Source organism: Chanos chanos, chromosome 1 (genome assembly GCF_902362185.1).
Source record: "Chanos chanos chromosome 1, fChaCha1.1, whole genome shotgun sequence".
In the NCBI taxonomy this organism is placed as follows: Eukaryota; Metazoa; Chordata; class Actinopteri; order Gonorynchiformes; family Chanidae; genus Chanos; species Chanos chanos.
Window position 1 is genome coordinate 44,904,883 of NC_044495.1, and position 136,656 is coordinate 45,041,538.

Below are 136,656 nucleotides of genomic sequence, written 5' to 3' on the forward strand. Positions count from 1 at the left end.
AATGCTGAAATGCACACATTGAAGATAGACCATTCAGTCTGTGCACGTATATGTGGCAAACACACACACACACAATGAATGGCTGGGGACCTTGTATTGGCAACAGACTCCATTCTGCTCCTTTTTTCTCCTGCACTGATGAAACCCAGATGTGTTTGAGTTTTAAATTAAATGGAGGTTTTGGGGGTAGCAGTAAGTGTACTTCCTGCTTGTCACCGAGGAACAGACTGGGGGCAGGGGGAGAGAGAGAGAAAGAGTTATGCAGGAAGACCGTAGAATGTCCCTCTGGGTCTCTAAGGAGTTTAGATACCAAGTGAAAGCTCATTTTCAAAAATATTTGCTTTCAGGCATTTTTTTCAGTTTCTTCCTCTGACGGAGCAGTACCTGGAGGAAAATGACAACTTAGTCAAACTATCTGTACGTCTCATGAGACTCCATGTTACTGCTTCTCCATATAATATTCACAGTCTGTGATAAGGCACACTGGGCATGTGGGGTTTGTCTTCAGAATAGTTTCCACTGAAAGTGTTTTGATAAATAATAATTAAAATGAATCGCAGTGAGTTTGTGTTCTATTACATGTTGACTGAATCTCACCGTTCCAGTTGAAGAGATTAAGGGAGCATTTTCAGGAAAGCTTCGTAATGCCCCATGGAATAATTTTTATTTACGTTTGGGAACATGATAACATATTTATATGTGAGGAGTTGACCTGACCAGGTCATTGGCATAAACTTTATGCCAAAGTTCTATTCTAACCCCTTAGCTAAACAACAGTATAATATTTTTTTTTTGGGGGGGGGGGGGGGTACCATAATGGTTTGCAAATGACTGCTTTTCATTTAGAGAAGGGAAAATGGAGGTGTGAGTGTGTGTGTGCATGTGTCAATGCCAACACGTGTGTGTATAAGTTCCTCTGTGTGTGTTTGTATCTCTGTGCCTCCGTGAGTGTGTGTGGTCTCCTTTTTTTCAGCACAACTCCAGGGAAACAGAGTCATGAAAGAAAGAAAAACAGAGCAGTCTAGTTTTAATGAATGTGAAATCCTTCCCACCTGCAGGCCTGCACAGTGGCCTAAGCTGGATTCACCTCCTCGGCCATAAAATAATGAAACTGTCTGTCTGGAGCCTTATATGAGACCCTCAGAAAACCCCTCCTCACAGTTTTGTTCTCCCAGACACAGATCTCCTAACGGCCAGCGTTCATTCAGTCATGCAGCCCATGGTAAGAGTCACTCACTGAGTAAAGAGCAGTATAGTTTAGTATGTCTGTGATCTGTGTGTGGTCTGTCTGTAGTCTGTGGTCTGTCTGTGGTCTGTGATATCTTTGTGGTCTGCCTGTGGTCTGTGTGTGGTCTGACTGTGGTCTGTCTGTGGTCTGCCTGTGGTCTGTGGTTTGCCTGTGGTCTGTGGTCTGTCTGTAGTCTGACTGTGGTCTGTGTGTGGTCTGTGGGGAGATTTCTGATAGACCTCTCACTCTGCTAAAGTGAAACGGCAGACTTGTCCGTAAAACTGAGAAACAGCAGACTTGTCCATAAAATTGTGCACTTTTTAAAGTTAGAGCACTGTGTAATTTCTTCATATAGACCAGGTAATATAAAACACATTTTGGTGACAATGTAGCACTTAACACTACAGTCCTGCAACACATAATGCTGTCAACACATATCTCTGCTTTAATTCTACAGAACTGAGAAAACTACATATTTAAAATGACTTTGTTGTTGTGTTTTCAGCAAATGAAAGAAATAACAAGACACTACAGTTTACCCCATGTGTCTGTGTGGACACCTAGTATAAAGTTAGACTGTGTGATGAATACTCACTTCATTATCCATTTACAATGGATTAAGACTCCACTCCTCCTTTTGAATGAAAGCTCAGACTATTTCCTGCAGTGCACATTGTGTTACAAGAGCATTATAAATAGACTGTCCACAACCTATCAACATCCTGTCCACAACCTGCCCCTAACTTGTCACCATCCTGTCCACAACATCTGGACAACCTCTGTACAACCTGTCTACAACCTGTCCCTAATCGGTCCATATCCTGTCCACAACTGTCCACAACCTCTGCACAACATGTCCACAACATGTACACAGCATAACTCACTAACCTGTGATCACATTCACACATGACATGGAGAATGGAGGTTGAGTCTTTGTGTGTGTGTGTGTGTGTGTAAATGTGAAAGAGTGTCTTTTTGGTCCACAGAAGCTGAAACTGGTGGCAGATATTCATATTATATGTCTACTCATACAAAGATATTCTGTTTTACATTAGACATTTTGGAATTATTCACTAGTGGATGCAGGTATACACAACTATATGAATACATGTATATGTCTTATGTGGTAGTGAGTGCATGTGTACACTACTACATGAATACATGAATGTGCATAGCGTATGGCCATCCCAATAAATGTCACTCTCTTTGCAAGACTCATAAATGTGTGCTGTGTTCTATAACAGCATTTTCTTAAAGAATGTCTCAGCTAGGGACTCCTGTAATGCTAGCCGTCAGCTTAGACAATGGAGATAGAATACACTGTTAACAGCTTCAATCGAAGAAAAGACAAGTGGCTCCTTGGATATAACTGAGATCATTTACTCCTATTTTCATGTGAAATGTATTAATCAGGGCAGTCCATCAAATTTAAAATGCAGTTAAATGAGTAAAACACCAAACACTGATGATACTAGTGAGAGGCATCAGAAACCAAGGGGCTAAAATGTTTTTTCTCTTTTCCTTCCAATTTAATTAAAATGCATGACATTAGAGTTCTAATAATAGCATTTATTAAATGGAAACGTGTAATAAGTGCTAATGAATCCACTGAACTAATGGGATCAGGTGCTTATGAATCAGAGTTCACTACAGTACATTTGTTATTTTTCCAAACTGAATTCTGGTGCCAGATGTTTTTACGTTGTGATTTGCGTTGACGCAGTCGTGCATCTGTTATTAATTCCTCTGCCTTATTTCTCATATAAGTTCTTCTTAAAAGCTGACAGCCCAAAGCTTCTGATCGTATGCCAGAAAAACAAAATGATGAAAGGGGTTTTCACATACAGAGCTTTTTGCAAAATATGTACCACCATGTTAATACCTATTGATTATTCATATTTTTGCATGGAGGCATGTGCTTTTTGCTTTTCATTTTTTAAATCCCCCATCAAGTCTTTATTCAGAGCTGCGCTATAATTGCCGACTGCCCACATAAACTATCAACAGATTTCTTCCCCAGTGTCTTAGGCCCCTGTTTTTTCAAATCATTAGTCTTCTGTCCGCGATAGCACATTTTTGGCCCCACTACACAAAGCAGAGACAGTGCAGCAGCGCACAGCTGACAACATGAGAATCAGCATGCCTCAACAACACCCACAACTACAATGGCCTTTGGACACAGCCACAGAGAGAGAGAGAGAGAGACTGGAATGCAGACTGAACTTGTCCAAATTGTATGTATGTATGTATATATATATATATATATATATATATATATATATATATGTGAATACACACACACACATATATATATGATCATAAGGAAATCAAGTATTTTACATTACAGACAAGTTCTATCTGCTGCCACTTCATTATATCACTGTCATATCACCCATGTCGGTCAGCAACACAGTCTTTAAAGATCATACTGTTGCCCTTTGTAAACACAAACTGTGCTGTTTGTGCATGTGTTTTTTTCAGAGAGGTAATCCTTTTCAAACGATTAGACTCTCTGTGTCAAATGCTGCCTGGATTAAACCCCTTGCTAAACTAATGTAGACTAAACCCTTTACCAAAACAACCCTGACCAAACCCCTGGCTAAACCCCTACTAAAATTCCCCCAATAAACTGAAACACTCATGGACTCCTGCATATCCTACAATGTCTCTTTTGTTCGAGAGCCATAATAACTACACCTGAATTACACTCTAAAAGCCCATCCCAGACAGAGGAGGATGGGCTCCCTAATCTGAGTCTTGGTTCTTCTGAAGATTTCTTCCTGTTTCAGCCAAAGTGAGTTTTTTTTCTTGAAGCTGTCATATTAGGCTTGCTCAGGCCCATGTATAACTATAAAGGTGCTTTAGGACAACACCTATTGTAAAAAGCACTATTCAAATAAAATTGATAGCCAGACAACAGAGTACTACGTTTTTGAGCACAGTATATCTTTTTAACTGCTATCCAGTTATGAGTGTTTTCATTCAGTCCCAACTAGCCCTTAAGCTGGTTCTGAAACCTGCATCAGCACAGACACATACAAATACAGTGGAACCAGAAGACATTTGAAAGGAGTAGAGACCAAATAATCAAATGAATACCTGAACCTGAACCTGAATAGGCCTACTGATCTTTAAAAAAGCACTCACAAGGCCTTAACAAACCAAGCTGCAGCTGAGAGCAAACTGAAGTATTCATGTGCTAGGTTCTCTCGTCCCCACATTACAGCAGTTCTCATGTATCAAATGTCTGTTAAAGTCCCATACACTAATCTTCATGTCCACACTTATAAGAGGACAGAAACATTCAAATGAATAATTTTTTTCCTCCTCATTAAATGTGATAGTGTGCCTCCTCACAGGCTCACAGGGACGGTAGTAGGCATCCTAAAGTCCTGTGGGACCATTAGTTCAGCATTCTCGGTTGTCCACTGTGATGCTGGAGGAACTCCTCTTGTGGCTGTAAAGTCCCACGCGGGAGTAGCAGTCCTTTGGGCACTGTTCACAGGTGTAGGGGGTGGCTGGTCTTTTAGACTGGTTTCTTGAAGGTCTGTGGGCCCTCCTCTTGTCCTGCTGAAGCAGCTGTTGTTCTTCAAAGCTCTGCAAACCCCTCTGGATTTCAAGCCTCCAGGTGTCTCTGTCTTTTGCTGAGTCAATGTTTGTGGCTTTCAGGTCATATTTACATAAGTCTTTGTAGCGTAGCTGTGGCCGCCCTGGTGGCCTTTTCCCTGAGGCGAACTCTCCATAGAGGAGGTCTTTGGGGATTCTGCCATTCTCCATACAGTCCACATGACCCAGCTAGCGAAGGCATCTCTGTTTGAGGAATGTGGACATGGATGGGATCTTTGCTTGGGACAGAACATCCCTGTTTGGCACCTTGTCTTTCCAAGAGATACAGAGTATTTGGCGAAGGTAGCACATATGAAAAGCATGAAAGTCTCCTTTCCTGGTGACCATTGAGTGTCCATGTCTTACTGGCACACAGGAGAGTGCTCACCACACAAGCCTTGTGCACCGGCACCTTGGTGTGCTCTGTGAGTTTGTCCATACCCTTTTGGTCAACCTTGCGAGGGTGGTAGAGGCTTTTCCAATCCGACTACTGAGCTCTAGAGACAGGGTGTCTGAGATAACTGAACCGAAGTATGTGAATTCATGGACACTCTCGAGTTTGTGGGATTTTATGCTGATGCGAGGGGGATTGTCTGTGAGGATTTGACAGACCAAGACCCAATCGCAGACCCACTGAGTAAAATAAGATTAATTCAAAACAAAAATCAGAATCCAATCTCAAAAACAGTGTCCAGTCCTAGGTCAAATCCAGAAATCCAGAGGGCAAACAAATCCAAATCGTAAGGCAAAAGAATGGTCAAAACAGGATACAAACAAGGTCAGAGCCAGAGATCCACAGGGCAACCAAATCCAAAACGTAAAGCAAAAACAGGTCCAGGTAAACACAGTCAAAATTGCAGATCACAGAAGGCAAAACACACGGACTGGCAGAGAGAACAAAAGGTCACAATCAGACAAAGAACGGGTACAAACACAGGACTTAAATGCACAGAACAATAAACAGCAGAGACAGACTATTGGAGGAGACAAACCAGGTAATAATAGGGATCAGGTAGGGGGCGGGGACAGGAGTACACAGGGACAAACAGAGGCACATGGCAAAACCAAAACAAACAAAAGCACAACTCGACAATACACAGGATGGCCAGCAGGGCAGCCAGATTCCCCAATCCTGGCAGATGTACTGACATTGTCAACATCTTGGCCCATGACATTTGTCTTTTTGACGCTAATGGTTAATCCAAAGTCCCTGCATGCCCTGGAGAAACAGTCCATCGGTTTTTGGAGGCTGTGTTTGTCATGTGTGGAAATTGCAGCGTTGTCGGCAAAGAGAAAGTCTCTTAGAGTGACTGCTCACACCTTGGTTTTTGTCTCCAGTCTTGATAAGTTGAACAGCTTTCCATCTAATCTGGTATGGAGGTGGATGCCTTTAGTAGACTGGCCAAATGCCTGCTTGAGGAGCACTGCGAAGAAGACGCCAAATAGAGCAGGAGCAATCATGCAGCCTTGCTTTACTCTGCCTCAGACGTAGATCTGTCATAGACAACAGTCCCCTTCATGTTGTCATGGATGGACCTCATGATGCTTAAGAGTGTTGGGGGGGGGCAGCCAATTATTTCAAGGATCTTGAACAGACCATCTGTGCTCACGGGGTCAAAAACCTTTGTGAGGTCGATGAAGGCCAGGTAGAGGGGCTTACCCTGCTCCCTGCATTTCTCCTGCAATTGTCTCATTGAAAACTTCATGTCGACTGTGGATCTTCTTGGTCTGAATCCGCACTGTGACTCAGGATAGACTGTCGGTGAGAGTCTGGAGCCGCTTCAGAACCACCTGAGCAAAGAGTTTGCCCACGATGCTGAGCAAGGATATGTCACAATAGTTGTTGCAGTTGCCTCTATCACCCTTGTTCTTGTAAAGGGTGACGATGTTGGCATCTCTCATGTCCTGAGGCACAGCTCCCACTCTTCAGCAGAGGCAGAGGAGTTGGTGGCGGTGGCCAAGGAGCGGGCATTTGGCACACTTTAGGCTCTCTGCGGGGATGCCGTCGTTGCTTGGGGTTGTGCCAGCTGTGCCTCAATTGCTGAGCTGAGCTCTTCCACACTAGGGTGCGCATCGAAGATGTCCATGGCGGGCATGCGTTCTACTGCACTCAGGGCCTCTTCTGTGATGGTGTCCTCTTGGGCGTAGAGTTCTGAATAGTGCTCAGCTTCATTTGACTGGACTTGTCTTTTATCAACTTGCCAGTAGACGACTACTTCAGAAAGGCGGTTTTCTTTTGGGTTGGGCCAGTGGCTTCTCTGAGGCCCTGGTGGACACCTCTGATGTTGTCCACGTTTGCAGCCAGCTGTATGCAAGAGAAGAGCTCTGGCCAGTAGTCGCTGGCACAGCGTCTAGCAGTCTGCTGTGCCCTGCTGCTAGCGGCTTTCAGAGCTTGGTGGGTGTAGTCATTTGGTGATTGTGCTCGGCAAGCGCTTTTCGTTTCTCCTCAAGGACTGGGAGCATTTGTTCGAAGTGAGCCTCAAACCAGTCCTGTATCTTTCACTTCTTCTTGCCAAAGAAGAACAGAGCCTTGCTGTGAATAGCTTCACTGAGTTGTTCCCAGGTCTCAGTGGCATCTTTGCCTGGTTCACTGGGTAGTGTATCTTCTAGAGCACAAACAAACTTCTCCACCATGAAGGTCTGGAATGTAGCACTGGTGTTTATTCGAGGAACTCCCTCCTTCTTTGAGTGGTGCCTCTTCCGTGGGTGCAGTTTGACCTTGCTACAGACAAGGGAGTGGTATATGTCACAGTCCACGCTATGGTAGCTGCGAGCGAGTTGGACCCTGTTCAGATTTGATTGTCTTGTCAGGATTAGGTCCAGTTGATGCAAGTGCTTAGATCTTGGGTGCATCCAAGAGACTCTGTGCTGATGTTTTGTCCCAAAGAGGGTGTTTGTGATACACAGGTCGTTGAAGCTGCATATCTCGAGGAGGTGCTACCCGTTCTCATTCATCTTCCCCACGCCGTGGTGTCCGAGGCAGGATGGCCAGGAGTCACAGTCTGCTCCCACTTTGGCATTAAAGTCGTCAAGTATGAACAGCTGTTCTTTGTTGGACATGTTGCAGATTGTGGCATTGGGTTCCTCGTAGAATTTGTCCTTGGTGTCCAAGGGGGAAGTGAGTGTGGGGGCATAAGCACTGATGTAACGTAAAAAAAAAAAAAAAAATGTAAATCTCCGTGATCACACACACACACTGTGAGCAGTGAATTTGCCCTCTGCATTTAACCCATCCAACACACCAGTAGTGAACACGCTCACCAGACACAGGAGCAGTGGGCAGCATTCCTTGCGCCTGGGTAGCATTGGGGTTAAGTGCCTTGCTCAAGGGCACACAGCTGTGGATGGTGGTTCTGGGAATCAAACCGGCAACCATTCGGTCACTAGCCTGGTTCTCCAACCTTTAGGCCACAGCTGCCCTATGAGGCTGACATAGCTGATGTCTGCAATCGGAGCTTCAGAAGCCTCTCGGTCTCCTCTGATGGGTGCGTGACGCCGCTTAGCAGACTATTCCTGATGGCGAAGCCGACTCTGTGTTCTCTCTTCTCTTCAGGTCCCTTTCCCTGCCAAAAGAATGTATAGCCCTTTTCTCTGAGGGTGGCAGAGGCAGAGATTCTCATTTCCTGAAGTGCAACAATGTCCCACTGGAGCCTGCATAGTTCATTGTTGATGATAACAGTCTTGCTGGCATCATCTATTTCCTGGAGATCCTCTGAGAGACCAGGTGTCATGCTCTGTATGTTCCATCTGCCTAGCTTGAGTGTGGGCAACCTTTGTTTTGATCTCTTGATTTTGTCTGGTGCGATAATTGTGGTCCACTTGTCGGATTTTGCCCTAGCCCCACGCACCCAGTGAAGCAGATGAACCATGGTGGGAGAGCACCTTACTGGCTGGGGACTGCCCAGCTTGAGATGAGTGGTAGCTGTCCAGTGAGTGCTGAAGATCTCTCCCCCTGTCAGGAGCAACCCCTGGCGCCTATAATCTACACCAGTTGAGCTGTGGCTTATCACCGGACACTGCTGCTCCCTGTGTTGGTGTCATCGCAGTGACACGATGATGGAGTGGCCTCTCCAGAATGCTGGCCTGGGCAGTGTTTATGGGGGATAAGTTGTTGCCCAGGCAACAGGTCCCCCCTCTCCTCGTCTCTGACAGAATCCAAGGGAAAGGTGAACACGATAGCTTGGTCCCGGAGATTACACAGTAGCTGCTGGAATTGGTTGAGGACAACTTCACACCGACTGCACAACTACGACTCCGTGTGTATCTTTTTCGGAATACACATCTCCTAGAGGGATGGCCAACCAAGGTTAAAGAGCTCCCCCTACCCTGCAAGTCTTTGAATCGCTCTTAGTCCCACTCCTCACCTAAGATCGCTTTGCCTTGAGAGACCCTACCAGGACCTGTTGCCCCTGACAACGCAGCTCTCAAGATCACAGAAGCACACAAACCCCTCCACAACTATAAGCTGGCAATTCTCAGGGGGACAGAGATGGTAAAACACTAGAATAGGGGTGTCCAAACTACAGCCACCTGTCTCATTTTCCAAGAATTAATTGCTGCAATGATGAGATATAATGTGATTTTTCTTATTAGTATTTCAAGCTGAACAAGAAAAGGAGGTGAAACAGCTGGAAGCTAGCCTATCCACCTAACAAACCTAGATCTTTTTTGTCACACTCCCTAAGCCCAAGACAATGCGGCAAGGGTTAGCTTTGAGCGTAACTTACAGAACACTACACAAATCCCCTTGCTTAGCGTGACTTTATAAAGGAGTGCCTGATGAGAGTTGACACAATAATGTCTCCAGAGAAGAAGCAAGAATTCAACAATGATAGTTTTGCAAGGAGCAAAGTTGCTAGGTGAATCATAGATTTGTCAAATAATCTAAAGAGACACCGATCGGGTAAAGAAAAAGCATGCACTGAAAGCACAGATGTCATGGACACTGCTCAGCTGTTAATTTTTTTCAGGGTATTGACAGCATTTTAGAGGAGCTACTCAATCTAAGAAGGCACATCAGGAAAGGGCATGGACATTGTTGATGTCAAATCAGTCACCATTGAAAAGATTAATCTGACCTAAGATAAGTCATATGGAGCCATCACCAGCGGAGCTCCAGCCACGACAGCTGAGGCAAATGGGATGGGTGTGGGATCAGAGATATGCCAAAAAGCTCATGAGTCCTGAGGTGAGGCTGAGTTGAGACTAATACACAACACACTGTGATAAAGCAACTAAGCTGCATCATGTGGTGAGTACAACATTTACGCCCAATCTGACAGTGATTCTTTAGTCAACAGCATCATTGTTCCCATTAGTAGCGTCATGCGCTGGTGACTAAAATGTATTCAATCTTATGGGAGTTTAAATAATTATATGTTTATGTATGTTAATAATTATATAAAAGTATCTTCTCAAGTTTACAGTACAAAATGCTTAAAACTCACCTATTTGGGTATTCCCTTAAAAAATCTGTTTGGTTACCAGATTATCAGATTATTAGCATTTATATCTACTATTATTAGTTTAATGTAATAATTACAGTGTTTTTTACTCCATCTTGCCCCCAGTAAAAACGGTTTGGTCTGGTTTTTGAAGGTTCCTGTTTTCAAAAACCAACCTCAGAATTCATTTGAGCACATAGACACACACATACACAGACGCACGCGTACATGCACACACACACACACACTGTCACTGGGGGCAGTTCTCACAGTAAACTGATGTTTACTCTAAGGACTTTCTCTCTTTAACCACAGTTTTAGCTCAGACAGGCTTGCTATTGTGTAGCAAACAGGCTCTCTTTGTGTGGGAACAGTTTGAGCTCCATTTTCAAAAATCACTCTCCTCCTCATCTAAATTCAAGTTCTTTTTTTCAACTGAATTAGCATGACCGGTATCTCATTTCACTTTTTCAGCTATGTCCGTAAAAATAGTTTTAGTCTAAATGCAGACATACAAAACTGCTCCCCATCAACACCAGATTTTACATTATTGGGCATCATTTCCTCATTTAGGCCTCAAAGGTCAATACTACAAATAAGTAACATCTTCTTATGTAAATAAATAAATAAATAAATAAAAACCTTTAAACTTTATAGACATGGATTGTTGTAATTGTTCTCATGATAGTGCCTTTAATCCCTGAATGCATGGGTTCAGATACGTATGGAAATATGAAAAAAGTACAAGTGTAAATAGTTTTGTTGTTTCTATGGTGACAGTGTTTTCTGAGCTACTTTTGGCTGTTATAATCCATGACGAATTTGACCGTGTGGTTCGGTGCAAACATCTGTTTACGTTGCACCTGACTCTTTCTTTCTTTCTAGCTTTCTCTCCTTATTCTCCTCTTTCTTTTTTTCTTGAACACAGGAGCACTGCAACCCCCCCCCCCCCCCCCCCCCCCCCCCCCTCTCTCTCTCCTCAGATCTTGTCTGGCAGCACAGTTGCTCAGACTTGAATGCGGTTCTGTGGGATTCTCATATGTAAACAGTCACATCTTACCACAGGCCCTTGCACAAAACCCCAAATTTGTCAGTTGCACAATGCAGGTTAGAGTGTGTGTGGGTTATGAGGTGCTCCAAAGGTAAATCCAACCTAACCACTCAGGCTAAGACTTCCAGCCTAACTATTCAGTGTAAGACTTTAGTGAGCTTGCTGGTGTGGCTAAATGTGGGGGAGGGAAGGGGGTACTTTTGTGTGGGGAGGGGAGGGGCATTGTGAAAAGGGGAGAGAGTCAACTGTAGAACCAGCTGCTGGGTTTATATTTGATTTTTGCTTGTCTGTATCTTTTGTCTCTTTTATGATTTTAATTTAATATGAATGTTATTTATACAACAGGAGTACAGGACTGCTGGGCCGTTTGTGTATGTCTGAGGTTTGGGGAGCAAGCCCAGGGTAGAGGGAAGTAGAGCAGCATTAGTATTCATGTCAAAGATGTGTTTTTTAATGAGAGAAAGTCTGGTACCACAGACAGGCTGAGGGACATATAGAGTAATGTATACATATACATGTCCCTGGTCAGGGATGTCCCAACATCTCATCAGGACACAGTCAGCTAACACACACACAATGCACACACACACTGACACCCCATTAACACACAGTCAATTCACTATCCCATCATACCTATGTCCCCTCACATCTGCGTCCAGCCATCTCTGTGTCCAGTCATCCCTATGTCCCCTCATCCCTGTGTCCCTTCATCCCTGTGTCCAGGTCTCACTGTTGAGACATCCCTGTGTCCAGTCATCTCTGTTTCCCCTAATCTCCGTGTCCAGTCATCTCTGAGCACACATGATCCCATACATTCAGTTCCTTTGAGTTGTATCTGCTTGAAATACTACAGAATTCTCTGTGTCTCAGATCTGAGACCTATTTTCACTTGAAGAGTGAAAATGATACCATCTGGTGGCCATTTGATAGAAATTCAATGCTGCTTTTGAGAATTGTATCTTGTATTTGGTCACATTTTTAAATTTACAGGTTACATAAAATGCCTTGACATTTAAAAGACAGTGCTGCTGGGTACACAAAGCCTCAGGAAACTGTCACACCTGGCCAATCATTTCAGCCCCTGTGATAGCATTTTGCTCTGTGTAAAGAGGAAAAGAAAACCGATAAGAGCATTCTAATCAGGTCAAGATTTTCTAGCCCAGAGCTGTGATATCATTGCTCTCTTGAGTAATGTTATACAATTAATGTTATGTTATACTATTATTGTAATATTATACTATCAATGTAATGTTATGCTATTATTGTAATGTTATACTATTACTGTACTGCTATACTAATAATGCAATGTTATACTATTAATGTAATGTTATAGTATTATTTCACATGACTAAGGCTCTTGAGTAATGTTATAGTATTATTTCACACAACTAAGACTCCTGAGTAATGCAATGCTATTATTCCACACAACTAAGATTCTTGAGTAATGTTATACTATTATTTCACACGACTAAGACTCTTCAGTAATGTTATTACCATTATTTCACACAACTAAGACTCTGTCATGTACGTGCTCAGTATAAAGCCTGTGTTAGCTGTCATGGAAACTGCAGTTTACCCTCAGTGTGTTTACACACATTTATTTCTCATCAGACCATTCCTGAATATTAAACATGGACCTGAGGCTCGTCAGAATATGAGTCTCATTCACCTTCTGAGAGGCGAAGTCTCACCCATGAATTAACCATCAGTGAAAATGTACAAATTTGACACACTTAACTATTTAGCATTTACATAACACACTAGGGAGAAATCTGCAACAACCCACTTTATGTTGAAGTAAAACTGCAAATGGATTCCCTCAATAACAACAGTAAATCAATCTACATGGGATTGTTTTGTTCTGGAATGGTAACCTTACTGAGACGTCTTGTGCTGTAGCTTGTGAAGAAATTAATTCTGTTTCATTTCTTCTGTAACTTATGGACACATTAATTCTGTGTCATTTTTGCTGTAACTTGTGGAAATATTAATTCTATGTGTCTTGTGCTGTAACTTGTGGAGATAGTAATTCTGTGTTGTGGAGGAGTAAGAGATGTGCACCCATAGTAAATGTCTACACAGGTGTATGTATGAAGATGTATATCACCATGCAAATGAGACAAAGAGATAGATAGATAGATAGATAGATAGATAGATAGATAGATAGATAGATAGATAGATAGATAGGTAGCATCCCCCCATGTTTTTATAGAAGATATTGGGCCTCATTCACCAACCGTTCTTAAGAAGAAATTTGGTTTTAAAACCCACTTACGCAGTTTTCTGACATTCACCAATGTTTTCTTATTTTTGACTTGCTCTTAGGTAAGAACAGAATCTATGCATACACAAGAGCACACTCAGGCACATTTGAATGCTGATATTTGTGTAAAATAATTGTTTACAATAATATTTTTATTATTACAATAACATTTTCATAATTTATAATATTTTTAATTATTTCCATTATTTTACAAAGCATTATGGCCTTTTAAAATAAATAAACACTACACTAACACTTCATGTAACACTCCGGAATGTAGTGCATTTATTCATACTTTGGTACAATGAACAAAAAGAGCAATACAAGAATATAACAGTTACGGGAGACTGTGATAAGCACTGCCAGATCTAGAGGTGAGCAGGGGTGGGCAAATTTTTGTATTGCCTACGCAAATGACTGATCGTTGCTCTGGCCAGAAGCATGTTATGTCTGTCACGGCATGCTTCCATTGCAGCGAATTTCGCTTCGCTCTCATTCAGGTTGTAGAGGGCGAAATTTACTCTCTCTAGGCAAAATAGGAGCGAATCCAGCAAAGCAAGAGAAATTGAGATGGCGAATCCCCAATTTGTGCAAATGAGAACCACGCTAGAACCAATCAGTTCAGCGTGTGATGTTTTTGGTACATGACATTATTTAGAGAGGCGGGAGCAACAAAAAAAAGTCTGTCCCAGCTGGCGGAGGCTGAAGGCTACATGTAGCATGAAAACGTATATAATTAAAAGATGTATGGGCAACCATTTGTGTCTACATCAGCATGGGTTGTTGTTTACATGTTACGTGAACTTAGTCGGGGTCAGAGAGGTAGAAAAATCTATCTATTGGCTTTGGTTGGGGCAAATAGACCCCTGTGGACCTTCATTTTAGCACTCGCACTACTGAGCTAAGTTTCTGGCTTGCTGTTTTTGCAACCACTCAGCCAGAGCAAAAAGTGATAGGGCAAAATTCGCAAGGTGTTTCGCTGTGTGGAAGCCTAGTGTCAGTAGTTACGCCCATTTGGAATCCTGTAGGCGAATCACTTTTTCTGCCCTCCTAGTGTCAATATATTGACTAGCTCAACGATAGCAGACTGTTCTGATTTCTGATTGGTTGGCTGGACGCTACAAAACGTGGAGATGGAAAACTTGACGGACAGTTCTACAATGCATGGATCTTTCTTGAAAACAAGATCATAGCGACATTTTCCTCATATAAATATAATTTAAAATTAAAATATTAAAAAAAAATCATTGTGCATTTATTTTTGACAGTTATAGCTCTCATTTCTGGCAAGCATAGGCTGTTGGTAGCAGGCTATACTATGCATTTTTTGATATGTTGTAAAAAGAAAATTATGCAATGCATTGGTGAATAAAAATCGCCCACCCCAAAACTATGATTGCTCCCGCAATTGGGGAAGTATAGAACTGGGCCTAGTGATAACTGAGCAGTAGTTTTATGTACACTACTTATGGGTTATCCCACTTGTCTGAAACCAGACAAGTTGAAAAGCAGGTGTGCGAGAATCAATCAGTTTTACTTTTACATATGGATAAATATTGAAGTACCTGGACAGAGCAGACACCCATTGTAGCCTTTGCTTCTGTCTGCTACTGTGCGTGCATTGCCTTGAACCATGAAAGCAGGAGCCGAAGTGATGGCTCAAGCTACTTGTCGGTTGTTAGAAAAGAGCTCAAAATGATCAGAAATAAAGTTAGAATTGTGAGGGGAAAAAGTCAGAATTGTGAGGGAAAAAGTCGGAATTAGAAATGAAGTCGGAAATATAATAAATGCATTCGCAATTAAACAATTTTTTGTGGTCCAATGTGGCCCAAATGGGCTTCCATAGATCTCTGTGTGTGCAAATGGTCCTGCAGTCTCATGTCCTTTTATAGGGATTGGTGGGGTATTTATCTATACTAATTAGGAACATTATAAGAACAAAGATGTGAACAATTCTGCGGTTTAAGAACACATGAATCTGACGTAGACCTTTTCTTAGGACCTTTCTCAAGACCAAATTTAAGAAAAAATTTAGAAAGATATTGGTGAATGGGGCCCATTGTTCTGTGTGAGTGTGAAATTGTGTGATTAATGATGTTTCCCTCTCTCCGATGCCTCCTCTCTGTGGTCTGCTTGGTCTGCTCCAGTAGCTGAAGTAAACTCAGTAAACTCTACACTGACACACAAGCTGACCTGAGGGTAAGGAACAGAGACTCTCATGGACAGGACACTTGTCTTCATTTCAGCAGGATTAGAATAAAGGGAAAAAATCCTTGGGCTGGAGGAAAGGAGTACTCCCTTCTATGAGTATGTATGTGTGTATGTGTGTGTGTGTGTGTGTGTGTGGTGGGTCAGAGGTCTCTGTGTGGTCTAGGCACAGGCCTAGGAATGATTCGAACCTGTAACAATTCTCAATGTTTGTATCAGCGATTGTGACAATGATGTCATGATAACCAGCTCTGAATCTATGGGAGCACACAGGATTATCAGAAGCTAACAATAAAATTGGGTTTTATTACCCAGAGCTTGTTTCTCACAGTGTTGTCTTGCATCGCTGGAGCAGTAGCAAAAGTGTGTATGATTCAGTATTCTGTGTTCATTTTTAGGGTTTGCAGGAGAAAAAAAACCACACCCAGTGAAAATTACACATTTGTGTTTTCAGAAAAGAATAACTTGTTATACAAATACACAAACAAACAAAGCTGAGGCATAGCTAAGGTTTCAAAATTGCTATGTGTGTAACCATCAAATTACAAGGCAGCATAATAGTTTGTATAGCCATAAAGCTGTAATTATGTACTGTGGGGTTCATAAATTCTTTGGATCTCAAATTTAGGTCTCTCTAAAATGCTAAATACCTTTTTGTTCATTTGCTGCTACCCTGGTTTGCTTTGATATTCTAGCTGTGGTAAGATAAACCTTTTAAAATAATAGGACCCTTGATTGGAGCAGTTTCCCAAAGCAAATAAGCAAAGAAAAAGACCACTCAGTCATTGGAATTATGGCAATACTGAAACATTTCTAATACGAAGAGGCAAGAACCCAAAATGTGTTTGGTAAAAAAGGTTTTTTAAAGCTTAGTGCTCATAATCTGAGTAATCTTAGATGTGCTGGCTCCATTCTCCTCCTCCCAGGAAATATGATGAGGTTTAGGACCTTCATAAGAAGTGCCCTATAGATTCCAGTGGCAGAAATTTAGAGAACTACTTCTGTTTCCTTCCTCGTACTATCACTCTGTACATATCCCTAAGACCTCTACTAACACAAGTAAATTCTAAAGTGCAACAATAGTACATTGGCATTTATATAGTAATTTCTGAAGTTGTTTACTAGCTCAGTTAACATCCAAATCTAGAATAAATTACAACCAGTGTATGTTTGGCAGGGCATTCAGAAGGGCTTTGAGCATTTTAAAAGAGTTCTGGAACATTGCGTCTGTTCAGGTTTACAGCATGTTTGGCACTGGGCTGTCAAGTAAGGAGCCACAAGAGCTGGAGAGCAAATTATTCCATTTTATGGAAGCAACATGAAATCCCATTAGGCAGGGGGCTGCTCCAACACACTGGAGTCAGTGACAGAGATAGAATGAAGTTAATTAGATGTAGAAGTATAGTAACCGTAGACATAGCAACCTTGGGCTTGGGATCAGTGGTAAAATCACAGGTCACAGGTTCTGGGTGAAAACACCAGTTCCAGTGTGAGAGATGCCAGTTGAATGCACTCTGATAATGGTGAGTCTATCAGGAGGAACTTCCATGGTAAAGCTGATGGAGACTAATATGTCACCCAAACTTATGCTTTAGGATGGGTTTCTACATTTTTTTAAAGAAAAATATTTTTCTTTTATCTTTGAGAACAAAACTTCATGAAGTTCTTGGATACACCTCTAACTTCATGGACTCACAGGCTGTTCAGTACTTCAGGAGGGTTTTCTGTTTGTCATGAAATGGAAATTAAAACAGTGTTACCTTAGATCCTCCTTTTTTTGGGACAGTTTGCGTAAAAGAGCCTATGAAGCATGTGTTTTATTACTGACGTTACCGTTACTACATACCTGAAGACTACTGCTCTCCAAAATAAGGAAAGAAACGTTTTTCCTTCGGGTGGGACCACACCACAAGGTCATTATTTCTCAAAAATAATGCAAGCTGAAAAATGACCTAGAGACACAAAACATGGATACTGCAGTTGTTCAATAAGTTGAAACCTGAAAATATCTGTTGAAGAAGAACTTTGCATGTATTTGTTTTAGCTCTTGATCAGTTATTTCTCATCCATTTGGTAATCAGATATAGCCATGAGTGAAGGGCTGAGGTATTGAATGTACTGAAACGCATTGAAAGGTAAACACTCACATATCTTCTCACTGAACAAACTGATTCCACATGGAACAATGTGTGAATGGAATGACCAGAAACCTTGGATGGTTTTACATAATAAAGGTAAACACTGAATGGCTTAAAATCACTGAATTTTATTGAATTGTTACCAACATTGTCCTAAGGAGGTAGCATAGTGTATAACAAGTAGACTGGCTCACACACACACACACACACACACACACACACACACACACACACACCTGTATACTTGATCTGGTGCCCACAAAGCTACTAAAAGAGCTACTTCCTGCAATTTCAGAACAGTTATGAAACACTGTAATTCATCTCTGAGCCTTGGACACATACCTAACACATTCAAAATAGCAGTCATTAGACGACTTATCAAGAAACCTGATCTTGACCCATGTGATTTGACTAACTATAGACCCATGTCTAACCTTCCATTCATATCCAAAGTAATAGAGAAAGCTGTGTTTTTTCAATTGTGCTCCTTCCCCCAGAGAAATGGTGTACGCAAAGACTTTCAGTTTGGATTTAGGTCCCACCATAGCACAGAGACAGTACTGGTATGAGTAACTAATGACCTACTTTTGTCCACTGACCGTGGATGTATCTCACTACTTGTAATGCTAGACCTTAGAGCAGCTTTTGATACTGTAGACCACAGTATACTTCTGGATAGGCTTGAGAAGTGCATTTGTGGATGGGCATTCACATGGTTTAAATCTTACCTGATTGCCACCACTGTAAGTGTTCACGGGAAACTGTCAAACATCACTCAGGTTAAATATCGTGTCCCACAAGGTTCTGTTTTAGGTCTCTTATTGCTTTCCTTGTACTTGGTACCATTAGGAGACATTGGGCCTCATTCACCAATTGTTCTTAAGAAGAACTTTGGTCTGAAAACCCACTAATGCAGTTTTCTGGCATTCACCAATGTTTTTTTATTTGGGACTTGTTCTTAGGTAAGAACAGAATCCACACACATTCAAGAGCACACTTCTGCACATTTGAGTGCTGACATGTTTGTGCAAAGTAATTGTTAATTGCATTTTCTTCTATTCTAAAGTTGTATAATATTATAGGATTTAAACTATAATAATGTTTTTTATCATTTATAATATTTGCAATAATTAAATTCATTATTTTACAAAACATTATGGTCTTTTAAACTAAATAAACACTACATTAACATTTCATGTAACACTCCAGAATGTAGTGCATATTTATTCAAACAAAAAGAGCAATATGAGAATATAACAGCTGATGGAGACTGTAATAAGTGAGCAGTAGTTTTACATACACCATGTAAAACTTTGTAAAACTATGTAAAAAGGTTATCCCATCTGAAACCAGACAAGTTGTAAAGCAAGTGTGCGAGAATCAGTCAGTTTTACTTTTACATATGGATAAATATTACCTGGAAAGAGCAAATGCAGCCATTGTAGCCTTCACTCCTGTCTGCTGCTGTACATGCATTGCATTGAACCATTAAAGCAGGAGCAGAAGTAATGGCTCAAGCTACTTGTTGGTTGTTAGAAAAGAACTCAGAATTACGAGAAATAAAGTCAGAACTCCAATGAAAAAAAGTCAGAATTGCGAGAAAAACGTTGGAATTCCGACGTTGCAATCAAGCAAACTTTTTTTCTCTTAATGTGGCACAAATGGGCTTCCATAGATCTCTGTGTGTGCACACAGCCCTGCATTCTCATGCCCTTTCATGGGGATTGGCGGGGCGTTTACCTATGCTGATTAGGAACACCTGGAACGCACTTTCAATTTACGGTGACAATGGGATTCATCATTATAAGAACAAAGATGTGAACAATTCTGCAGTTTAAGAGCACGTCATGAATCTGACATAGACTTTTTCTTAGGATCTTTCTCAAGAACAAATTTAAGAAAGAACTTAAAAAGATATTGGTGAATGGGGCCCATTGTCCGTAAGCACAGCATTAACTTCCATTTCTGTGCCAACGACTCACAGCTGTATATATCTGCAAAACCAGATGAACTCTCCCAATTCTCTAGATTAACCGATTTTATTTACATTAAAGACTGGATGGCCACTAACTTCCTCCAGCTGAACTTGGATAAGACTGAAATATTAGTGCTTGGACCTAAGTCCTCTAGATATAAGCTGTCTGAGACTGATTTCTCTTTAGATGGTCTAACTGCCATATCATGCACTGCAGTTAAGAATCTTCGGGTCGTAATGGACAGCAACTTAACATTTGAAATCCACATTAGTAATATAGCAACAACATCCTTCTTTCATCCCCATAATATAGCCAAGCTGTTCTTACATGATGCAGAGAAGTTCAAGCATTCAAAACATCTACATTCGATTACTGTAATGCACTATTTGCTGGATGCCCTGCCATGTATATAAATAGGGTTCATTTGGTTCAGAATGCTGCAGCTAGGGCTCGTACAAGAACTAGGAAGTGTGAACAGATTACTCCAATATTATCTCATCTACACTGGTTACCTGTTAGGTTTCGTACTAATTATAAAATCTTGCTGTTAACATAAAAGGCTCTTAATTGTCTGGCTCCCTCATACCTAAATGACCTCTTAACAATTTATAGTACACACTGCCCTCTTAGACCACAAGATGCAAACGTTCTGTCCCTACCCGGAATAACGAAATCTACAGTTGGTGGCAGGTCCTTCTCCTACCTGGCTCCTAAATTATGGAACAGTCTTCCGACTAATGTCCAGGACTCTGACACACTCTCTCAGTTTAAGTCTACACTAAAGACCTACCTATTCAGCCTAGTATATACCTAATCATCTTAGTCAAAGGGGTTGAGGCAGCAGACCGTGGTCCTAGAGTGTTTTTTTGGTGAACTGAGATGTTCATGCTGTCTCCTCTGTATTCACATCCTATCACTCAAGTTTGCTGACAATGGAATAGGGAGTTGTTGATGTCTCAGGGACCCCTAAGGGCCATGAACCCCGCTGCTTCTACCCTCTCTTTTGTTTTTTTGTTTTTGTTGTTGTTATTGCTTTTTAACTCTGCATTAAGTAGGGCTGTCAGAGCACTAGTGCTGCACTCAAATCAGACTCAAAATCATTCTAACATATCTCAGAGAACTCCACCCCATGGTAAAGATTGCTTAACAATTTTGTTTCCTCTTTTCTTTTTATTCTCACCTCTCTGCCCCAGCATTGGCGTATCCTTTCTGAGGTCTACAAGGTACCGGTCCCAAGCATCTGCTCCCAGAATGAGGCCTATAGAGCCTACACCTGTTCCTCTTGCCTGCCCCCCCTGTAAGGCCCTATTCTGAGCCAGTGGCCCACCTGTGATGCTTAGTTAATCATTCGCAGCCATTATACAGTTTGTCTTAAAGACAAACTTACTGGTATGAACACTGCTTGATAACCAAATTAATCTATATGTGATACCACCTAGAACTTGTAGAACCTCAAAATATTTTAACTCTTTTAAACTGTAAACAGCAAATCATATACTGTAAATAATTCCATAGACCACTGAATCTGGTTACCCTGGATTCATTTTAAATTGTACATGTCTCTATTCTGTGTGCTGGCCAGAGGAGAATGGGCTCCCTCCTGTTGAGTCTTGGTTTCTTCCTCCTGTTCACTTCATTAGGGGGTTTTTCCTTGCCACTTTCGCCTCAGGCTTGCTCACTGGGGGTTTAGACACTGATCTCTCTAAAGCTGGTATAAGAAAATTTTTGGTTGTAGAAGCACACACACACACACACACACACACACACAGACACATGCACACCTACACACGCACACTACAGTTACAGTTCGGTTCACACCACGGTTTGGACATCACGTTTCTGTCTGAGTTTGGTACAGCAGGGAAAAAGCAAGAAAAACCCCCAAATGTGTAAGGCTAGGTTTCTCTCATTTATTTTGAACAGACAGTAGCCTAGTGCAAGTTACAGTTTGTTCCACTTAGTGTCATATAGTCCTCCCATAGCGCATTCACTCAGATGGAAACATTGCTATGGAAACATTGTCAAAGTATGAGAACATACATTCTCCTACTACAGCCATATGATCTATGTGTATGATCATATGTCCTCTAACAGTCTGTTTGGAATGTTTCAGTCAGGCTTCAGGTGTTTTCATTCTACTGAAACCGCTCTTACTAGAGTAACTAATGATCTTTTATCATCCAAGGATGCTGGTGCTACCTCTATTCTTATTCTACTTGATCTGAGTGCAGTTTTTAACACAGTCGATCGCACTATATTGTTAAAGTGCCTGGAAAACCAAATTGGCATTCGTGGCCTGGCGCTCTCTTGGTTTAAATCTTATCTCTCTGAGAGAAAGTAGTGTGTCCACTATAATAATGTGACCTCTGAATACCGTAAGCTTAACTATGGTGTTCCTCAGGGGTCGGTCCTTGGCCCTCTTCTATTCTCTATTTACATGCTCCCTTTGGGTGACATTATTCATAGTTACAACATTAACTTCCATTGTTATGCTGACGATACTCAGATTTTCTTACCTATCCAGCACATTCACTGCTCTAAATTATGATATCTGCATTATCTCTCAAAGCTCTCCAGCTAAAAACCTTGGTGTGATTTTTGACTCTAGTCTCTCGCTAGTCACTCATATGAAAAACAAAGCCAAAACTGCCATTTATCACCTCCATAATATTGCTAAAATTAAGCCCTTTTCTAAGTATGGCTGATGCAGAAACCGTTGTTCACGCATTCGTCACGTGTCGCCTCGATTACTGCAATGTTCTGTACTCTAGTCTGCCTGCCTCTATTACCAAAAGTCTTCAGCTGGTCCAGAATGCTGCTGCCAGAATCCTGACCAGAACAAGGAAGTTTGATTATGTCCTGGCTTCCCTTCATCCGCTCCCAATTCATGCAAGGACACATTTTAAGATCCTCTTATTAACATATAAAATTCTACATGGGCTTGCGTCAGCCCGCCTGTCTGACTTAATTACAACCTAAACCCCCATCGCACCCTGCACTCTCAAGATTCTGGACTATTAGTCATTCCAAGAGTTAAAAAGAAGTCTGCTGGATACCAAGCCTTTTCCTACCGATCACCCTTCCTCTCGAATAGTCTACCTACAGAAATTATGGAGGCAAACTCTCTTCATAACTTTAAAACCAAACTAAAGACTTATCCATTTTCTCTAAATTATGGATAATATAATTTTGATTTGACTTTGTTATGGACATGTAAAGCCCTTTGAGACTATAAATAGTGATATTGGGCTCTAAATAAATTTGTATTGTTGTTGTTATTATTATTATTATTATGATGATGATGAGAAAACAAGCCTTTCTACAGCCCGTTCTGAATTCCGTGTGTTTGTGATGTCACAACTGCATATGGCCGCCAACAGCAGCATGTAGCCAATCGTAGGCTATTGACAGGCTTGCGTGGGTTTCCTCTGGGAGCTCAGGTTTCCTCCCACAGTCCAAGGACATGTAAGTCAGGCAACTTGGAGATACTAAATCAGCCCTAAGTGTGAATATATTGCATGAATGTGTTTGTCTGTGTGTCTGCCTTGTGATGGACTGGCGACCTGTCCAGGGTGTTTCCCTGCCTTTTGCCCAACAAGCACTGGGACAGGCTCCAGCACCCCCCATTACCCTAATTAGGATAAGCAGCTTAGATAATGAGTGAGAGAGTGAGTGGGCTTAGAAAATGAATGAATGAATGAATGAATGAATACAAACTAAATAAACTTTTGAGGAGATGGCCAAATTCCTCAAAAGTAAAGAATTTGTCAGACTTTACTATTCTTTCAAGGACCCTCCATTCAATTTCCAGTCCTCATTTACATAGTTAGACAAGCTCATGCTTACACACGCACACACAAACTCAAACATTGTCAGAAAGCAGTGGTATATTTGAAAGTTTCAGGACAGAGCATTTAAATTCTCAACATTAAACATGGCTGCATCTACAGTAAACAATACTAAAGCCTCATAGACACAGTAACCATAACAACCACCTCAAAACCAGCCTAACAGTCGTCACACGAGAGCTACATCAGAGCCCTGCTGATGGAGGTGTGTGTGTGTGTGTGTGTGTGTGTGTGTGTGGCCAGAGAGTAAATGTATGCCAGCACAATAAACACAAATCCTCCAATGAGCCTCTGGTTCCAGCCAAAGTAGTAGCAGGAAACCAAAGGCCCTGACATGTTGTAACAGATTTAACAAGAGAGGCAGCTGGTGGCATGGGAAGGAGAAAGAGTGCCAAGCCTGCACCTATCATTTCAGCTGTCAGGGTGACAGACGAGAAGAAATGAAAGCAGATTTAAGACTGAATCATGAGTCACCACACTGCTGTGGGCATAGCTTTTCAAGAGGTTCTGTGTGCATGTGCACACATGTGGACACGTGTGTGTGTGTGTGTGTGTGTGTGTATGTATGTATGTGTGTGTGTGTGTGTGTGTGTGTGCGTGTGTGTGACTTTATTGTTGTGAGTGGCTATGGAAACACTATTTCATTTGCCCTGTTAATGAACCAAAGGACAGAATAGCATTCTGTCTCTTTATCTGCTCACACACAAACACACAGACACAGACATACACACACACTCACGCTAACACAAAAACTGACAAACGCACAATGTAAAGCAGACACCTCCAGAGTTGCACAGTTTGATCAGGTTTCCTAAGGAAGCAGCTGGTATTGTTTCTGTTGCCATGAGAGCACAATCGTTGGCCAACTGGAGCACCAGGATACACTCAGAGTTTAGCTTTTTGGTTACATGTTACCTCCTGATGCTGAGGAGGTTCAAAATCAAAAAACCATGGCCATGGGTTGTATGTGTGTGCATATCTACGTGTGTGTGTGGGGAATGGCCATGGTAGGTGATGGGAGTGGCCAAGGTTGGTGACAGGGAGTGGCTTTGGTAGGTGATGGGGAGTGGCCTTGGTAGGTGATGGGGAGTGGCTCTGGAAGGTCATGGGGAGTGGCCTTGGTAGGTGATGGGGAGTGGCTCTGGAAGGTCATGGGGAGTGGCCTTGGTAGGTGATGGGGAGTGGCTCTGGAAGGTCATGGGGAGTGGCCTTGGTAGGTGATGGGGAGTGGCTCTGGAAGGTGATGGGGAGTGGCCATGGTAAGTGATGGGGAGTGGCCATGGTAAGTGATGGGGAGTGGCCATGGTAAGTGATGGGGAGTGGCTCTGGTAGGTGATGGGGAGTGGCTCTGGTAGGTGATGGGGAGTGGCCATGGTAAGTGATGGGGAGTGGCTCTGGTAGGTGATGGGGAGGGCAAAAGACTGCAGTTAGGATTTGGCTGTTTGAGATTTAAAGTGTTTCTCCCGCCTCTAGGCTGTCTTCGTTTGGGGCTTTGTGAGAGTGGATCCCTCTGCACTACTGACAGGACAGAGAGAGCAAGTGCTTGTCTTAAGGGACTCAAATGCTGGGTTATGATCAAAGCAGTCTTGATGTTTCCTTGTTCTGCAGCTAGAACAGTGGGCAGCTGATACAACAAACAGTACACTCAAACATGTCCATTTATCTTCAGTGTAATGCCCTGCACTGAAGAGAGGTGCAGTGGTCTCTAGATTTTAAGCAAAAGAGTATTTAAAATTGTTATGTGTATCTGCTATCAGTGGGACAGTAGAAACTCTCAATGGACCATATAAAATTGTTATGTGTATATGTTTCCTGGAGTCTAGAACAGTGGAACATTTTCTCAGTGGTCTGTATTATTATATTACTATATCGCTATATTAATTTTACGTTTGTTTTATTTGATTAGATTGGAAATCTTAACTGTAAGTATCGTCTTATTGTTAAAATGCAATAATGGAGTATTGCCAGATCTATGGAAGAGCATTTTTAAGCGTTGCCAAGCTATCCTGCGATTCTTTTCCGAAACAGAAGATGGAGCTGTTGTTTGTTTTTGGTTTTTTTATTTTTTATTTTGGGCATAAACTGTACTGAGGCGTTGCATAACTCTGAGGGAACATGAACTGCAATCGCGTCGTGACTAGATGCATTATCGTAGGAGAGTTGTAGGCTACTGTATTATAAGGCAATGTAGTAACACGCTATGTTTTCTAGACAGTGTGTCACGCATAGAATCACTCTTCTCAACTGTCTATTCTACATGTTGATTTGAGAAGGCCCAGTAAACAGAGCAGCATTAATGCAAAACGCACACAGCAGGGAAGTATTGCAAAAGTTTGCGGATACACGACGTTTGCTTGTCAATCAAACACGAAGTTGCCTTTCAGACAAGTTGATTATCGGGAATAAACGTCCGGAGTAAATGACTGGGTGCCTTGTCATGAAGGGAGAACTGAAACCTATTATTTCGTATAAACGCATTAGAGAAAGTATTTGTCTGGAATGACATGCTTTGAATGAGTCATTAGTACACTGGATGCGGTGTAACGTTTGTTCTCGTATAAAAAGTTGCACATGACAGATGATTCACGTATTGGTAGCGGTAGCGAAAGATGAGAAGAATATTCATATCTGATGCGTGTAACCAAAAGATTATTAATATATAAGTATGTATATAAATGTTTCTTTAAAAACAGTACAACGACAGGACGTGAACTAATGGATATTTCCAACTGTGAAGTCTTCTCGACTGGCGTGAGTGAATCAGTCTCCGCCCACATACACTGCAGAGGATAAATAATTTAATAGGAATGGTAATATACACATTAACGAAAGGCCAGTTTGTTATTTTGCTTTGTCATACACCCACCCTCACGCACGCACACATACACTGTTAGGTTAGAATGAAAAAAATGATGGATGGAGGATAATTAGGTACTGAGGGCACTCTGTGTTTGTAAGCGAGGGTTGTAAATAATTGCATCTACCAGAGTTTAAAAACCTTCCATTTCTTTTCTTTTTTTCTGCCACAAAATTTCTGTGGACTGCATTTTATGTATACGCTGGCAGATGGCGGAAGTTGATTTGTTTCACACAAAATAGCTGGATAATTTGATGATTCCATACATTTTCCATATGCTTCGCTTCAGACTTGTAGAAGTGTGTCTTGTACTTGGACTGCTGGACGGTCAGAGTAGGCCTACCACAACACTGGAATGATGTGAGCACTGAGCAGAATGATGTTGCATAATTGGCACTAGAAGCGTCTCCTGTCACTACCATTTATTAACATTTCAAACTGAAGCGCGTATGCATATGCAATAGGTTACGCTCTTGCTTAGAACGTCCTTAGCGAAAACGGGAATGCATCTCATCAGTACCATATAGGTTTATTCTGTAAGAATGTAGTCAGTTGATGAATAGCCTATATATTGGCAGTTAATGTCTCCGAAACTGGTATGTAGACACTTTGACAAAATGTGCCCGAATCGATATAAATATCAGTACGATAACAGTAACAGTGACAACTTTTCGCTGCAGCTGCTTGCTCTGTTAGTGGGAGTGCCAGTGTAAGTGAAGCCTGGTTATTCAAAGCTGAATAGGCAATGAAATTTTACGTTGCAAAACCGAATTTACTTGTAGAAATCTTTAAACTGACCACAGAAGGTCACAGTGTCCATTCTCGGGTTGCAACATTCAGAATGGTGTATGACTTAACAGTTATCATAGGCTATAGATAGTCATATACTGCAGGTACTCATTTTCTCAACTCTTGTAGTTTACCATTAAGTTGTTATGAGTTAGAAGATGATAACATGTTCCATGGCCAGCTATTTGATGACTTAAATATGGTGATTTGCTGTCATTGTGATAAGTATTTGAAAGCAGAAACTGTGTAAGCACACTATTTACATTAAAGACGTTATCGTGTCTGTACATCAGAGCGGTTTTAAAACAGGATAAAGGGTTAGACTGTGCTGCTTGTAGTCAAATTGTCCAATTCCGCGTGGTCTTCATAAGTGCATTGCCCTCAAAGCACTGCTCTATACCGCCTCCTCTAGACTCAAACGATTTCACACCGAGCTTGATTACACACCGTAGTCAACCAGCACCGGACGCGGCGCACCATTTCTACATTGTAACAATTCTCTCGTTTCCTGCAAGAGTCTTCGTTAATGTCGCCTTGGAAAGGTATGCTGCTTTTTGCGTGTCATGCCGGACTTTGTCTGCCAACTGAACTCGAGCACATGTAGATGTATGAAGGTATTCACTTTTATCGATGGATATGATGCATGTTCCGGGTAAATGTATTCTACCCCGTCCTTTAGCTAGTACAAGAGGTGAAAAATGGGGCTGTTTAGAGCGTACGTATAGAACGTATATGAAAAGAAGTTTATTCATGGCGACTCGAACGGTATATGAATGTTTAAACACTATATCGCCGCTTAAAATTCAGTATGTAGGAGCGACTCCTTAACGTTTCGATAATAATTTGGTTGTTAGTGCTACCGTTCCCAAAACACTATTACCAACCGTCGTATTCTCTTGACAACGCAGAGCTGTGTGAGAAGACAGTGTCTCACCTCGTATCAGATAATCCATTGTGAATTTGTGTGAGAAAGCGTAATACCACCGGTTTGACGATTAGCATTCATCAGCGGTGTAGTCTTTTTGTGGAAGTTGCTTTGTTCTGTGTGCGTAATCTGTTATTTACACTAATGGGTCTCCAAATATTTTGTAACCAGCTCATTCTTAACCAATACCGAAATACCAGAAAACGAGTAATGTTCTCACATTCCTTTTTGTCTCTCTCTCCCCTCCTCTAGAACAGATATGAGAGAGGTTCGCCACAAACTGTCATGAGGGTGACAGAAATGGGCTGCTGAGAGCGGTGGGCAGTGATTTGGGAATCCCGAAGAGCAGGAAGCTCCCACCACAATGACTGTCTTCAACCAAGAGAATGTAGAGGATTATTACGATATCGGAGACGAGTTGGGAAGGTACGGCATCTTTAAATGGCTCCGTCTCACCAGAAGCTGGGTGTGGAGTTAAGGATATAGCCTAGTGTGACATTTCTGACTCGTCAAAACGTAGTCTTGTGATAGTTAATGCATATTTTCGTCTCTGGTTTTGCTTTAATCCGCACTGTGTTCATGACATCACTATCCTGCTATGATTCACTTGATTGACAGCAAATTTAAATAATTCTCCTTTCTGCTGCAATTGCTATTACAACACAGCAATTGGAGGCTCTCTTGATATTTTTAAAGAAAACGTGTGAACAGAGTTCAGTGATGCTTGGTGGTTGTGTCATGATCTGGATGCACGAGGGATGTCTGTATTGTTTAAAAATAAAGCCTGTGTTGCTTTGGATCTGACTGAAGCTCATGATTCTGAGTAGAGTATTCTCTCTGTGGGGCAGTCTGTAAGGATGTTCTGAGTAATAATTCATGTACACTCAGACAGGATGCATAGTGATCATAAAGACTGCCTCTTGGTGCCAGGTGTTAAATGTGCAGCTGTGGCCTACAGGTTAGAGACTGGAGGGTTGCCGGTTCGATTCCCAGGACCAAAATCCATGGCTGTGTGCCCTTGAGCAAGGCACTTAACCCCAATGCTCCCTGGGCGCAAGGAATGCTGCCCACTGCTCCTGCGTCTGGTGTGTGTTCACTACTGGTGTGTTGGATGGGTTAAATGCAGAGGACAAGCTCACTGTTCACAGTGTGTGTGTACAATCACGGAGATTTACATATTTACATTTAAATGTGCACTAAGAGGCTGTCAGTCGGTTGGATTTCAGGGATTCATTTCATGTTTTCCTCATTAATTTCCAAGTGAGAGTAGTCTGGTCATGCAACGTTTCGCAGTGATAATCCATTTTTATACAGTGTCACTTTAACATTCAAATTTGGAATAACCCATTAGAGCTGTAAATGTTAGAAGTTGTGTGTTGGGACGGAGGTGTTTGAGGAGAGAGCGGAGTCCGTGTCAGTGTCAGGCGTGTGGGTGGCGTACTGCAGGATATATGGGGTGAGTCGCCTCCTTGTGTGGGCTGAGAATACTCTGGTTCCTTCGTATCTGGGTAAAAATTGCCAGTAATAATGTGTGAAGGCTCAGAGAACAGCGGCTGGAGAACCGCAGTGTGGTGTTCTGCTGCACATTCTGTTGTGTAAGGTGATGTGTGTGGAGATCTGGGGAACACCCATAGGAAATAGTCTTCATGTATGATGCTGGGTTGGTTTTTTGAGAGACGCTGCATGATTGCATTGTAATCTTTTACTTTTACAGATTTTAAATCCTCCCTTAAATGTATTGTGATTTTTAAACAAAAACATACATCCTCCAGTCTCACAGTTCCCCCAGTCTAACAGTGATCTTGAGCACTCTGGGACCACAACCTGTGGCTGGACCTCTGTGTCTGTCAATGATACTGTTGTGTTAAAGGATGCTCTTCTCACGTAGCTGGTATGTTCAACCTCTTCTGTTACAGATGATAACTCTTCTGTTACAGTTGCTAACACTTCTGTTACAGATGTTAATACTTCTGTTGCAGATAACTCTCCTGTTACCAGTGGCGTTGGAAGGAGTTTGATATGGGGTGGGGGGGCTGAAGTTGCCCCGTGGGGCAAGGTGTCTTTGCTTGGATGGGACGAGGAAGCGATCCGGAAAACAGGCCTGCAGGTGCAGATAGATTATTAACAGTAGGCTTACGCTCAAATATTTTTTATGAATGTACTCTCGTTAATTTGAAACCACGTAAGCAATAGTTAGGTTGGGCCATCAATGACAATTTATTTTTTAAAGGCATGAAAATCTGGCATTTACCATTGTAGCAATTAAATGCACAACTATCACGCAGACGAAAAGGACCGCAGAAATACATGGTTCACTGTTGTTAGCTAGGTCGTTTTGAAGCCGTATTTTTTAACATAACATTACACAACAAGTACCCTATATAGCCTATTCAAGTCACAGCCTACAACTAAACAAGAAACTAAACAACTATTGTCAAAGCAATGGCACTACGGGAAAGAAATTCTATAAATCGTTTATTTATTAACATGAGCAAAATGTGTTTGGGGCAAACAGAACTGCCCCCAATGAATTTAAATGACCAGTGAGCATGCCTGAAAAACTCCCTTAGGCTTCATGGACACTTACCTTGCTCTAAGGTTGCCTTCATTTACTGTCATGTTAATGTTGTATCAAAACAAACCCATAGTGTGTGGAATGACGGGAGACATGAGGGATGGGATTCCGCAGGAAGGAAGCATGTTGCATGATGGTTTGACACTTAAATCTAATCATAACCAGAAATTCTCTGACATACCGTTGTCATTGTTGGATGATTTTATGATTTGTATAAATCAAGAAAAACATACAATAAGATATACGGCGGGGGGGGGCAAACAGAACTGCCCCCAATGAATTTAAATGACCAGTGAGCATGCCTGAAAAACTCCCTTAGGCTTCATGGACACTTACCTTGCTCTAAGGTTGCCTTCATTTACTGTCATGTTAATGTTGTATCAAAACAAACCCATAGTGTGTGGAATGACGGGAGACATGAGGGATGGGATTCTGCAGGAAGGAAGCATGTTGCATGATGGTTTGACACTTAAATCTAATCATAACCAGAAATTCTCTGACATACCGTTGTCATTGTTGGATGATTTTATGATTTGTATAAAACAAGAAAAACATACAATAAGATATACGGCGGGGGGGCGGGGGGGGTTGCTGATTGCTGATATTGGGGGTGATGCATATCCCACATCCCCACTATTTCAGACGCCCCTGTCTGTTACAGATAACTCTTCTGTTACAGACAAGTCTTTGAGGGAAATGAATGGGCCTATCAGAGCCCTTTGTTTCAATACAAAGTTTTCCATAAGGGTCTGACTGTATGTAAATGAGAATTGATTGCCTATAAGTCCTCTGGTCTGTTCCCACAATCTTTTCCATTTGTCTGATGATTTTTTACATTTGGTCTTTTGTCTGGATAACACATCCTGTTTCAATTTACAGTATGTAGTCATGTATGTGATTGAAGTTTCTTCTGGAATATTTTCATATTCACTCCAGTAGACTTGTTTGACTGGATTGTGACGTGCATTCTTTGTATGAAGTATTGTGTTCATGTTTTTCTTTTTTGACAACTGGTCTAAATGTGTCATGACTGGAAGGGATCAGGATCCTGTGAACTTTGTCAACATGGCTTTTGTGCTGGCTAGCCATGCTGTGCTGTCGTCTGCCTGGGTATGGTACATGTGTCTATCTGGTACATGTGACAGTATGGTACATGTGACTACATGGTACATGTAACATGTTCAAATTTATTTGTATAGGGCTTTTTACAATCAGGAATTGTCTCAAAGCAGCTTTAAAGAGATCAGTCCCTAAACCCCCAGTGAGCAAGCCCAAGGTGACAGTAGCAAGGAAAAACTCCCTAATGAACTTAGCAGGAGGAAGAAACCTTGGGAGGAACCAAGACTCAACAGGGGGGGCCCATCCTCCTCTGACCAGCACACAGAATAGAGACACGTAGAATTTAAAATGAGTCCAGGGTAACCAGATTCGATGGTCTATAAAATTGCTTACAGTAAATGGCTTCGATAATGAGTGAGATGAGTGAGTAGGTAAGTCTTTAGTCTAGACTTAAACTGAGAGAGCGAGAGAGTGACAGTGTGGTATAAGTGAGAAATAATTTAGTTGTGAGTGTCAGTACATTTCTTTTATCTTTAAACTGGACATGGCCTCACCACACCAGCACTTTAAGTCATTATGGTGATCATAAGTTGTCTGTGTCTTGCAGCTGATGATTTTGGTTGTTTTTACTTACCCTTCTGCCTTACTCCTAGCTCCACACACAAGCTCTCCCTTAAATGCCTGATCAGAGTGGATCTGTGTGAAGCAGAATTGGGTTAAGCTCCATTCCCCTCCTTCCTCAGTACCAAGGCTGTGAGTGGCACTACATCACAGGCCAGAGGGTTAAACACACAGACCCACTCAACATGCTCCATGAGTGGCATACAATGTGACCACTGGAAGCCTGGTTACGTTAAGTTGCTCAGGGAAAGGGGACAGAATATGCCTTTACTCTGGGAATTACTGAAAGCCATCAGGAGCAGACCTGGGCCAAAGGGCTATTATATTAAAAAGACTGTAGAGAGAAGTATGTTTCATCCTGAAGGAAGGGGAGAGAGTAACTGGGTTGGTGGCATGTGTGTTACTGTAACAGGCAGTGGCTGTCAGACAGTCTGGCTGCTTGGCTGGTCTCTCTCTCTCTCTCTCTGTCTGTGTTAATTGGTGTTCCTTTGTGTCTGAGAGCCGTGAGCATACAAAGCCCTGGCACCTCTGACACTGTCCCCAACACAGACTGAGTCTGAGTGTATGAGGGAACCCTTGATGGAGCCCTGTGTGTGTGTGTCTTTGTTGTGACCTGGGAATGATATGCAGAGATGCAAAACAGTTCCCACAGTCTGACCTACATCCCCCTCCCAGTGTGTGTGTGACATGAAAACCCTCTGAACTCATCTCAGACCTCAGACCCCCTCCCACACACACATACACACACACATACACATACACACACACACACACACATACACACACACACACAAAGAGTGCAGAGCTGTCCACTGGAATCTTGTCTGCTGACATACCGCTGTAGGGAATACTGGTGACAGGGATTCGTTGGAAACCAACTGTCCCACTGTATGAAGCATTTGATCACTCTGGCAAGTGATCTGAGGCATGGGATTTTCTGTGTGTTTGCATGCGAGTGTGAGAGGGAAGGAGTGAGAATTGGGGAACAGAGAGAGAAAGAAAAGAGGGGTGCTGTAAGATAAGCCCTCTATGATGTGAGCTTTGAGCACTCAGCCAGGTAAAGGACAACATGGAGAGCAGGATACATAACTTCCCCTTTCTCACCAGCCACCCTGCTTACCTTACACAGCCAAAACGTGCCATTCTTCATCTCGAAAACCAAACCAAACACATTTACAAGCTTATGTCTGTGGAATCAAAGCTTAAATCCTCTGCTCTGGCTTGTTAAACAGAGAGCTTTAGATGATCTCTTGTAGTTAACCCCATCTTTAACTGCTCTGTTCCTCAGCTTGTGCTCTGCTCTGATTAATACACAGCCATTCATGAGGCACAGTGTCTGATTAAACAGCAGAGTTACAGGAGTGGGCATGTGCTCTGCAGGGGGCGGGGGTGGGGGTGGGCTTACGTGCAGGTGGAATGTCTGTTCCGGCAGGTCAGCCTATGGCTCAAACACACACACACACACACACATCACACATCACACATATACAAACACATGCTCATCAGGTGAGACTGTGGGAACACTAAGGTAGTATACAACATGGTTGAGCAGTGTAGGGATGTGTCTTCATGCTTCATCCCGGTGTCTTAAAAAAAGGCTTGAAAATGAATCTTTGTGCACAACTGCTGTGCAATATGAGGAAGTTGCTAATCAGAGTAGTTTTTGTTTCAGACAAAAGGGTACAATGGTGGTTAAAAGAGGAAGAATGTTGTTTTATCTACTGCAGACTTGTTTGCTGAAAAGAGGAAGTGTCATTTATAATGAATAACATTCTCCCATCTTGCTTCTTTCACATTTCCTTATCTTGGGTTACCTGAGTCCTGCTTGCTGCACACACCACAGCTTTCTCTGTCAGTATGAGGAGTGTGAGTGTTCACTCTTAAGGTGACGTCACATTTCTGCATTTCGACACATGGGACTGCAGTCAATTTTGTGTATATTTCCTAGTTTAATATCCATGTCTGTATTCTTGTGAAAATACAGTCTGGACAGTTTTATTCTGTTTGAATTGTTGCCTGTGGAAAATGGAGGTAAAGGAGAATAACAGCTCATTTGTTTTCATTAGTAATTTGTGTGTCCCTCCTGAGCGTGATCTTTCGATACATACAGTTTAATAACTTCCCACCGTAGCACCAGTATTGTTCAGCGTAGACATTTCAGTGTGATAATGTGTAGCACATTCTAGCACCATTTAACTTGGCATTAACTTTTCCTTTACTACTTTTAATGTGGTTGCTAGGCTACGGAATTGCTTATATCATGTTTGGAGTTTTATATATTTCTTTCCAGGCATTGTGTGACTCTTAAGTGCTGATATTTCATGTTTGCCCTGCACCCTGCTCTCTTTGTATTGTTCCTATTCAGCATAGGGTATTTATGTGAGCCAAAATATTTAACCTTACTCTACATTCCCACTCTTTTTAGTCTTTTCTCAGTCATTTTGTCATGCCAGTGACTGGGCTATTCAACCTATTCTGATCAGATAGTTACACCTAATGGCCTGTCAATGCATTCCAAAACTTCACATGAAATATGCTGATCCTTGAGAGTGATGAGAAATTGTATCTCCATTAATTATATATGAATATGTTAATAATTTTGCCTTTTGGTTGGTGGGGACTGCCAGTCTATGTCCTCTAATCTTTATGTTTTTACTGGAAGCAGACCACCTCATAACCAGGTGAGCGTCTGTTTCACTCACTCACTCATTTTCAAAGCCGCTTATCCTAATTAGGGTCGCGGGGCGTGCTGGAGCCTATCCCAGCATTCACTGGGTGAAATGCAGGGAAACACCCTGGACAGGTCGCCAGTCCATCGCAGAGCAGACACACAGACAAACACACATACACACATTCATCCCTAGGGGCAAGTAAGTGTCTCCAATTTGCCTAACTGTGGCAGGAAACAGGAGCTCCCAAAGTAAACCCACGCACACACGGGGAGAACAAGTAAACTCCACACAGATAGCTCTTTCCCACTAGGATGGTGCTGGTGCTGGTGCCAGTTCTGCCTTGGTGCCTTTTGAGAACCGGCCCACATTTCCACAGGTTTGGGAACTGAAAGTTACATAGCCAAAATTGAGGTAATTTCCGTGGAGAAAAAATCATGGTGGACATAATGCATCTGCTTTGCTTGCTTTTTTATAAATTTACTTTCACACTAGGCTTCCACACAGCGAAACACCTTGCAAATTTCGCCCCACCACATTTTGCTCTTGGGGCAACATTCACGAAAACAGCAATCCTGTCACCTAGCTCAAAAGTTTGACTGCTTAAATGAAGTATACAGTGGTCTATTTCCACTGACCAGAGCTGTCGAGGGAGCTTTTTTCTGATGCTCTGGCTCCAACTACGTTCATGTAACATGTAAACGACAACCCGTGTTGATGTAGGTACAAATGGTTGCCAATACATCTTTTAATCATGTATATATTTTCATGCAACATATAGCCTTTAGCCTCTAACATTGGTAGACCTGCCTCTCTAGAGAATGTCACGTAGCAAACACATCACACGCTGAACTGATCGGTTCTCACATGGTTCTCATTTCCATAGCCAACGACATCAGCGGCTCCAACTTTTGGGACCAGCAATTTTGCATTACCTTACCGGTGACAGCTTTTTAGCACCGGCACCAGTATTTTTTCAGTGGAAGAGCACAGCCCCGGTGCTAGATTAGGCACTGGCACCAGCACTGCGTCAGTGGAAAAGAAAAGGCGTAAGAAAGGACCCTGGCTGCCCGGCCAGGAATCAAACCTGGGACCTTCTTGCTGGGAGGCGACTGCGCTACCCACTGCACCACCCACAACTGTTTTATTTCACTCAGCGATGCTCCATTAAAACCTCATGGTGCCTTCCACGGTTGCTATGGAAACAGCCCATTTATCTGACTGTTCTAAGTGATCGTATCAGTTTGGTGAATGTTTTTTTGCATAACTGGACAAACGGAACCTGACCAATCACATGGGTGAAATGAGGGGCAGTGCTTCTTGCTAGAGGCTCAGTCAGTGCTCATGTTGAATCAGTCACCTGACAATGGCAGTTTACACACCTGATGATTTTGACAGAGATTAATGACTCGGTCACATTAATAGTAGGCGCATTTGCTCTCACTTGTTGATTTGTTCATGAAAATTACTCAGGAGCATTCTCCTGACATGCTGTAGGACTGTCTAGATTTTTTAACATAGAAAAAAAATGTTAACACTACATCTTTTGAGGTTTTTTACTACACATTCTCTATTTCTGGTCAGAGCAGCATAAGCAGCTATAATGTCTGCTCTGGAGAAACATAGCTCTGTGTGAAACGATTTCCAACATAGTTTGCAGACTGCCGTCTTCTGAGCAACATCCATCTTTTCAAAGCCAAACCACCCCCATGCAAGTGAGGATGATCCACATCTGGCAATTAAATCTAACGACGTAGATTGCGAGGCCGGTGGTGTCTGTATTTTGTCTCCTGGGGCAGTTTGTTCATTCATTTTTAACTTCAGTCATGCATTTTTGACAGCTACACTAGCTTAACTTGTGGTGCGGTGACCATGTATACGTATACTAGCACACTGCATGCACTCTCAATGCGCATGCACAGTGGTCTATGTAGTAGGCTACATGACGCAGGGAATGCCTGGACTCTCAAGGTGTGTTTTTGATTCGTTTTTGCAAAGTGAGTGACATACTCGATAATGTTAGCTCACACATCGTTAAAAGAATAAAGATATTATCATAGACGATACATATCGTCAAAGCCATGCCAAAATCATAGTTTTAACTATAGGAAAGCTAATTGCTCTCAGCTACTATACAGTAGGTCTTAAAGACAAACTGACTGATATGAACACTGCTTGGTGATCAAATTAATCTACATTTGATACCACCTAGAACTCCTAGAACCTTGTATCTTAACTCTTTTATACGGTAAACATATCTCTGTATACACTTTATACTGTAAACTGTGAATAGTTGTATAGACCATTGAATCTGTTTACCCTGGACTAATTTTAAACAGTAAATGTATCTTTTCTGTGTGCTGGCCAGAGGAGGATGGACTCCCCCTGTTGAGTCTTGGTTCTTCCCAAGGTTTCTTCCTCCTATTTGCTCCATCAGGGAGTTTTTCCTTGCCACTGTCATCTTGGGCTTGCTCACTGGGGGTTTAGGCACTGACCGCTGTAAAGCTGCTTTGAGGCAATTTTGTTTGTAAAAAGCGCTATACAAATAAATTTGAAACTTGAAACATCTCAAATCTTAAGTATTAGAGGCATAAGTCCAAGTCTCTGATGATGTGAGGGAGTCAAATCTCAAATGTAAGTGAAGCTTGTTACAGTAATATATAAGGTATTCACTCACTTCAAATTAAACACTGTCTGAATAAAAAAAAAACACACAACAAGAGCTTCCTTTCAATAGAGTCCAAAACTTTAAATGATACTGGGGTATAAATAATAGAATTAACTGGAATTAAAGTGTCTAAAATAAATCTAACGGATTGAGTCATCAAAGAAATAGCGTGAATAGTGATATGCTGGTCACTGATGGCAGTGTATGAATGTAGATTCATAGAGGTTCATACTCATATTCCTACAGATTCATTCTCTTATTCATGCAGATAAGAGAGACCTGAGTAATAGGTTGTTTTTAAAACTCTGAGAAGAACAAAAAGACAAAGACAACAGAATTGGGGTAAAGATATTTACCAGTCTCACACTCATGAATAGTTCTGTAGATGGAGGAACTGACTGACAATGTGTAGCACTGAAAATGATCTCAGCTGTACAGATACTTCCACATCATGTTTGCTTAAACTTAAAGGATCCATCAGCTCTGCTAAGTAGGGGTGTAATGATACGCCAAAGCCACGGTTTGGTACGTACCTCGGTTTTGAAGTCACGGATCGGTACAGTTTCGGTGCAGTGAAAAAAGCAAAACATGAAATTTCCTTTAATTTAATATGATTTTACTTGTAAACTTATAAACTTGCACAAACTTATAAACAGTGGCAAACTGGCCATAATTTCCAGTTTGCTCTCCACTCTGTTTTTTCCTTATACCGGTAATATTCACATTTGGACGATGCCGTCTCAAATGAGTAATCATATTCGATATTCACATTTGGATGATGCCATCTCAAATGAGGTCATGTTCGACGTACTGCCAGCAACATACCTGATTTCAGTTTAACAATGCCGGCAAGCTGCCTTCGTCTTATCCACTTGCCTTTGCCTATTGCCACTGTAATTCACAGGCAAACCGAAATGTTCCCAAACAGAGGACCTTAAAGATACGCGAGGGTCCTGAAGCTCTGGCTTTACGGTCACCATACTTACAAGGCTGCATCATTGAACCTGTGCTAATTAAGTTGCTAAGTTACGGCCCCGTTATGGAATCGGAGAGGAAACTGAGTTTTAATTTTTGTTCAGCATACAGAGATGTAGAAGAGAGGGCACACTGTATCTTGTCAAGTATCACTTTATTCACTGACATTTCGGCCGACTGACCATCAGACAATAAAAAAGTTATGCATGTAACGTGCGTGGTTATGGCTAGACTATATTCACTCGGATCACAACACGCACCGAACCAAACATCCTGTACCAAATATGTGTACCATTACACCCCTAACACAGAATATACAACTTGACGTAACTTTAAATAGAATCAAAATTTCATGGCTTACATGTGTCATAGTGTTAACTGTGAAATGAAAAATGAGTTTTGTTACATTAGTAACGTAATGAGAGCTCAACAGGCTGCACCTGCAACAGTTGGCAGCGAGTTTGGGTTGGGGGGGTTGGGATATCGCGGAATACGGAACCGTGACACAAGACTAAGGACATTTGTATCGCTGTTTCTGTCTCGGTTTCAGAACCATTACACCCTTACTGCTAAGTATTGACTGCTTCTTTCGGTGACAAGTAATATTCTAATGGCAACCAGTGAGATGTGATTAAAACTTAGGTGGCACTCAAAGGTGACCAATCAGCTTTCAGAACTGGCCAGTGCCGCTCTGGCCACCATTCTGGCTCTGCCCTCACCTTCAGTCATCAGTTTCTGTAGCATAAAGTAGAGCGGTCGTTCAAGCAGTACCAGATGATGACAAAGAGATGTGAACAGCACAGAGTAGATTAACCATCAACCTTCTGATGCAGTCATGTACCTCACTACTCTACAAACCAGTCTTTCCTCATCCATCATAAAACATTCCCTCTAACAATGAGAGCTAAAGCAGCCAACATTTGTTAAATCAAGGTCCCACTAAAATGCTAACTAGCATCCATATCTATCTTAGTAACTAGATAAACATGCTAACTACCTAATGACAGACCCCGCAAGTTGTTTTTTAGGACAAGCTATCCTGGAAGTTGTGGGAATATCATGGAACCTTGTATCAGCTCACTGACACCCAGTAAAGTTCATAAGTCTCATCAAACATCGCAGCTGTTCACAAAAACATGCTGTGAGACATTTCAGCAGTATGCCTGGGTGGGCTTACAGGCTTTATCAACATTATCTATATGTATAGTGTGTTATTTAATGATGTGATCTGTATATGCGTAGTGTGATTTTTAAAGTATGAGTGCACATATACTTATGATGGGTTCTGCAATGATGGAGAGGTTCAGTTTTAACACAGGGCAACAAACAGGATGAAGGGATAACAAACACACACCCACATCCACACACACAGCATAGCATGACCTCTGAGTAGCATTAGCAGACTGTAGCTTTGCTGATTTTACAAACATTTTCCATTGCAGGCTTCCAGTCCCAGCCTACTTTTCTAAAGCAGGGGAGTGCACTTGCACTTGCTGTAACTCTGTTTCCTTGGTTACTAGCGTGTGGCATAATGGTAAAGCTGTTGCATAACGTTCACCATTTGGGTGCAGGAGATAACTGGGCATAGCCTCTCACATTCACATTCATTTTCCACTAATGAACTGGTTAATGCACACAAACGATCAGCGTGAAAACCACCTGTCCAAACAGGCTCTAGTGCATGTCTGTTTTTAATAGAACATGAAAAGTGTCCACTGATGGTTACATCTATGCTCTCTCTCTCTCTCCCACCCTCTCCCTCTGTGTGTGTGTGTGTGTGTGTGTGTGTGGTAGAGAGACATAGATTGGTGTGTTGAATTCAGATTAGAATGTGTGAATGGTTTGTTTATATGATGTGGAACAGACACATAGGACATATAGGACAGACTGCTAGCTGACACAGGTAATTCAGCTGTGGGAGGATGACTGCGGCTTATTAACAATAAAATAATGAAACATTTCCCTGCAGGTGGGCTTTACTCCTTTTCAGTCTTTGATACCATGCTTCACACATTTCAGCTACATAGACAAAAAATGTCACATTGATTCAACAAAAACTTTTAATTGGTTTACATTTAATCCAGTCATTGAAAACTGAAGAACTGTCTGTCCTGAGTTGACCAAAAATTGATTCACTATTCCTCATATCTGGTGTTGATTCAGTTTGTCAGTATCTTGCTCATAGCCAAAATGAAGCTATTATTGGAAGTGGCAGTTGTTACTGGGAGAAGGGGCGTGATGTAATGGAAATATACCAGTGCTTATTCCAGTCCACTCTGACCGACACTTTCTGTGTCCTTGCCCTGATATATATGTGAATAACCTGTTCCTGATACACCTAGAAAACCTTATACATTTCCTCACTTAAGCTGTTTTCACATGTACACTAAGGACTATGCCAACAGAATCAGGTTCACATTTTGTCTGAAGTTGCCCTTTCACACATGTAGCACACAACAGGAGACTGTCAGTATCAGACGCGCATTCACCTACTTGAAATACTCCATTTGGTTTAGGTGAGGAGTGTCACCTGTTTAGAGTGTGCAGGAGGCAGGACGTGACGCAAAAATTACACTGCTAAAACACATCGGAAATGGCGGACGAAACTACTGACTTTTGTCTGACGATGTCTGACGATGTCTGTCTGATGAATCCCTCCAGTTAGACATTTTCGCTGGCATCTTCGTGTAAATGATCCTTCTTCTTCACCCTTGGATGTTTGTATTCTTCTGGTTTCGCGCCAGTCGAACATTAGAAACGGCATCAACACGCCCACTTGCTCACTGTGCATTCTCTGGACTATAATCTGCTCTATTCGCATATGGACACAATTGACCATACAGTGGACTTTGCACTAGGGGGCTTGTAGAATAAAGTTCATTTAGGATCCGATCTGACTGCACTGCAACTATTAGGGTTGCAGTGAATGTGTGAAAGGGGCTTTAGAGAACCTTACACATTACCTCAGTGAGGACTCACTTAGAGAACCTTACTCATTAAATCAGTGAGGACACTGCAGGAGCAGCACAGGGATATGACAAAAGTGCAGCATGGTCAACATGGAATGGGCCAGAATGTTCTGAAGGCATCAAACAGTCTATAATAATAAATTGCTTGTTCTTTTTTGGAAGTTCTGCTGAGGACAAGGGTGGTTTCTGATTGGCTTACTGTGCTCTCATGCATGTGTCTACTAAACACTGTTCAACTGAGTTTCTAGTTTGACCAGTTCCCTCTTTCCTCAGTCTGTCTTCCCGCTTTCCTCAGTCTGTCTTCCCGCCTTCCTCATCCTGTCTTCTTTCTAGGAATGGTCCGCAGTTTCAAAATTACACCACTGAGTTTCTTTGTGAGTAGTACTAAGGCCCTGTTTACACCTTGCATTAAGATCCAATTTTGGTGATCTGATCACAGGTGGACAGCTCAAAAGTACAGGTGTAAATGCATCCAATGTGCATTGAGGTCGCATTGAGATCCGATCACGCAGACCACATTCTTACAGTAGTGTAAATGCGAATGCGAACTCGACCACATTGAACGACCGCCTAGTCAGCTGACATCCTCTGCTTACTTGGAAGTACAAACTCATTCACGTATGTACACATTCGCTTGCCAACAGCATCATATCAAAGTGCAACAACAGGCAAAATGGATATTGTTTTGATTTCTTCTTCTTCTTTTTCTTTTAATTTCTGACAGACTAGGCATGGGAAGTACATTGATGCCTCCCACCGATTTAAAAACAACATTTAAGTGAAAAAGCTTAACGTGGCTTAATGTTCCAAAACTGCAATCAATGATCACCAAATTTCTCTTGGACATCTCTTGTCAGAAACGCCTCCTCCAGTCAAAAATCAAAATCGAAATCCCAGGAGTATGGTCATTATCTCACGTTGAGCGTTTTCCTCTCAATGGACGCCCGTTATAAGGAAACAGCTTAACATGCCTTATTGTCCCAAAACGGTGATCAATGATCACCATATTTGTCTGACATCTCACGTGTCGTAAGCACTATCTCTAGTCAAAAAAGCAAAAGTGAAATTCAGTGAAAGGGGTAATGTGTTGGAAATGTTTTACGTGTTTATTTGCATACAGAGCGGGGAAGTGAGATCCGATCTTGAGTGCTCACTCGAGAAATGGATTCCAAAGCCAGGTGTAAACGGACATACTTAGAGCTGTCCACCTGTGATCAGATCACCAAAATCGGATCTTAACGCGAGATGTAAACAGGGCCTAAGATCTGCAGTAATTTGTATGCTAATGTTTGCATGGATATATTTTATCACTCCCTGTCTCTCTCCTTGCAGCCCTCACTCTTCACCCCTGTTCTTTAGTCACAAATTGAATTTCAGGTCCTTTAAGACTTTCGCTGAGTTACTAAAGATTTTCTGAAAGAATTTTAAGAAATGAATGTTTCAATGGCTTTTTCCATTAGGAGCTTTTGTCTCGTTACCTTTACTGCCTTGTTAAGTTATATTGACATGGAGCTCTCAACACCGCTCTATTTGATATAATCCTAAGTGTTTCCTTCAGAACAGAATCACAGTTGGTCGTCCTGCTGGGCTGTGCAGTGAAGCGTTTGGTGCATCTGTAATTGGAGGCACATCAACTCAGACTCATGCCCTCATCAGTTGCCAGGAAAATTCGCAAGTACATTTTTTGGCTAAGAAATCATCCCTCCAGGATTTGTTCCCAACAAGCCACTCAGTGTTTTTTAATTAGCAGTATCTGAAGAGGGAAAAAAACCCAATGACACGAGAGGAGTTTTGAATGTATTGTTTAGGAAATAAAAGCTGTACTGAGAACTCCAGGTGATCTTTAATTAATCACACAAGCTAATAATATTCAACATGCTTATTGATACTGTTGAGAGGGCTGGGTAGAGTCTATCCAATCTTATTCTTAGTAAGCTCCCTGTGAGGCTTCCATTTCAGTTAACAGAATGACCATCTGTAATTTCAGATGCACTGGGCTGTTCTACTGACTACGTTAAGCATTGTAATGTACAGTTAATTTACAGGCTCTTGGCCAGGGAAACTGAATTCAATGTCTCCTCTGATGAACAGAGTACGTCTACTGTCCAAATCCAGATGTATGGCTTAAAAGGCATCATGTTGAGTCTTTGTGTATTTTCTTTACTTTAATCCCATTTGCAGAAGTGGGTGAACAAGCTGGCTTCACAATACTGGGGTCATTTGAAGCTGTAAATGTTGCATCTGAAAACAGCCCCCAAATATCTCTATCCATCTATCCTCTATTCAGTTTTATTTGTGAAGAATCGGTCAGTATTTGAAAATAATATGGGACAATATTTGGTGGGAATGTAGCACATTGTTTTAGTTACATTATTAATCCTTACAGATGATTATGTCCTGAATTATCCCAGCTGTGGCACTTTTAGCTGTGTTTTGATGTTCTTTGTTACTTATTCATTGTCTTCGATTATGCCAGGACTAAGGCCAAAGATCCTGGGGATTGTTATCTTTCTCCTCCCAACTTCTTTGTTTTGGCAATCCCAGTGCTCCTAATCTCATTCCCACAGAATGGATGTACAAGTTAATGCACACTGGAGCTGATCTCAGATCAGCCTATTCACTCAGGAGTGATCTACTCCTCAGACCAGTCACTGACAGTCATACAGACAGATGAACAAGAAAACAGTGAGAACAACTGAGACATACTTAAAATTTGGTTGATTCTTAGAGCGAACTTGATTCAGCACATGCCGCTCTTCTCAGATCTGTGATGAGAAGCAGGAGTGACTGAAGCTCTGTGGTCAGCAGTCCCGGTAATTCCTGTGCTGAACATGAGGCGCTTCCGCACCGGAGGAACTTTTCCATAGTTCTAAGAACAATTGGATAAAGTGCCCCCTTTTTCGTGTGTTCGCCGTTTTGAGGGGCTTTTTTTTAGCTCCTACTTCAGGGTAGGTACTTTCGCAGCGCAATAGGAACCTTGTGACGTAGGTGTACGGCCATTGGTCCAGACGTACGTATACGATGATTGCAACCGCCATTTTTAAAGATCAGTGTAAAATATAAAATCTTAGAATGTCTTACATTTAGTTTTTGATATTCATGTATAAAAATGTCTTAAAATGTCTGGAACTGTAGGAGGGAAGTTTTTATGTTTTATTTTACCGGTATTTTATATCCCCCAACAATGACTATTTCTGCAATGTCCAATGTATATCTGTACGTTGAAGGGGTAGCGTACACTCCGCTTCGGTAGGTGCTTGTGTGTCCGCTTGTGTGGCTGTGATCTGCATTTTAACCTAAAATAAGAATGCGTTTATCCAGCTTACGATTTGAGGGCTGCGGCGGGAAAATAGGAAAAAAAACAAAAACACGACGCTGCGAGCAAGCGTCAGGCACAAGCGCTATGCTAGCACCCGAAAAGTACTATGCCCATCGAGTTGTTCAATGCTACTGCAGTGGTAAATGCCGGGAGACATTTTTTTCCATTGAACTGGGTCTATCGCCATACAGTTTTATTTTCATCAAAGAGAATGCAGTTATGTTACCTAGTGTGCAGTGAATATTTCTGTCATTAAAATTAAATAAAACGCAACAACTGTGTATACTGCAGTCTAGTTTGTCGATTTCTTTTGCCGCAGTAATGGTATTTTTTTTTCCTTTTGGAAGTATTTAAAAGGTCTTAAGTCATTAAATTTGTACTTAAAAATGTGCAGCTATCCTGGTTAGCCGTAAACAACAGCTCTTAGCGTGATGTTGCCATACCGTCGGGCAGTTTATGTCACTTCAGCGTTCCTACTGGCGGTGCGAATGCAAACAGAGAAAAAGCCCTAGAACGTATGTAGTTCTAGGGGAAGCTCCCCAGGGGGTAGTTCCTATCATATGAGACCCTAGAACTGTTCAGTACGAAAGCACCTATGGCTGGAGGCTGAGTTCTCAGCAGGAAGTCAGACACTCTTGGGTAGCTTATGTCAGCAGTGTTTGCAGGAAGTGGATTTTCACAGTGTGCTTTGGTGCTGAAAGCAAACTCTCTCAAGTGCTGTAACTAATCTTCCAAGATTAAAAAAAAATCAAGGAATGAAATAATTTCAGTTGCACATGTCCTGTTGAATATAATTAATTATTTAATTACTAAATATAATTTATTATGTTTTCCTCATATTTTATAAATGATCTGTTAATATAGTAATCAACAATTTACAAGTCAGTCCTCGAAAATCTACAATTCAGTCAGCATTTGCAGACCTCAGTGCAGATGTAATTTTTAAGTTATTTTTTTAAAGTTGTTTTTAAGTTAAATTTGGTGTACTTTGTTACTAATCTGAGAAAAAGTAGGGGAAGCCATTGCAATGTGAGTGAAGTCCTGTCACACTCCCCCACAGTCGTGCCTCAGCTCCCTCAGTGGTTATTCCAAAGACCAGTTCAACTCTTCAGCACGACTGCACAAATCCACACCAATACAAGTTATGACAAAATAAATCTCCACCATTGTCACGATTAAACAGACTCAGGGCAGCAGCAAACATAGTCAAATGAGACCAAGTGACAGAACAACACCAGTGGCGTCAGTCGCTCCTAATGATGGGCATTAGTTGCCCTTAATATCAGATTTCAGCTGCTCTTAATAACAGATCACTCTACCTTCAGCTCTGCTGGTACACTGGCTAGAGCAAATCACTCCGACATTTAGGCCGTTAGAGAGGTAGATAACTATATAGTTTTAATGTCTTCAAATTATGAGTCATTTCACCCTTAGGGCAGAAAACTTGTGTAAATGTCCAGCAGATCAGTTATGACTTAAATGTAGAGTGACAATGATGGCAATGTGTCCTAATTCATCAAAATAATATTTGTGCATGTTTACACAATATATTTACAAATAATTTACTAATAATTTACATAAACAAACTATTTGTTAGTACTATGTCCTTGATTTATGAATGGCTTATATAATGAAGTTGTAACCAAGCCGGCTACAAGACACAGTTAGCGAGGTAATGCTAATGGTAATGTAGGGACAGTGGAGTCACTCTGAATGCTAATGGCTATGTGGAGTGGTGTGCAGTTTCACTAAAGAAAAGGAAAGGAAAAAATGGGAAGGGGAACACAAAGGGGGCTGGCTTTAGCTTAAGAACAAAGATTACCCCCCCCCTCCTGAATGACTTGAGCTCTTTAACAGCAGGCTGTGGCATTTGACTAAAATCCTGTTCAGTTTCTCATAATATTACCCCAGTCTACTGCACGGCAACACAGACACACACACGTACCACAAACAGAGACAATTGTTTGCTCTGTCATGGTTGGTTGCTAAACAATACTGTTTGTCTGTCTTTCTCACACACACACACACACACACAGACACACACACGTAGGTCCCCCCTGTGGCAGGATCATCTCAGGGCTGGTTCGTCTACAGTCCCACAGTCCCTCATGTCTCACAGCACATTCAGCAGAGCAACCATTGGTCTGTGTTCAGACAGGGAGACAGAGCCTGCAGACATAAATAACACACATAAAAAAATAAAACCTCCCATACAGAAGCAGGCCTCTGTTGTCTTACTGTACACACTTTTGATAGGAAAGGATGTATGATGCTGCTCTGTAATGATTATTTAAAATGTTATTTAATGTATGTGAGTGAGAATCAATGCTATGTATTGTTTGTGAGTGAGTGTACACGTCACAGTGTTTGTGAGTGAGTGTACATGTTGCAGTGTTTGTGAGTGAGTGTTAATGTGACCTGATCTGTGTTTGACCATTAAACATTAGGTATCTCAAACTGAATCAGTTATTAGTTTCAGGAAATATGGATATTAAAGACTGGCTGCAGATGGCAGCCACAAAACTATAAATGGCATGGCTATTGTAGTGTCAAGTGTACACACACACAGACAAGCACACAAAACATCCACAAGTGTGCTTTCTCTCTGGCGAGTCCTCCCACTCTCTGCTGTTGTGTAATGCAAATCTTCGTTTTCGTTCCTCGAGGCTGAGGACCTGTTGGAGCCTGTGATATGCGGAAAATTGGAACAGAGGTGGGTCTTATCTGTCCTCACAGCTCTCCCCCACAACCCTATCTCATGTGTCGCTCTCAAAACAAGCAGGCAAAAACTGGAAACCCCCTCTTTGAAAAAGAAGCAGGAAAAAATTATCCCTGCGCTGCTGTGTGTGTTATAGTAAAACTGTTGCCAACTTCTCTGTTTACATAAGGCATAAATGTCATGTGTTAGCTGTGTGATTCTCATTAGTCAGCATTCCCTTCCCTTTACGCTGGACAAATATGAACGGATCTTCCACCTCTGTTCACATTTGTCTAAGGGAATAAGCCAGAATCACAATACACAGCATAGGCTATTCATTTAAGGATCTCAAGACTAATTAGAAACAAGACTCTTGCATACAAATAGCTTAAGTATGTGTGTTAGTTCGCTTCCCATGTCGGGGGAAAACCCCTCCTCTCTAATGAGGCAGGTGGGTCATTTCTGTAGTTGCAGTCAGTCAGCTGCAGCTGTGCTGTCAGTATAAACTGGGGCAGTTGTGTGATGGAAGTTCATGTGCAAATTCTGAATAGTAAGGACTTGAGCAGTGCTTTGACTTTGTTATGTTAACACTGAGGCTTTGGCTGTGTGGAACCTGTGATGGATTAGCTAGGCCTCTTAGACGTGCCGCCTTTTACACACACTGCAGAAGAGTCATGTGGTAATAATGCTACAGGCACTTCCTGGGCACTTCCAGAAACGAAGTGTTTTGACATTTAAAAACTAATTTTAGAGCTGAGTTGGCTGTGGATGAGCTGTTTTTTCAGTGTTCTGTTTTTTTATGTGTGAGTTTACGGGACATTTATAAGCTGAATCAGCAGAAATGCTCTGATGACCAGATAAATTGAAAAATAAAATATGAAGAATAAGCCAAAGTTTTAGTGCCTTTTATCAAAACCAAACAAACAGCTCCAACCAGTCTGCCCCTTTCTGTTCCCTAGATCAAGGCTGCAACAGTATTGTTTCACACAAGCAGAGGAATGTATCTACCAGGGTCAGTTGTTATCGTAGCCAAGGTTTGTGATGTCACGTTTAAGGTCTGTGTTGGATAATGGCCTTAGGGAGATGGAGTCAGACTTAAGAGGTGTCTCTGAAACTGCTCCTGCAATGGTAACATTGGTGGTGCAGAACTCCCATGATGCCCGATGTGAAGAGAGCTGCCACTGGGCAAGCCTTGAAACATTTAGCTGGACTACTGAGACACTCAGATTAGCATGGAACTGAGGATTTTGGGAAACACCTTGCTCACTGACATATTCATATACAGATCTCCATTTGAGAGGAGGTAGAAACAGTTTGTGAGTACATTTCTCTGTTTCCACTGCCACTCTCACATGAGCAAACATTCCTTGTCTGTTTTTGTGATGTTGCTGGGGATTGTTGCTGGAGAGTGGCCCTCCACAGTGATAGACGGGGAGAAGAGCTCCCACCACAACTCCCACCCTCATCAATCCCAGCACTGCCATGGAAACTGGCACAGCTCAACACCCGTGCCCACCTTTCATTGGGGGGTAGTCATTGAAGTGTTTGGACTTCTGAATGCTAAAAGCCCTCTGCAATGGGCCTTTTGAATTTGCATTTTAGACACAAATCTCCTGCACCAAGTTTGTGTGTATTGCCTGTGGCAATCTTTGTGTGAAAAACCATCTCATTTCCCCTGGTCTGTTTGTAATTCTCCTTCTTTTAAGAGACTTGTTCAATCAGAGAGCCTTGATTTGGCATGAGAACCCTGCTCTGGGCTGTGAGAGTGATCAGAGAGTGACCAGAGGCCCTTGTGTGTCTGCTCACACTGCACTCTGGGTTGTCTGAACTGGTCAAGTCACTGAGAGAAACAACATGAAGGCCTCTCCTCTCTCTCAGAGCAGGAGGGAGATAAAATGCAAATGCTCTTTGTGTGTCTGCTGTTGTACCTGATCGGTGGATGAATGACAGAGGCTGAGATGAATGGATGTTCTGTATCAGACATTAGCATGAGAAAGCTCCACGCCCTGGACCATCTTCCTTCCTTCCCCCGGTGTTTGTCATTATCAGGGACAGTGATGAATCTGTCTGTGAGTACTAGCTGCCCGTGAAGTAGGGCTGGGAGACCTGGCGCTCAAATAATATCCCAAATTTTTAGACTTTTTTTTCCCGAAGATGTGTAAAAAACGCTCAGAGAAACAGTTACTTTTATTTTCCACTGGCTAACAATGTTAGGAAAACACAAAGTGCAAAATTATATATACAGTAATCAGTAAACCTAATCGGACTCAATTAATAAATCAAAAATAAAACATTGGCCAACATTGATATGTTTTGTCCAAAATATAAAACAAATATACCTTCACAGTGCATTGTTTTGAATTCTTAAGTGCACAGCAAACACAAATACCTAATAAATTAGCATTTTCAGCCCATAGAATGTATATGTGACATAACTAAAGCTGAAAGTCTCTGTATTGCATTGGCTGCCTATAGGGATGACAGATTAAAAAAAGGGGAAACCATTATTTTAGTGCATTCCATAGAACATCATGTAGCATACAGCACAGAATATGGTTTAGCACACATCATAGAACATTATTTAGCATACATCATAGAATATAGTTTAGCACACATCATAGAACATTATTTAGCATATGTCATAGAATATTGTTTAGCACGCATCATAGAGCATTATTTAGCATATGGCATAGAATATTGTTTAGCACACATCACAGAACATTATTTAGCATATGTCATAGAACATAAAACAGAATATCCCCCTAGAGCATTGTTTAGAATACATATTAGAACATTGTTTAAGATGCATCATAGAATGATGTTTAATGTTGGTCTTATGTGACCAAAACATCCATCTATCCATTTTCTGCTGCTTATCCGGGACCGGGTAGCGGTGGCAGCAGGCTGAGGAGGGTAGCCCAGACATCCCTTTCCCTGGCTACATCCACCAGCTCCTCCTGGGGGAGCCCAAGGCATGCCCAGGCCAGCCGAGATATATAATTCTCCCAATATGTCCTCGGTCTGCCCCGGGGTCTCCTCCCAGTTGGTTGTGCCCAGAACACCTCCACAGGGAGGCGCCCAGGAGGCATCCTGACTAGGCTCCTCAACTGGCTCCTTTCAATGCGGAGGAGCAGCGGCTCTACTCTGAGCTCCTCCCGGGTGTCTGAGCTCCTCACCCTATTGACCAAAACAGATCTATACTAATGAAGTTTGTCCCTTAGGAATCAGATCCTTTGCTGCATCATATCTGCTAACATCTCCTTGCTTGTTTGTGTTTTCTCTCTCTGCCAAAAAATTGATTCCCCTTCTCTTTCATTATCTTTTTCATCTTCTGTCTCACCAGCTCTCACTTTCTATCACTCCTATTCACCTTCCTGCAGTTTGAGAGCAGATGAAATGTAAAGAAAGGGTGGGTCATTCAGACATAAAGGAGTGTCATTTATTCACGGCTTTCATAGTGAAATAGCGAGTCGGTCATTAAGGCCCAATGTAGTCTCCAGAGAATAAATATACATTGATATCTCTTGTTCACTGTGATTAAACATGGGACACAGATGTGTTGTTGTGATTGTACTTCCTCTGGGAGTATTTCTGAAGTCCAACCTCTTTGCCATGGTTGGGGCAGGAAGTGACAGGGCAGGCACTGTGGGCCCCACTCTGCAGACACAGCAGTACCAAGCAGACAGAGTCAGCAGTGTCAACCACTGAGAGCAGCCATATGTCTGCCACAGGCCACACTCACAAACCACCTGAGAAATGTCTGTGACAGGAATGGCGTGCAGAGTGGCTTTGTCTGCTGATCACAGGCTAAGGGTCTAAGGCTTAACAGACCAATGTCCATCTTTAAACTGGAACTGACATGGTCCAGCAAGGCCAATGACCATTCCATGGGTTCCTTTGGGTTTCTGTGATGTTGAATGTGGTTAGGATTGCGTGAGAAGCAATGTGGAGTTGCTGAGATGTGAGTGTGTCGGAGATGGGAGCGTATGCAGACCTGTAAAGCTAAACACTTATTGTCAGTCGGGTGTTCTGTCCACACAAAATGCATTTATGTCATGATGGCATCATTTCAAACCTTAGTTTAACACATCACATTTGATGGCATTATAACAATTAAAGGTTTTTAGGGATGTTACTGATGTACTTAGTCAGATGTGTCTCTTCAGTTGTTTGTACCACATACGTGCACTATGCACTCTCTGTGATAGTTCTCCTGTTTGTTTTCTTACAGTGGGCAGTTTGCTGTGGTGAAAAAATGCCGAAAGAAAAGCACTGGTGTCGAATACGCTGCCAAGTTCATCAAGAAGAGGCGCAGCAAGTCCAGCAGGCGCGGGGTCTCCAAAGAAGACATCGAACGAGAAGTCAGCATCCTGAAGGAGATCCAGCACCCCAACATCATTACACTGCACGATGTGTTCGAGAACAAGAACGAGGTTATCCTCATCTTGGAGCTGTGAGGAATTTCTCATTTCTCCCTGTGTGTGTGTGTTTGTTTGTTTGTGAGGACATTAACATTTCTCACACCCCTTCATCATCTGCATGTGTGCAGCTAGAATGGCACTATAAGCCTGCTGTGTTCTGCCTAATGTCAGAATATGAAATCTAGAATGAAAAGACAGTTGTACAGATAGTTTAGATAAGTTGAGTTATGTGTGTTTAGTTCAGCACATCCTGTCTTAACTGAGCACATTAACCTTAACATTTCTACTCTGAAGGCTATATATGTATGTGTGTGTGTTTGTGTGTGTAGTGTGTATCTGTGTTTCCGTGTATGTGTGTGTGCACGCTTGTGTGTGATTGTATGCGTAAAGGGGTTTCTATGTGTGTGTGTGTGTGTGTGTGTGTGTGTGTGTTGTCTAAATGAAAACAGATAAATGAAAACAGAAGTTCAGGGGTGTGTGTGTGTTTGTATGAAGGCTGTGTGTGCTTGTATTTTACCACCTTCTTTTTATTCATTTTACTATCTTCATATCTGTTCTGCAGTTTATGCAGTTTATGGAATGTGCACTAATCAGAGCAGACAGTGTGTTAGTGCAGAAATATCAGTAAGGGGTGTTATTCCCAGGCATATGGTTTATTACCTTATGGGACTGTATTAGCCTACATGTGAAGTCTACCACTCTAAAACATGTGAAGTCGCCCCTTAGTTATACATGTGTACAGCCGGTGTCGTTCAGAGAGAGGAGAATGATTTGGAACAGAAATTTGACTGTTCAGTGTGATACCATCACAGACTTAACATGCCACTGTGTTTGCGGCACGTTAAAGATAGAGTGCTTAATTAATGTGGCTTAGGTGCAACTTCAGATTACTGATATACAGGAGTTGGACAGTTTTACACAAAGAGAGTGTCACTGTGTTGTGTCTAGTTAAGTCTTTTCTTAGAAGCTGTCAGTGAACTGTCTCACAGAACTGGTTTGTTTTCATCCCGTTCTCTTCCTATGTGTGGCTGTTTACTACTGTAATGTAGGTGTGCAGCTGTGTGTAACTATGTGTGACTGTCTATTACTGTAAAGTGGCTGTGTGTGGTTGTGTCCAGCTGTGTGTCACAGCGTCTGGCTGTGTGTGACTGTGTATGACTCTATCAGGTTGTGTGTGACTCTGTCAGGCTGTGTGTAGCTGTGCGTGGCTGTGTGTGACTAGGGCTGCAACAATAACTGCATCACCGCCATACCGCAGTATTAGGAGGTGTCCCACGGTGTTGAGCCCGTCACTGCCATTATCATCATAACATCATCATTTCTCCTTATCTGAGAGTGCTGCCATCCTCCTGTAGCTTTTGGTTTGGTCTGTGGCCTTGTTTACATGTATGTAGATACATTTCGAAAACTCACTTTTTTCTTTCAGTTTTGAAAAGGATTGCGTCCACAGTACACTTTTTTTTTTTTTTTAATCTCTCCACACGAGAACAAGAAAATGATTCTAAAACAGTGTCGCCAACTAATTTTCAGGGGAAGCTGCTACAGGCAGGTTTATTAAAACTGCATCATTACATAGAATACACTATGACGTTTCTCAAATTGACTGGCCATCTCAGCAGAACATATGCTTTGAATTTTGTAAGTTCAGAAATACATGTCTTTAAATCAAATGTTGAAAATTTTTGTCAAGACTAGCTTAATTTCCGTGAAACAGCAGAAAAACGAAACACCAGGGGAAACATGCCGGACTCCGAAACAGACTACGAGCAAGGGCACACTTTCCACCCCGTCCAGTATCCTGCTTGCAAATATTCAATCCTTGGACAACAAGTTGGACAACATCAGGGCCCAGTTCTGCTTCCAAAGGGATATGCGAGGCTGCAATACATCCTTTGTTTCACAGGGACATGGCTCTCCCCTGCAGTGCTGGATTATGCCATTCAACTAACCAAAACATTCTCCGTGTTTCGCATGGATAGGAGGGCGGAATCTGGCAAGTCTAAACATGGTGGAGTGTGTGTAATGACCAACAATAACTTGTGTGATCCAAAGAATGTTTCTGTTCTGTCGCGCTCCTGCTCACCTAATCTCGAACACCTAGCAATATACTGTCGCCCTTTCCACCTGCACTTAGAGTTCTCTACAGTCATTACCATTTATATACCACCACAAGCGGACATAGACACTGCTCTGTCCACATTACACGACACCATCAACAAACACTTTGCCAAATACCCAGATGCAGCCCTCATCATAGCTGGGGGCTTTAATAAGGCAAAACTGACACATGTCGAACTTTTTTCAACTCATAACATGCCCTGCCAGGGGTGGAAACACACTGGATCACTGCTACACCCCATTCAAGAACGGTTACAAAGCTACCTCTCTACCAGCATTTGGTAAGGCCGGCTATGCCACCATCTTTCCCATGCTGGAACACAAGCAAAGTCTCAAGCAGAAAGCCCCGATATTGAAGAAGGTCAGACACTGGTCAGCCCAATCGGAGGCCACACTACAGAATGCGCTGAGTGACGTGGACTGGGACCTGTTCTGGGAGAGCTCTGATGACGCCAACATATTTACGGAAGTAGTGACGTGCTTAATATCCAAGCTGAAGGATGATATCATTCCTGTGGTGACTGTTAAGGTCTCTCCTAACCAGAAACTGTGGGCTCTGAAAGCACATGCCGCTGCCTACAACGAAGGGCTCAGCTCGGGAGACATGTCACTGTACAAAGCGGCATCCTACAACCTCAGATAAGTGGTGAAAGCAGCTAAAAGCCAGTACAGGGATAAAGTGGAGGCTCAGTTGTGCAATTGTGACGGCAGACACACATGGCAAGGACTTCGGATGATCACGGACTATAGAGGATGAATGCACACCTCGGCTGACGTGGACTCTTCACTGATGGAAGATTTGAACACCTACTGTGCTTGCTTTGAGACCAGCAGCACGACCGTGCAACCGAAGCGGGCCTCCTAACCAGTGAGGACTGCCCACTCCCCATCTTAGAGCACGACGTGAGGAGAGCTCTGAGACGAGTGAACAGTAGGAAGGCAGCTGGCCCAGTTGGCATCCCTGGACGGGTGCTAAAATCATGTGCTGACCAGCTAGCCCCGGTGTTTACCTCCATTTTCAATCTGTCACTGGCTCATTCTGTCATCCCTACATGCTTAAAAATGTCTACCATTTTCCCTGTACCCAAGAAGACCAACCCAGCCTGCTTAAATGACTACCGCCCTGTAGCACTCACCTCTGTGGTGATGAAGTGCTTTGAGAGACTCATCAAAGACTTCATCGACTCATCTCTGCCTGGCTCATTAGACCCCCTTCAGTTCGCCTATCGCCTCAATAGCAGTACTGACGACGGCATCTCCCACGTCCTCCATTCCACCCTCTCCCCCCGGGCATCATCAAGGGGAAGCATGCATGCCTGCTGTTTCCTTGATTTCAGCTCGGCGTTTAACACTATAATCCCCCTTAGACTGGTCACCAGGCTCAGGGACCTGAGGATAAGCTCCTCACTTTGCTCCTGCGTCCAGAGCTTCCTGACTGCCAGACCACAGATGTTGAAGATTGGAAATTGCACCTCTAACACCCGAACCCTCAACACCGGAGCCCTGAGTCCTCTGCTCTACTCCCTTTACACCTATGATTGCATAGCCACACACAGCTCCAACATCATTGTGAAATTTGCAGATGACACAGTGGTGGAAGATCTGATGTCTCCAACAACAATGAGACAGCCTATGAGGTGGAGTTGCTGTCATCAGGGTGTAGGGACAACAACTTGGAGTTGAATGTCTCCAAGAACAAGGAGATGGTGGTTGACTTCAGGCGAGAAGCGGAGGATCCACTACACGCCACTCAGGATCTACAGGACCCCGATGGAGAAAACGAGCAGCTACAGGTACCATCACATCTTTGAGGACCTGACATGGACTACACATATCACCACTCTGAGGCGCTTGTATCACCTCAGACGGCAGAGGAAATTCAAGATCTCTACAGCGCTGCAAAAATCCTTCTACACTGCCAGAGTAGAGTCTGTGCTCTCTGGAAGCATCACCGCCTAGTATGGCAATTGCAGCTCTCTGGAGAGGAAAGCTCTTCATAGAGTGAACTGGTGCGCTAAACGCATCACCAGGACTGCATTGCCCTGCCTTTAGGACGTCTACACCAGGCAGTGCGGGTCCAGGGCAAACAAGATCATTAAGGACATTCAATACCCCAACCACAAACTGTTTCAGTGGCTGCCCTCTGGCGAGCATCTCCACTCTATCTTCCGCTTCTTCCCCTAGGCCATACGGACCTTAAACACTTATGAACCCACATAACACACATCCAACACACATCCTGCACCTGTTTTATCCGCTTCATCTTTCCAGAGCCTTCTATGCAAACTGTTTAAACTGTTTATACACCTGCAAATAATTACTTCCCTGTATATAGCTTATATTTATTATTTTTATATTGATTCTCTGTTACTTCCCTGTATGTAGCTTTAGTTTTATATTTCTTTCTTTATATTTCTTTTCTTTATTCGATTTTATTATAGCTTTACATTTGCACTATAGCTTTACGTTTGCACAGTTGTCAGTGTCAGAGTTGTTGCAATTCGTTTCACTGCTGTTGTACTTGTACAAGTAAGCATGTGACAAATAAATTCTTGAATGTTGAATCTTGAATCTAATGCTACTTTGTGGAGGAAATTCTAAATTCATCTTTTTTTTAATTGTGACTTCCTAACCAAATAATTATACTCATAATTAAACTCATTGAATTGAATGTGTTCAAATGATTTCAACCAAAAAAAATTAAGTTTGTCTCGTCAACCGCATGCTACTGGATGCAGTCAGCCAACAGTCATGGGCTATTGAGCTGAGCCGTCGCTACTGCTGACATCAATCACGATGCACTTTTGCAGCCAGACAGGCAGACCATGTGTTGTGACTGAGTGTACATGTGACGGAAAAAATAGTTTTTGTGTCATTTAGAGGGAAAATGCATGCATTTTAACATTTGAGTTACTTTGCTAAAAGTTTCTAATAAATTTTAAAAGTAGCTAAATTTGTGCTAGGTGCTTCTTCCAAAAAAAAAAAAGTTACCAGGGTAGTCTGAAAAGTTGCTAAGTCTAGCAACAAAATTGCCAAGTTCGCATCACTGTTAATTACATCAGAGTTAGTAGTAAACCTCCTAATAGAAGAGCCCTATGGCTTCATTCTCCTAGCAAAACAAAGCCATAGGACTCTTCTGTTAGGAGGTTTACTACTTGCTCTGAGTTAACCAACTCAGAGTTTTCACTAAACCCACTTTCTGGAACACCCCCCAGATCTCTGCACTGAGCATACATATAACATTTAGCAAGTGCAGCACATCATTGTAACCTTCTGCTCAACTGACCAATCAAATCAATCGAGAGGACTGACACTGAGGAGAAGCAGTTTGTGAGTCTGGTGTTGAAAACTAGTGAGCAACTGCAACTGTCAGCAAATAATGTTATGGAGGAAAACATTCAATGTATGATGACCCCTGTCTATACTCATACTTATTAATTATAATGTGAAACAAAACTCACATAAAATGCTTTTAAATGTGTGTAATAACTATTTCTTTAGTTTTAAGTTAATCTACGTATGAGGGCCATATTGAGGAAAAAAATCCTGAGATTTCGGGAATATGGTAGTAATTTTAGAAGAAAAAAGTCATAATATTATGAGAATAAAGTTGTAATTTAATGAGAATAAAGTCATAATATTTCAAGAAAAAAATCATAATATTATGAGAATACAGTAGTAATTTTACGAGACAAAAATCATAACTAGAACAAAGTCATACAACTACGACCTTATTCTTGCAATCTCATAATTTTTTTTCTTCAGTCACCCAATACCCTGTAGTACAAAATAAAGTGGTTTAATTCAACCTTTTTTCCTCCTGTAATTATTAAAAATAGGTCACTGAAAATTATCAATAATTATCGATATAGACTGAAAGGAAACATTGTGATAATCAAGCCCTAAGCCTAATCTTAATTTACACGTTTGACCCTTGCAAATCATCTCAAATCCTGCAGCCGGCCCTGTAGAAGAAGCAGTATGTCACATTTTCAGTAAAAAGGTATCAGTGAAGCTAGCTAATACAACAAATCTTAAATTGCATCTGAGAACAAGGCATCCTTCTGTGTACTGTGGACTCAGACCGTCAAGTGAGACCACTTTAGCAGGGTCAAGCACCAGCCAAAGACAGTTGTTGGAAGTCACAGATGCTTTTGCAAAACAGGAAATACAACGGTGACGGCCTGGCAAGCACTCAAATGAATGAATAATTAGATACAGGAGTAGATGCAAAAGACTGACTTACTGGGCTCTTCAGCTCTCTTTTCATCTACCATAGACCAATGACAGTGCAGCACTGTGTAATACTCACAAATGAAAAATGAACAAACAATATATTATTACACGATTAACACCATTATATCATTACACATGATTATAGCATTGCCTATTTGAAAATAACAGCTAACTTACAAAAACAATGCATTCCCAAAGCATTAACACATAATTGGTGGCATGTTACTACAACAATGGCCAAGTTATTACACTATTGGGAAATTATTACATTACTGGGTTCTGCAAAAAATAAGGTTAACCCAATAATGTAATAACCTCCTGTTAATTTAATAATTTATTACATTATTGGTACAGAGATTATTACATTATTGGTTAAGACATTTTATTACATTATTGGTAAGTTATTACATTATCAGGTTTTATTACATTTTTCATGGAGCTAAGTGGAGATTTGTATTACATTATTGGGAGTATTACATTATTGGGAAATTATTACATTATTGGGTTCTACAATGCTTTATTGTTTCCATGGCTGGTACTATGCAGGTTCAGCAGTCCAATATAAACGTGTTTTTTGCTGAACAATGTTCCAGTGTTGGGCAGTCAGTCATTTACTGGAAGGTCAGTGTTCTTCTTAGGGTTTAATGTTTGCCCAAAATGAAACTTTTAGTCTGAGCCACTTTCCATCTTGTTTGATCACAAATGAAGCTTGTTCTCCTCATCCTCAGTTTGATCTTACTCCTTCATAGAGCCAGCTGGTTATCAAGAGCCAATAATGTCCTGTCTCTGGTCTCTGAGCAGTGTAGCAGGAGGTGAACTCTTTGATTTCCTGGCGGAGAAGGAGTCGCTGACTGAGGAGGAGGCCACAGAGTTCCTTAAACAGATCCTGGATGGTGTTCACTACCTGCACTCCAAACAGATTGCCCACTTTGACTTGAAGGTAAGCTTTGTTGCTGTTTTTTTCTTTCTTTAACAAGTATGGACAAGACCAAGGTTAGTTTAACTGCATCTAGCAAACCTAACATGTAAAACAAAAATTAGGGAAATAAAATTCAAACAGTTGCCGGGAAAGGAGATATTTCTCTTCAGGCAGCAGGACAACACCTGGTAGATTTCTAAACCTTAGTGACATCTTTGTGCTGAAGTCTGTCATTTGACCCATCCTCCTCCAGGGCTCTGCTTTCTAATGAGAACTGTCTAGCTTTGCATATGATTTCCATATTCCCTCATATAATTCCTGGCTTCTCTCTCCCTCTTTGTCTCTCTCCATCTCTGTCTCTTCCACTGTCTCCGTCTCTCTCCGTGTCTGTCTCTGTCCTTCTCCACATCTGTCTATGTCCCTCCAGCCGGAGAACATAATGCTGTTGAACCGGAGTGTTCCGCATCCTCGCATTAAGCTGATCGACTTCGGCCTGGCTCACAAAATAGATTTTGGCAACGATTTCAAAAATATCTTTGGTACCCCTGAGTTTGTAGGTCTGTCTGTTTCACAGTCTGTTTTCCAATGCAATTTCTAATTTCTTTTTATTTCAGTAATGCACTTTAATGTGTCCTGGACATTGTTAATTTGAACTAATGGTGTAGCATAGTTTTTGAATACCAAAGCCCTCTCTATTAGGGAGCCTGACGAGGCAGAGAGTCGAGTTAGGTTAAGTTTTAAATCTACTTTGACACTTTTATCTTCTTTATCATTTTTTTAATAGATTAACTTTGACAATGCACACACATTTTTGGCACTCAGTAAACTAGGGTTGTGGGAGAAGATGAACATACTGGTAATACTTCATAAAAAAGCACATAAGAGTATCATCCTCTTCTTCTCCCCTTCCATCTTTACCAGATTTTCAAGCAGGGTCCCAGTCAGCTGAGGTAGTTTGATTGGCACACACTGTATAAGCCCCTGTTTCTGTCTCTGGCCCCTGGAATACAAGATAAAAAAAGTCCCTTTTAGCATGTCATTTAACTCCAGAGGGTCTGTACCCTTTCAGACCTCTCAGTTTTAAATATCTGTTTTGCTTTGTTGCAGCTCCAGAAGTGGTTAACTATGAGCCCCTGGGTCTAGAGGCAGACATGTGGTAGGATTAAACTCTCACTGACTCTTCTCTGACCAAATCATTCTCCTCTCTCTGCTCTGTGCAGTAATTCTGTCTCTTTTATCTTTGCAGGAGTGTTGGTGTAATAACGTATATACTGTAAGTACACAGGTTATGCCTGAAGTTGTCAAAATGAGTTCTGTTAAATCCTGCAGAAGATCAGAACACCTATTCACAGCCATCCCTGAGTTTCTGCAAGGACAGCCATGTCCTTGCAGCACTATGACCACTAGAATACACATTTTTTGTGTTTGCTTTTTTGTGGTTGAGCATCTGTCTTATTGTGGCTGTTTTGACACTAAGGGAAGTGTCTTCTCACGTCTAGGAGCTTCGATAAACATTGATTTCCTATCTGCCCTATATATAATGATCAGACCAACTCATCCCTCCATTTAATGATCAGACCAATTCATCCCTCCATCTAATGATCAGACCACTTCCACTGAGTAGGAATAAGAGTCTTCCTGCTCCCTCCCCTCTCTCTCTCTCTCTCTCTTTCTCACACTTTCTCACCCTCTCTCTCTGTCAGACATGTGAATTCTCTGCATCTGTGAATCAGTAATATTCATTGAATGAATATTTTTTCTCTAAAAAGGTCTCTTAAGAGGAGTCTGGATCCTCTCTTAATTATTTTGATTAAGAGCTGTGAGGGTTAAGATTGGGTATTGTTTGGATTTTATCTGTACTAGTAATACTATCAATTCTGTTTACATCTGAAACATGTTGGGATAATGTAGGTGGTAATGCTGCTCTCGTCTGCTTTCTGCAGTTTAAGTGGAGCATCCCCATTCCTGGGCGAGAACAAGCAAGAAACGCTGGCTAACGTATCAGCTGTGGATTACGAGTTTGACGAGGAGTTCTTCAGTAACACCAGTGCACTGGCCAAGGACTTCATTTCACGACTGCTCATCAAAGACCCAAAGTAACAATCCACACCTCAGGCTCACACATCTGAAGTGAAACGCTTAGTTCAAAAAACCATTGGCATGCACTGGTTTCTCTGAAAAGGAGAAAACAAGTGCATGAAAATCTGTTCAAAAGCATTTAAATGGACAGTTAAGTAAACTTTTGAACTAATCTTCCTCTGCCATATTCCTTGGACATATTCATTAGGTTCATTACTGTCTGATAGTCACACTCATTGTGCTGAATGTTTAATTCAGTGAGATACCCAGCGGCATTACTTTACATTTCATATGATCATTATGTAGACTTAACTGGAACTGATATTTCTCAGTTTGTCAGAAGAAAGGGGCTGTGGGGAACAAAAAGGAAACAGTATTGTGTATATTAAATGTAAAGACAATAGCATTTCCTGTTTTTGTTCTTCACTCTTTTGCCCACCAGTTTTCTGCTTGTGGTTTTGGTTAATGAGTTCTCTGGTAGTGTGTTCCTGCTTGGCTTTCTGTGGTTAGACAGCATTCCACACTGCACCGCAGTTACAGCAGAATAGTAACTGAAACATGGAAGCGTTTCTGTGATCTCGACGCTAAACAATGATCTGGCCATCTGCCATTACGCTGGAGACGAGAACAGAAATGCAGAGGATTCCAGGCATATTGTTACAAAGGTTGGCACGCGGCTTGTTTAGACACACGACTTCTCCCTAACACTGAAGCCTCTGGGTTGAGTTCAGCACTAACATGAGTACTGTGGTGGTTCTTGGATAAAGTAGTCTGGAAGATAATTGTTCGGTTTTCTTACTTGACTGTAAGCACACTAACACTCACTAATTGTCAAAGCCGCTTATCCTAATTAGGGGTGCTGGAACCTATCCAGCTCATAGGTGGACAGGTCACCAGACACACATACTCACATGCCTTTGGGAGGAAGAAAATGCACACAGAAAGGACCCCAGGAATTGAACCCGGGACCTTCTTGCTGTGAGGCAACAACGCTACCCACTGCGCCACCCGGCAAACTAACAGTTGCTCCTCACTTCCTTTGTGTTAAACGCCCTCAGAAATGTAAAGAGTTCTTTATATTTTATTTGTTTTGTTTTATTTCTTTACAGAAAAAGAATGACAATCCAGGACAGTTTACAGCATCCCTGGATCAAGGTTTGTCCTGTCCTCACAGAGAGACTGAGAAATTGCTAATGTCACAATGGGAATAACTTAGTGACTTCTTTGTCTTTTTCTTTTTTTATCCTTTTAGCCAAAGGACACACAGCAGGCCCTCAGCCGAAAAGAATCTGCTGTCAATATGGAGAAGTTCAAAAAGTTTGCAGCCCGCAGAAAATGGAAGGTATAACATGTCTCTGTTCACAGATAACAGAATACTAATGTCATTCAAATTGTACAGTAATGTTACGTGTGTGTGTGTGTGTGTGTGTGTGTGTGTGTGAGAGAGAGAGAGAGAGAGAGAGATCCTTTAACTGTGTAACAGAGTCTAAATGCTGTATTTATTTGGGCTACATTTAAACTCTGTTTGTCTTTGTGGATTCATTCATTTTCATTCATTTATTCATTCAGTCAGTCAGTCATTCAGTTACGAGCTCAAAGACTGTTTAATTCGTTTATTCATTCATTCATTCATTCATTTATTTATTTATTCAGTTTGTCACTAAAATATTGCAGTTCTCATCTTCATGGCAGTGAATTCATGAAGGTATGAATTTAACCTTTTTTGCATTTGTTTCTTTCAGCAATCTGTGCGACTCATCTCCCTGTGTAATCGTCTCTCCCGCTCTTTTCTGTCACGGAGCAACATCAGCGTGGCACGCAGTGATGACACACTGGTAAGACTCATGGTCTTTGACCTTTAGAAAGTTTGAGCTAGAGTTGTCTGTGTCTGTGAAATCAGACTGCATTCCTTTGCTGAGTCCATACAAACCCATATGGCCAGGGAGTTCTGCATATAACAGAAGCCCATTCCACACAGACCAAAACCACCCACATTCAGCACTGCCATCTTCACAGGAACGATTCTGCTGGAAAGATGTTTACAAAATAACAAATCAATAAACTGCTGAGGATGTTTTCCTTTCTCTTACAATTCTGAGCTTTGATTGGCCAACATGAGGCTCTTCCAGTATCTATACATGTTCAGTCTTGCGAGTGGGATTTTCTCTGTAGGTTGGCTATGTGTGTTCTTTGGGTTGGCTGTATGTGCATTATGATTCATATGAAATATCGTTGTTGTACTTATGACTGTTAGAGATTAAATTAAGCTTTTGTTGACTGTCAAACATTCTCTTTTGTTGTTTGATCCTGGCTAGCCCTCAGTATAGTTAATAATTAGAGATAAGGCAGGAAAGTAACACCAGGCAGCTTTGAGCTGTGACTGTACTGTAGGAAGTGCTGATAGGGGCTTCCTCCTTATCTCCATACTGTGCCAGTACATTTACACTGTTTCAGACACAAACCTTTTGCTATACCAGACAACAGTGTCATAGCTGACCTTTCTGTTTGTGTCGTTTAGAAGTGAAGGCAAAGAGCAGTATGTGGGTTTGTCGTAATGTTGACTGTAACGTCACATGATGATAAGGACTGGTTTTACTGCATTAATACTGACTGGTCTGAGCATACTATTGCGTGTGCGTGTGTGTGTAGGTGTGTGTGTGTGTGCGTGCGCGCGCGCGGTGTTGTAGTGTGCACGCCACACAGGAAAAGATGTATGTAGTCAGTAATCTTTGTAGAGTAACACCCTTCCTGTCAACAGCAGTGTCTGTTTGTGATAGCCTGGTTCCTCTGGGTATTTTACACACACACACAGACCTCCACCCTGCACCAGTAGACCTGTTAGCGTGTACTGAACGCAGACTGTGCAGAAATATGTGTTGCCAGAGACCATTACATCGTAACTGCTCTAGATAGCAGATGAAAAGAATTCTGAGTGACATCTTTATCTTTATAACCCTGCCTACAGTTAACTTGTGTGTGTGTGTATGTGTGTATGTGTATGTGTGTGTGTGTGTGTGTGTGTGTGTATGTGCATGTTCATATAAAGCAGTGTGGTTATTCATGTGAGAACAGTCTTCTGATTGGTTAAACACAGCCCCTCTCCCTTTGTTTTCCCTGAATATTTCCACCTTGTATCATATCGGTCAAACTCGGTGGCATGTTACTGGGTCGTATAACAGACTAACCAGCTGAACAAGTTAAGTCACTACAAGGCCGTAGCCAGAAAGGGTTAAAAAGAATACCCGGGCAAACCAGCTTGTCTCTCTTTCTATCAGCAGGCTATAGAAAAACACACATCACGCGCACACATTACCATAACACTGTAGACACTTTGGCCCTGTTTACAGCTTGCATTAAGATCCGATTTTGGTGATCCAATCACAAGTGGACAGCTCTAAGTACGTCCGTTTACACCTGGCTTTAGAATCCGTGTTTCCAATGACCACTTGAGATCGGATCTCAGGTCCCCTATATGCAAATAAACACGTAAATCATTTCCAACACGTTACCTCTTTCACTGAATTTCACTTTTGCTTTTTTAAATTAGATATAGTGCTTGTAAAATGTGTGATGTCAGACAAATATGGTGATCACTGATCGCTGTTTTGGGACATTAAGGCACGTTAAGCTGTTTCCTTATAACGGGCGTCCATTGAGAGGAAAACGCTCAACGTGAGATAACGACCATACTCCTGGGATTTCGACTGTGATTTTTTGACAGGAGGAGGCGTTTCTAACAAGGGATGTTCGAGAGAAATTTGGTGATCACCTATCGCAGCTTTGGAACATTAAGCCACGTTAAGCACGTTAAACGTTGTTGTTTTTAATGGCGGGAGGCATCAATGTACTTCCCATGCCTAGTCTGTTGGAAATTAAAAGAAGAAGAACAAGAAGAACAAAAAATCAAAACAATATCCATTTTGCCTGTTGTTGTTGTCTGTTGTCGCAATTTAATATGATGCCGTTGTCCTTCCAATGTGTACATACGCGAATGAGTTCGTACTTCCGCGTAAGCAGAGGACGTCAGTTGAGTAGGTCGTTCAATGTGGTCGAGTTCGCATTCGCGTTTACACTGCCATAAGAATGTGGTCACATGCGGTCCAGACAACCTCCGAATGTGGTCTGAGTGATCGGATCTCGATGCGATCTCAATGCGCATTGGATGCGTTACACCTGTACTTTTGAGCTGTCCACTTGAGAATGCAAGGTGTAAACAGGGCCTTTGACATGTCGGTGTCACTTTGACAGCAGTTATCCGCTAGCGCTTGTGTTCGTCAGTTAGCCTGTACTATGCGTCGAAAAGAGGAAGCCCAGAGGAAATTAAAGAAGTCAGCTGGGCTGTCTCATAATATTGAGCAGCTCTTTGCTAAATCAAGGAAACGAGATAACATTAATACAACCTGTGTCAATACAGCAGAGACAGTAATTTCGTTGCCGCTCACCTCGGAGTGGAAAACAACCTCTTGCTCTCTATAGACTTGTATTGAGAAATAATCCTCTAACGTTACTTAAGTTTATGCTTAAATATGCCTAAAAGTCGCTGCATTGCTGGGTGCACTTTCAACAAGACAAAGGACTTCCACTTAATCATGTATAAAATCCAGAGCCGCATATTTTATTTTTAAAGCGACCAGTGTCTACCTATAGAAGTCTATATAACGTAGCGCTGCCTTCTTATTAATAATGAGAGGGCTGCTACTACCCAGTATAATTTACGAGTTAACTCGTTGCCTAGCGATGTACTTATCCAATACAAGTATTTTCGAAATTTATTTTTAAAGAACGGTACATACACTCATCAAAGACATGCATTTTGCATTTCAGAGATTTGGTTTCCTCCGTTAACAGATTGAAATGGACAGTGTTCTGTGTGGATAATGGACAGTTAATTTTATAGTGGCAGTATAACAGTCTATGTGTCTGCATAGACTGCAATATATGGATAGGTTTTTACAGTTATGTGGTTTACAGTTCAGCTATGTCAGTAGGTGCCTGGACAGCATGGCTTCACTAAATGTAATGTATGAGCTGTTAATTTTTCTTTCATATCAAGTGCAAAGAATTGTATAGGCTACGTACTTAACAAAATACAGGATACTTTGGCAAGGTTTTGCTGTTATGAATGATTATAAAGCTTTCTGGTAATCTTCTTCTGAAATAAATGTTTGAGTATGATTTCCATAAGACTATCTGTGGTTGCACACACCACACTGAAAAAGGTCCACACATAATGGAAAAAAGACCCACCCCATCCACCAAGCTGGCTACAGCCCTACACTGTGAGTGTGTACTGTAGGTCAGTTAGTATGTGTTGTTCCAAACACAGGTGTATATTAACAAACAGTGGGTCTTTAGGCTCAGATCAGTAAAAGATCAGTGGGTATGGATTGTAGGTTTATGCAGTAGCTGTCTCCTGTTCTGCAGTAGTGAAGTGGTGATTTGTTGTGCAGGATGAGGAAGACTCTTTTGTGATGAAGGCCATCATCCATGCCATTAATGATGATAATGTTCCTGGACTACAGCATCTCCTGGGCTCTCTGACTAGCTATGATGTCAACCAACCCAACAAGGTAAACACCAAACGCACAAACCTACATGTGTGACTTGACCACACTCCAGTGCCTCTACAGCCTCTGTTTCCCCATCTCCTTGCTTCCTCTGGCTACAGGTTGGGAAACATTAGCATCGGGCAATTAAGTGAAGTCAGCTCGGTTTGGGTTTAACTGTCCACTAATGTCAAACAACTGAATCTGAATCTAAAGTGATGAATGGCACCTCTTTTGTGGTTTTTAAAGTCTTAAATCTTTTGAAAAGTGCTCATAATGTCCTGAAACACAACACAAACTAAGTTTCAGGTTTTTCAAGTTTCAGGTTTTATTGTCATTTACTAGATAACAACGTGGACACACATATATATACAAGATATATCTATCTATCTATCTATCTATCTATCTATCTATCTATATATATATAAAGGAAATATATACTTGTGCAATAAATAGAGGAAAGAAAAGAAATCAGGAGCTGAGTCTTTATTGCACAACACGAGCACATTCCCAGTGACTGATAGTTGTAATAACACATGTAAATTTAAGTAACAGAGTTTATGACTGTATGCGAAGCCTGTTGGAGGTCTGGGGTCCTGAGTCAGGGTTTACTGTTTGAGGCTGGAGATGTTTAGTGATCAGGAAGCGTTTAAATGTTCCTGATCTATTCCAGCTTTAGAAGGACATAATACACCCCACTGGTGTTTTTGAAGAAAATCCAAACCATACATCTCTACGCGCATTTAGTGAGAGCTCTACCAATGTTTCTTCAACACTTCTGTAATGGATTTCCCAGATGAAAGTGTCTATTAGTTAAACCCAGATAGCCTCATTAAGGAAGAAATTAAGTCTTGTTTATGTCTATGTCTATAAGATTGGGTCTTGTTTATGTCTGTGAAATGAGTCTTGCTTATATCTCTGTCTGTGAAATGAGTCATGTTTATGTCTATGAAATGCGTCTTGTTTATGATTATGAAATGAGTCTTGTTTACATCTGTGAGTGTACATATTCTAGTATTTATGGAGCAGGGCTTCATCATATATCGTTACATCCCCAATAAAATATCAGGGTACAGTAGAGCATTGTTTTTGTTTTTTAATGTAGATAAAAATGTGCACTGGCTTTACTGATTGTCCTCATTGTGTGTGAGTGTGTGTGTGTGTGTGTGTGTGTGTGTCTGTTTGCCCACTCCTACAGTTTATATTGACACTTTTCATTTTCATTTTCAGAAGGGTATATTTTCCTCCAGGGTTTCTTATCGTGGATTTGGTCATTTACTCTGTAGAGGAATGTCTAGGCTGTTTAGGCTATCACTGGGGTCTGAACGGCTTTGCTGTTTAACAGTTAACAGTGTAGTGTAAATGATGGGGATTGGATCGGGTTTATTTAGTGGGTCAGACAGCATCAGCCTTATCTGCTTTACTGAAACCTGCTCCCTCACACCCACCCTGCTGTCAACCGTCTTTACGAGTCCCTCTGAGAGACACTGATGCTCATTTTTTAAATGTGTGTGTGTGTGTGTGTGTGTGTGTGTGTGACAGCACGGAACACCTCCTCTTCTCATCGCGGCTGGCTGTGGGAATGTCCAGATTATCGACGTCTTGATTAGGAAAGGAGCAGAGATCCGAGCTCATGACAAGGTGGTCCTCTGTCTGTGTGGATTTAGTTTAGTAAACATTTAGTTTATACGGTTTATTATTTGATCTTCTCTGTTGGCATCACACTGAAGACATTCCCTTACTCACGGATGTCCTCTTGTTTGTTAAGTTTTGCTCTAGTGGAGATATTGCTTAGGAGAAATGCTAAATAGTAGCACTAAAAGCCAAACTTATGGAAGTACAGTCTGTTGGAAATATGTGTTTAAAACTTTCTGTTTCTTGTCCCTTCCTCAGTCCGGGGCAAATGCTGTGTATTATGCAGCTCGACATGGACACATGGAGACCCTGAAGTACCTTCATGAAAAGAAATGCCCTTTGGATGTCCAGGATAAGGTGCTACACACACACACACACACACACACTCTCTCACACACCCACACACACAAACACAAACACAAACACACAAATACATATGCAAACACACACATTCATACAGTACCAGTCAATAGTTTTGACACACTTTTCCATTCACTTTTCCATTCACTTCCACACACACACACACAAATATACATACATACATGCACAGACACACAAACAAAATCATATACACACACAGACATACACACATCAATACATATACACAAACATATACACTCAGACATACACATACACACCTTTACACACAGACACACACACACACACACATCCACATACAGACACACAAACAAACGCACACACCAGCCAAATTCAGTTCACACATTCCTCATTCCGTCTGGCAGGATTCTGTTGCCATGGTTACTGCAGGGCCAGTATTTGATCTGTGAGAGAGTGATCACTGTTGAGGTATTCCCTCTTCATCAGACCCTGATGGGAGTTGAATGTTATCCTGTGGCACTCTGAATTTATGTCATACATACTAGCCTTTAGCCACTGCTCACACACACAGTCAACAACACTCTGCTTAGCTAGCTCTGCTCTCAGCAACCATGCGACATGACTAAGTCAGCATACTGTCCACATGGTTTTATCCTGTATTTGTGTAATCCTTTGTAATAAATGCCACTGATAGAAACATATTTTGACGCTATCTTAAGCAGTTCTATATTCCTGATAACATATACCCTGGCACTGGCTTGCTCTCCCATCAGCACTATGTTAGTTGTGGTTAAAGCTATAGTTAAGCATGCTAAGGACTTGTTTGCATTTTTTCTCTCCTCAGTGTGGTGAGACGGCCCTGCACGTGGCAGCTCGCTATGGTAACGTGGAGGCGGTTCAGTACCTGTGCAGTATCCACGCCAACCCAGACATCACCCGATTAAGGTCATTAGCACACACTGCACTGGAGACTAATCCTTGGGCAAACTAACCAGAATACTAACATTAAACACAAACCTAACCTGTCGCCTAGCACATTTCTAATATTAAGCCTGAACATGAAACCAAAAACATATCATTAAACTCAAATCTAACCTGTCTCATGGCTCATTCCTCACAAACTCTTCCCCCAATATCTTGCTTCCAATATCCCAGTATCTCCCCCTAATATCCCAATATCTCCCCCTAATATCCCAGTATCCCCCTCTTATATCCCAATATCTCCCCTTCAAATCCCAGTATCTCCCCACAGTATCCCAATATCTCCCCCTAATATCCCAATATCTCCCCCTAATATCCTAGTGTCTCCCCCTAATATCCCAATATCTCCCCCTAATATTCTAGTATCTCCCCCTAATATCCCAATATCTACCCCTAATATCCCAACATCTACCCCTAATATCCCAGTATCTCCCCCTAATATCCCAGTATCTCCCCCTAATATCCTTGTATCTCCCCCTAATATCCCAATATCTCCCCCTAATATCCTAGTATCTCCCCCCTAATATCCCAATATCTACCCCTAGTATCCCAACATCTACCCCTTATTTCCCAGTATCTCCCCCTAATATCCCAGTATCTCCCCCTAATGTTCCAACATCTCCCCTTAATATCATGGTTCCCTCAGAACAATAGTCATTTCATAAAACTATAGCATCACTCCATGGTTCTCATGCATTCAAGATACTCTGTAACTGTATCTTTTGATTATATTTAAAAAAGCTAATTGGATGAGTCAAAAGATTAAAAAGATTAAATATCCATGATTGCACACACACACACACACACACTATGAGCAGCGAATTTGACCTCTGCATTTAATCCATCTCTACACACCAATAGTAAGCACACACCAACCATCTGGGAGGAGGCACTTGGGGGTAAGGTGCCTTGCCCAAGGGCATTTCAGCCATGGACTGATGCTGGTCAGAGCTCCTCACAGTACAATTTTAAAAACGTCAGGAACAATTCTTTGGCTTCCAGATTTTCTCAGCTGTGGGTAGTGCTATCTGACAGTAAATGGTAAGCAGTATATTCCCAGTATTATGTAGTACAATGCAAAATAAACATAAATGATCATTAATCTGTCCTGGAGAAACGTCTTGTCTGAGAATAAGAGTAGAAAGACAGAAAAAAACAAGACAGGCAAATGACTGGCATAGAGAGCAGATGTTACATTCTGACTGGGGCTGCCCCCTGAAAGATGATGAGTCGAATCATCTGTCGGAGACCTGTCAGTCGACTGAGATTCTTCAAGTCGAGGAGTCGTTTTTGTTTTTTGTTTTGTTTTGTTTTGTTTTTTTGTTTGTTTGTCAGTGTGCATTGCAATAACAGGATAAAACAGATCGAAGCTTACAAAAATGCACAGGGATAACATTTCAGTAAGGAATTATAAATAAGGGGAACTGTAAATATATTTTTATATACTAGCAGGGCTGGCTCGTGCACAAAAATCTATGTGACAACATTATTTTCAGTGAGAGGTGTGGGACAAGGCAAACACTGGAAACTAATTTTTAATGTACGGCCCTCTGAGTGTGCTCTCATTGTCTATTTACTTTCCTGTCCTTTACTGTCTTTTCTTTGTCTATAAGTGAGTGAGCACTTCACATCACATATGTTCTTTGGTGTTTCTGAACCGTCTAGGACCAGGAGACCCCACTGCACTGTGCAGCCTGGCACGGTTACTCAGCTGTGGCCAGAGCTCTGTGTGAGGCCAGCTGCAACATCAACGCCAAAAACCGCGAGCAGGAGAGTCCCCTCCTTACTGCCTCAGCGCGAGGGTTCAGAGATATTGTCCAGTGCCTGCTGGAGCACGGTGCCGACCTGGACTCCACCGACAAGGTGTGTATACACACACACAGTCTGTCTCTAACCCTTCACTCTGCCCCTCCCCACATACACACACACACACACACACACGCACGTGCGCGCGCTCACACACACACACACACACACACACACACACACACACACACACACACACAATCTGGCTGGGAGTCAGCCCTAAATCTTAATTGAATTCACATGCTGTTATGTTGATGAAGGTTTATACCAGTTTTTTTTACAGTGTGTGTGGTAAGGAACTGTTCTGTGTGTGTGTGTGTGTGTGTGTTGGGGGGGAGGGTCTGATTGGTTTTTGTGTGCTTTAGATTATAGTTGTATAGTTATAGTTTTATAGATTAAAGTTATGAATCAGTCTGCTTTAGGTTATAGTTAAAGTTACGGATCAATCTGCAGGTGATGTGCAGTGCACTGTCCTAATTTTCTGTGAAGTATGCCATTCATAAAAACATTTTGGAGACGTCATTCTTCAATGTGATAGTTAAGTTGCTGTACCTCTTTGTTCAGGATGGTCACGTTGCTCTCCATTTGGCCGTGAGACGTGGTCAGATAGAGGTTGTCAAATGCCTGCTAAACCATCACTGCAATTCAGACCATCAGGATCGCCATGGCAACACACCCCTGCACATTGCCTGTAAAGATGGCAGTCTGCCCATTGTGACGTTACTCTGTGCTGCCAGTGTAAACCTGGATATTCCTAACAAAGTACGTACTTACTCTATCCTTAAACTCCCTATCCACTGTACACTCGCCTCATTCTGCTGTGTTTGGAGCTCTGGGCTCAGACTTGGGGCCTTTCATCAGTGTAATCAGCACTTTCTGAAGATGCAATTACTCTTCATATTTGCTGCCATTAAATTACAGTGGCTGTTTAGATGCAGGCTCAGGTCTTGGGAAAATTTGTCAGAATTAAAACAGCAACTAATCCCATACAAGTATTTTCTATGTTGTGGTTTTGTGAAGTTTCTTTTGATTGTAAATGAAACTACATTGTTATTTGAAGTTGAATACGCTTTTTGGTTGTAGTTTTGTCAGAGAGAAGTAAAATCTCATCATGCATCTTTTGCACCTCACCAGGCCCTGGGTCACTTTTCTCTGTTTTCTTTGTATACTGTGACTGTCCAACTGGCTGTTCTCTGGGGGAATTATAGAGCTTGAATCAGTCTGTTTTTGCTTTTTTTTTCTCTGCAGTTTGGAAGAACACCCCTTCACATGGCAGCTAACTGTGGAAATTTGGAAGTGGTCCGATATCTCTGTGCAGCTGGAGCCAATATAGATGCAGTCACAAACGTATGTTTTTTTTTGTTTGTTTTTTTTTTACAGTGTGTATTGTACAAATGCTGAGCCCAAATTTTTTGAGGGACTCTAAACACTTTCACTGAAGGGGGAGACATTCTTTGGCTCAGAGGGAGAAGGAGCGTATTCAGTGCCCCACACTGAGATATCTAAAATGTCTCGTCATAGCTTTCCATGGAGGCTTCCTTGTCAGCATCCCTGTGGTCTCCTTTACTCTGTTCTCCTTATGGGAATAGTTTTTTATTCACACTCCCATCCTAACAGAACGGAGATACTTGTTTGTGGTTGCTTGCTTGTTGACAGTGGTTGATGTAAGGCATACCCCAGTCCGTTGGGTCAAATGTAGCACATGCATATGATGGAAATATTAATAATATGCTGTCTCCTGTATGTGTTTGTTTATCGTGCATGATCACCCCGATAATGGTTTTTCACTCACTGCCAGACACCTGCTGTCCGGAGAGCCTGTTTCTGTAGCCTGTAAATCTCTTTAATGCAATTAGCAGGAAGGGAAGTTCATTTTACCAGCGCAGACCAATCCCACACCAATAATGTTCTCATATCACCTTATGGATCTATGTGTGTGTGCTCTGAACTGTTTGTGTGTATAATTGTGGCATATAAAACACAGAAGAAGTAGTACTGTTTTTGTCAGTATGCAGCCTCTGCATTTAACTCATCCTAACACCAGTGAGCATACAGTTAGGAGCAGGGTGCCAACTCCAGGTCTTTTTGCCAGTACTAATCTTAGCATGCATCTCTTTGTTGTGGGAGGAAACCGGAGTTCCCAGAGGAACACAGGGATTCGAACCCTGGGCCACCCTGCTGTGTGCCAACAGGGCTAACTGAGCCATCATGAAGTCCAAACTGAGCCACTGTGAAGCCCATGAACACGGACACTGTCTCTGTCTTCATTTATGTATTTGTATTCTTATGCTCAGAGAGAGTGGGTGTGTGTCACGTTTCACTCTCAGACAGACAGTGTGTTAGTGTGCTTGTATTGGAGGCGTACAGAGATGTCATTATCTGTATCTGTTCAACCAACAAAATTATCTGTCTCTGTATCTGTATTCGGATAGTAGACCGGAAGTGGGCATGGTTTATACTGAAAGTCAGGCAAATGTTGTATTTCATTAAATTGGGCAAATGTTGTATTTCTAACCTACGCTGTGTCCGAAACCGCTCACTACTCACTATATAGGGCACTATATAGGGCACTATATACTCACTATATAGGGCACTATATAGTGAGTCCGCCATTTTGTAGTGCTGTCCAAATGTGTAGTGAGAATTGTTATACCCCATATAGTGCACTCAAAGTATCCCACAATGCACCATGAAGAGTAGGGTACAGGCAAGCAAGTCTTTATAGACCAATCAGATGCAGATGTTCTGGCGTTTGTTTATGCAACAGAGATAAAATATGACGAATATCCGGTGCATAATTATGTAGCAGCGTAACATCCAAATAGTGTCCAAAATGTATCAACAGCTGTCTGCCCGTATCCCCTAGTGAGTGTTCTGTGTACCAAGCACTATACAGTGAGTAGGGAGAGGTGAGTAGGGAGCGATTTTGGACACAGCACTAATATTCATTGGTACTTCCTAAATTGGATCAGCCAGAGCAATGCTCCTGCTGTGATTGGTTGTTTCGCTGTCAGGCAACTAATGACACTTGGCATTCGAAATGGTTAAGGTAAAGGTTAGGGTGGGGTTAGGGTTAGCCAATCAGAGGCATGCTACTGGGGTTGGTGGTAGGGTTTAGACAATTCGTAGAACTTACAGTGGGCTTCCACACAGCAAAACACCTTGCGAATTTCGCCCTGCGAAATTTTGCTGTGGGGGCTTGATTGCAAATACTGCAAGCAAGTCGCCTCACTCAAAAGTTTGAATGCTTAAATGAAAGTCTGCAGTGGTCCACTTACCCCAACCAGAGTCGCTGAGAGAGTTTTTTCTACTGCTCTGGCCCTGACTAAGTTCATGTAACATGTAAACAACAATCTGTGTTGATGTAGACAGAAATGGTTGCCTATACATCTTTTAATCATATACATGTTTTCATGCTACAGGTAGCCTTTAGCCTCCGCCATTTTGGTAAGACTTTTTATGTTACTCCCACCTCTCTAGGGAACGTCACGTACCAAACACATCACACGCTGAACTGATTGGTTCCCGCGTGGTTCTCATTTGCATGAAGCTGAGAATTCACTATCTCAATTTCTCTTGCCTTGGCGAATTCGCCTCCGATTTCACCAATCAGAGCAAATTTTGCCCCCACTGAACTTGAATGAGAGCGAAGCACAATTTGCTGCAGTGGAAGCGTACCCTTAGTTTAGTTAAAAATAAAAAAGAGAGATGAAAAGCACAGTATGATGATGTGGAAATATATTTAATAATTAATTATATGATCAATTTGATGCTTTGAAGGACACTGAACAATCAGAAACTGAAAAAAAGGTTTTATAAATCAAAAGGTTCTGTTTTGCATTGGAAATAGAGACTATTTACGATATATAAGATAGATATATAGAAAAATATCCTTCAGTTGAAGGGAATAATCTTAAATTCCAATGATGCTGCGCTCGCGATTCTTGATGTGTTAACATTACAGCAGTTCGCTAGGGAAACGTGAATAACTATTTTACAACAGTAATTTGGGCTGACTCGGTGGGGGTGATTACAGAATATAGCAGTCACTTTTCAATAACGTGTAGTAAATGAAACGAAGTTCTAAGCTTCATTTTGATGTATAGGTTGCGGGGGTAATCCAGCTGCCACACCAGACTTGTCTCGCTGGCTTCCGCACATGACTCCGTGGGGGCGACTGCAGAATAGCGATCACTTTTCAATAATGTGTAGTAAATGAAACGACTGGTTAGTAAAATCAAAGGCCTATGTTGCAGACAGAATGGGCAGTTTTATCTTGTGGCCGTTCACAATGATATGAATCTATTTGAAGAAATATAATGGCGGGCGCACAGTCAGTCATGGTTTTTGCTCCTGAATAATAACGAGAAGCTTCGGATAGAAGAAATATCTGTTTCCATTGCATTATTTGTGCTTTCCCGAATAATGTATTCGGATTCGGGTACATAGTGTGTATGTCATGTTTCACACTCAGACAGTGTGTTAGTGTGTGTCATGTTTCACATCCAGACAGGCAGTGTGTTAGTGTGTGTCATGTTTCACATTCAGACAGACAGTGTGTTAGTGTGTGTCATGTTTCACATCCAGACAGGCAGTGTGTTAGTGTGTGTCATGTTTCACATCCAGACAGGCAGTGTGTTAGTGTGTGTCATGTTTCACATTCAGACAGACTGTGTTAGTGTGTGTCATGTTTCACATTGAGACAGACAGTGTGTTAGTGTGCGCCCTGCCTCGTGTATTCACAGTCCCTGTTCAGTTATTACATGAACACAAGAGAAACACACACCTGTATTGTCTCAAGCTCCTGTTCTTTGTAGTGCAAATGTGTTATCCATGTACACAGCAAGACTGGAAGATTACAATCTGTCAATCATTCTGTAACAAATGTTGCGGTTTCTGAGGGAGAAACATGACTGAAGACATGATGGTGTATAATTATAATGGTCTAAATGGCTGTTGTATATCTTTTGTCAGTCAGAGCAAGAGCTTATGACTGCTTTGTGTGTGTAACTAAGTCTGTGTCTGTGTGTGTATCTGCGTGTGTGCACAAACATCTGTGTGCATATATTTGTGTGTGAGTTTGTTTTTATGTATGTACGTGTGTGTGTGTGTGTGTGTGTCATTCTGAGATAGCTGATACCTCACATATGGTAGTATGGCAGTGAATAGGCTGGACTCCCCATATATCAGGACATGTCACCAGGATCAGTGTAAAATAGCAAAAAGTCAATAATTAAAAGACAGATACGTGGGTTTTATGCATCTCTCCTAATGAAGCTATGCGTGCCCTTCAAAAGCCCACACTAAGCAGGACTGCATTTGCATTTGGAAGCACTGTAAACAAGAACTATTTTGTGTGTAGGTATGCACACCTTAGACAACTATACAACAGTGTAATTATAATCTTGTGCAGAATGCTTTCCAATTCCCACCTCTGTAGCTCTCCCTGCTCCCCTCACCCCTCATTACTCATGTGTTTGAGCTCCATGTGTTTCACTCCTACACTGTGGTCCCCCTCTTCCTCTCAAAGTCATCACAGTGCCTCTGTTTAATGTCTCATCTTTTGTCCTCTTTCTGGCGGGTAGAAACACAACTGCTAATGTTACCAACGCTGGACATGCTCCCAAGGTTTGTCTGTGTGTTTGTGTGTGCGTGCTAGTGATGCTCGGATCGCAGTTAGATTGGAGTCATAAAAATTAACATTGTAATTAATAGCGGATGGGTGAAATAATACATCATTAGTGAGGAGAATATTAATTACATTCTCTAAAATGTGAACATACTCTAAGCTTCATTTTTCCACAGGCACAAATTAGCAGACTAGCCTCTCATTGCTGAGGTGTCCATAAGCAGCAATGGAGGCAAAAAAAAAAAAAATCCGAGAGAAAATTTAAAAGGGAAAATGAAAAACAATCAAAAACAGGAAGGGCAGAAAAGTTCCTCATGTGGGAGCGATTTAGTGAAATACTTAACCATGACGAGTCAGCTGCTGGGTATCTCATATGCACCAGCACAAAGCGCTAGACTAGCCTACCTGTTGCCATTTTCATTTTACCAGAAAAGAACTTTTACTTTAAATAAAATGCTTATTCATTTAAAACCAGTCTACTTCAGTGTAAGAAGTTACCACTTCATCATGCGTACATATATCCCACTGAGAAATGATGGTAATGTGATCAGGTGTGCGTCCTCTAAATCGGAGAAAATAATTCGTTCAGGTGGGTGGCGAGTGGGTAATTTATGCATACATGCGGATTTGGATGACGCCAGAGCAGATATGCGTGCGCGCGTGTGTGCATGTTCCGTAAAATTTACACTTGTCTTCTGTGCACTCTAGAGTATGTTGGCTGATTTTCACAACAATGCTCCTCTAAGTCTACCATCTTATCCCAAACCCTGACTATCCCTACAATCAGAGGCCTGTGAACTTATAGTCAGAGGCCTGTGGACTTGCAACGAAGTCAGAAGCTCTAGTGATGATTTTCAGACAGTCTTCATTATCTTATCCAGACTGTGAGAGACACACATAGGAATATCTGCCAAAAACATTTGTTAGTGCTTTGTTCTCATGAAAGTTGGTAGTTCTTTTTTAGACAATAATTGTATATGCAGAGTCAGAGAGAATGTAGTTATGTAGGCTGTTAAATGAGATTTTCTTTCAGACAGTGGCTCACCTGTACAGTTGCACTGCTTCTTGTTACAGTGGGCAGTCTCTGTCTTTTCTCCACAGGATGGAAAAACAGCTGAGGATCTGGCAACCGCAGAACAGCAAGAACACGTGGCTCTCCTACTGGCCAGGCTTAAAAAAGTGAGTTGCCCGGGCCACCTCCAGCACCTCTATCTAACACTGCAAACACGACCCTCACACCATACTCTGGTTCATTTTCATATTTACTCTTACACCATCTATTTATGGACCAACAGCTTGCAGTCAAGAGACCAAAGTGGGTGTGCTTTGGAGAAAAAAAGATTTATGTACCTTTGTTCTTAGTAATGCGTCAACAGCAGTGCATGTCTACCAGATTCATACATGGAAACTGGTCGACTGGTAGACCCATGACATGTCTGGTAATTTCCTCTTAACAAGTCAGTTCTCGAAGGGTTGTCTCTCATCACACTTTGTATTTTTTTCACTTATTTGACACTTACTGACCTCCAGGATGCTAATGTTTTAAAGTATAACTTTAATCAAAAACTTCAATCTGACAGTTTTTTGAACACTTGATACACTGTGTCAGATAATATGTTACGCCCCATGTGTGAAACTGGTAGACTTGCACTGCTGTTGATACTTCACAAAGGTACATAAACTTTTTTTTTTTCTCCAGTGCACACCCACTTTGATCTCTTGACTATAAGCTCTCGGTCCATAACCTGCACTACTCTGCGATTGGCCTGCATTTTCCTCTTCTGTTTCTCAGGACAACTACAGAAGTGGGTACATCCAGCAGCTAAGGCCCACGCAGTCCGTTCAGCCCAGGATAAAGCTCAAACTCTTTGGCCACTCTGGAACAGGGAAGAGTACATTACTGGAGTCTCTTAAGTGTGGGATACTGAGGAGTTTCTTTCGAAGGAGACGACCAAGATTCACCAACAATGTCAGACACCCAACCTCCCCTGTCACCACCAAACCTGCAGGTGACATCAACCTCCCTGTCATGGCCATGACCAGCTTTGAGATAACCCACTGTTCATCATATCTCACAATATTTCTCTGAACCTACTCAAGAAGTTACGGTCCTACTTTTGTTCAGTCCATTGCTATTTGTACAGAGATATGCTAGTACATATATGGGCTGTCTAGCTTTTTGCAATAATCACAAAACAGTTGCCAAGAATAATCAGGCTTGGAGCTACACAGAACATACCTGAGGACAAACTTCAGCAGGCCATAAATAGAAAATAGACTTTTTTGTTTCTAGAAAGGAGACCAAGGTATACACGCACATCCATCAGTACAGTATCAGCTTCCACATTAACCCATATTGCCAAAACTTCACAACACACTACACTTGTATACAGAGCTGCTCTGATGATACATTATCAATACTGGGAAGAGCACAGGAAGCAGAGCCCATGTTCCCGTGGACAAAACACAGAGCCAGTGTTGGAGACAGGATATAGTGGAGTCATTGTGGTATTGAGTTATTGTGTATAAAATGACATTCTTAGCAGTATTTTAGTTGGAAAGGGGTGTATCTCAGTGGAAAAGGATGTGTCTAAAAGGATGTGTCTTTGTGGAAAAGGATGTATCTTTGTGTGACTTTGCCTGTTGTCTGTAGGACTGCATCTGCTTTGCAGCCATTTTGTACCTGCTGTGTGGAATTTGTTAGTCTTTTGTGAGGAGAGCAGATTTGCTTTGGGAAGTAGCTCCACCTGCAGGTTAAAATCTGTACCGTGTTTTGAGGGAATGACGAATTCTGTAAGGCTCTCTTGATATTATAAGAACCTGGACAGAGGTATTAAAAGGGTTTTTGGATAATCAAAACCTGTTGTCAAGTTCCTTCCATGATGATGATTATGATGTGTGTGAGTGTATGTATATTTCATGCTCTGACCAGTGTCTTCTCTGACCTATGTGTATTTATGTGTGTTTGTGTGTGTGTGTGTGTGTGTGTGTGTGTGTGTGTGTGTGTGTAGTGTCAGTGAGTATCTCTAACCTGTATCCAGGCTGTGAGAACGTGAGTGTGCGTAGTCGCAGTATGATGTTTGAGCCCAGTCTGACTAAAGGGGTGTTGGAGGTGTTTAACCCTAAGCACAGTGCTTTTTCTGTGCCTGATGACAGCAACACCAAAGCCATTGACATCCAGAATGCCAACATCAACGGTGAGTCAGATTCCTCACACACTCTCTCTCCTGCACTAAGAACACACACAGTTTAACTATTCACAGCAGTTCTCCTCACACTGACAGGTTATGTTTCTGGGAGCTTTTTTCATCACACATTTCTTCAGAGTGAGTTAGCACTTAAATAATGCAGGTCTACAGAATGCCTGTCTTATCCTCTGAACACCCTGTAGTGATGGCACTGTTAAGGAAGGGCCCCCAAATATGATGGCTGGATGTAAAAAAACTTCAGCATTTCATCATTACAAACCAAAATTAGCACACCGTAGTTTTGAAATGCTTAAAAAATTGTGAATTATATTAGAACCCTCTCTCTCTCTGCCTCTCTTTCTCTCTCTGACACCCCCCACCCCTCTCTGTTTCAGGTGTTGGGGACTTCAGTGTGTGGGAGTTCTCTGGTAGTTCTGTGTACCACTGTTCCTATGACTATTTTGCGGCCAATGACAGCAGTGCTATTCACCTGGTCCTGTTCAGTCTGGAGGACCCATACGAGATCCAGCTCAACCAAGTCACGTTTTGGCTCAACCTGCTCAAGTCCCTCACCCCACCAGAGGACAGTATAGGTATGGGGATGGATGGGTCACGGTTAGGGTCAGGGTCAACCCCATGCGAGGACAGCATAGTAAGGCAGATGAAGGCAGACCATCTCAGTGTGTCCAGGTATACACGTGTGTGCCTGTGCATGTGTGTATCTGACTGTGGAACAGAAGCTTTAAAGGTCAAGTCAGTGTTTAAAACTGTGCATTACTGTTTAAGATGAAAACTGCAAACAGAATATGTACAAGACAAAATCCTCTAAACCAATGAAGGCTAGATGAGTTTTCCACAGATGATTTTTCCTGTGTTGTGTGAGTATATGAGTTTGGCTTTGGCCATAGTACACTTACTGGTTGTTCACTGTCACCAGAGTCTGGTACAGTGAGGGCTCCCCAGAAGTCCCTGTCTGCTCCAATAATCTGTCCTGTGTTTGCTCTCCTGATTCAGTAATCCTGTGATTAGAAAGAGCTCTTTATTTCTCTGAGTGGCTTTTCTGTTGTGTGAGTTATATGAAATTGTTGTAAGTCACAGGTTATGTCTTCATGCAGAATGCTAATACATTCCTCTACCTCCATCTATTTGTGTCTGTCTGTCTGTCCTGCCTGGTTCAGTCTGTGAGTCTACCTGTCTCTCTCTTGCTCTCTGTTTGCCTGTTGAGTGTTTGTCTGTCTCTGTCTTTCTGTGGGTGTGGTGGTCTCTAATGTTGTCTGTGTCTGTGTTTTCTGTATGTCTGTCTGTCTATGCTGTGTTTCTCATCACCTCTCTAATATTTCTCTCGTTGTTTCAGCCAGTCTTGCCTTTACTTTCTGTTAACAGATGGGTCATGGTTTGTGTAAGTACAGCAGTGGATCCATACATAAAACTCTGAAATCAGCACTGTGGAGTGTCTGACCTAACGTCAATTCGGAGACGTAGCGGCAGCGTTTAGTTGAGCGTGTGTATAACTCACATAGTGGTATAGTGAGAGTGTGTTAGATTGAGTTTATTCTAAAATTGGGATTACATCCTCTGCAGTCTCAAACAGGGGATTAATTAAATCCAATCTATTATTTACCGGACCTCTTGGTCCGAATTCAGTCATGCAGTCCTGGAGGTTCTGCAATACAGTACTCTAGACTGTGGAGCATGTGTAACTAGGTGCTATTTATTTATTTATTTATCTAACAGCTTTTGGAGGGAAGATCCGGAACCCTCTGCAGGTCATTCTCGTGGCCACTCATGCAGACATTGTGAACTTACCGCGTTCGTTTGGTGGAGAATTCAGCTATGACAAAGAGAAGGCCCTGCTGAAAGAGGTTAAGAATAGGTAACCCTGATTTTCCACCATATCGAGTCATACCCTTGAGGCAAATGTCTTGTTAGATCCAGTGTTCCTGACAAAACGTGTCACTGTTTTATCATATAAAACATTTAATCATAACGTTGATCATTTTAGAATTCTGGTCATTCACAGTTGTTAATTATTGTTAATTGTTAATTAAGAATTTCTGACTTCTTAAAAGATCATTGTTTGTGAAATATCTTAGTGTTTAAATCACTCAGGTGACTACACACTCAAGTAATGTCTACAGTTTAGAGATGACTACTTTAGGGATGACCAGTTTAGAGACAGCCACCTTAGAGATGACCACTGTAGAGAAGACCAGTTTAGAGACAGCCATTTTGGAGACGACCATTGTAGACATAGCAGGTTTGGAGATGACCAGTTTAAAGATGGTCAGTTCAGAGAACACCAGTTTACAAATGACTAGTGAATAATTATTTCATTAATAGCATCTCTGAGCAGTAACCTTCCTGATTATACGAGTAGTATGGGTAGCATGGTGTAAACGCAAATGGAAGAAGTGCACTGAACTTTGCCATTATGCCTGTAAGGTACAGTAGTTGTCCATTTTCTTTCAAATTGCAATAATACTAAAAATGTTTAATATGTCCAACTGTCCTCTTGCTAATGACTCTGCCTGTCGTCAGGTTTGGGAATGACCTGCAGATTACTGACAAGCTGTTTGTACTCGACGCTGGAGCTTCAAACTCCAGAGACATGAAACTACTGAGAAACGTTCTTCTGGAGCTGCGTAGTTCAATTATTTCAGTAAGACCTTTGGTTTCACAGCCACATGCTCAGGGTTTTGCACCCACCCCGCCCCTTCTTAAGTGGGGTTTAAAAATGGGACAAGTCTTAAATCCCTCTTGTTTCTCACATCTTTTTTATAGACAGACATGTGCTACTATTTGCTCCTTTGCTTAGGGTTCACATTAGGGATGCAACGGTACACAGTATGTTATCAAACCATTCAGTACGCCCCCCATGGCCCAGTACGCACATGTGAACTGCGGTATTATGATATACCTGTCGCTTTCCTACAATTTCTGAAACTTGCTCATTGTCCTGCAGACTTCATGCAAGTTGTGCCTTCACATCCACAGATCATCTCTGGAGCCTGTCAGAATTTCCCTGTAGCCTATCAGTGCTCTGTATGCAAATACAAGCTGGAGAAGAGAGGGGAAACCAAAATCAAATATTCTCTCACGCCAGCGTGACAATGACGAGCACTAGTAAGACAGAGAGAAGCAAATTTAAAGAGGCAAATCTACGACAGAGTATTAGGACCACATTGAGGAAAAAGAAATTTGGACATTTCGAGAATACGGTTGTAATGTAATGAGAATAAAGTTGTAATTGAGAAAAAAGTCACATTATGATAATAAAATCATGATTTAATGAGAATAAAGTACAAGATTTCAAGAAAAAAGTCGTAATATTAAGAGAAAAAAATCATAATATTTTGAGAATAAAGTTGTAAAATTTCGAGGGAAAAAAACCTAATTTTTGGAAAATATATTACCAGCAACCAACAAAACGGGCAAGAGGACAATCTGTGGCAGCCTAAGCCTGCTTCTGGAAACTGCTGTTTTTCTCAGGCATCATTATTTGTGAAATCTATACTAAAGTATAACTTTACAAGATGCTCCACATTCCTTATTTTCACGCAGGCAGCAGGCTTCTCTTCTCATATTTCCCCTCTAAAATAAAACGTAGCCAAAAATTACAAATTTATTCTCATAATATTTTTTCCTTCTCAAATAATTACAACTTTATTCTCGTAATATTATGACTTTTTCTCCTGTAAAATTATGACTTTATTTTCTTAATATTACGGCTTTACTCTCGTAATAATAGAACCTTATTCTCCAGATCTCTGAATTTTTTTTCCCTCAATATGGCCCTAATACTCAGTTGTACAAATCCACTGTGTAGGAACATTTTGGATTCTGTGTTCAATACAATGACCATAAACAAAGTACAGTCTGCAAGCATTGCTTTGCCACTGTTGGCCCGGTCAGTCATGCTGCCATTTTTCTGAATGGAAAGTTTTATTTGTTTATAGGCAAAACAAAGAGTTCATTGTTTAAAGGGTGATGTGTTTTTATTTTTTTCTGAAAATAAAGATACCGAAACCGAACCATTACCATGGCCCAAAAACCGTGATACATACTGAACTGTGGGCCCATTCTACCGTTGGATCCCTAGTTCACACACTGATGTGTGAATTTGCCTAAAGAATGTGTGGTAAAAGGATTGTCACCACATAATGCATGCACATTCCAGAACTGATGCAGATACATATTGTGCAGACATCTGTCTGTTGGAATGAGGTTTGTTTGACAAAAGAGCCCTCAACTCATATTCTCGCAATCTCTTTCATTTTCTCTCTCACACGTTCTCTCTCTCTAAGGCATGTCACCCCATGACTCAGCTGGTGGAGCGTCTGTCGTCCATCCTGCCATCTTGGAGGAAGGTGAATGGGCCAAACCTGCTCATTTCCTGGCAGCACTTTGTGCTGGACGTGCAGGAGCAGATCAACCCACTGGTCAGTGAGGAGGACCTGCGAGTGCTGGCCGCACAGCTTCACAGCATGGGAGAGGTGTGTTTCTGTCAGAGGGAGCAAGTCACTGTTACACTGTTTGGATTGTCCTGAGTCACACACAACTGTAGCCTTATATTACAGACCTGGATTAATCCATCTCACAGGAGTGCTTTCAGCAGATAACTTACTCAGTAGTTTACAAATTGGTGTTATTACTGGGCTAAAGCAAGAATGTTTTGTCATTTGGACAAGGGTCAAAGGCTGGAGTTGAGGAAAAAATGCTATTTTTCCATGTTAATTATTTATTCACACCACTCGTTAACCTTATAGATTACTTACACACGCATTCGCGCATTCATGTTTATACATGATGTGTTTGCTAATAGTGGATGGTGGGTGGTTTTGATCAAAGGTTCTAATTTGGGTATTCATCTTCTTCACTCCCTCAACTCTATAATCACAGACACAATACACAGCTGAATGACAGTGATAATGGCATCACATTACAGAAAAATTGGGTTGCCATATTATTGTATTATTTCCTCCTGGACTGTGTTATTACAAAACCAGTCATCTAGGCTGCTGTCTTTGGCTTAAGTGTCATTGTCTCACTGGACCAGTAGGTGTCACTGTAACGGAGGGCATTAGGGGAAGACCTTTTCTCTCTATGTTTAATCTTTACAAATATCAATTCAAAAAAGGTTGTATTGTTTTCTTTTGGGCACACCTACAAGAATCTTCATGGCCTGAAATCCAGAAATCTTGTATTAACTCATGATAAGACTTGGTGTGAAAACATTTAGAATGGCTTACCAAGGAATGGTAATCCCTATACTTATGAAATTATCCATTTATGATGGATAATAATGTCCAAGACAACCTGACTTTAAATGAATAGGGATGCCAATGATTACTGGCCCCCCTCCCTCTCTCCCTCTCTCTCCTCTCTCAGATAAACATCATGCAGAGTGACACTGTGCAGGATGTGGTGTTGCTGGATCCTCGGTGGCTTTGCGCCAATGTTCTGGCTAAGTTGCTCTCCATTGACACGCCCAAAGCCATCCATCACTACAGGGGGCGCTATCGTGTGGAAGAGCTACAAGCACTGGTTGCAGAAGGTGATGTGGACGAGCTCCTTCAGATCCTTGACGCAATGGATGTCTGTGCGCGTGACCTGAGCAACCCAGGTATGGTGGATGTCCCAGCTCTCATTAAGACCAGTGGTCTCCAGCACTCCTGGACTGAGGAAGAGGAGGAGGATGCCTTGTTGTATGGGGGAGTGCGTATAGTCCCAGTGGAGCACCTAGTGCCCTTCCCCTGCGGTCTCTTCCATAAGCTGCAGGTTAACCTGTGTCGCTGGAGCCGGCAACAGCAACCGGATGCTGATGACATCCGCTTGTGGAGCGGTGGCGCTAAAGTGGCGCTACCTGGCGCTGAGGCCATGGTTTTACTGGTTAACCATGGACAAGGCATCGAGGTTCAGATTCGTGGACCAGACACTGAGCGATACAAATGTTATTTACTGTTAGATACAGTCTGCAGCATCATAGAAGGACTGCTAGCAGCCACGCTGCCAGGTCTACTAACCAATCGCTATTACCTTAGCCCACAGCAGCTGCGCGAGCGGCACGGCCCCGTCATGCTCTACCAGCCGAAGGACTTTCTGTGGGCACAGGCACGACAGGAGAGTGCACTGGCTAACACCATGGGTGGTTACCGCGAGAGCTTTGCCAGCATCGTAGCCCTTGGCTGCACACAGGTCTATCAGCAAAGCAGTCTGGGAGGTAACGTTCATATTAGCGAGGTCAGCCACCTTGCAAGACGAAAGCTCTGCCGGCTACTGGACCCGCCGGACGCCTTGGGCAAGGACTGGTGCCTACTGGCCATGAACTTAGGCCTTAGTGAACTGGTAGCAAAACACAGCGCTAGTACCAATGGAACTCCCATGGAGCCTTTGGCACTACCCAGTCCCACTGCCGCGCTCCTGCAGGAGTGGAGCCAGCGGCCAGACAGCACCGTGGGGGTCCTCATGGTAAAGCTGCGGGAACTGGGGCGTCGTGATGCTGCCGACTTCCTACTCAGGGCCGCGCCCGTCTTCCGGGTCAACATGGAGTTGTTGAGTGTGCCAGTTGGGTATAGTCCAGTTTGCAATGGCGGGGGAACGTCCTACAACTCCATCAGTTCTGTGATCTCACGCTAGAGTATCCATGTGTGCTCACAGGAACGTGCAATCCAACCGTGGGAGCAGTCACCTCCTCTGATGCCCTGCTTATCCAGGGCCATGTGCCCACTTCTTCATACACGTCCTTATTGCAGCGCTCTGCTTTTTTGAATGTATCATTTGTTTGCAGAGAGAAAGAGGGAGGGAGAGGGCACAACAGAGAGAGAAAGATGGTGCCTCATTAAGAATTTTGTTAGTTCTCCTTATTGCCTCGTATCCTGTCATAATCTTATGGCCTTTTTTTATTGTTTGTTTTGTGAAGGAATCGCAAGCCTAAAGCTCTGAACTGGAGCACAAGCCCTACATATGTTTGTCCTTTTCATACACTGATCTCTATTCTAAGATGGAATGAAAGTTGGTTAATGCCCCACTTTGAGTAAAGGCAGGTAATCGATACAGTGGCTGAGTGCTTTTGTGAGGTCAACTGTTTGAATAAGCTGTAAACATGCCTTGCTTGTCAAATGAACGGAGAACATCAGTCAGCGACTTTCCCCACAAAGACAGGAACTGGAAAACACATCCAGTCACATCTCTGAAGGAGCTGCTCCTCCTCTTGCCTCTTCGCTAATATCTAGGTCTTAGACATTTAAGATACCCTTAGGCTGAGAAAAATTGCCAAGTCAGTTACTGCAAGTTAATAATATGATGGTAGTTTTCTGCAACGACATGTAAAATTGAGAGCAAAAAAAGAAGTCACTTTTTGAGAGAGGAAGTGATGTCATATTTATTATCCAAATATTTATAATTTCCACATATAGGAAAGGGTGTGTTCCTATGGACGGGTTTTCGAAAGAAAGGACCAAAAGGTTAGTGGGCCAAAGTGTTGGTTCCATGTCATATTCACTCATTTTCAGTGAACTGAAAATCTGGAATTCAGTCACACTGAAAAATGGCTGATCCAACAAGTGCATTACTTTTCTCTTGGGATTTGTTTTACCAACTGAACAATCTGTGACTTTTCATTTTGAAATCGAGCTTCATCAGCTCATAAATATTGCAGTTCCAGTAGATAGTGGAACTTTCTGGTCAAACTAAGAGACATCATGTACATTTCTGTTACAGAAATGATTTGAGTTACATTGTGATGTTGACTGTTTAACTGTCTGAAGCATGACATGAGTGTTGTTTTAAATGGTTCTTTTATAAGTGGCATTTTCTGTTCTACATGTCAGTGCTGTTTATGACAAGCTGAAAAGTTTATTTCACACTTGTTTTACAAAATCTGATTTATTTACTGCTCTTAGTCCTTTGTGTGATGAAGAAATATTAACCAAAAGAATGTCTACACATAAAGGGATTGAAGCAGATAGGTCTCTGCTCTGAAAGTGAATTAAATGAAACAACTTTTAGCTGAATACACAAGCACATGATGGGTGAAGCACACAATTAACAACATACAAACTAAAGCACCTGCTCCTGTTGATTGACATCCTATGTTTGATTCTGCAGCAGCCAAACAATGCTTCATAAACATCTGTACTAAACTAAATGCTAACACCCAAACAAACTGATCAACTGAAAGGTGAATGTATTTGAGAGTTCGGACTATTATAGTTACAGTTTATGTAGTGATGACAAGAAACACTGTAATTCCCCTAAATACATACACACACACCAACCACACACGCAAAGACCTTTGGGGGTCACCCTATATGCTCAGAGGTACACACACTCTGCACACCCACTTCACAAGAGACATTCCATGAGAAACAAACGATCAGAAACTACCAAATGTCTCCTCAAAATTTGTTGTGTTCCATGAAAGGTTGCCCTCTGCTTTTGAACACAACATTTTGGCTAATTGTAAGATCAGTACAGTGTATCTGAAAGGGAAGTGTTTATATTGTAATTTCTCATTCCAAAAGGTACATTTTTATATTTGAATTGACTGTGCAGATTCTTAAACTCAAGTCTTTTTATTAATTGACTTTAAGACTGTGTCCAGATGTGGCGGAGACAGCTGAATTAGTGTGTGTGTATTTGAGACTTTGTACAGGCGTTTCTTTGCACAAAACTTTATGTTCTATTTATATAATGATCTTAAAGCATGTCTCCCTACATCATGGTCTTATTTCTTCCTTAAACTTTACAGTGTAGTACATTTTTATAATAAACTGTTTCTCAAGTATCTGGTGAGTTTTCTTTATATATTATTATTATTATTATTATTATTATTATTATTATTATTATTATTATTATATTTCTTTCTATCCTTAACTCTCATGCTAAGTGAACTTTTTTTAAGTGCAGTGCTGTTCTGAAGATCTCTGTGGAAACTGTCCTCAAGGCTTGGTATGACCTGTGTAAATCCCAGATCACAGGCAGCCAGTTATAACATAATGAAGATATGAGACAGGATTAGCGGCTTCTTCACCATTACATAACTGAGTGGAGCTCTGCGACTCTGACCAGTGGTGTTTCTCCATGCACTCTCTGTAAACACTGTTTAAACAGGTGCACGCGGTTAATGAGCAACTTCAGGGAAATGTCACTCAAGCACTGTTCCTCTGTGAAGGCCTTTGCAGATGGGAAAATGAGAACCGAAAGAGAGCTGTAGCTTAAACTGACTGGCAGGTCTATTGATCTTAATGCTGAGTGATTTTCACATGCCCTGACAGCAGGGTAAAGACTAATGGAGCAGAAATTGGTAAGACAGAAGCAGGAACCTCATCCCATTTCAGTCACTGTGAATAATCACTTAGCTCTCAGGATCCAAAGTCACCTCTCTGGCATCATGTTTCTGTCCCTTGACATGTTCTCTTAGATAGACAGTGCATAGCAGGTCCTGTTGTTTGACCTACACAGCAAATACAAAGTGTTTCCTCTTTCCCTTTCAGCATGGTTGAACTTAAAATAATAACCTATTTTTTGTCACTTGGTTACGAATCTCCTGTCTCCGACATCAGGGGCCATGTTACATTGTACTCATTGCACTACATTTTCTTGTTGTTTTAAGAGTGTCCAGGCTGTAGAATGTTCTACTCACTGAATGTGTTGCACTTTTCAGTTTTATGACTCTGAATAACATCTGCACATTGTAGCCATAAGGAAAATTTCCTCCACATCACAGTACACAGATGTAATAAAGAAAACTGTGTTTAACCTCCACACTTAGTTCATACCAGTAGGTTTTTGCTGATATGAATAGCTCTTTGTACCATTCAGATAGCACAGCAGACACCGGCAGTTCTCTCACATTATCAGTCATGCGATCACCTGCTCCTGACACACAAACAGGCTCAAAACACACTGGATTGGTTTGTTTTTGTTCTGACTCACAGCTCATGTGATTAATCTTATCTCTATTCTGCAAGATTGCAGGGTGACATCACTGACACTGAAATGATCTGGCTTGTTGTTGATTGTTGTTTATTTATAGTCTCCTGAGGCGAAATCAATGCAAAAACTAAGGCAATAAATTCATAAACTGAAGTTTAAATATATGCTACGAACACAGACAAACTTTCAGTAATTTTAAAATACACAATACAACCATCAAAGAAACATAATAGAGTCTGTGAACATATCACACTTCAGAAACACATAGATCGCCCTTAGCAGATGCTGTTTCCCTAAGGGAGAAGTACATTGCCACATTCTGGAAAGCTATTTGAAATGTGTTAATCAGGGTTTGTGTGTTTCAACATGTCTCCATGTTTTAGAAGCTTCCTAAGCTACAAAGCAACACAACAGAAAAAAATTTCAGCAACTCCCAGATAGCAACATTCAGTACAACACATCACCCCCTACCCTTTAAGCCCATTCCAATTCATTTACTTTATATGCATGTTGTTTTGTTATAATAAAAGTAAGTGCTATATTATTGATCATACCCTGAGCCCTGAGGCGGTTACTTAGTTCTCTGAGAGCAGCAGAGGCTCTGGGATGCAGATGCCTCTAATCAACTGCTTGGCATTAAATCACCAGGAGAGGGCACACCAGACACTGTGTCAGGCTGGACACATAAACTGTCAGTTTCAAACCTCCTGAGTCCTGATTTGTCACTGTGTCTCTGGTATGTGATGTCAGTTTTGTCATGAAACAGTTCCTGGAACGCACTTTGCTCCTCCATCTGTAGTAACCCAAAGACACACAGAGGCGTGCATGCAGAATGACCTAGACTAGACATCATCCAACCAGAATTCACTGTCCACCACAGGGCCTAGCTACTCGTGAAAGGTGGTGGAGTGTGACTGCTGGTTGGAGGATGTCTAGTCTACTGCTCACATGTCTGCTCAGGAGCAGATCAGCACGCAGCTGGCCTGTGGGGCAGTTCAGAGCAGTGCAGTGCTTAATTGAGAACAAGGAGATCTGGTCCTCATTGTCCAACTTGGACATTTGTACATATATTTCCACTAATCCATGTGTAGCATTATGTGCTGGGGCTCTGGACACAGTCTCTTCTCTCTAGTTGTGACAACCTAAGAGATGCCATTCAGGCTTTGAAACAGCTCAGTCCAGTTGGAGCACACATCTACATTAATCATAAACATGCTACCTAAGAGTGGACCTGTGAATTCAATGCACAGATTTTTCTAGCACTCTCCAGGTGGCTGCTCTTCCTCACATGCACCATATAACTTACAGATCTGTTACACACCAGCCTTGTGCTTCAGCCACTGTGCATATTTATGTACCAGTGCTTTTCACTGTCTTTCAGAGAATGTTTCCACTAGCAGGTAACAGTTTGTAGGTCTGCAAAGCAGATCAGCCACTTAAGTTCTCAATTTCTATGCTAAGCCAACCCTCAAGTTTAAGTTTCAAGTTTCAAGTTTATTTAGAGCCCAATATCACTGTTTACAGTCTCAAAGGGCTTTACAGGCCATAACAGTCAAAATCAAAACAGGACGGCACCCCCTGACTTAATCGTCATGGCGGGCAAGAAAAAAACTCCCCAAAAACCCAAAAGGGAAATGGGGAAAATGGGAGAAATCTTGAGAAGGACCACAGAGAGAGGAGACCCCTTCTTGGCCAGACAGGTGTGCAATAGGTGCCAACCCAGCGGGCAGTTACAATTGCAAGTAAATTTAGAGCATGAACAAAGGGGATGGCGATGCTGACAGGAGGCCAACAGGGGGATGAAAGATGACAACACCAGGATGGATTGGTCCAGAGGGCAGGAGGAGTCAGGATCATTAGTATCTCAGGAGTAGCATGTGTGGCTCGACAGAGAGAGAGAGAGAGAGAGAGAGAGACATTGTTAGATGTTCATTTCCACATAATGGTTAAGGGAAAATGTACATCGCGTGCCTTCTATCTCCCTTCTGAGGAGCCTGCAAAGTTTATGATCAGTCTGTGTCATCTAGGTTGGGGATGCCTCCTGGAGACAGTTTGCTCACAGAGCACATACATTCTCAGGCAGAACCTTGGTTCCCATATCATTTCTGTCACAGAGAAAAGGTCCATCAGCATTTCTGTGTGCTTCTGAGGTTCAGTACTCAAAATGCTGGACCTGTGCTGACAGGACAATAGCCTGTCTATTACTACAAGCTGCAGCCATAGGCTATTACATTCTCCAAACATGGTAAGAACAGGCCTGTGATCTGTAAGAAGTTTGAATTTCTTTCTCTGAACCAAATCAGTAGAATTTCTTAATTGCAAAAATTAGAGCTAAAGTCACCGGTCCAGGAGTCATTCTCTAATTTGGGGTACATTTCACATCAACAAAAAAGTACAAAAACAATGCTCTTTCACAACAGAACAATCAGTGGTTCAAGTTAGTATATACTCTAAATGCAACATATCCACTAGTTGCAAAGTTTGAACACTAACATTTTTTTTTACTTTTTTAAGGAAAAGGATGTGTACTACTACCATGTATTATTACTATTATTTATTAATTAATACTACTATTGTTTATTTATTACTATTTATTTAAAACAATTGGATTTTTTAAAAAAATGTGTTGATGAGGGAGATGTGTGGGAGAGGGAAAGTGTGCCTATATTAATAATGTGTGTTGTGACATATGTAGACTGATAATGATAATGGTTTGATAATGATGACTGATGATGTCGACTACTGGGTAACTTAGTTGACAGGTAACACAGTTGACAATTTCCCTATTTTGACCCATAATTTCAATGGCAGGCCTTGCCTGGCCGACCACATGTCATTTCCTTGAACAGGTTAATGTCAAATTTGAACATAATTGAATTAAAATAATTTTAAAAAATTGTAAACCGTAACAATGAACGTAACATAGTTGACAGTCACCACAGTGTGTTCAACATGTCCACCACAGAGTAAAATGACATCATGTGATGTTGGTCACATGGTATTGGGACAAACCATTTTTGAGTTGCAGGGGGAGTTCTGTTAGTAAAATAGTTGACAGAACTTTTGAAGACATTAATAGATTAAGATATTTAAATTATTTAAATGAGAAAATCAATTTCAAAAATATTATTTTTCTTTAGTATTTAGACTTTTGAAATAAATAAAAAATAGTTGTGGTTGACTTTAATGGTTTTTATTAATTATTTTGAAACCCTCAGCTGAAAAATGGACACAGCAAAACTGTCAATTTAGGAACATCATGACAAATTTCAAGTGACATGAAGCTTGGGATGCGTATAATGTTTGTGTGATAAGATAACATGCTTTCCATTAATAGATAAAATCTGATATTTTTGAAGAAAATAGTTAGAATAAATATAATTATCATCAAGGGACATGGAATGTTCCCCAAATTATAGAATGAGTCCCATGGAAAGACCTCCACTCTCATACAGGTGGCATCTCTCATATGGTGCCTCCTTGATGGCCCTGACCTTGTCCGCTGATAGGTGGATCCTACTGCTGTTCAGTACATGACCAAAATTTACTTTATCTTTGGCTGAAATCCTTTCAAGGGCAGACTTGTTCACTCCGTACAACAACCTCCCTGAGTTTTCCACCTTATATGTCTGCAGGAGGCTGCATGGATTAGTAGATATCACCATGTGACTCAGCATAGTAGAAAACTGACAATTTGCATTCTTCCAGTGTTACAAATTTCACATGAAATGTGGGACAAAGACCACTCCCGTATACCAGCCCATAAGTACGACCGCATCCGTGAACTGTCGCTGGCAAAACTGACTCAGCTTTTGAGAAAATCGTCGACATCATTATGTATTTCGTGCAATTCAGCGTGTGCTAAATTGCTCGTGACATGTGTTGTATCTGCAAACCATACCTTATTAAAATCCACGAAAAATAAACCATGATATAAACTGTGCATGCGAGTTTTGGCATGAATTTGATTCTATTCAAAAACTCCACGCACTTTGCAAGGTTAACAGCTGGAGAGAGGAGTGTTATCGGCCTCGGTCAGCAGAAGAAATTCAGCTTTATCTAGTGTTTATCTTACTTATTAGGTAAAATAAGTTTTAGGTAGATGATTGTCGTATTGTGATTAAGTGTTGATAGGACGCTTAAGGTTTAAACATTTATTTATGGTCGTGCATTGGTGACAACGAAGGACGTTCGTCGACACGAATATATAAACCACTCCATATACCTCACATTAATAATACAAACCACACACTCTGTAGTCGCAGGAATGTAGATAGCTGCTAATGTGACAAATTTGAGAGTCGGACAACCGATTGTAAAACAATCTGGACTTTTGACTGGGCGCAGAGGAAGAAAGCTGGATTACGGTACTGTTAGTTTTGCGTGCCAAAATCAAATGATCACAGCATAGCACTGATGTAACCCTAAATGTTATAATTATGTTACACTATTATACTGTATGTATTATATAGTTTATGTCATAATAACATATTGCCATATATTATACACGCATTGCCTGAAAGGTGTTGTGTAAAAGAGAGCTTTCATTCAGATGTTTCAATATTTTTACAATGAACGAGTCGTGCTACTCTTCTCATTGGTGAAATGTCTTTAAGGAACTCATTCAGATTTAACGATCTCTTTATTGAGTGTATTATGATTCCCCAAGTCAAAAGCGGATGGCTTGTACAAAACAACAGCCTCTTCCCCTCTCAGCTGTTAAAAAAATGCACACTGATCACGTGTGAGAATAAAGTTGCCGAGGGAGGGGCCAAGATGCCCATGACCAGGTATCTCCACCAATGAAATGACATGGAATGGTTTGTCAATTTACGGACACTATAAACTATACACCCTCTTTATCTGTGAATATTTCCTCACGGGTCTCAGACAGGTAAGACTACAGGCGCAGTCATCTATCACGACTTTGAATTGATGGTGATATTTAGTAACTTTCATTTTAGTTGCACGTTATTTCCATATTTGCATTTTGCGCCGTAGTGACTTTACTTTCATATCTCATTTCCACTTCTGCTCTTTTAACTGTAGATTCTGATAGCTGTCATCGAAACTATTTTACACTTGTGTTTGCAACACCCCGAGCGAGTTCAAAATGATCTTTTCCCCAACATAAACCTCGTTCCTAGTGTGTGGATTTGACGTAAAATATGGTAGAATATTAAATGGCGCAGTTTTTAATCCTCTTTTAAAATATAGATTTCCGCTGCCCCGGTTTCGGTACTCGTTTTGTTTTCTCGAGAAACTGCGGTAGCACCAGGGTTTCGTGACTGGAAGAGACAGGGCATTTGTGTAGTTCCGAACATGAGCGTGAACAGGCTCCAAAACAACGAACTACATGTGTGAATATACGGAGTAAAAAAATGCTGTTTTACCGATTTGAGTGTCTATGCCCTGTTTTGATTTGTTGATTTGGGAGCGCATAATTCCACAATATCGCATTCATGGCGTTCTCTTCGCTAGTCCTAAACGTACTTGCTGCCCAGCAAATGAAGACATGAACGTACTTATGTTCCCCGTGTACACACACACACACACACACACACACATACATCTATATATATATATATATATATATATATATATATATATATATATATATATATATATGTGTGTGTGTGTGTGTGTGTGTGTGTGTGTATGTATGTATATATAGAATTACCTAGCAAGGTTTTAGGTGGTAATGATGGTGGTAATGAAAGATCTATTACTTTTTACTTTATACTGTTTGTGTCTCTCAGCTCATATGCCATGAGGACCGTCCAGGCTGTGTTCATCTTTTGTCTTAGTGTAGCACTGGCAGCGCCAAATCTGGACCCACAGCTGGATGAGCACTGGGAGCAGTGGAAGAGCTGGCACAACAAAAATTACCACACAGTCAGTCATCCATTATAGATCCTCACTCCTGTTATTGCCTGAAAATGTGAACAGTGGCATGTTCTAAATTCTATGTTCAGTCAGCAGTGAGGTGGTATTTAGATGTAAAAAAAAATTTGTTTTGAATGTGGTGTGTTGCAGCAAGAGGAGGGCTGGAGACGGATGATTTGGGAGAAGAACCTGGGAAAGATTGAGTTGCATAACCTAGAGCACTCCCTGGGCAAACACACTTACCGACTGGGAATGAATCACTATGGTGACATGGTAAGGTCATAATACGGGGTGGCCATAACATCTTTTTCTCAGACTGTTTTTGTTTCAGAAGATCTCTCTTTTCAGCCAGACTGGTTCAGGTTGTGCCTGAGGAGCTGCATTTGCATGACATGGTCCATCATTTGATTGGAAGTGTTGTTGTTTCCACAGACCAATGAGGAGTTTAGACAGGTTATGAATGGCTTCCAGCACAAGAAGGCAAGGAAGGTCAAGGGATCGTTCTTCATGGAGCCCAACTTTATGAATGTGCCAAAGAAGTTGGACTGGAGAGAGAAAGGTTGTGTCACACCTGTGAAAGACCAGGTGAGGGTTATGTCACACCTGTGAAAGACCAGGTGAGGGTTGTGTCAAAGTCTTAATGAGTCTTAGCACTCTCTCTGTGACATTTCTGAAATGCTTAGAACATATGCACTCACTACACACTTCTGCCTCTTTACTGCTGTGCAAAACAAACTCGTTTCTTGCACAGAGGTGTTGACACGTGTGTGTGCCTTAATACACTGTGGTGGAATGCACCCTATAAGGATCTACAGAGAAAAAAAACATTTTTAAAGCTGAAATGTACTGTGTTGGCTAAAAGCATTGTAAATACAATGAATGTAATTTAAAGGAAAATTTTGTTACAAAAGAATATGGCAGATTTTATCATTTCAATGGTCATCAATGTTAATGTGTTTTTCGTAAGGGTGAATGTGGATCCTGCTGGGCTTTCAGTACCACAGGGGCTCTGGAGGGGCAGGTCTTCAAGAAAACAGGTCAGCTGATATCACTTAGTGAGCAGAACCTAGTGGACTGTTCCCGTCCTGAGGGTAATGAGGGGTGTGACGGGGGACTTATGGACCAGGCTTTCCAGTACATCAAGGACAATGGTGGTCTGGATTCAGAGGAATCCTACCCCTACCTTGGAACTGTAAGTCTGTTACTCTTCAACGGAATAAATAACAATCCACATGCATCTTCATCCTAAGGAAAGTCATCTCTTCACATTCATAGTTTCAAGTTATTCTCTCAGGTGCTGAGCATGGAAAGGTTTTGAAAAAATAGGTTTTGATATCTAGCTTTGCCTTCACTTTAGGATGACCAGCCCTGTCGTTATGATCCCAAGTATAACTCGGCCAATGACTCAGGCTTTGTGGACCTCCCCAGTGGAAGTGAGCATGCACTGATGAAGGCAGTAGCTGCTGTGGGACCAGTATCTGTAGGCATTGATGCAGGGCACGAGTCCTTCCAGTTCTATCAGTCAGGTTAGGCCTGAGACAGCCTTGCATGTTTTCATTCATGAATTACATCAGTGCATGTTAGCAGTGTAAAATAATGACAGATCACTACTGCGCTATTGCCATTGTGAAGAGATGTTGATGTCTAATCTAAACCCTTTGATTTGGTGGACTCAGGGATTTACTATGAGGAAGAATGCAGCAGTGAGGAGCTGAACCATGGAGTACTGCTGGTGGGATATGGGTACAAAGATCGGGAGGTGGATGGCAAGAAATACTGGATTGTGAAGAACAGGTATGGAGGATCAGGGATGACTTCTTTATGCTTGCAGATGTCATATGTTAAATGTTATGGGTAAAAGGTAAAGGATTTCCCATACTGCATTAGCTTAAGACCAGTGCTATGACTGACTGGATCTGCTTTGAGGAGCACTGTACAAATAAACTTTTGTAAAACTGAATTAGAGACTTGTCGAGACTGACCTGTTTGTTTTTTTTGAAGCTGGAGTGAGAACTGGGGAGATAAAGGCTATATCTACATGGCAAAGGACAGGAAGAACAACTGTGGCATTGCCACAGCCGCAAGCTACCCTCTGATGTAGAGCAAAAGAGAAATTATCTTTGACAACAAACACACCCCTATCACACATGGCACTCTGGGTTCCAGACCACAAATGCACTGATGGGACCAAAAGGGCAATGTGTATGGAGTAGGTTTATGGGACAAGGGCCATGTGAGTTGCATAGTCTGATGATGAGTTTGAGCCTACACAGGTTGTCATAGGAGTTTTAAGAGACCCTGGTATGGAGAGCACATTCAGCCGCTTGTCTTTACACTGATTCTGCTGATTTCTGTATGTTATTCTTGTAAATATTTGTTTCTCTTTTAACTTATCGTTCTTTAAATGTGTTTTATTTCCCAATGTATTTTTGATCAATGAAATACTTAAAATCTAGCCTGTGGGTATTGTTTTTTGTTTAATTGTTTTTTGTTGATTTCTGATGAAAAAAGGATTTCTAACTTTGTCTTCTCAACTTGCCTCTAAACAAACATTGCGTCTTGAATTCTGGATTAATTTCCAAGATGAATGCCCTTGAAAATGATTTTAAGATGTCAGACTTTGAATGTTTGTCCAAGCAAACATCTCAAATAAGATCAGAGCTCATTTTGGGTGAAGTAGGATGTTTCTCTTGGCATCCTCTATGACAATGGGAGAACATGTTGTGACAACAAAGTCTAGAATTTTAAAATAAGTTTATACATTACATAAGTTTAAAATAAAATATAATCAAGTAATAAATTAAGCATAGCACACCAGTAAGAATATCTAATAAGAAATTAGGTTAGATTTGAGCTGAGACACCAATCCAACCTCATAGTGAGCCCAGTTATACAACATACATCTAAAAAGTATATAGCACAGCCGAACATACAACACACACCTAACAGGCATACAATATACTGTCAGAGAGGAGAGATGATGGTGGGAAGGGTGGCTGACAATGGAGAAGAGGCCAGAGTTTATAGTAGCATCAGCTGCCAAGGAATGACTGAGTACCTGGGATGAGACAGACAGAGGGAGCTGACTGAAAATAACACAATAAGAGTCGTGTGATAGTGTTTGTTTATTTTTGTCATAATGTTTGCTTATTGTTTAGCATAAACACAAAATATTGTCCTGCTACAATGGACTGATAAACAAATAAGGCTTGCTTTATTTATGAAGAAAAATGTACATGAGGTGTCTGTGGTGTGGACTATCCCGAACACATAGGAGAATCTAATGACTCATCAGAACACCACAGGTTTATATTAGCTCTGCAGTGAGTGAAGCAGACCGGATATGAAGTAAACTGTATGGTAGACCGCACTAAGGCTGTTTTGATTACTTGATTCTGTCATAACTATGCTAGGAGTGGACTGTCAGCTTTAGATGTGGATTGTTGTATAACTTGACTGTAAAAAGGCCCTGACTCTTTGAGTTATTTATTTGCGATGTTTCTTGACGTAAGAAAGATACTCCTCCACGTCGTCAGGGGAACCCACAACAAAAGGCACGCGCTGATGGATGGCCTCAGGTACCACGTCCAGGACCCTCTGAGTGCCTGTGGTAGCTATACCCCCGGCCTGCTCAATCAGGAACGCGATGGGATTACACTCATACAGCAGCCTCAGCTACAGACAGAGACGCAGAGAGAGAGAGGGTGAGAAAGGGAAAAAAAGGAAAGGGGGGGGGGGGAGTATACTACTCATCTGTCAGCTGGGTCTTGATCCTGTACCCACTAACTTTTTTAAACAGGTTCTGAGCTCATTGTCAGCTGATGTCCTGATTATTGTTAATCCATTACTACAACAAAGAATTTGTCCCTGCAGCCTTAAAAGAGCTATTGCCAAGTCTCTTCTAAAGAAAAGAAATCTTGACCCCACTGTATTCAGTAACTGTGGGCCAATTTCTAACTTTTCTTTTCTTGGCAAAATAATGGAGGAAGTAGTGTCCATAAAGCTTAATGACTATCTCAACGCAAGTAATCTTAACTGAAAATTTCAGTCTGACTTTTGGGCCCGCAACAGCACTAAAATGGTACCTCTCAATGTTTTGGGCAACCTGTCTGTCAGTTCTCTTAGACTTCAGTTTTGCCTTTCACACTGTTAAGCATGAGATTGTGCTTGACAAGCTGGAGATTGGGTTAGGCTTTCTGGCTTAGTCTTAGGCTGGCTTAGACCCTATGTAACTGGTCACGAATATTATGTTGAGCTAGGCACCCATGTCTCCATGAATCATGGCTTCCAACGTGGTGCTCCATAGGGCTCAATTCAAGGACTATCATTATTTAACCATCACATACTTCCACTAGCTGGTATAATTAATAAAAGCAATAATAAAAGCAAAATTTTCCTCCGTCAATATGCAGACAACATACAGCTTTACTTGTCTTTGGCACACAATGCCCACGGGTCTGTCAGCTTTCTGTTTTCATTGCATAGATAACATCACATGTGGTTGCCTCAGAACTTCCTGCAACTAAATAAGGTTAAGACAGAGGCTCTGGATTTTGGAAATGAAGCACTGATGAGAGATGCATTAGTATGTCAAGACTCTTTGTTCCTTAAGGCCAAAGACCACATCAAGAATCTAGAAATTGTTTTTTGATGGTGATCTTGGTTTTAAAAACCCACATCAGCAACAGCTGCAAAACATCATTAACATCTGCAAAACAACAAGGTCTATGACATGCTGACCATTGTGAAAAAAGACAAATGACAAACGATTTTCTGTCAGCTGCACTGGGATACCGTTCTCTTCTTTTCTAACCTATCTGAGAGCACTGTCACACATTTACAAAGCTGCTGCCAGAAAATTAATACACACCAGAATGACAGACTACATTACACAGGCAACTAAATCTCTTCACTGGTTCACCTATATGTTTCAGAACTGACTGTAAAGTTCTTTGACTAGTTTTAAAATGTCTTCATGTCCTTGCCTGTCTCTAGTGATATGACTGTGAGATATGTTCCATCTAGATCTCTCAGATCAGCCAAGAGTAATCTGGTGGTCATTCCTATAACCCAGCTAAAGAGCAAAAAGTTAGCTTTTATTCTTTATGACTACAAACTGTGTAATTCACTCTTTATTTCTACTTTATTTCTCTTTGTCTCATTTCTCGATTGAAAATCAATTAAAACTGCTGTCCTCTGTAAAGCACTTGGTAAACAGCTTATATTTTACAGGAATATTTTAAAAGGATGTCTACACAGGTAATGGCAACTGACCAAGCCATAAACCATCTCCTCAGTTTTTTTAATCTAATTTTACCCTGTCTCCTATATGAACTTCCCCCATCCTTTGTCTCCTCTATTCACTTTTTCAACCACTGACATATCAGTTGGCATTTATAAATAACACTAATAAAATAGGCGCAACATTGATTAAACATCACCTATTGCACATATATGAAGTCGTGTGTTTTTACAACTGTCCTACTTTCCGCGTGTCAACAGTCCTAGCTTTCAGATTAGCTGAATCATCACTGTTGTCTATAAAATAACCAGGACAGTGTCAGAGAGACAGTGAGGTCTATGAAATAACCAGGACGGTGTCAGAGAGACAGTGAGGTCTATAAAATAACCAGGATGATGTCAGAGAGACAGTGAGGTCTATGAAATCTCTCAGAGTGTGATATTGGATACGTTTTTCATCATCTTAGTAAATAAAATAACATGTACTAAAATGAATTGTTCCAAGATCATTACATTTAATCTGAGACTCTCAATGCATATGTGCCCTCAATTATAATGAGTCAGAGTGAATTTGAGACAGTTCTTCAGAGTCTACAATACGTTTGGAATCACTGCTCATGGAAGCATTCAGAAACATGTTAAGGTTGTGTGGCAGGAGTGGCAATATGTCTGCATCCTGAACAAGCTATTTAAAACAGATCAATTAGGGCAAAGCCAGCAGGGCACTGACACTGACAAACAGTACAGTGTCTATGTACCAATTTAGTATGGCGGGATCTGCATGATGTCAAAGCTGAACTCTAATAAAGTTTTTTAGATGCTTCCTATTTCAATACATATCCACAGAGCTCTGTCTACAGCATTTCCAGCAAAGTTACAAATTCCTCAGTATATTTTCGCTGGCAAATTTCACAAGCATGTCATATCTACTTCAGTTCTAGAGGAGTGAGATTAAACTATGCACTTACTGTGTCTTAAAAGACTCACCTTTCCTTTAGGACTCTTCTCATTTGCAGGATACAAGAAGATTCCTCCGTATGCAATAGTGCGGTGAATGTCAGAAACCATGGATCCCACATACCTGGCACCATAGGGGGCTCCACCATCCTGTGGAACAGGGGCATAATACAGCAGAGAACAGTTCTTACAACCCACTACTCAGATACTAACAATGGGCAACTTGCAAGCACAGAAAAAAACAAAGCTGATAATACAGAGCATGCCAGGGATGTATTGTGTCATTATAATAGTTTGAATGCGAAAATGTTTTAACATTGCTCAAGCATTATAGTCTCTGCAAATTAAATTTTAGTCAACACTTCCCTGTAAATGAATATGGTAGGTTAAAAGTGCCAACAGTAGCACCTGTCTGTACCTGTATGAAGATTTAGCCACTATACTGCAGCCCTCTCATATATTCACATTGCAGGTTTCAGGAGAGAAAGGGAAATGGAGGGAGAGATCAATAAAAGCTTTTCAGAGGAAAACGTTGGTGTAAAAGTGTATAGAGTCATTCTAATTCCATGTATAAATACTGCTAGAATTTCACATCTCTAAGTGAGCCGGCCATTCAAATAACCACTTCACTTTCTGTGAAACCAGTAAAGAGAAACATAATTTCTCCTTTCTGTTCTCTCTTTAAAACATCTGTGCATGGCTCCTCAAGAGCCAGTGTAGGATTTGAACAACATTCACATTCTAAAAAAAATCGCGCTTGCAAAACTGCGAAGTCATGGTGGACCTTTATGTGATGACACATTTACACAACAGTGCACAAGAGCAGTTGGCTCACTGTTACACTGCTCTACTGTTACACTCCACTGCTGTTACAATCCACTACTGTTAAACTGCTCCACTGTTACACTTTTCTACCATTACACTGCACTACTGTTACACCCCACTTCCGTCATACTGTTCGACTGTTACACTGTTCTATCATTACGCTGCTCTATCGTTACACTGCACTACTGTTTCACTGTTCTATTGTTACACTACTGTTACAGTGTTCCACTGTTACATTGATCTACTGCTACACTGTTCTATTGTTACACTGTTCTTCTGTCACACTGCGCTGCTGTTACATGGTTCTACTGTTACACTGCTCTGCTGTTACACTGCTCTATCGTTACATTGCTCTATCTTTATACTACATTATCCTGTCATTTCATTTTAAATGCATCACTTGTAAGCATCACAGCTAATGAGAGCACTTTTAAATACAGTACTGATAAAAATCAGAAAGAGATGCTTATAAATCTGAGATCTGAGACTCGTGTGAGATCACTCAACACCATCTCAACAATATCTCTTTTTAACGACAGATTTTGTCTGTTTCCCATTTAATTTAGTGTCCTTGTGTGAATGGTCACAGATAGAAATGACAAAGTGACCTTATGACACAGACAGGCTACAGACAAACATGACTGAGAAAAAGGCCACAACCCCATTCAGTTCAACACTGCTAGAAAATGACAATGGCACTGACATAAGGATGAATGAGGAAAAATTCCCCAGAAGTCTGAAACAGAGAGAAGGAAGGATGGAGAGGGAGGAGAGAGCAGGCTGTGTGGCCTAGGGCCTGCATGTAGAGGCATTCTATCATGTGCTGCTCAGTCATTCCTACTGTGCCTTTATGAAATTGTGTAAGAATGTGTAGATTTGTGTAACTGTGATGCTTCCACATTTGGGATTACCAATCCCAATCTGTCATTATGAGTACCATCAAATAATTCACAAAGACAAAACAGAGTCAACTCTTTTCAGTATCATCGTCTGATGTTCAGTTTAAACACAGACACGGTGCATAAGTAGTGATTCACAATTCACAGTTTGTAAATGAGCAAAAAAAAACTCAGCATATTTTCTGTGGATTGATCAAAAACAGCCTTAGCTGCAGATGAGATGTTTCCCTGTCTTTCGATACTGAGTCTGTGTGCATGCTGACTCTATGGATTTGACATACCATTGTCTGGTCTGCAGCAGAACCCATCTGCTTCCTGAAGAAGGAGATTCTCAGTAAAACCCCTCTGAACTTTTTACCACTGCTAAAGTCAGATAAAGATGATGATGGTGTGTGTGTGTGTGTGTGTGTGTGTGTGTGTGTGTGTGTGTATGCATGTGACTGGTATGTGTCACTGGTCATGAGCAGGCAGACATCAGAGTTGGGGCTTCCACTTCCACCTGAATGTGTGTGTGTGTCTGTGTGTGTGTGTGTGCGTGTGTGTGTGTGTGTGTTTGTGTGTTTGTGTGTGTGTGTGTGTGCGTGTGTGTGTGTGCGTATGTGCAGTCTGCATGTGTGTGGTCCTGAAGCAGCAGATGAGAAGCACATGCTTTGTCAGATTTTATGAGGAAGGAAGTCCAGTCAGCAGACCCACAGTTTCATGTGTTCTGAGGGCTTTAACTTGTCAACAAAAACAAATGCAGAGAGCAGAGATTCACTGTGAATAGCACACACAGGGTTTTGGAAGCGAGGGAAAGATAACAACTGTTATAAACATAAACATTTCTTAGCAGTGGGTGTGTAGAAAAAGGTACTTATTAAACATCCTTCTCTTTTCAGCGTGGTTTAGGTTCTGAGAAACATAACAGGTGTTAAATTTCTCTGTTTGAGTAGCATCAGTGATGAAGCCCCTACCGGTGGATATTTCTTGCTCTTCAGATATTCGTTCACATCAGGCTCAAAGTACTTGGCATAGCCTTCGTTCACACTGTAGATCTTTCCTTTCTTCTTGATCTTGACATTTCTTTCTATGAGTATGAACTCACCCACAGCCTGAGGGAGGAACAGCATGTGAGATACAGCATATCAAGCCTGCCTGTAACTCTCCTATAGAGAAAAATACTGATCAACAGGGAAGTGAAACTGGCAAAACATCAACCCCAGCACAGTCTTATAAATCAGACAAAGTTTCTGGCGTCTTTTACCACATTCAGAGTTGAAGAATGCATTACAGTTATATTTTTCTTTGTTGTCAGGGGTCAGGGGGTCACACAGACCTGTTGACATCTGGGTCAAATAACAGTGATGGGATCTAGAGTAAGGCCTTAATTCAGCCTTATGCCAGTTCATTAACTAATGACTATGACACTCTTGGCTGATTGAGCAGGCCATGCAGTAGCAGGTATGAGTTTGTTGTAGTCTTACTCACGGGGTCAAGCATGAAGAAGTTGAGACCTGCTCCGGTGCTGAGGGCCACCAGTGTGGCACTGCCGTACAGCGCATACCCCGCGCATACGATCTGGTTTCCAGGCTGTAGGGCGTCCTTCTCTGTTGGCTCTCCCTCGGATGTCTAAAGGTGATCAGAGCACAGACTTTACATCCAGTATTTCAGTTGTAGATGAACAAATAATTTGTAATAGACTACAGAATGAAAAAAACGAAATAAATGGGTTAATTCATTGGTTTCCTGTATGCTTAAAGCTTTAGGGGTCTCTAAAACTGTTTATTTAGTGGAAGGGTTAAGAAAAGATTATGGGCACATTGGAGGATTTTCTGAATATGCATTGTTATATTCATGAAGATCGGAGCCTGTGTGGTCAATACATTCTTAGGCATTAGGGGACTTTCACTGTCTGTTGTTGTTTGACTGGGAGTCTGTTGTGATTTAAATACTGAGCTGTTTTGACACTGGATCATTATTAAGACAAGGGCAAAACGGAAGTCCCATTAACTAACTTTACAGTGCTATCTAGTGGCAATTATCAGTACTAAATTATCTCTTAAGTATGAGCAAGTCAATGAATATCATCTTCATCTTTTCTATTTATCTGTTTTCTTCTGATTCTATATTGATCCTAACAGTAACAGTGAATGAAGGTAAACATAAAGCATTGATTATTAAGCATTCAACATAAAGCTTAATTATGCAGTAATAAAATAACTAAAATTTTGTTCTTCATAGCCAGTGTGTCTGATCTGATGGTGAGATTGCAGGTTTTCTACATCTTAACCTTGCACAGGACTACATTAGTGCCAGTCAAACGCGACAAAGAAAGAGAAAAGAATGCACAGACAAGGTGCACTATGATGGTAAATTTGGCTGACTTGCTTTTATTTCTTGGCATGGTGTAGAAACGTTGCAATGCATCGCAGTGTCCAGCTTCTCAGTTACACATGGCTTCTGGAAGCATTGTTAATTCTCACAGCGCTACCCCAGGGCGCACTGTATTCACTCACCCTTTTATAAATGGCAAAGATGGTGCCTATTGGAGCCAGACAGTCTATGTTGGAGGATCCATCGAGTGGATCAAAGCACACCACGTATTTGCCCTGTGTATAGAGAGATAGTGAATGGGCAGTGATTGAACAGAGTGATGAAGAACAGTTATCTGCTGCCCTCTTGTGGTCATCCTCTGAATTAAACAGTTTAAGCAATTTACAGAGACCTCTCAAAGAATGCATCACACGAACGTAGTACCTACCCGAAATCCGTCAATATCATGAATATGCATGTAGTCACAGATTCTGTACTCTAAACTCAGAGTCAGAGGTCGAATGAATATCAAGACATCTCTGACTGTGCATTTGGCACGGCGTATTTACCCGTTTTTGGGCGGGGATGATTACTGCATCCTTATTCTCCTCTGAGACCAATAAACAGGTGCTGTATGAGGCCTGGAGCATGTTTATAACCAGGTCATTAGACAGAACATCTAGTTTCTTTACGTCATCCCCCGTCACGTTGACTTTCCCCGCAAGGCCTTGCCTGCGCACAACACAGGAAATGCATGATACAAGAGTTTGGCATGTCCGCAAAATCAGTCATACGCTTAAGCTAAAGGCGAAAAAGACCAAAGCAGTAAAATGTAGCCCTCTACTGCGCTCCAGATATATCATTGGCCCATATAAAGACAATAAATTAATCTCATATACAAATTTTGATTCAGAACATTCTGATTCTAGTAATCATTTAAATAAATGACTAAAGCTCCGAACAGACAAACCCCAAAACACCATGGTTGACGAAGAGAATCTGGAGGGTTCTTCTAAAAAGCCTTACGAATGAACATTTGAACTCAAGCAGGGGAGCTAATTGATAATTGTGGCGTAAGAATAAATGAACAAGTAAAATATAACATATATCTACACTTATATGTCATTTCAGTCTCGAAATATAACCACACTGCATTATAGTAATATAGCCACTGCGCCGGTTTCTGTACGAACAAATGGGTCAAAAAATATCAAGAACCAAATTGTCTGCTCTGTTGGAGAGATGACTCGACTCCTACAGTTCAGTTGGGTTGGTTCAAAAGAGCCATTCGTTCGCCCAACGCTCACCGCTTTATTAACGTACTGTGCAGGGCGAGACTTACAGGTGAGCGAGTCCTGCCTTCCTCACGGCGGAAGAGATTGCTTTGACAGCTGTCAACATGGAGTTAATTAACTGGGTCAGCTCTCCCGTCGCCCCTTTGGCTTGGCGACCCGTCTCCATGACAAAGCGCGTGAGCGTCCATACGTCCACATCGAACGGCGATTGATCTGACATGCTTGCATTAACCAGACAATGGTATGATCGTGCGTCGGTGTGTGAGAGAAAAACTAGGGAGCAAAGCCATGTTCGGCTGTCTGGGGGCACCAGTAGCGCTCTCTTTTCATACGCGGCGACTGGATCAAAGCCAAGAGTTATATTTGTACGAGGTATCGGATAACTAAGTAACTCAAAGGTTTTGGTCGGGCACGTCTGATGAACATAACCATCTCACGAGGCATGTAACAATCACGATACGCCAGCTAAAATGAGCTTTAGTAACAGTAATAATAATAATTGTAGTAAAAGTCAGTAGTATTTTTTTACTTCCCGAAGTTTACAAACCGCTTATGGTGCAAGGCTTGTGGTGTCTGCTTATCTCGAAATGGAGACTAAAAATGACCAATTCAAATTGTTTTCATGCTTGGACGCATAGCTTGTTGGAGACCACGTTTTGCCCATGCTGTGTCAGTTGTTAAAGCACAAAGTGTGTGAACGTGGTTTTGTCTTAATACTATTAATCACGCTGAGACACTTTTATTATTGGACCACGCTGGAAAAGACACAATCACCAGGCTGATGTTCTAAAGAGAAGCACAGGGTTGTTTTTCTGTGTGAGCAGTAAGACACTAAATGCATCTCAAATGTCACCATGGTCATGGCCTCCAACTGACATTTAGAGAAAAGGTCGTCTTCTCTTGATTTAGTCCCACTGCTTAAAGGCACATGGTGTCCTGCCATCAAATCTGTCTTATCTCAAAACCTCCACTCATTCTTTCCTCTCCTTATTTTACAGAATGTCCCTCTCATATGTTGTTATGTGGTAGTGTTTAGTCACAGAACAATGAGACCTGTACAGTTGTGCTCTGTTGTGCATATGTGAGGCACGGCTCTGATTACATGTACTCACGATGAACAATATTCAGCTCAAGCCTGGCTGAGCAAGTCAAAATGTTCAGTACTTATTTTCACACTCCTGTCTGACTCAAGAAAATAAGAAAGAAAGAAAGAAATTGTGCAAAACAGACAGATGCTGTCTCTGATGCGCAGAAATAAAGGTTTGGTTCATTTAGATAAGAACAGGGGATTCAGGATTACTGACAGTAAGTTTTGCGTCACAAAAACAGTTTCTTCCCGACAGCAGTAAGCCCCCTGACCCCTGCTGACACGGACACTGCCCTCCCCATCTGGAACTGTGTTACTTAAAATGTCTAGTCATCTGTCTATTTCACTTTGCACTTCTTACATGCTAGTTTTTCAATATTCAGTATACCTTCTACCTCTTTTAATATATTTTTATATTATATTTTATTCCACTTTACACATTTTACATTTATATTCAATATTCATATTTTTTCTACCTCCTTTAATATACTTTTTACATTATATTTATAGTATTCCCTGTATATTGTACAGCTCCTTGCACCGCCACTAGATTTGTTTTGTGTTATTTTGTTTTGTTTGTGTTGCACTACTGTTACAAGTCACTGTACTTTAATGCTGAACTTGTATAGTATTTGTATTTGTATGTTGTATTTGTATAGTGCACCAACACCAAGAAAAATTCCTCGTAGGTGTAAACCTACTTGGCAATAAACCACATTCTGATTCTGATACTTGTAATAAAGCTTGTGTGTTCACAGGAAGTACTGCATTATCTGTCTAGTTGTACCTGTATCTCTAGTCACTATCCTATCACTATTTTATAACTATTCTATCACTATTCTGCTTCACTATAAGGTATTCTACTGAGGCGCTTACCTATGAGGGATGGAAATAACAAAAATGAATTGATAAAAATGGAGGTGATGAAAAGCACGTGAATTAAAAAATAGAGCGTTAAAAATGCGAAAGGAAAAAGAGAGGGATAAATTATTAAGTGATTTGATTGATTTAAAGTCGATTTGACTAAAACAGTCGTGATATAATGAAAACAGCCGTGTTTCATCATTTTCATTCATCATGGATATGTGACAAAGGGTGTGAGATCCGCAAGGAGGGAGAACTTGCTGCCTTAACTTCAGCCTCTGAGCAGAGGCACAATGTCCCTAGCTCCCTGCAAGTTGAGAGCCAAAAACTCAATCAGTTCACCAGTGGGCGTGGTTTTTGATTACTGAATTGAATTTTGCTGAAATTAAGGTGGCAAGTTCTTTGCTCCTTGCAGATCTCACCCTTTCTGCTACATATCTGCATCTTCTGGTGGGCTCAAACACAGCCTCCTCCATAATATCTCCTACCCCCAGGCACTACAACCATGACTCGATCAGTTCATCAGTGGGCGGGTTTTGTGATTGACATTTTGGGCGGAAGCAACGAAAATTGCTTGCTGTAAATGATAAGCGGAAGTAACAAAAATTAATTGCTGTAAATACTAAATGTCAGTCGAGTTGATTATTAGAGCAACAGTGTTTCAAATAAAATGTCAATCAAGTTTATCAAATCAATTGACAATTTATCACTCTATCTTTCAGTTCACATACATTTTTACTCCTCTATTTTTCAATTCACACACATTTTTATCACCTCCATTTTTGTCAATTAATTTTTGTTACTTCCACCCCTCATACTGACCCAGTGGACTCTATGATTAAAGTCTTTCATTCTTACTATAGCCAGTTAGGGTGTGACTGTAATAATAATAATAATCATAATCATAATCATAATAATAATAATAAAAATAATAAGTTTATCTTGAGCCCAGTATCACTATTTATAGTCTCAAAGGGCTTTACATGTCTATAACAAAGTCAAATCAAAATTATATTATGCATAAGTTTGAGAAAATAGATAAGCCTTTAGTCTCATTTTAAAGTTATTGAGAGAGTTTGCTTCTCTAACTTCTGTAGGTAAACCATTCCAGAGGAAGGGTGAGCGGTAGGAAAAGGCTCGGTTGCCAGCGGACTTCTTTTTAACTCTTGGAATGACTAATAGTCCAGAATCTTGAGAGCACAGAGTGCGAGGTGGGTTATAGGGTGTAATTAAGTCAGAGAGGTAGGAAGGTGCAAGCCCATGTAAAATTTTATATGTTAATAAGAGGACCTTAAAATCTGCCCTTGCATGAATTGGGAGCCAATGAAGGGAAGCCAGGACAGGGCTAATGTGATCAAACTTCTTCGTTTGGGTCAGAATTCTGGCAGCAGCATTCTGGACCAGCTGAAGACTATTGGCACTAGAGGCAGGCAGGCCAGAGTAATTGAGGCGATACGTGACGAATGTGTGAATAATGGTTTCTGCATCAGCCATACTTAGGAAGGGCCTAATTTTAGCAATGTTACGGAGGTGATAAAAGGCAGTTTTGGTTGTGTTCTTGATATGAGTGACTTGCGAGAGACTAGAGTCAAAAATCACACCAAGGATTTTAGCGGAAGAGTTTTGAGAGATGATGCAGTTGTCAAAATGTAGGGTAAGATCACTAAAAAGATGCTCATGCTAAGGGGGACCAATGACCAGCATTTCAGTCTTGCCTGCGTTAAGCATCAGGAAATTTGAAGACATCCAACCCTTAATAGCACAAAGACATGCCTCAAGGTTAGCCAATTCAGAGGGGTCATTGTGCTGGATAGGTAAGAAAATCTGAGTATTGTCAGCATAACAATGGAAGTTAATGTTGTAACTACGAATAATGTCACCCAAAGGGAGCATGTAAATAGAGAATAGAAGAGGGCCAAGGACAGATCCCTGAGGAACACCATAGTTAAACTTACGGTATTCAGAGGTCACATTATTATAGTGGACACACTGCTTTCTCTCAGAGAGATAAGATTTAAACCAAGAGAACGCCAGGCCACTAATGCCAGTTTTGTTTTCCAGGCGCTTTAACAATATAGTGTGATCGACCGTGTCAAATGCTGCACTCAGATCAAGCAGAATAAGAATAGAAGTAGCACCAGCATCCATGGCTAATAAAATATCATTAGTTACTCTAGTAAGCGCGTTTTCAGAAGAGTGAAAACACCTGAAGCCTGACTGAAATATTTCAAACGGACTGTTAGAGGACATATGGGCTACCAGCTGAGCAGCTACAATTTTTCCAAGTATTTTTGAAAGAAACAGGAGATTAGAGATCGGCCTATAATTATTTAAGGCTTCAGGGTCAAGGTTCGGTTTTTTAAGTAAAGGTCTGATCACGGCTGTTTTAAAAGAGGAGGGTACAACACCAGATTTAAGTGACATATTTAGAGTGTTTAAGATTGTTGGGCCGAGAACTGAGAAAAGCTCTATGTAAAGTTTAGCAGGTAGGGGATCAAGGAGGCAAGAAGCTGGTTTAGCAGAGTGCACCAATTTGGTCAGTGTGTCTAGAGAGATAGGATTAAATTGAGTTAAAGGGTGCACATCGTGACTAATCTTAGGCGCAGTAACAGAGAGCGTGCAGGCAGTCTGATTTGATAAATTAATTTGAATATTACTACGAATTAAGTCTATTTTTTGTGAGAAAAATTCAACAAAATCGTTTGCAGTAAAAGGGCTAGATTGAGGGGAGTGAATCTGGGTAAGTTTAGATACTGTATCAAAAAGGAACGGGGTTATATTTGTTAACATTAATTATTTTCGAGTAATACGCGGATTTGGCTGTGTAGAGAGTGCGTTTATAATCTATCAGGCTGTCGTGCCATGCAAGGCGGAAAACCTCTAGTTTGGTTGCCCCGCCAGTTTCGTTCCAATTTCCTACACACCTGCTTCAGCGCGCAGGCTTCATTATTAAACCAAGGTGTTCAGTGTTTATGCCTGTTTTTTATAGTTAATGGTGCTACCATATGTAGTTCATTACAAAGGGTATAATTTATGCTGTCCGTCAAGTCGTTCAAAGATCTTTGCTGATCATTGAAAGAGTTGAGAGCAGTAGGAAGCAGATCAGTGAGCGCAGAAGTGGTGGAGGCATTAACGCGATGGCAGCTACGAACCGCGGTAGAGACAACTGGCGTGAACGGAAGAGTTACTTGGAAAGTAATACGAAAATGGTCTGAGAGGGCAGCAGAATAAGGAGAGATGACAACGTGAGAGACATCTAGTCCGCGAGCTAGAATAAGATCTAAAGTGTTGCCACTGAAATGAGTTGGCTCGTGGACATATTGGTTAAAGCCAAAAGTGTCTATGATAGCTGTAAAAGCTTTATTAAGTGAATCAGAATTGTTATTGATGTGAATATTAAAGTCCCCCAAGATCAGGATTTTATCCACTCTAGTAAGAATAACAGAGATAAATTCAGAAAACTAATCTAGAAATTGACTATAGGGCCCCAGGGGACGATAGAGCACTGCTATGAGAAAGGATGAGGCAGTACCATATTGCTTCACGGAGAGCAACTCAAAGGAGTCAAAATAAGGTAAACTAGGGGTGTTAGGAGTAAATTTAGTATTATAGATTAGAGCTACACCCCCACCTTTCTTTGCTGCCCTAGAAGCACAGGAAAAGGAATAGTTAGGGGGTGAAGCTTCATTTAAAGGGAGAAAAACGTAACCGGGCTTACAGTAATCATATCGGAGGAGGGAGTCAATTGAATTGGAACTAAATTGCTATGAAATATGGTCTGTTTGACTCTAGACCGAAAAGAGCTACGTGGGCGTGAAAGTACACTAATGGGAAAAATGTCACTACTAGCTATATACATAGTCATGATAGTCTTAACATTATGATGTTCATTACGATGAACATTATTCGTTAGAAGGATACTTTGAAGAGTGCGACAGTTTTCTTGTTGTTTCTGTTGTCTCTGCCTGACCAGTGCTCCAGCTCCTTTGCACCACTTTCTTCTCCGGCTCCGTTTACAAGGTGTAGCAGGTAGGCTAAACAATTTAAATCTAAACAAATGGAAGTCTGCTGAATCTGCTGAATAATTTTTGGCAATAAAATGCGCATCCATTGTAGATCTGATGTTGATCAAAGTCTCCCTATCATAGGTGATCATAATGTTCAAATTATAGTGTTCTTGCATAAAATAGTGTGAATAAATTAAAAAAGGTTAAATTTAAGGAAGAGCTCAGAGAAGGAAAGCCATCTCGATGGCGCGTTACCATAGAAACTGTGACTGTCTCTGCAAGTTTGGTCCTTTATTTGCAATGCTGCTTCTAGACTTTGGTTTTCCAGTTCAGAATATTGGGCCTCATTCACCAACTATTCTTAATAAGAAATTTTTTCTTAAAAGCCACTTATGCCGTTTTCACAAATGTTTTCTCATTTGGGATTTGTTCTAACAGAATCTACACTCACTCAAGAGCACACTTACGCACATTTGAGTGCTGACATGTTTGTGCAAAATAATTGGTTATTGCATTTCCTTCAATTTTATAGTTGTATAATATTAGTTCAATTCAATTCAGTTTCATTTGTATAGCACTTTTTACAATCGCGTGTACGTGTACGGTTGCATGTGGACAGCTGGAAATTAGTATGCACACAGTTAGACTGGTTCCAAGAAATTTGCATTACTGATTTGGATTGTGTCTTAAGAATATTAAACGTTATTTGACGCTATGCAGAATTTGCCCGTTGATGGCCACGCTAGGGGGCGCTTCTGCAGGAAGAGGTTAAAGCCCTTATGAACAACACCCACAGAGAAACAGGTACATCACCCGGATTAGGGAGACTGGGACCCCCTCCTAGAGCCAGGCCTGGGAGGAGAGCTTGTAGGCGAGCGCCTGGTGGCTGGACCTGCCACGGGGTCTGGCCGGGCTCAGAGCAAATGAACCACGTGGGGCCGCCCTCTTGTTGGCCCACCACCTGCAAGGGGAGAAATAGGGGCCGGATGCGATGGGGCAAGGGCCCCGGCGGACTGGACTTACGGCACAGAAACTGGCTTTTGGTACGTGGAATGTCACCTCTCTGGGGGTGAAGGAGCCGGAACTTGTGCAAGAGGTGGAGCGATACCAACTAGAAATAGTTGGGCTCACCTCTACGCACAGCCTTAGCTCTGGAACCAAACTCCTGGATGGTTTCCCCGGGTGAGGGGCGACAGGCAGGAGTGGGGTTACTTGTTAGCCCCCGACTGAGCGTTGCTGTGTTGGAATTTGTCCCTGTGAGGGTCAAGGGTCGCCTCACTGCTACTTCGGGTTGCAGGGGGGAAATCTCTGACTGTTGTGACAGCATACGCGCCGAACGGCAGCCCGGGGTACCCAGCCTTCCTAGAGACACTGGAAAGTGTCCTAGTGAAGTCACCATCTGAGAACTCTAGTTCTACTGGGAGACTTCAATGCTCACATTGGCAATGATGAAGAGACTTGGAGGGGAGTGACTGGGAGGAACAGCCTTCCCGATCTGAACCTGAGTGGTGCTTGATTGTTGGACTTCTGTGCGAGCCATGGATTGTCCATAATGAACACCATTCCAGTCTATATGTCTTTTGTCTGGAGAAGGCTTATATGTCTTTTATCTGGAGAAGGCTTATGATCTTGTTCCCTGGGGTCTCCTGTGGGGGGTACTGCAGGAGAATGAGGTGCTAGCTGCTGCTAGCCATTCGGTCCCTGTATAACCGCAGTGAGAGCTGTGTCCGTAGTCTCGGCATGAAGTCAAACTCATTCCCAGTGAGTGCTGGACTCTGTCAGGGCTGTACCTTGTCTCCAATCTTGTTCTTGATTTTCATGGACAGGACTTCAAGGCGGGCAGCATGGTGGCGCAGTGGGTAGCACTGTCGCCTCACAGAAAGAAAGTCTTGGGTTTGATTCCTGGCCAAGCAGCCAGGGTCCTCTCTGTGTGGAGTTTCTCCCAGGTTAGGTGCAGGTTAGGTGAATTGGAGACACTAAATTGCCCCTAGGTATGAATGTGTGTGTGGGTTAGTTTGTCTGTGTGTCTGCCCTGCAATGGACTAGGCTCCAGCACCCACCGTGACCCTAATCAGGATAAGTGGCTTAGATAAGGAGTGAGTGAGTGAGAGGATTTCAAGGCGCAGTCGGGGTGAGGAGGGTGTCCAGTACAGTGGCCTCAGGATTGCGTCGCTGCTTTTTGCAGATGATGTGGTTCTGTTGGCCTCCTCAAACTGTGACCTCCAGCACGCATTGGGTCGGTTTGCAGCCGAGTGTGAAGCGGTCAGGATGAGGATCAGCACCTCCAAGTCCGAGGCCATGGTCCTATCCCGGAAAAAGGTGGCTTGCCCCCTCTGAGTTGGGACCGAGTTACTGCCTCAAGTGGAGGAGTTCAAGTATCTCAGGGCCTCTTTCACGAGTGAGGGTAAAATGGAGCGGGAGAACGACAGGCGGATCGGGGCGGCTGCAGCAGTCATACGGTCGTTGCACCGGACCATCGTGGTGAAGAAGGTGTTGAGTCAGAAGGCAAGGCTCTCAGTTTACCAGTCAATCTTTGTTCCAACCCTCACCTATGGTCACGAGCTCTGGGTAGTGACCGAAAGAATGAGATTGCGGATACAAGCGGCGGAAATGAGTTTCCTCCACAGGGTGGCGGGGCACACCCCTAGGGATAGGGTGAGGAGCTCAGACACCTGGGAGGAGCTTGGAGTAGAGCCGCTGCTTCTCCGCATTGAAAGGAGCCAGTTGAGGTGGTTCGGGCACCTAGTCAGGATGCCTCCTGGGCGCCTCCCTGTGGAGGTGTTCTGGGCATGACCAAGTGGGAGGAGACATGAACATTTACTGCTGTTCAGACATCTTCTTAAAAATGCATTTAAAGGGGACACCAGTTGTTTGTTTTCGTTTGGACTCAGCGTTGGAATAATTGGACATTCCTGGTGCACGAGTAGCCTCTCCACTGTCCATTAGAAAACTCAAGTCTTCTTTTGCAAGCCATCTTCAAAACGTGCACTATCAACAGGATATGGAGTACAACTTCTGTAATCTTTCTGTGACTTCCTTCTTCTACATACAGGTAACCCCCTTCCCCAAAACAAATTTTACACTGCAGTTGCACACAATGCTAACATTCCAAACAAACAAGCAAGGAACAACAACAACAACAACAACAACAACAAAATCCTCCTGTGCCCTGTAAACTTTTATGGTACTTTGATAGGGTGACCAGGCGTAATGCTTTGCGTTGTACTGCACAGCATTTTGAGCCTTTGTCCCGCATCCCGCATATTGAGATAATGTCCCGCATTTTCATTAGTGGTTTGGTTTTTAACTGTCAGAAATAAGAACAAATGGATGCATTCTTTTACCCGCCCGGCACACGAGCTGCTTATGCTTTTGCGGCATAGTTTCTTATCTATTTAATAGTGCTACGTCAAAAGCAGCAAAAATCTAACATAACCAAATTTTTCTAAAAGCCTTGCTTTCACCCAATGGCTGAGAAGAGAGCATTGAGGGCGGTCATCAAGAGGCTGTGATGGCCGTCAATCAAACTGTGCAGATGTGAGGCCGATGAACTCTTCTGCTATGTCACAAAAACCAAACTTAGAAAAACTTTGTAGATATGAAGGTAAACGCTATCAGCCGACATCATGGTCAAAAAGAAAAGAAAAAAGATCTTTTATCCCCTCTGACCATGCTTCTCATCCAGTGGAGATTTTGGTTTGATGTAAAGATTTGTGTTGAAATTGTTCCACTTTATATAGTATTTTATTTCGTGCCTCATATATGTTGTAGTTGGATTTGGTCAGGAGTATAACTTGAAAGACTTGAGCTGCATGATGCATACTGCTTTGCTTAAGGACAGTTGCCTTTGATGGGCCTGTAATGGCCAATGCATGTTGGATGTCTATCAATACAAGTGTATACAAGTGTTTCTTATTCAGTTAGATAGACATTATATCTAAGTTTTACATTATCTCTCAGCGTTGGTAACATGTTCCACATTGTCCCACACAAACTTATTACTCGGACCACATTTGGTCTGTTTGCATCTGGTCACCCTATACTTTCACCCCAAGTAAAGCACAGTTGCATAACAATCAAATATGTAATTAATGAGCCTTTCATTTAGACTTTTTTAATTATGTTTTCAGTGTGTTTTTGTATGCTCCATTTGAAGAGTCCATCTTAATTTAGTTGCACGACAGTGCAATGACATTAAAGGCTATATGGGCCTACCACTGCTGTATTATACACCATGCCACACCTAACAAGCTTGTGTGGTTATCAAAATACAGCCTAAATATTACATATAGGCTATCTGATAGAAAGTTACAGCGAGGAAGGGGGGCAGGCTTCTGTACCCAGTCCAACCCAGACCACTGACTGTTATTAGCATTTGAAAGCCCAAGCCAACAGCTAATGACTGTTGTCACGCGGATGCCTGAAAACATCTGACAGCTATATTCGGACATTTGCGGGAGTTTGCAGGTCCACATAACAAAGGTCTGCAGGCATCCGAATACCTCCAGCAAACAGCAGGTTTGGTGGAAGTTTACTTTGTCCAGATATTTCCGAATACACCACTTTTCACGCAGTGTAAATCACACAAACACCAAGAACTGGACCCTGTGCTATTTATCAAACTATAAGGGTGATCCAGGGTGCAAGGACGAGTACACTTTGTGTGTTATTTGTTGGTGGTAGTAAGTGCATAAAGCCAGCTGATTGTTTAGTCAATGCCAACTACCACAAATGTCTTATGTGCTTAAACTGAATTAGTAAATGTGGCATTTTGGCTTAGAATGAACACTTTACAGCACATACTATGTGGGTTGAGGGGACATGAGAAATTTGAAGATCACTGATCGCAGTTTTGGGACACTAAGCCATGTTAAGCGTTTTCCTTATAACGGGCGTCAATGAAGAGGAAAATGCTTAACATGAGATAATGACCATCCTTGTAGGATTTTGGTTTTCATTTTTTGACAGGAGGTGTTCTGACAAGAGATGTCCAAGAGAAATTTGGTGATCATTGATCACCATTTTGGAACATTAAGCCATGTTAAGCTTTTTCATGTTAAACATTTTAGAATGTCCCGGAAGATGCTGAATTCATTGTGTGAGAAAAAGTTTAAATAAAGAGAAGCAGCAATATTGCATAATTGAGTCATGTTGTAGGCTATGTATTTCTTCCTTTAGGAGAGTAGAATATTTGTTTCACAGTTTGAGCATGATGTTTTTTAGATGGCTAGGTTAAGCAAAGTGCATCCAGACAAATGTATTAATAACAGCTTAGTTGTTTAAGAGAGGGAAAAAGATCGGATCGGTATCGGATTGGTATCGGTATCAGCAGATACTCAAAGTATCAGTATTGGACATAAAAAAGTGGTATCGAGCCACCCCTAGAAGAAACCTTGGGGGGAACCAAGACTCAACAGGGGGAACCCATTCTCCTCTGGCCAGCACATAAAATAGACATTCACAGTGTGAAAAGAAAGTCCTTTTTGTATGTAAAATTGTTGTTTTGCATTTAAAGATGGCATAATTTAAGTCATGAAAGGCTCTAAATGTATTTTTGGGTTCTCTGTATGGGGCCATCCTCAGCGGCAGCAAGTGGTTTCCAAGTGAAGAGGACTCCAGGCAGAAGTAGGGCATCAGAATGGATCAGGTCTAGAGAGCAGGAGGGCTCGACAGAGAGAGAGAGAGAGAGAGAGAGAGATTGTTTGCTATGCTCATTGTCACATAATGTTTAAGGACAATGTGCATTGTGTACTGAGTGCAAGCATGGACTCCAGCAAGCCTAGCTATGACAGCTTAACTAGAAGGAAGAACCAGAGGGTAAATCAGACATGAGGGCACCCTGGGACATAAGGCGGCAAGCCACTCCATTGTCAACAAACCTGAGTGAACACGTGAGAGTGGGAGGGCAACAGCATCCAAACATCCTAGGTCACCAACACACTGTACCCGAGAACCCTCCAGATCCACTCCTTTACCAAATAAAAAGCTATTAACAAAAGGTTTAGCTAAACAAATATGTTTTCAGCCTAGACTTAAATATTGAGACTGTGTCTGAGTCTAAAACACTAATTGGGAGGCAGTTCCATAACTGGGGCTTTATGAGAGAAGGCTCTGCCCCCCGCTGTAGCCTTCATAATTCGAGGTACCAGCGGATAGCCTGCGCCCTTGGATCTAAGTAGGCGTGGCAGAGTTCGCTCAGGTACTGTGGTGCAAGACAATTTAGTGCTTTATAGGTCAACAATAGTATTTTATAATCAATGTGAAATTTGAGTGGGAGCCAGTGTAGTGTGGACAGGATAGGCGTGATGTGATCATATATTCTGGCTCTCTGGCTGCTGTGTTGTGGACTAACTGGAGCTTGTTTATGCACCTGCTGGAACATCCAGACAGTAAGGCATTACAACAACCTATCCTGGAGGTAAAGAAAACATGAACTAGTTTTTCTGCATCGTGTAACATTATAGTTCTTAAATTAGCAATGTTTCTGAGATGAAAGAGGGCTATCCTAGTAATATTATCTACAAGAGCTTCAATTTAAAGACTGGAATCAATAGTCACACCAAGGTCTTTTACTACTACACATGGTGAAACAGAAAGGCCATCCAGAGTTATGTAATCAGAGAGCTTACTCCTAGTTGCATGTGGTCCTAGTACAAGTACTACTGTCTTGTCAGAATTAAGTAGAAGGAATAAGTATCCTGTGTCTAATGTTCTTTACACATTCCTCAATTTTATCAAGCTGGTGTCTCTCATCTGGCTTTGCTGGAACATACAACTGTGTGTCATCAGCGTAGCAGTCGAAGCTAATACCATGTTTTACAAATAATATTACCAAGAGGTAGCAGATATAAAGAAAAAAGCAGTGGGCCTAAAACAGAGCCTTGCAGAACAGCAAACTTTACCTTAGCATGTGTACAAAAGTCACCATTTACATCAACCAACTTATAACAATCAGTCAAATAAGACCTGAGCCAGGAAAGGGTTGTTCCCTTAACTCAAACAATATTTTCTAGTGTGTCAAGGAGAATAGTATGATCAGTAGTAGCCAGTAGTAGCTCATTTACTTTTTTAACCAGTGCTGTCTCTGTGCTATGATGAGGCCTAAAGCCTGACTGATACATTTCATGAATGTTATTCCTATGTGGGTATGAGCATAACTGCTGTGCTAAAGCTTTTTCCAGGATTTTGGAAATAAAGGGGAGGTTTGATTTTGGTCTGAGGTTGAACAGCAAACAGGGGCTGAAGTCAGGTTTTTTAATCAGGGGTTTGATAACTGCTAGTTTAAAAGATTTGGATACCAAGCCAGTGCTAAGGGAAGAGCTGATTATTTTTAGAGGAGGTTTGATTACTTCTCGTGGTATATGTTTGAAGAAATGTGTAGGTAAGGAATCTAGTACACAAGTTGAGGAGAAGATTTTGTTGAGAACATTAGTGACATTAATTCAGTTGCATTAAGGGGGGTAAAACATCCTTATCTCTTATCTGATATAGTTATATTGTTATCTAAAGGGTTAGTTGTCAAATTATCTGGCTTTAAATTTATAGTTTGAATTTTCTGCCTGATATTTTCAATTTTGCTACTGAAAAAGTTCATGAGGTCGTTCCTACTAAATATTGATGGTGCGCATGTTTCTGTGGCGGTCTTATTCCTAGTTAATTTTGCTACAATATTAAATAAGCTAGGATCATTTTTGTTATCTTTTAAAAGATAAGTTAAGATATGTTGATCTAGCAATATTAAGAGGTTTTCTATAGCTCAGGAGGCTCTCCTTCCATGCTAATTGGAGTACTACCACCTCACTTTGACGCCGTTTACGTTCTAATTCTCAAGTGGTCTGTTTTAAGGTGTGTATGTGATAATTATACCAGGGTGCTAGTTTTTTCTCTATAAATATTATATTATATATAAACAAGATGAAATACAAAAAATATTTAAAAAGTATTATAAATTTTTATATACACAGCCGTGCTTAGAGGATGAACAACAAATTGGTAAGTTTCTTAATTCCCTCAATTTACCTGTTTTATCACAGGAACAAAATCAAATATTAACAGCCGTGATAACTGAGACAGAGCTTAACAGTGCCATTTCCAGGCTCAAAGCGAATAAGTCACCTGGCCCGGACGGCTTACCTTCAGAGTGGTATAAGGCTTTTAGATTTGAGTTAATGCCAAGCCTTCTTCGAGCTTGCAATACAACCTTAATGGAGGCTAAAATGCCTCCATCATGGAGCGAGGCAGTGATCTCAGTTATCCCCAAGGAAGGAAAAGACAAATTAGAATGTGGATCATATAGGCCAATTTCAGTCTTGAATGTTGATTATAAATTGTATACAGCCATCCTTGCCAGAAGACTGGAAAAGATCCTCCCTCAGCTTATACATAACGACCAGACTGGATTTATATCACAAAGACAAACTCACGATAACATCAGACGATCACTGCACATACTAAACCATATTCAACAAAACCAACTTGAAGCCTTATTAGTTAGTTTAGATGCTGAGAAGGCTTTTGATTCAGTGAGTTGGCCTTTTTTATATAAAGTTCTTGAAAGATTTGGCATGCACAAAAACTTTGTTGGTGGCATTCGTACACTATATAGCAGACCGTCAGCCCGGATAAAAATAAATGGATACCTCTCAGATACCATCATATTAGAGCGCGGATCGAGACAGGGGTGCCCAATCTCTCCGTTACTCTTCGCACTTTATATAGAGCCTCTCGCACAATGGATAAGGCAGACCGAAAACATCAAAGGTATCAGTATAAATGGAGAAGACCATAAAGTAGCACTGTACGCTGATGATGTCTTGATTTATTTAAGTAGACCCTCTAACTCATTTTCTGAATTAATGAACCTTTTGGAAACATTCGGTAAATATGCAGGATATAAACTTAACATACAAAAAACACAGATTTTGACTTTTAATTATACACCCTCAGAACCACTTAGAGAGAAATTTCACCTAAATTGGGATCAGAACTCATTGAAGTATTTAGGAATACATTTACCGAAAAAAATCTCAACACTTGCAGAGATAAATTATGGCCCCCTTCTAACAAAAATTAAAGATGATATACACAGATGGAATTCCATTTCTTTCCTTGGTCTTAGTCATAGAATTGATTCTGTAAAAATTAATGTTCTTCCACGATACCTTTTCTTATTTCAGGCACTTCCTGTAGAAATTTCCTCAAAACAATTTTCTGAACTAAATAAGATTATTTCCAGATTTATTTGGCAGGGCAAAAAACCCAGGGTTAAATTTAAAACTTTACAATTCCCAAGGGAAGAGGGAGGAATGGCACTACCCCATTTTAAGGATTATTTTTACGCAGCCCAGATTAAACCTTTAATTAACATGTGTAACCCAGTATTTAAAGCAAGGTGGAAAGACATTGAACTGTCCATTATGAATGATCCCCCAGTTCAAGCATTATTGGCTCATAAAAACTTAGGAAGATTTATAGATAATGTGCAAAATCCATGGATCAAAGCCGAGTTAAAAATCTGGAATATGATAAGAGAAGAATATAAAATGGTCCATGGATTACAAATAATTCAATGGTGTGCTTATGATCCTGAGTTCAAGCCTAATAAGACAGATCATAGATTTAAATCCTGGATTTCAAAAGGAATAACAACCTTCTACTCCCTCACAGAAAAGGGACAGATAAAAGACTTTGAAAGTTTGATGACAAAATATTGTCTTGAAAAATCAGATTTTTATAGATATCTCCAAGTACGTAGTCATTTTGAACGTAATGTTAGAAATAAAATAGATCTTAACGATCCAATACTGAAAATATTTATCGGTGCTTATCAAAGTGATTCAAATAAGGGTGCTATCTCTAGATTTTATAGAGCCCTTATGACAAAAAAATCCCACACTACAGAGTATATTAAAGAAAAATGGGAAAAAGAAGGTAATTTTTCAATATCAAATGAGGATTGGCTTGATGTATGTAAACTTCACTGGAAATGCCCTAACTCGCTTGTGTGGCGGGAGTTTGGGTGGAAGTGTCTTATTCGTTTTTTTACTACACCAAAACAGAAAGCACATTTTGAGGGAGGGGATGCCAAATGTTGGAGGCAGTGTGGATTTCAGGAAGCCAATCACTGGCACATATTTTGGGAGTGCCCAGTGATAAGACCCTTTTGGACAGATTTTCATAAAGCACTGAAAAACATACTTAACATTGATCTACCCTTACAATTCTCCACATTGTTCTTAGGAAATGCTGATTTACAGACAGGGTGGTCTGATAAATATTTATTTGGTATTTTGATATCTGCTTGTAAAAAAGCGCTTACAAGGCGCTGGTTACTTCCTGAACCTCCCACAATACGGGAATGGATAGATATAGTAAATGATATTTATTTTATGGAAAAGATTACTTTTTCTCTTCGTCTTCAGAAAAATGTGTTTATTAAACTTTGGACCAAGTGGGTTAAATACGTAAGGCCATTATGTCCGGATTTTGTGGAAGTATTGAATGAGTGACTATAATGTTGACTTATTCTAATAAGTCTGATTGACTTTTGATTTTCTTTCAGGTCCTCTCCCGATATACTCTTCATGGCTCTTATTTGCAAACTTAACCTCTCCCAAACTGAAGTTCCTAAATTCTGTTTATCTCTTATTATGTATTTATTTTTTATTTTCTTTGTAATTGTTAAAAAAAAGAAATCTGGATGGCAGGAAAATGAAAACTATCTTTGGCTGGATGTAAGATTTGAAATGTATGCTGCTATCTCAAAAATAAAGAATTAAAAAAAAAAATATTATATTATATTATAGGATTTAAATTACAATAATATTTTTATAATTTATAAAAATTTTTAATAATTATTTTCATTATTTTATGAAGTATTATGGTCTTTTAAGATAAATGAACACTACACTAACACTTCAATTCACACCAATTATGCCACTTGGGAACCATGCCATCCAATAATCAGTGATTGATCATGCTATTTACAGGCCCAAAGTTGGCCTATTTCTGCACCCTAGGCCCAATGGCATATTTACTGATGCATCAAGATGTTGCAGATCATGCCCTGAGGAGGAAACGCATCTTCCAGGATCTTGTAGATCTATTTGCAGAGAGTGGCAAGTACCTCTTGGGATGCTTTAGACAACCAAGATAAGATAAGGTAAAATGAGAAATACTTTCTTAATCCCGAGGGAAATTTGAGTGTCACAGCAGCACCGGAATAAAATACATAAAATAGAGAGGTTGCATCTGCCTGTCTGCATTGTGCAGTAATTAAGAAAAAAAGTCAGAATTACGAGAAATAAAGTCGGAATTGTGAGGAAGTTGGAATTCTGAGAAATAAAGTCGGAATGCCGAGAAATAAAGTCGCAATTAAGCAAACTTTTTTTTTTAATGTAGCCCAAATGGGCTTCACATTTTCTATCAAATACTTTAGTGCTTTGTATTTTTGTAGTTTAAAAATACTATAAAATACTGTCTGTGAGACATCTGCATGATGACATCATAAAAATGCAAAATGATGCATGCAGCCTCTGAATGGTGCCTACTCAGTAATGTGCCGAGGCTTGTTGAGATCAGCATAAAAATTGATCCGGCAAAAGGTGGGAGTTGTGGAGGTTGCCAGCTTTCCATCAATTTTTAGCAGAAATTTCTACAGTTACTAACAGTTCCTATTAAGTTTTAGTGTTCGTTTTAGTAGTCTCGGCTAAATCTTTTACCAATTTATGGATTGTTCTGGCTAACTATTTGACCTGAGTCGTGACCCTCACAGTTAACGTTAGCTTGCTACTTTCAGCCTATGTTAAGTTTTCTTTGGTTCTGCATGAAAAGAAAAACCCAAAACAATAAAGCATTTCAGAGTTGTTGTACAGCATTATGATACCATGAGATGGTACAACTTGTTAAATGCACACGTGTTTTGTGCCTTATTGTCATTAACTACGTTGCGCTGCAACATCATTAAACAGCAAGCTGTCAACCCATCCACCACTGGCATTTGTTGTAGCTCGCAGCTTCTCGCTTAGTCTAAGAGTGTGTAATGGGGGCGGTTTTGTGTTTTGTGAAAATTGTTTCCAAATAAGTCTGTGCTGTTGAACAAGACTGTGTGGGCACGATATTTGAAAATGCATGCCTCAAAGTGATTTTCCCACTTTTGCTAGTCAGAACGAGATCGGAGGCCTGGCAGAGATAGGTGCATTGAGAGACAGTAGCCAATGAGGAGAAGCATGAATGAGAGAAAGGCAGGCAAACAGCAGAAGAGGTAAGGGAGTTGAACTGGTGTAAGCTTGTACGCTCCACTCCTGAAACATTCACAATAGTTTGTAGCACAGTTTTCATGGTAGCATCATTATTGAAAAATACAACTGAACCCCCTTGCAGCTACCTACCGGTCTTACATGCAGTTGAATTCCATTAATGGTATTAATTCCCCAAAAATATAGGCTACTCAAAACAAGACAATTGCTATCAGTTGTCTGCTTATGCATGATTTGTTTGTCATTGAGTCAGTGTTGCTGATGCAAAAGTAGAACGTTTCTCATAATTATGATTTAGTATCCCATAATTATGACTTAAGTTCTCATAATCACGACTTAATCTGTCATTATTATGTGAAAGTAATAGTAAAAGTGATAGTAGTGGGCCTTTTTCACGTTTTTATCAATCAACTTTTCATTTTCAATTTTTAATTAATAAACATAAAGCCAGAGGTAGGCTATCAAATGGATTGTGAACACATTGAGGAATATTTCAAACATGGTGTTATTAATGATGAAATCCTTGCTTTACTGGTTGAGTTGGATGGGGTTGTTCGAAGCAAACAAACACTGTAAAGGATTTTAAGCAAGAAGAAACTTTAGTGCAGGAAGAACAAAACTGAAGTGGCTGAGGTTGCAGCTTTCATTCAACTGCAACTAGAAACCTCTGGTCAGTGTCATGGATATAGGTGGATGTACCAAAAATGTTGGATGAACGGTATTGTAACTGATAGGGAAACAGTTCTTCGTTTACTAGATGGTGAAGGAGTTGACCTGAGGTCAAGAAATTGACTGCGGAGGCAAGTTTATCATAGCCATGGTCCTAACTACATTTGTCATATAGATGGCTATGATAAGCTTAAGCCATTTGGAATTGGAATAAGTGGATGTATTGATGGCTTTTCCAGGAGCCTTATATGGCTTGAAGCATACAAAACAATAATGATGCAAGAGTCATTGCTGGCTACTTCATAGATGCAGTGATTAAATCTGAAGGTTGCCCTGAAAGATTCAGATTAGATTTAGAAACAGAAAATGTTCATGTGGCCAACATGCAAAGATTTTTGCATTTTTCAGAGGATTGACCTGAAACAGACAATGTAACATTTGGTCCAAGCACTTGAAATCATCAGATTGAAAGATGGTGGCTAATCTTGCGAAGTGAATGTATCCAATTTTGGATTGACTTCTTTGACAAATTAAGAGAGGATGGATACTTCTCATACACCTTTTTGAACAAATCATTGGTCCAGTTCCGTTTTCTTCCCACAACACAGGTGAGCTTAACTTGATGATTGCCTAATTGACATACACTGAGTATGTTTTCATTCATAATTGTCATGAGTTTGTAAATTTATTGAAAGTATTCATGAATACCTTAAAATGATGGCAATATGTGTTCATATATGTACAGAAAAATATGCTGAATGACGTGCATCTCACAGAAAAAAAGTAAAAACCAAAATGTTTTGCTTTCTACATCATATCATTTTCATGTTGTATGTATTCAGTTTGAGTATTTCTTGCCTCCCAGGAAGAACTAAATGAGGTTGCTTCAGCTTGGAATAACCACAGGATACACCCAGTGCATAACTCACGAGGTCCTCATGGTCGCCCATCCATCATGCATGTTGTCCCTCAACTGTATGGAGCAAGGGACTATCTGCATTGCATGGGCCTGGAAAAAGCTGAAGCCTGCTTGGAAGACTGTGTGTTCAAAGACTTTCCATGTGATGAAGATGTGTTTAACATATGTGTAGACCTTATTTCAGTGCATAATCTGGAGTTCACAAATGACATGTGTGCAATAGTGGATCTGTATATAAGACTTAGACAGCTGATTAGCAATGAATTGGAGCTAGAATCTTAAGAGTGAAAAATTTCTGTGCTTCTGTCATACTGCTTGTATTTGAGATTTGTATTTTATAGTGACTGGTAACATCTGCAGGCTACTTTTCACCAAAGGACTGATCTTCATGTAGGGGTTGTCAGGCCCGTAGACCATATTACCCATAATTCCCTGCTTGATCGCATGGGTAATCTGTACCCATCTTCTTAGATTTCACTGTAACGGTATTGGATACAGTAATGGAGCCAGACACCAGATACAGTGATGACGCAATTTTCGCCATAAAACCGCGGAAAATTCCAAACTCTTTCTCTTTCCAATTCTGGAACTCCCTAGCAGCGGCTCGCTCTAGCAGCAGCTCGCTAGCAGCGGGTGTCTCTAGCGGGTGTTCTTGCCGGCATACAGAGACTCCGTTATTCCCTGGTATTTGATCTCTCGGGCGAGTGATCCTATCGGGATAAAGAGACACCGTTTCTCTGCCGAAGAAAAGAACAAAGTAACAACGAAGTGAGATATTTGTACAGCCAAAGGTTTAATGTACTTTCTCTCTACCGGCTAGTTAACTTCTACTGGCTAGTTACACTGTAACGCACACAGTATTCAACCGAAGAAAAGGTGACCGGATCCCTTTTTATTTCTTTAAACGTCGACGAACTAAATCAAGAACCCTTAAAGATCATCGGACGAGCAACGGAGCACCGAAGATCTTCAAGTGACAAGGAAATGAACTTCTCCCTGGACCTGCGAATCGCACTGCTCATCAGGCCACCAAAGACGCACCTTCGGTCGCCACGCAATGAGCTATTCAAAGTAAGACTGGCATCTGGGCACACTTTAGTATTAAGATTATATGCAGTTAACATGAAAGAAGTGTTGTTATTTGAATTCTTTTATGATTTAAATGTACACACTGTATTTCATGTACAATGCGGTTTTTAGCCGTTTGTTATTTTCTTATGAAGGATAGATCTGGCATGCGTTCTCTCCCTCTCTATAACTCCCTTTTCCTGATTGCACACCTCCAACATTGGGATTGCAGCGTGACTTAAGGGTTGGGTAGAGTTGTTGAGTTTAGGGCCTGCTTACTTGAGACTAGCTCTCAAGTTAGAGATTCTTCGTTCTCTCAAACACATGCGCTTCTCGTTGCCCATCCCCACTTTAGTTGGTGCCTAGCACACACGCTTGCGCACTACATCCTCATACCACGCATACCTCTTGCCTGTGCGCCTGCACACAGCCTCTCTCTAAAGAACTCCTTCTCTCTTCAGTGCGCAGCTGGGCACACGCCCACATACACGCATGCCCATGCTCTCTCTCTCTCTCTCTCTCTCTCACACACACACACACACACACACACTCACTCATCTCTGGTCTAAGACTCATTCAGTCCTACACTGAATACCTGTACATAGACTCATCACCAATTTATTACCATTTACGCCTTGATCATTCTATTTGCTGCTGATTATTGATTGTACCATATCAGTATTAGTTTGCCAAGTAGTGTTGATTATGTTAATAAATAGTATCTTTGAAATAAACTGTTGTCCTGTCTGTTTCTGCCGCAGTATTCACTGAATGTCAACCTCGTTGTTCATGAGCGTTATGGATTTAGTAGTGTAATTGTAATGCATTAGTACTGCAATACTCTCTAAGACTGTAGCACAGTGTTACAGCTAGCGTATCCCATTAATCTTGGTTGTTTAATTAACAAAATATTGAACACCCAAATTAATGGTTAATAAATTATATGAGACTGATTTTATGAGACCGATCTATTAATCCTATCACACCTACATCTTTTGGTGCCCCATGTGAGGATTGCAGTTGTACCTACATTCACTTCACTTTCTCCAAAGTGACAGAATTTGTGTAAAACATAAGGTAGAACCAGTATGGATTTTTGTCAAATCCATTCCACAAGTTTTTAGTCTTTTGATTTAAGTTATTGGGGTGAAAACACAATGCCAAATAAAAAAAACGTAGGAAAGAGTCTGACTTTAAAGCAAAAGACAAGACATATCAGTCTTTGCCACACTTCTCTAGTGTTACTGTATGATGAATATTAACCTTTTTCAGTCATTCCTTTAGCAAGCTAACTACCATCTGAAATGCCAATCCTTTTCCAGTTGCTGTATGGTTTCATTTAGAACATAAAGTTGACATTTTTTGCAGTAGAAAATAAAAATGTAATTGTAACTTAATACTTTGTCATGCATGAACTGTAATGTTGATTTCAGGTTTTGACCAAAACAAAATTACTCAAATTAATTCAACAGTTATTTTATTATGTCCTTCAAAATTAAAAAGCTTTAATGCATAACCATTACATGGTGTGAAGCACTGCCTAAGCATTCACCAGGAGAAGTCTTTTCAAAACAGTGCCTTAGTAAATTTACAGAACATGTCTTTTTTATCAGTATGAAATAAAAAAATTAAATGCCTCAATGCATAATCATTATGTAATTTAAATTATTGCAGGACAAAAGTACATAGTGACTGAAACAACAGGAGAGTTCTTTTCAAAACGGTGTCCTGGTAAAAGTATTTGTAGAACCTGTTTTATAAAGGGAACTACCTGTTTATAAAATGTGAACATTAGCTTGAAAGAATAGCACTAAGATGAAGTGCTAAGTGCAAAAAATCCTTGTATCATCAAAGGAGCAAGTATTGGTTCTAGAAATTCACTGATAAAACTGAACTTTCAAATGTTCCTCTGTGAACCTGAACCTCAAATGTAAGTAACGTGGTAAGTAACTGATCTCATAACCTTTCTTAATGTTGGCTGTAGATTTTCGTATGTAGCTGTAGTGCCTTCCAGCTCTGACCTCAAGGGTGCAAGCACATGGCTCCACTGCTCAATTACAAAGGAAGGCTCCTGAATCAGCTTTTGGTGGGCAAGCTCCTCCAAGAGTTGTTTGATATCATCAGCTGTTGGCACTCTTCAACAGCTATGGAGATCCATGACTTCCAGCAATTCTTCCTGGTCCACACCTTCAAAATCTGAACGGCAGGATTCAAAGATCATTCAATCTGACTCTGTAACATATCTGAGAAAGTTGTGAACAAGACGACTCTTAACACGACTCTTAACACATCCCAGAGCAGCTTGCTCCAATATTACAGGGGCAAGTTTTACAAACAGGTACTTCTCTTTTTGCCAACCAAATGCAATGATTCAGCCAATGCTTTCCCATTGCTGCCGACCAAAATCATGGCATAGATAAGGCACCTTAAAATCACTCCCCAGTGTGCACTGCTCATAAGTCCTGCCAAAATTCAGAGAGCACATCCCTCAAAACTCCCCCTTCATCAACAGCCTTTTCCAGCCTTCCATCGGCAAGTATCCTTTGGATAGAAATGTCATCAAGCATGACATTTTCGTCGCAAAAATGTGAAATTATTTTTTTGAGGATCTGTCCATGATGAACAACAAAAATTCTTTTCATTCTTTCTCTCTGAACAATGGATTCCTGTAAGATATCTAGGAGAGGAAGAGAACGTGCAGAACTAGATGACTGCTGAGACAGTGGTAAGGTATCATCAAGACCGAAGTTGTCCGTTCCAGAGATATGTCCTGTGATGAAGGTAACAGTGCCACTATCCTCTAAAACATCCACACTAGTGGCTACATCAAGCTCTTGCACACTGGACAATTCAGTCATGTCAACAGTGGAGTAAACTAAGCGAACGTCATCACTGCTTGTGTTTGAAAGAACATTGCTGCTTCCTACATATAGGACATCTATGGCATTTGTTTCTTCAGCCCCAGCCAGAGGTATGTATCTTGTGTGTTTTCACCTTCTTGTGCAATTGTTCCATGGCTGCTCTCTGGTTGTGTCATTGCCACTGTACTTCTTTTTGGTTGTTAAGTAAAAATGCAAAAGGGGTAGCTTTGTCTGTTCATATAGTTCTCCAACTATAATCTGGTCATCTAATGAGTACTCCTGAAAATCAGTTACATCAACCACAAAATCTGTGATTCTTCCCTCTGCATTTATTTGACCCGGAAAAAACAAACCCACTGCCTTTTCAATCAAATAATTTTTTCTACAGTCCTTTGAAACACAGATTCTTCTTGTACCCCACCTTTTTTGGTCCTTACTTGCAAAAAATTACCATTACGAAAATGTAGCCATTCTATCTCAACTTTTTGTAGGTTCTTCCGAGCATTCCTAGGGGGTTCCTTCTCAGACAAGTGCTCCCAATCATCGCGTTTGTTTCTTGATATCTTGGCTCTCGGTCGATCAAAAAGTTTTGATTTGCGGCCAACAGGATTATTTCCCTTCCGCCTGCAATATCCTAGAACTGCCAGTTGGTCAGCATAGGATGGCAGATACTCTTTCAGCTGGTGATCTGTCACGAGCAGTATGACACTAGGATCAATCTACAAATGGAAAAAAAAAACTTTATGAATATTTGTCAAAGTTTTAGTCCTTTAATTAAAATTATTTAAAACAAATGCAGTGTTGGATATAAAAAAGCAGAAGACAACAAGACATATCACTCTTGGCCATACCTCTGTAATGCTGATGTATGATGAATATTAATCAGTGTTAATTTATGTAAAAAATATCTCCATTCAACAGATTGTTTTTATGTGCGTATCTTTGGAGCTAGTGTAATCACTCTTGCATTCATTTTTAATTCATCCACCTGAGACTGACCCTCGCTTGAAACCTATTCACCACACTCAGCATTCACATTTGTGAGTTTATGTGTAACATGAAAACAATGTAATACGCAAAGATGTAGTTATGTAACTAGAACTTTCCTCACAATTTACCTGTAATTACATCCAGTTTGAAGGATTCTTCTCCATCAGTAGTGCATATGTTTAGGTAGCTGTACTGATGTTTAAACAAAGTTGAACATAAATACAGCAGCAATACAGTTCTGACTGGTATTACTTAGCTAATGTTAATGTAGTCCAAATCAGAATGACAACTATACAGGTACATAGCTTGCTACTAACATTCAATTGTTTAGTGGGCTTAAAAGTGTCCGAGGCCCACAGTCTCCTCCTAGCTGGTTAGCAAGTTAACTTCAGCTGGACTGCCATGTGTAGCTAATGGGTGACTGTATTAGGATATTGACAACATGTTTTATATTTGCGTAGCCTGTGTACTCCAAGCAGCATGACCACATTCATGCTGATTAGCTACAGACTCAAATGCAATACAATATCTTGGAAACCTAACAAACCTAAACAACTATTCCCTGCGCCTGTGACATGCAGAGCTAAGAAGTATTACGTACACATGATCAGACTAAAAATTTTTTACCTTTTTTCCCACAGAATTTCAAATACAAAAATGATAATGGGAAAGACACAGTATGTCTACAGGTTATACAGGTTAATCATAGAGGCAGTTGGCTATAGTTCAACTTGAAGTCATCTGGGTGATTCTCATGAAGCCAACCTAAGCTACGTCTGTGAAGATTTTAGGGACATACTAATGAAAACTTAAAATAATTAACTTTTAGTTGAAAGTACACCATGTCTATTAAGTGCCACAGTTCATTGTTTGGTACCAAATAATATTTTATATGTTTTTTAACTGATCTCTGAGTCAAAAATTCATTACGTCAATTCCAGAGAAAATTTTCATGGTTTCCCCCCAGTCTAGTATAATAAATATTCAAGCAAATTTATGAAAACAAATATAAATTTGTTTAGAACTGTATAATTTAACAGATTATAATCAGCTATGATGGTTTCCAACACTGTGTAAAAAAATATTTGAGGAAAAGGGAGTGTCCAAACATGCAACTTTCATTACTGTTGCATTGTGTTCACAGTCCTGTCTGAATCACAGCGTTTTTTTAAAAATAAATTTTCTTACCAATAATGCACCACAAAGAAGAGGAACCAAAAGATTGCTACAAGGTAAGATTGTTTGTCATATTTTGATGTTGTTAATTGTGAAGTTTAGCCTTACACATCCCTATTTCCTCACCATAGGTGATCATTACTGTAATGTGTAATATATCATGTTCTTGAAAAGTCATCGATTAGATAGTTTACTGTAAAGAAAGTATTAAGGAGCCCAACTGCTGGTGAAAATTCTTTAGCTGAGTCATCATGGCTTTTGCCATTTTATGCAAGCTTAGCTAAATGTCATTCATTACCGTAATGCATAGCTTTCATTACTGGGTAATATAGAGGCTTGTTATGGTAATGAAAGGTAATATTACAGTGATGTTTATGAACAGTGTCTTATTTGAAAATAGCACAGGTTCATATTTCATATTGTTATATAGATATCATTAATACTAACTTATATCCATTAATATGAAGAGCAAAGGAAACTGAATATAAGAGGGCTGCATCAAGAGCTAGGGTGCAGAAACATAGAGAGATTTACAAAAATCAAGAACAGGAGTATAGGAGAAAGGAAAGAGAAAGGTCAGCCTAAATAAGGGAAGAGAAGAGCAGATTCTCTTACTTAAGATGAGGATTCCTATTCCTCCACAACACACACACACACACACACACACACACACACACACACACACACACACACAAACACAGGTACAGATGAACAAACACACATAGAGACATGGTACAGAACACACAGCAGATACATACATAATATAGTTCATGGAATGAGTTCCCAGACCCCTTCACCTTTATGTTTTTTTTTTTAAATGTTGAGCTTTAGAAACAACATGACTGCTATATGAATTTGAAATTCTGTGGGCGGGGCCTGTTTGATTAAAAAAAAAAGTGTAACTCATGTATGCATGTGATCATAACCAAACTTGGTACACATGTAAAGTGAGCAACTTCGGTGCATCATGCATGATTTGTCTGGATTCTGCCACTGGCGACACTATTGCAGTGTTATTACAATGTTGCTAAACTGCAATAATTCATTGGCTGTCAGATATATGAATATGAATTAAAATGTATAATCTCTTAATCACAACTAATGAGCACAATGGCACAGTTATCATTTCTCACTGTGCAGCCCTACACTACCACACGCAAAGTGTCCTCAACAAAGTCAGTCACGCCATTTTTTGTAATACCTTTTTCCTCCAACACACACACACACGCGCACACACACACATTCAGTTACTCCAGTGAATGCCGCATTGGTGTCAAGGCAGTTGCACAGGCATAATAATTTTTACTGTGGTAGGCCAGTAAAGTTGCATTGCCAGTAAAGTAGATGTAGTAGGCTGAAGAAATTCCTGTTTCAGAAGTTGTCAGTTTCATAGCAGTTTTCAATACTGATGCTTATCATATTTTAACAGATATCAAAAGCGCAAGGAAAAAGGGTTGCTAAAGTCAGCAGCAGACCTGACACCCAGACAGCTGCAGAAAATTCTAACAGATATAACAAAAAGAAAAGAGCCCTCCAAAACATTATGAATGAAACCCCACCCTCAGATAATGCAGATGAAGTAAACACCATCATCATAAACCACCACCACCAACCCCAACCCCAACCATCCTATAGGGTCCTCCAACCAACATATGAAAACCATAATCAACCACCACAGACGTCAGCACCAAAATGGAAAAAGTCATACAAACTGAGAGACAAACTGAGGAATGCTCAGTGGGAAAAAAAAAGGAAATCGACTGTGTGAAGAAGAAACTAAAACGGATGGAGGAAAATAGATCCAGAGTGCCAAAAAGAGGAAAGTGTGTGGGAAACAGCAGAAGGAGGAAACAGTGTGTGGGAAACAACAGAAGGAGGATGGGTGATCATGTCAAAGTCTTCCTGCACAGAGATGATGTCTCAACAGTAATCAATGGCAAAACTGGGGAGGTCAGGAAGGCTGGGCAGATTTACAGGAAAAGGTTCCTTGCGGATACAATGAAAAATCTCCAAAAGAAATTCCTGAGAGAGAACCCTAGCCTGAAGGCCTCCCGCTCCTAGTTTTTTAAGCACAGGCCCTTCTGGATTGTGAAACAAAGAGTGACAGACTGAGAAACATGTGCCTGTAAAATACATGAAAATTTCAGCAGCAAAGTAAAAAAACTGCACCTCGGAGCATTAAGCACAATGTCCACAACCGATCTCGTGGCTTCATCTGTTTGTGATGGAGAAAATATTCAGTGCATGTATGGCAGATGTGATGCCTGCAAGGATCTTATGTTCCCTGTGGTCATGGATCCCACCACAAAAAACAACACTGTGTCATGGAGTGAATGGGTCACTAGGTCGACACCTATGACAAAAAACCTGCAAGATGGCACTACCACTGAGTTCAAGATAAAAACAGCTAGCCTGGAGAAGATTTGTTTGCGTACACTATTCATCAATGTCTACTTGTTCTCTAAGAGTAATTGTGAAATCCAGCCCAGAGGATTACCTGTCTCTCCTCATGAGCCTTTTGGCTTGTGGGTCAAAGAAGCCTGCTTGTATGGCTGGATACTGCTCCACAAATCTCTCAGCCATGAGAAACAGAGAGTTTCGGTGTGTCCTCACATCCAGGACAACAGAATGGTCAAGACAGGCC

The 136,656-nt window shown here is 41.2% G+C and overlaps 3 protein-coding genes across 4 annotated transcripts; 2 read left to right on the forward strand and 1 right to left on the reverse strand.

Moving 5' to 3' along the window:
* Positions 1-28,647: 28,647 nt before the first annotated feature.
* Positions 28,648-87,638, forward strand: dapk1 (death-associated protein kinase 1). 2 transcript variants are annotated; one of them, XM_030773388.1, is made up of 25 exons: positions 28,648-28,759; positions 52,118-52,339; positions 59,463-59,601; positions 60,008-60,137; positions 60,688-60,736; positions 60,827-60,853; positions 61,524-61,676; positions 62,769-62,814; positions 62,912-63,001; positions 63,402-63,494; positions 67,110-67,229; positions 68,748-68,846; positions 69,099-69,197; positions 70,024-70,131; positions 71,826-72,023; positions 72,531-72,728; positions 73,215-73,313; positions 78,697-78,774; positions 79,388-79,604; positions 80,607-80,792; positions 81,179-81,376; positions 82,518-82,656; positions 83,322-83,442; positions 85,088-85,276; positions 86,172-87,638. In XM_030773388.1, the coding sequence occupies exons 1-25, from the start codon at positions 28,698-28,700 to the stop codon at positions 87,417-87,419; spliced, it is 4,308 nt and encodes a 1,435-aa protein (XP_030629248.1). In that variant the 5' UTR covers positions 28,648-28,697; the 3' UTR covers positions 87,420-87,638. The 2 variants fall into 2 exon arrangements, with proteins under 2 accessions (XP_030629248.1, XP_030629259.1); XM_030773399.1 differs by having other exon boundaries at positions 71,832-72,023.
* Positions 87,639-96,488: 8,850 nt separating this feature from the next.
* Positions 96,489-98,980, forward strand: ctsla (cathepsin La). Its single transcript, XM_030788186.1, has 7 exons — positions 96,489-96,614; positions 96,756-96,878; positions 97,038-97,190; positions 97,573-97,797; positions 97,963-98,131; positions 98,282-98,399; positions 98,607-98,980. Exons 1-7 carry the CDS (start codon positions 96,489-96,491, stop codon positions 98,704-98,706), a joined length of 1,014 nt encoding a protein of 337 aa, XP_030644046.1. The 3' UTR covers positions 98,707-98,980.
* A 1,111-nt stretch (positions 98,981-100,091) lies between these two features.
* fbp2 (fructose-1,6-bisphosphatase 2) lies at positions 100,092-108,334 on the reverse strand. Its single transcript, XM_030778846.1, has 7 exons — positions 108,162-108,334; positions 107,389-107,551; positions 107,023-107,115; positions 105,995-106,135; positions 105,481-105,618; positions 102,834-102,953; positions 100,092-100,280 (listed from the first exon to the last, which is right to left on the reverse strand). Exons 1-7 carry the CDS (start codon positions 108,332-108,334, stop codon positions 100,092-100,094), a joined length of 1,017 nt encoding a protein of 338 aa, XP_030634706.1.
* Positions 108,335-136,656: the final 28,322 nt, after the last annotated feature.

Coding starts and splice junctions, on each gene's coding strand:
- fbp2 (XM_030778846.1), bottom strand. CDS start 108,334: ATGTCAGATCAATCGCCGTTCGATGTGGACGTATGGACGCTCACGCGC. Junction 107,116..107,388: donor TCATCCCCGCCCAAAAACGG/GTAAATACGCCG, acceptor CTCTATACACAG/GGCAAATACGTGGTGTGCTT. Junction 105,619..105,994: donor ACTTCTTCATGCTTGACCCC/GTGAGTAAGACT, acceptor TTCCTCCCTCAG/GCTGTGGGTGAGTTCATACT.
- dapk1 (XM_030773388.1), top strand. CDS start 28,698: ATGACTGTCTTCAACCAAGAGAATGTAGAGGATTATTACGATATCGGA. Junction 67,230..68,747: donor ATGTCAACCAACCCAACAAG/GTAAACACCAAA, acceptor TGTGTGTGACAG/CACGGAACACCTCCTCTTCT. Junction 72,729..73,214: donor ACCTGGATATTCCTAACAAA/GTACGTACTTAC, acceptor TTTTCTCTGCAG/TTTGGAAGAACACCCCTTCA.
- ctsla (XM_030788186.1), top strand. CDS start 96,489: ATGAGGACCGTCCAGGCTGTGTTCATCTTTTGTCTTAGTGTAGCACTG. Junction 96,879..97,037: donor TGAATCACTATGGTGACATG/GTAAGGTCATAA, acceptor TTGTTTCCACAG/ACCAATGAGGAGTTTAGACA. Junction 98,132..98,281: donor CTTCCAGTTCTATCAGTCAG/GTTAGGCCTGAG, acceptor TGGTGGACTCAG/GGATTTACTATGAGGAAGAA.